Source organism: Amblyomma mixtum, chromosome 6 (assembly GCF_055824585.1).
Source record: "Amblyomma mixtum isolate Tamu chromosome 6, ASM5582458v1, whole genome shotgun sequence".
In the NCBI taxonomy this organism is placed as follows: domain Eukaryota; kingdom Metazoa; phylum Arthropoda; class Arachnida; order Ixodida; family Ixodidae; genus Amblyomma; species Amblyomma mixtum.
This window is the reverse complement of record NC_143017.1, coordinates 95,944,064-96,087,629: the sequence shown is the minus strand read 5'-3', so window position 1 is coordinate 96,087,629 and position 143,566 is coordinate 95,944,064. Positions and strand designations below refer to the sequence as shown.

Below are 143,566 nucleotides of genomic sequence, written 5' to 3'. Positions count from 1 at the left end.
CTTTTCGTTTGGTGGTATGTGACATTTCACGTCCCGAGGCTACACGCACTCGTAGACGGTGAAGAACGCCCGCTGTCTCTCTGTCGACGTCGTCAGCAGCAAGAGTGTGTCTAGAGACCCATTCGTTCAGCAGCAGCAAATGCTAGCATTTGCCTGCGGCAAATGCTAGGCAAACACACACGCATATGCTTCGGCCTATTTGGAATTTTATCTGTAGGCTATCAGTACATGTCGGGGATTGTTTCGCGATACTGGGCTATTCATTTTGTCAGGGGTCTCTCTGTTGGGATTATCGGAATGCGAAATAACCCGCGCAGGCGCTGTTCGCTGCTTTGATCCTCTTGCTGCCTCAATTATAAACTCTCCTACCTCCGCCGGCCAGAGTAGAGTAACGGGCAAGTGAATATGTGTTTCCTGCCCTTCCTTGAACCAATCTGTGTTCTCTTTTGAAGCTAACTATTTACGATACATTTATAAGCACAGCAGAAAGTACACCACAGAGTACAAATAGGCGTGTGTCTGGGGTAACGGCCTCCCCAAATTGAAAATTGACAACTGGTTTTAAATAAAGTCTCTCACGTATTGCAGCGGACACCCGAACCGCGCCGTAAGGAAGGTGTCGTTTTGAGTTGCCGGAATTCCTACCCCCCCCCCCCTTGTAAAGCGATAAAGTGAAGGCCGCCCCACACTTTCTCACTTTTCGTAGGGGGGGGGGGGGGGGGGCAGGGGGGGGGCAGAATCGGGCACCTCAAAACGGCGTCAGATTAGCAGTAGGAGGCACAGCTGACCGGCTACACTGTAAAGGGCCAACGGGCACTCATCAAGCAAGTCCTCGACGCAGCGAAGTCACTCGGATCCAGGAATGAGGAAACCACCCACATGACTTGAATGCAACCTCTATTATGGCCAACAAAGGTTTAATCCTCTTCCTGCTCCCTTTCTATCACGCCGACATGGACGTCTTATCAGAAACAAATGCAACACGCGAATGATGCCTGAAAAAAGTTATTTGAGGAGAGTTTTTGAATAATACGTTACATGTTCAACCTGCACCTGCCATAAAGAAAAATGAATGACGGTGCCTAATGTTTTTTCGTACAAAAGGCACCAAATTTTCCGGTGAATTTCGCTGTAGGAGAAGCTTTCTCATACATCCTTGTTAACTGGTCTTTGCTTTGTAAACTGCGTTCTCTAATCAATTTTTACTTGTAATAAGGCCTTTTGAACTTATGGAGAGAAAGCATCATGAATCTGTCTGTTGGTCTGAGAGAATTTTAGGGTGACAATTCGATTCCTTCCCTACCCAAACACGTTGCGGAAAGAAATAATGTATTAGAAGGAGGAAAAGGATGAGGAGAAAAATTTATTATAGCACTGTACTGATTTGAGAAAGGGAGGTGGGGATGGCCGTTTTGTTGGGTGGCAGTCCCTATTGCTGTACGCCACTGGCCGCCGCCGCTGTCCGTGCTCACTGGAGCAGTGCTCGCTGGGCCTCCAGTTACGAGCTGGACAGGGCCGACTACCAGCCCTCCCTAGGTGGCTGAATTATAACGGCTGTGTGTGTATTTTACTGGCAGGCCCACACCATGTGAAAAAATTGCTCTGGACTCTATGCTCAACAGGCGTCGCCGCACGTCCGACATAGTTGCGCCGATAAAATTCATTTCCTTGACCCAGTTAGGCGTACGAATATATTTTGATGTCGAGGTGGTACGATGGTTATGAACAGGGTTTTTTCGGCACCCTTTTGGACTGAGACTGCCATGCCACACGGTATTTTCATTCCCAAGCTTTTCACTTGCGACAGGGTAACTTGTGCCCGTTCTATGAGCGTTGGGCCGCCAGCGGCACTGGATATCGAACTCCGCATATCCCTCTTGCAATGATCAAAGCACCAGGCCACTGCTGGAGTGTAGTGAGGGGGTAGCAATCATAAGAGCATGGACTGTGGCACTTTCTGTGAAGCCTTCTCTCACTCCACTGTAATCTTTCACCAGGGTGCGGTCCAGGTGCCCACAAAGAGTGAGGCAGTTTCTGCGCGCTTTCATCTCTTAAAAACCAACTTTCAATTTATTTTTAAACAGATTGCACATATATACACCTATTATGACTGCAGAAAAGCTCTTCCTTTCATTATAACGCCGAACACGGCCGGTAGGGGACGCGTGATCATGACCTCCCGCCGTGCCGCCAATAACGCCGACGCAGAACTGGGCAGGGCCGTTTGTTATCGGGCGCTTGCGGTCGATGTCCCTAGAGCGCGCTTCTTTTCATCATGTGCACATTTGCTGGATTAACAAACGATAGGTTTTTGAAGAATGGAAATGACACAATGCCTGCCTCACATCTGCGCGGAGACCTTAACCGCACCGTAAGGAAAGGGATAAAGGAGGGACTGAAAGAAGAAAGGCAGAAAGAGGTGCCGTAGTGGAGGGCTCTCGAAATAATGTCGACTGTGTACCTGTGGATGCTCAACTTCCAGTGACAACGCAAAGCACACGGGCGCCTTTTGCGCTTCGCCTCCGTCCAAACGCGCCCCCCCCCCCCCCCCCCCCCCTCCGGCCGGTTTCGAAGCATGGTACTCCGGCTCAGTAACCAAGTGCACTAACCTGCACAAGGGGGAAGCAGAGGCCACGTGCGCACGGTGGTAACATGATTGCGGCTGAGCGCGCTACTCACCCAAAGGCGACTCTGGAAACGCGACACACAAATACGTGGCAGCGTGAACCACTTCCGCGGTAGCTTTGGCTGTATCTCCTCGCCTATGTCACGCCTCCCCGCATCCCTCCCAGGCTAGCCTTAGCAAGCGTCATTATCTCCTCCTCGCTTCTAGAGTTCGTTGTGCTCCTCGTCACCTACATGTGCCACAAGCCACTGTAGGGCGTCGTTCACTCAAGTCCATGCTTGCCAGGTGAGCACGAAAAAACAATGGGGATGACTAAGCAACCTTCACAGTGGAACAGAATACCATTATATTTCACATTTGTCGCAGCTTCTTTGCAACTGCTGTTGTGCTTGCGTCAGTTTCTTTGCAACGATCGGTTCATCAGCCGCCAGATTCGGCCTGCTAGCTGCAGTGGCAGGTATCCGCTATGATGTGATAGTGCCGACATTTGGATACACCACATTCCTTCACACAGATCACGGGTTGCTGTCTCGAAAGAGACTGAAATGTTCTACGGGATGGCAAGCTCTTTTCCAGATCGCTGTTTTATCAAGGCCTGTGGCGGGAGTTGTTATGAGCCCCTTCTTTCAGGAGAAAAGCACGAAATACGGTACTGCTATATTATTTTTCCTCCTCCATGAGCACATGCTCATGTGTGATTCAATTTTTTTAATTGCGTGAATGGCTGGTATACGTTACAGCTTATGCATAAACGTCTCCTTAGCAATTCAGAATTGCACCTTATCACCTTTTTGTGTTTTGGTGCTTGGTGCCTGGGAGACGTAAGTTGAATAATCGAGGAAAAGAAATCTTGGCATGGGGATTTGGTGCCTTATTTCAGACAACCTCCGTAGTTTCAAACAACGCCACCTTCATTTTACGAAACGGGATACCTGATATCGAACGTAAAATTTAAGGATGCTGACCTTCTTGCATCTTGCTTGTTCAGTCTCTCAGATTAGCTCATGCTTCGGCACGCGCCTTTCATTTCTGGCTAGAAATCTCAATTGCAGCCGTGAGCTGAGTTTCTGACCATAGTTAATAAAGTTGAACACCAGTGCGTGCTCTTAACATCAAAGCATTCTCATTTCAAGATATTTATGGCGTGAATGCCATGCGAAGAATAGCCCGCTGCCACTTGCCCCGGCATTCGCAATTTTGCCTAGAACCGCCTTGATGGTGGCTGTAATTCGCATTTCTAAGGCGGAGAATGCGGAGTTCATCTGGCCTTTCAGTGCGCTAACCCTCGCCTCAAGCACAGACTGTGCGGTTGCCGTCAAAATGACTCCTGGTTTGAGTGTGCCCAGCAACAATTCGTCTTTGCGTGAGCTCATACAGGCTGTGGTCCGCGAAGAGCTCCAGGAACTGACCCTCGCCTCGCCTGATTCCAGAGCTGCAGCTCATACAGACTGTGGTCCGCGAAGAGCTCCAGGAACTGACCATCGCCTCGCCTGATCCCAGAGCTGCGGCTCTTACCGAAGTTGTGAGCGGCGAGATCCGCCAAGCATATTCACCCCCTCCTCCAGACATGCCGGAGCCGCGCCTCATGTGGTACGCCGCGGCTCGGCATTCGGTGTTGTCACCGGTTCAACGCTTGCCATACCACTCACCGCTGCCAACCGCTCCGCCACTGTCATTCTACCAGCGGCCCCAAAGAGGAGTTGCATTGCGTCCACCGGTCCGGAAGGCTGCTGTTTGGGGCACTTCTGACCAGCAGCCGCACTGCTACCATTGTGGGGAAGCCGGCCACCTGTAACGCCGTTGCTCCTACAGTGAAATCGTCCTCCGGAGTTTCCCACATGAGGCTCCCTGTCCCCGTTTCGGGGATCGACCTCACGAAATAGAGGAATACATTGCTGCCCGCGACACTACCTCTACTTGGCGAGCACGATCTCTGTCTCCAGCAGGCATCACGTCGCCCAGCCGCCAGGCTTTCGCAGATGAACTGCGGGGCCGGTCTCCAAGCCCGCGCTGGGGAAACTGAAAGCGGCGACCTCAGCGGGGAAGGTTGCTGACAGCAGATATTCTGAAGACCCACGAATGCCGCCGGAGTGCGATGCCGAGATCCCGATGCCGCTGCAGTCCGATTATGTGATACCGAATTTCCCTGACACCGAGGCAGTTTTCTGCATTCACGTTTACGGGCACCCAGTGACGGCTCTAGTCGATACAGGCGCGGACTTCTCAATAATAAGCTAAAAACTCGCGGATCGCCTGAACAAAGTAAAAACAGAATTGAATGGATCTCATATTTGTACTGCTGGTGGACACCTAATGACGCCTGTCGGAAGGTGCTCTGCTCGAGTCACCATTGTGAACTGTGCTTCTGTTGGCACTTTTGTTGTTCTGCCGCACTGCTGCAAGCATCTGATTCATGGAATGAACTTGCTGCGCGAGCATGGTGCCACCACAAACCTTCCTGGTCGTCTGGAAACATTTTCGACCCTTGGAACAGTTTCAGCCGACACCGAACCACGTAGAGCGGCCCTGCGCATCATCGACACGGATGTGACCATGCGTCCGTGATCCTGTGCCTTCGTTACGGTCATTTGTGACGACCGGTGCAGTGCTGACGGCGTAGCAGAGCAGAACACGGCGGTTGTGCTCTTTGGTGGGCTGTGCATTGCGACGGGTATCGTAACGCTACGCTACGACCTGGCAGGTGTCCTTCTAACGAATTTCTGAACCGAACGGCAACACATCGCCAAGGGCACCGCGGTCGCATACTTCGAAGTCATCGCCGAAACTCACGACTGTCTTGCCCTCCAGGGCGAAACGTTCACCTGTCGCACACCCCAGTTGGTCCTCGTCGCGAACCCAGGCTTACCCGCAACCGAGAGGGAAAGCCTAGTCGGTCTTCGGTTTCAGTTCTAAGACTGTTTCTCATCTACGTCGGCAGTCAACAAAACACAACACAAACAAAACAAAATTTGTTCACTGAAGCTTAAACGGCGGCTCGGGCGGTGAACGCCCTTTTTATATGGGCTGGCTCCACGTCCGTCTGTTCTTCGCGCCAAGGCAGGTGTGCACATACACACAGTGTCGGCTGTGCAGTCTTTGTCTCCTTCTCGCGCTGGGCGCGCTTCTTCATTGGTGAAAGGCCGGGAGTGGCTACGAGGAGCACCTGGAACTTTCTGTCGTTGCGCCGCCGCCGTCGCGCGAGTGAACTGGTGGAGGGCATCCCTTAGCACACGCAAGGCTACGCCCTTTCCGTCAACATCGCATAGAAAAGACTCGGACAGTCTAGAACAATCGACGACAATCCCCCCGCGCGCCGCGTCGGCGAGCGGTGGGAGAGAGAGCAGCTACACACACAAGGCTAGTCGCTCTCCAGGGGTTCCTTCTTCCCTGTTTTACGACGCACGCCGGCGAGAGCCGTCCACGCGGCGCTGTTTTTTTTGTTTGTTTCTTGCTAAAGAGGGGAGGAGGTTGCGCTTTTACCCTCTCTTGGTCACAACGGACAACGCCGACGGCGAAGGCGATGGCGATGGCAACGCCTCGAAACGCAGAAACGGGCGCCTAAGAGCTGGGCTCTAATATTTCATCCTCTAGTCACGACCACAAACATTTTCTTTCGCCACCGGGATAAGACAACCCGAGAACTAATGGAAGCATATTTTATCCCTAAAAACCGCCGCAATGCATAAGCCAGCCTTCCTTGTTGCTGGTTGACAAAGAGGTTCTGTTTCTAGATAATTCTTCATCTTAACTTGAGGTAAACTAAGCAGGGGGAAATCTCGTTTCGATAAGACTTTACCACGTGTAAAATGATTAGCTAAAAAGCCACCTCTTGTGCAAGTGATCTCGGCTCTGTAATCACAAAAATGAACAAGGGAGGGGAAAACCTCAGGTTGCTTGAGCCAACGTTTCGACAAGGGGACTTGTCTTCGTCTGGGCGAAGACAAGTCCCCTTGTCGAAACGTTGGCTCAAGCAACCTGAGGTTTTCCCCTCCCTTGTTCATTTTTGTGATCGCAAAGGACCATCAACCACACCCCTCTCTCTACCATGGACTCGGCTCTGTAATGTCACATGACCTTGATCTATATATTTTGTGTACTTTTCAATAAAACTTTAGTTTAATGGTGCCTCTTTCTTTGTGATTTCGTCTGTTTCGCGCTGTACCACCCACTATGAACTTTTACCAACTTGCCAAGCTATCAATCCTTCCTCAGAGACTTCTAGGATACGGCAAGCTCAAGAAAAGCTGTCATCAGAGAAGAGGACCCTATAAAATACTTACCTTAATAATGGAAATAAACTGCTGCAGTTTGTTCATTATGCCCTTAAATGGTTGTATAGCCATCCCCTAACGCTGCCTTTTTAAACTTCCTCTGGGCATGTAAAAGAAACTCGGTCAGCACTCCACATGAAGTCCTTGAAGAATTTATTAGATATTCTTGTTCCGAGTAAAAACAACCCTGGCGGAGATTATATCACTTATTTCGTTCTTGAAGCAATAAACGCAGTCCCCGCCAGAAAATGCGCTAGAAGACAGGTGTTTTATTCTCACTGGGGCTTTTCTTTGGCTAAGGAGTCATAGTCTCCTGAAAATAATTTCAGGGTACAAAGAGCGTGTATATTTCTCTAGCTTGCAAAGTTTTTCGGACGGACACGGCGAGGCCATCATCAACACCATTCAAACGTGCACGATGCAAGGAATGGAACATTCGGCTCGATGCCGCACTCTTCTCTGGTGGGACAGTTGTGCTATATCGATTATGCAACACCTCGGCTTACCTTCGACCAATATGGTAGTAACTCATTACACGTAGAAAACACTGGCTTGTGGCAACTTTGAAAATACTTTTCGCGGAGGTGGGACTTATTCGAGCATCGCGGCTAACTGCTGCCCGAGAACCACAAGCAGAGAGAGGTTTTATTCGACCTCCAAAGAACAGGGCAGGCAGAGCGTTAAACATTTCCGTCAAGCTTTCTAACTGCTTTGGTTGGGTTGGGTTGGGTAAGCCTGCCTGGAAACAGACCGCTTGCTGCTGGAGCCGCTGCAAGCTGTCTCTTCTAAAGTGCAACGTGACAGCTGCGCGATTGGTCTGCTTGGACAGGACATAAGTGATGGCACTGCGGCGGGAAATCCCCAGGGAAGCGAAACCACTTTTTCTAGTTGCCTAAGAAGCCGTACAGAAACGCAGATTAGACGACAGCAAGCGCACCCTGAAAACCTTGCACACTAATGCTCTCACTATCGCTCGAAGCCCACATATGAATGAAGCGCACCGACAGACGCGGTGTGGGCCAGGCGGGGCTGATAAGTCTTTCACGTACCTTGCCATTGCAGGCAAGTTATGCGTTACATTGCACCACCGAAGTTACTGCAAGCAAAGCTGAGCAATTAACTCTGGTGCCATGATGTTAATTTGAAGCTCTAATATTAAATCAGCCGTAGAAGTTCGAACTCTGTTCGCGATTTCAAGTTCGCCTAGTAGCCGGAATGCCGTCTTCATAATCTTTAACGGCCAGCTATATTCGCGGCAGGAGAAATGTCTTCCCGCTGAACACGGCTTCAGTGAGCTAGCTGTGGTCCCCCTGCAACCGAGTAAATTTTTTAACCTCCCTCTCCACCATGACTCTATGCCTACTATTTCAACGTTTTGCTCGTCTTGCAATGCGCCCGTTTACCCCGACAAGTGGTCAGTTATCTTTTTTCAGTTTTAGCTGTCCCCAAAAATTATTTTCTTGATTTCATTCTGAAATTATGGAATCAGAGAGGGAGCGACGTCAGCAGCGCCGTAAATTTAGAGGTATCACCTTTTTCTCTTCTGTCGTCTGTTATAACCTTTAACAAGCGCAAGCTTTAAAAGCGTGACAAATATGCCATGTCATTTTTAGAGTTCGCTATATGTGGCATTTTAGTACCTCAAAATAGTTAAGAAACGAGTCCATAAGGAGCTGCCAGTAATATTCCCCACAAGGTCTTTAAAACAGAAATTTATCTCTCTCCAGTGAAAAGCCCTGCTATGTCTGCATACTTACCTTCAGGAATGAGTACGATTACTAGATGATGTATAACGTCCTATTCAAAAAGAATCTCTTGACTTTTGATTTCGCGCCACCAAAATCATAAAAATGTTCCTTGTTCGCTCTTTGCTCCCTCGTCCGTTCACTCCTGCGTTTCTTCCTTGTCCGTTCAAGCTTTCATTATTGCCGCTCACAATTTAGGTCAGTTCTCAAAGAGGAAAATAGTGGAAACGCCAATTACGGCAAATTATATCCGAGTAACTAAAAACCCCCTCAGGAAGCCCGCTGTTTAGGTCAACTTTTTTTCAGACCGTACTTAAAGGTAACGTTGCCGTTTCAAGCTCTATTTGGTCGGGGTACAACATAACCATCGTAAACACTACACATCATAAAGCAAGTAACTAGACGTAGCGCCGGTGTTGAAAGAATGGCGACAACTAGAACATAGTAAGCAAAAGAGACATCCTTAGAATAGCGGCAGGGCTCTGCAGAACAACATTATAAAAGATTTCTGCGCAAGGAAGCACATGGCACATTCTTAATATATCTTTTAGTGTTTGCCAATGGGATATACATTACGCACTGTTGCTTGACGTGAGTGCCACCCTTTATTTATTTCATTGGATGCATTGGGTGTCAAAAAAACTCCAATGATTTCTCGATTTCCTCCTGCGTAGCGAAGTCGTCAACACGTTTGCTCGTATAGCCGCAGCGGTTGTTGGCTTCGAACACGTTTTGTAGCTGATCCATTTCACTCCAGAACGCATCAAAATCCAGAGCTGGTAACTGGCCACCGAGTTCTTCCGGAAGAATTTCTGGTGAGATTTCCTTATGAAAGTCCTCAAAATTGTATCCATGAAATCGGAACTTGAGGTAGAAAAAAAAAGAGAATTGTCGGGGTTCATGAATCAAAATTACAATTTAATATAAGCAACAAACAATCAGAAGCTAGATGAGACGTGCATGCAAACCTGTCTTTTGGGATGTCTCATTGCATACATACTATGTCGTTCGTCACTGGGACAAGTGTGTGCACACTCTGTCGGCTCTAATGCCTATTAAGCACTGCTTTTGGTACGAAAAACTTCGTAGCAGATTCCCTTTTTCGTTCACGCTACTTGCTGCTCTGCCCATAAGCCTGAGTTGTCATGCTCAGAAATAACGCAGCTGGAGAATAGACAGACAGTTTCGGCAAAAAATTATTCTGCCCTTTCCCAAATAACGCTGTAATTCTCTGGCCTGCCTACTAAAAAATGATATATCTAAGAATAAGTAACACGAGGATGCTTATTTGTGCGAGCTGTAGGAATAAGTAATTCCGGTAAAAAAAGATCTGTCGTGAAGTCTTTGCGACAGACAAGTGTGCGCAGCTTATTGATTCACGTTGAATGAGAATCGTCTACTGGGGAAATCTTTCAGCTAACTCATTAAATAAATTAACAAATACAGCATTGAACACGTCAGCTCACAAGGTTCTATGAAGGGTGCCATACAACTTACCCTACTGGCCAGTTTTTTCTTCAGAAACGGCTTCATGATGGCATACAGTAAGTCAAAAGCATGCCCCTGTCGGACCACGTGCACAGCCTTCAGCCTAGCCGGCATGCACTCCTAAGAAATTATTCATCATGTGTATTTGCTCATTCAGCCACTCGTTAACAGAAAATTGTGGATAGATTCCACTAACTGAAATAAAATATGCAAATGATATCAAACGCAAGTGAAATTATGGCATCGTTTTAAAAAGTCAGCAATAATTTTTTGCTGAATTGGGCGCAGTGCTGTAAGCTGGATTACTAAGTACGGAATAAATTAAAGGTAATAGAATGATTACGATGAACGCACAGCTTAGTACACCTTTATAAGTACAAGGTACAGTCGCAGAGGATGGCAATGTGGAAATTAACTCGGAGAAAGAATAAATTGCATCTATTGCAATCAGTAAGAATTCAAGACATATTCGTAGAGTCCGAGGAGAAAAAAAAGCTTGTAATGGCAACATGAGTAACGCGATGAAGCTGCAAAGAAATAGCTTTCACAAAACTTCCAAGCTGATTGAAAATTAACAGTAGTGCAGGCTATGGACCCGTTTTTTTTGTCCTGAAGGCGCCGTTGACAAACATACTAAATTAATGACTGGTACCGTCTGGTTGTGCCATTTTTCTTTAATAAGAGGCGAATTTATGTACGAGTGGCAGCTTGAGAGAGTAACCAAGAGGATTCATGATCAAGGCTTTTCATATGCGGCGGCTAACTGATTAAAGGAAACCTCTTTGTGATGTGCATTGAACATTTATCTGAGTATTCAGCACCAAAGTTACTCCTGTGCGATGAGGCACTCCCATTCATCATTCGTAGAGGTCCTAACAGAGACCTCCATATCAGCTGAAGCGCATTGCCACCTTTCGCGTCCATCTAAATGCGCAACTCCTCGGACCTGTGGTCAGCGCGGCTACCACGGCAGGGGAACAAAAATGCTTGTCGTAGATCAGATCTTAACTACATGCGTTTGTCAAGTACCTGTCCGTTTGCAATTAAGGTCAAATTTACCAAAACAGCAAGCACTTTAGCGCAATACATCACATAGCAACAGTAGGCGCGTAGCGTGTCTAGTTATACCTATACATTCGATCCGTTATACAGGGTGTTTCACCTGATACTTCGCATAATTTTTAAGAAGAGGCTTTTTGAGTTAGAAGAGCGCTATTTTTCGGCACAGCATTGTTAGCAGTGTACTGCATCAGAATACAGCTAAGATATGCTAGCTAGCAGGGAGGTTAACTAATAGTAAATAATTAATTTTTTAACTATTAAAGCTAGGCTCCTAAATTATTAAGAGGCGTGTAGGCCACCGTTAGTAATATCCATATCAGTTTTTAGAATTTAGAAAACTCGGTTACCATCGGCGCTGTAGCCAAGCAAATTTTGGATACATAACGGCAAAATACATGCGCTTTCGAGGATCTTTCAGGCAAGCAACCTCTCCAGTCCACTTAACCCGTCGAGATAGCCAAAATTTCTTGGGCCACAGCACTTAGCGTAAAAGCATTCTCGAAATTCTAAAAGCTGATATGAATATCACTCACAGTGGGCTACACGCATGTCAATAATTAAGTAGCCTAGCAGTAACAGTTAAAAATTAACGATTCACAATTATTTAACCAGCCTGCTAATTCGCACGTCTTAGCTCTATTCTGATGTACTGCACGACTGACAGTGCTGTGCCGAAAAATATACTCTTCAAACTAAAAAAGCCTGTTTTTCAAAATATCTAAAGTCTTAGGTGAAACACCCTGTATATGTGCCAGATGCTTCAAGAAAAGCTGCCAGATTCACTTCAGATCAGGCTGACTATAGCTCACACTCACGAGGCTATGCCATGCATGCAGCGCTTTCTACGCCAATACTGCAACTAAATGTACTCTAGTGTCAGAGGCATATGCCACCACATAACAGCTATTTACTGAATGCGATTTTTCTAAATTGACCACTTCATCTTCCTGCACGAGCTTGCCGTCTTAAATTTTGAAATAAACAATAACCTGTCGACTGTGAGGCCTGTAGCCATGGCAGTTCTTTAAGGATCTATTTGAGGGACTTCATTTTAACTATTATATACAATGATATTTCTAACTTACTGAGTCACGTTAACTTTATTTTGCACGCAGACGGCACTGTGATTTCGACATACGAAAAATCTGGTACTTCGCAGAACTTGATATTGAGCTAAATGACTGTTTATCTAGGGGCAAAATTAATTATTTGCGCATTAATCTTTCAAAAACCAAGTTCATTATATTCAATTTACCTGCGATTGCAGCTGCATCAGCCTTCTTTAATGAGCACAACCAATTATTTACTGACACCCCAGTTTTCTAGGTGTAGTTATAGATAATAATCTGATATATAATCAACATCCTCATCATTACTCAGCATTTAATTTCTGATTTAAAGCATTATTAGAAAGCGCCTCTATTTTCAACCCCGTTATATTCTATCGCTGCTATATGATCCCATTAATAGTCATCTCTCTTAGTGCTTAGCGTCCTAGGGCTATACAAACTTAGCAGATTTAGACCACATTCAACGGCTCAAAAGTAAATCAGCTAGAATAATGACATTTAGACCACTACTCTCTCCCTCAGAGCCACTTTAGAATCAACTAAAATCCAGCTTCTTCCCCAAATATTTCTTTCAATTTATCGGTCAACGTGTACCATTGCATAAACCGAAATATTCCCTCTGGAACATTCAGCATTGGTGGCTACCATATTACAAACAATGGAAAATTTTCTGTGCGCTATAGTTTTCCACTTCCTAAGGTTTGGACTGCCTGCGGTAAACTGACCACTAAATTTCGTCGCAGTTTAGGGCATTTTGTATTTTTAAACTCAAAATCATGTACTCTATATTCATTTCAGAGTCGCATTAAAAAAATTCCAGAGGAAAGTGACTTAAGCTGAATGAACTAATCAGTGCTTTCACTTAATTAATTTCGGCTATTCGATCTGGATTGCTAGAACGAAAATTTCGTTCATGTATGAACGTCTTCAATGTTTGCTGGATTTTGTCTAGGCCTGTAGTGTGTTTATTTTTAGAAGCCGCCGCCCCCCCCCCCCCCCCCGCTCCCCCCCCCCCCTTCAGACGTTCGAAGTTTGGGTTTCCTTATTACGAAATATTTAACCGATTCTACTCTATGTTCTATGTTTTATGCCGAAAAAACTTGACGCTGATTATCTTATCCGACGTTGATTATCTGACGTTATCTGATTATCTGACGTTATCTGATTATCTGTGTTGCCTTTAAGGTGCAACACAGCTAGGAACCTGGGTTAACTTCTTGAACACGCTGGGTCTCAACGCTCACGAACATTTGCGCCGGTGAGCGTTTTTCCATTTTGCTTCATTTAACCGAAGTCTGACCCCCGTGGGTGGGACCGAACCGATGATTTCGTGCATAAGAGCCCAATGTTTTTAGCCACTAGGAAAGATCCGAAATGGCCACATAGCAAAAAACTACAACAGTCTGCGCCCCGTCAGGACAAATACGAGCCCCACCCTGCGTGAAATCATGAGGGCCGATTGCAAGCTCCACATCAACGACAGGTCTACCCACAGTGACAGAGTTTTGCGAGAACTAGACGCACAAGTTACATTTAGCCGCCTACCTGGAAGTATTCCAGCACTCTTTTGATGAGTCCAACGTTGAAGGACAAGACATGATCCACGGTGAGCTCGTGACAGTCCACGAGGAGGCAGACGCCCAATGTCTGCGCGGTCGGGTCCGAGATCAGGTGTTCCAAGACAATAAGGCCTGCCCGCTGCAGTAATGTGTGGGGTACCTCTTGTGGTTTCCACGCGCCTGGAACCCGAAGGAGCAAGACACGCTGCCTTAATTTTGTGGTTGTTCATATCGGGGGCAGTAGAGAGTTAAGTGTTGAGGGTAAATATGAAAATTGAATTTTCAGGGCATCTGTGGTTGGTGGCTGACAAGGATAGATAGGAGAGAATTAGAAGTTTTTCCAGCAATTAACGTAGGGTACCCGTGGACAATCTCGGTGACGATGATCATGACTCACGATGTCATTATGGGCATTCTGCGAAGAGACCAGTATGTGCTTTGTTTTTTATTATATATGCATGATGCCCCAGCTAACTTCGACCAATATTTTGAAAAAAACCTAAGCGTTCTTCAGAACTTAAATCGCGTGGATGACTGTTGGGGTTTATCTGCAGTTACAGTATCATTTCTTGCTCGTCCTACTTCAATAATTAGTCGAGATAAATAAATTAACTTTTTAAGTATAGCTTGAAGCATTCCGGCGACAGTTGGAACGTTGTGGAGCTCCCCAAATATTGTCCAACCCAGGCATCTCCAACGAGATCAGTTTAGTGTGGCCGTTTTTATTCGGGAAAAACGAAAGCCCGCGAAGCTCAAAAAACACCAGGTGACAGCGCGCTCCATGCGCCTGAATGCGCCGCGATTACAGCGCTCTCATCAGTGCTTTGAAAAAAACCACACTCGCTTCGCTCAACTAGTGCTGCCCAAGACAGGGCTTCCCGTTGCGCTTCGTTCCAAGATAAGCGCCAGTGGGTTCGGGCGGCAGATGAAAGAAAGCGCGGCTCCCGTTTCTGCCGCGCTAATTGCACTCTCACGTTAGCAGAATGCATGCGGAGAAACAATGACAATCTCATGAATTATAATTTGGGAAAAAGACCCCTAGAAGCAAAGACGCGTCATAATAAGCGTGATAACGTCGTGCATGTGTGTGTGTGTGTGTGTGTGTGTGTGTGTGTGTGTGTGTGTGTGTGTGTGTGTGTGTGTGTGTGTGCGCGCGCGTGTGTGTGTGTGTGTGCGCGTGCGTGCGTGCGTGCGTGCGTGTGTGTGTGTGTGTGTGTGTGTGTGTGTGTGTGTGTGTGTGTGTGTGTGTGTGTGTGTGTGTGTGTGTGTGTGTGTGTGTGTGTGTGTGTGTGTGTGTGTGTGTGTGGTTTGGTTGGTTTGGTTGGTTTGGTTTATGGGGTTTAACTTCCCATAGCAACTAAGGCTATGAGAGACGCCGTAGTGGAGGGCTCCGGAAATTTCGACCACCTGGGGTTCTTTAACGTGCACTGACATCTCACAGTACACGGGCCTCTAGAATTTCTCCTCCAAACAAATTCAACCGCCGCAGCCGGGATCGAACCCGCGTCTTTCGGGTCAGCAGCCGAGCACCATAACCACTGAGCCACCGCGGCGGCTGTGTGTGTGTGTGTGTGTGTGTGTGCGTGCGTGTGCGTGTGCGTGCGTGTGCGTGTGCGTGTGTGTGTGTGTGTGTGCGTGCGTGCGTGTGTGTGTGTGTGTGTGTGCGTGCGCGTGCGCGTGCGTGCGTGTGTGTGTGTGTGTGCGCGTGCGTGTGTGTGTGTGCGTGTGCGTGTGTGCGTGTGCGTGTGCGTGTGTGTGTGTGTGCGCGCGAAAACTATTTAAAACTATTTACTGGGGAAACCAACGCTGGGAGTGCCAACGTGCTCTGACCTTTGACGTGCAGAGCATTAGCCGTGTCGAACCACTTGGAAAACTTCAAGTCTCAGAACGACAGCTGTCTGTTTTACTGTCTTAGCGCTCCTAATCCTTGACACAGACCACAGCATTGTGCAAATACAAAAATTCGCTCCGGGGCATAAATTATTGGGATAATGCGCTAGGTAGCTTCAAAACCTGCGAGCATGGTAGCGACACACATTTTTTCTAATCCATCTAAACGCTTGAATAATGTGAACACACATGATGAGGTTACTGAAGATCAAGAGACTGCGCTGTCTTCATTTTTATCTTGTACATTGGTGCATCGCATAATGGTCACTTGGGTTTTTTTCTTGTTGCGGTGCTTTTTGCACTGTTCGGAGTTATGTTGAAAACAGCGCGCGCTTACGTTCGCACCGTGGCGCACTATATGGAGCCTGCGATTCAACGAGCATTTCGTATTACGTTGTTTGTTGCTGTATCACAGTCTCTTCGAGCCTATATTTTTCACTTTGGAGAAAAAGAAAAGTTATTCCTTTCGCTCTTGCTGGTAGCACGTTTTTTAGTCACTCATATTAACGCCACCGTGTAAAACTGCCATCGCATTGGACAACATTCAGAGGTAAGGACCACTCATCCGGACACTAAACAACACATAACAATCTCGAATTTTTCGTGTAATCTTTCAATAGCTGTCGACAAGCATAATGTTTTTTTTTTCAAAAAAAAAATTCACTGGCCAGTACCCAATTTCTCCTTCCGGACTGCCGACACTGTCATAAAAGCATAAGTTATATTAACCTCCCCACCCCACCCCCCCTTAATGCCTCCGGCGCTTGCTCCATTTATTTCATACATCTCTTTGTACGTACCACAAAAGAATGCATGAAAACAACATAAGAGTTCTTGATGTGTAATGGCATGAGAGAAATTCGTGTGAAATAACATTTGAATCTATTGTGGAATATTTCTGCATGGGCTTAACGGCAAGAAAATTCACTTGAGTGGCTGATCGCCAATGACATAAGGAAATCTTCTGCGTTATTGCGAAAGAGTCCCTGCTGAGTTTTTATTGTTCACAGACCTGACTTCGTGGTGTTCACAGACATGAATACCTGACTTCGTGGTGGCTCTCTAATGTGTCTCAAGGAATGCATGAACATGACACCAGAAACTCAACGCTCATTTTTTGTAAGGTTGGAAGGTGTTGCGAACTGTCCATTTGCGGAAAAGTTCCTGCGCATCCAGCGGAGCCAGCGCCCTCTATAGGCAATATGATTTTGGTTGGAAAACATGAGCCGGCTGTGCATTCTTGCGCTGTATTGCGGCGAAAGATGCGAGCTCCTTGCTTCGCTTTTGCCAAGTCTATGAAAATGCCACCTCCCTGCTTGGCCGACGGCTGCACGAATTACTTCATTCAACAAAGAAGCATGAAGTTCAGGTTCCCGCCCAGCTCGTTTCGGAAAGGATGTTCCTGCTGTATTTCGCGCTTGATTCCAAGTGCACGCAGCTCGGTCGTTCTAGAAAAGTATTGCCTTCCACGCATGTGCACATTCGGTGGAAACCGAATGATATATACTAGTATGAGCATTGACCATAAATGCTACAATTTCAAGCTGTGCTATCTGAACAGCGAGAGCATGGCAGAGCGCAACCTCGCGTATATCCGGGTACACTAACCCTCATACCCGTTACCCGTTGCCCGTTAGCACACAAAGCAACGCTCTGCCGAATCAGCACGAGCCGTCATTGAGATACTACAACGGGTCGTTTACTAATCAGTTAAATGTGCCCTGCGTCAAAAGCTGCTGTACGAAGTTAGCAGAAACTCCTGCCCTATCAATAAAGCGTACCAATGACGAGAAACCAACGACAAGAAAGGCCCGTACCAACGACATACCATTCCGTTGGCACATAAACGCCGATATTCACAGACTGCATGCACGCCATTCTCAGAAGATCTCATTTATCGTTAGCTGTTTGAAGATTCATCATCAAGTTTCTGACGTGACCGTCCTCCTTGAAGGAGCAGCCGCAATGAGCCTGGAGAATAGTTCAGGTAGCGGAGTGGAGGTATTACCACACATGGTCGTTTTACAGGCTACCACGCGAAAAATCTTTGCTCCACCCCGTTTCTAAAAACGCAGATGGGATGTTCTCCTCCATCATCCTCTCTCGTTAGTAAACGCATATTTCCGGCAAATAAACAACACTAAAACAACAAAACAAGCGCACGAGAACTGCCGAACGCCGCTTGCACACGTTTGCTCCAGAACAACTTTTCAACCAAAAGTTCTGGCGGAGCTTCCTTGTTTGCACGACAGGTGGCGCTCGCTATTCCGCTCTGCCACCACCCCGTTTCAAAGGAGGCGCTCCTATCCATCCATCCATCCATCCATCCATCCATCCATGGTCAATTGCTAACGCGTCCCCGGCTGCCGAAGGGGAACGCTATCGCGTACAGGTTCGATCAAGACAACAAACAGATCAAACACAACAAAACAAAGCCGTATTTATAATATCAAAGCAAAAGAGCCAATAAGAAACGAAAGCACCAAAACAAAAAATTATCGACGATTACGTTACTTCCTAATGCGAAATTTGAGCGCAGCAAATAAGCTGTTTCACCTTTTCGATAGATTGAGGCAAAGAAATCGAGCAACATATGTATGCGCTATCAGAGAGTTTTTTTTTTTTTTTTCCACGTATTCCTTTAACAAAGATTCCACTAACAGTTCTTGACAGTCATGAAGGAAGCTTTGTGGTCGGAGAAATAGACTGATATATGTTCGACTTGGTACACCAATGCTTGATTCTCAAAGACGAGATCTATACAAGTGCCTCGCGAGGTTGTCACAGCCGTGGGACGCGTTACGAGCGAGAGGAACGGGATGTTCTCCCGCATAAGTGTTAGGAAATTGCTGTTTGTCTTTATGTCAACATTAAAGTCCCCCACTACTAACATCGGTGTGGATCGATGGACGGTTAATGCGAGTTGCAGGAAGTGCACGACGTCTTTCGTGAGTGCGGTAGGGGCGAAGTAGGCAGCTACTACCAGCAAGCCGTTGGGCAACTTTGCGGCGCACAGTTCGCCAACTTCATGTGACGTGCCGAACATTTCGACTGGTATTGCAGAGAGACCTGTGCGCAAGTAGATAGCGACTCCCGCCGCTCTGTTGTGGTCTCTGCGAGCACCACAGCAGTATAGGAAATCTATGATTTCGAGAGGCTCTTCGGGATCCATCCAGGTTACAGCAAAGCAAAGTACAGAGGAATGGCGCAGAATGTGATCGTGGTGTACGTCCTTGGCATGTGCGGCAAGGGAGCGTACGTTAAGAATGTGGTTGTGAATGATGAATCAAGTGCTGCCAGCGAATGACGCGTCCATTGGCTGTCTGCGTGTGTTACTGATGTGTGGTTAACATGTTAAGCTTCGCCTGTAAGAGTGGAACGCGACAGCGTCTTGCAACGCTGCCAGGGAGTCCACAGAACGCCATCTCCAATTCGGCTGTACGCCTTGCTGGACGGTAAATTTATTTTTTGAGGAAAGGAAATGTATCTCTCTCGCATATCTGGGTGGACACCTGCACCTCGCCGTAAGGGAAAGGGGGAAGATGGGAGTGAACGAAGACGCCGTATTAGCTAGACGCGCCTTTGTTCATTCCAAACCATTCAGCTGGCATTACGGAGTGGCTTGCGTGCTCGTATCGCACTCCGGAGACCCTGGTTCGATTCCCCAACTCGACCAATTTCGTTCTCGGTTTTATTGATTTATGCGGTCTAACTAGAAAGGTTAGCAACATAGCGTAGTGGGCGAGTTGGTATTGCATCTTTAAGGAACGAAACAGCGCAACTAAAACGAAGGTCCTTCGTTTTAGTTGCGCTGTTTCGTTCCTTAAAGATAGAAAGGTTAATTAGGCTATTTCATATTTATATTATTGTATTTTTATCCATCGTGTTCTGTCATTAACCTGTCAATTGTTGGAACTGTCTAGGATGTTCGACACAACGTATATGAAACGAGCAACGTCTTACTGAGTGGGGAAGTGCGTGGTGGTGGAGGGAACGCGGCTTCGTACTTATCTGTTTTTTTCAGCAGCGTCTCCTTCCGCGGACGCTGTTGTCGCTGCGGCGCGCGTCTTTCCTTTTCTTCTGACCTCTTCATTCTCCTCTATATTAATTAGGCTAATTGATTAATTAAGCAATTAACTAAACTCAGTCCAACTTAGTTGCAGCATCACTATACGATCCCTTTGATTGGTTGCATGGTTACTAGCCAAAGTACAATTGGCCCCATTTGAAATTGGCGCACTGTGACGTCACGAGCATTTCGACCAATTGAAAAGCGTGACATTGGGGGCGGAGCTGGTTATGAGGCCGACGACGACGCGAAACCCAGGAACGGACGCCAAAGAGCTGCGCTCTAAAAAAAAGCCGCCACAGTCTGTAAGACGAAGTAAAGAGAGTTAGCTGTTCGGTAGCGCCATCTATCGTCCATGTCATGTATTGCCACGTGATTAGGCTACTTTTCCATAACATAAGGCGAGCGGGCGCCTACTGTCTTGAGGTTGGATATTTTGTACCAATTGGGGCAGAAAAAGGTTTTCGACTCTTTGGAGGGCCATTTTTCCTAACCTCAAGGTGGTAGGAGCCCGGTCGCCATGAGGTATGAAATTGTGAGCTGCTGAGTGCTGACTACATGGGCGTCCTGTTAGCAAACCATAAGTAAATATTAACAGAATTAGACAATATTGGCGTCTAACATGTCCTACTCATCGAGCCCGTTACGAATATCCATTAGTTAGATCATGACATTACAGGTTAGTTAGTTGTAAGCAATTAACATAAACATAACCATAACTAAATATTAACTTTATTAGTTAATTTTGGTGTCTAAACTGTTCTACTCATATAGAGGATTTCGAAATTCTAGAGGCCCGTGTTCTGTGCGATGCCAGTGCACGTTAAAGAACCCCAGGTGTTCTAAATTTCCGGAGAACTTCACTACGGCGTCTCTCATAGCCTGAGTTTCTTTGGGAAGTTAAACCCCAATAAACCAACCAACCAAAGCAAATATGTAATTCGTTTTATGGTGCCTCATTAAATACTGAGTTGAAAGCGATTAAACATAGTCATGTGACTAGTTAATTATGGCGTCACAAAATGAGTGACGTCGCCAATCACAAATTCGATATATTATTGACGTCGCCAATCAATCACCAATTGGGTTGCTATGTCGATTTACTATGGGCGCCGCCATTGTGAATTCCTCGGACGTAGCAAGCTTCACGCCGAAGGGAGGTGGTAGCATACCCCAAGAAATCGAGAAACCTGATGAATAAGAGCTAACGCCCTTAAAACACACACTCAACATGCGTACAACACTACAGATTAAGGGAAGGAGTTCGCCAGATATGTACCGTCCAGGTGAAGCGGGGTTGCGTTTCTAGCGGCAAGGGCGCGGGTTGATGAATTGCGACGCGTCGCTGGCGTTGCGTCGAAGGAAGGGGGAGAAGAGAGCCGGGTGGTAAGTAGCGGAGAGGAACAAAGGAAGACGCCGATGGACTCCAGTCAGTCGCCCCAAGAACTGGCAGCAGCAGGAAAAGCATAGCCAAGACCCGTCGGCGGCATCCCGAAACGCCGAAGGCTTGTGCAGGTTATCCAAGGAAGCCTCTCGGCAGCACGGGCCCTTTGTCCATCGGCTGCCACCTCCAGACTTAAAAGGGACGCAGGAGGCTTACGTCGCTGGTACAAGAGAGGTCCACGGCAGCAACGACCCAACGTCTGACGGCTGCCACCTCCACGCTCGAAAGGGACGAAGTAGGTTTGCGACGCTGATCCAAGGGAGGTCCCCGGCAGGACGGACCCAACGTCCGACAGCTGCCACCTCCAACCTTGTATGACCCGACCTTCGCTGCCCTGTCTCTCTTCACAACTCGGTTTTCTCACAAATCATCTCATGATGATGATGATGTCCTCAGGCTTAATGGCACATCAACTCTCCGATCCTCGCACACGCCATTCGCACGTGCACACACACAACGCTGGGCTGCCACGCGTAGCACTCCGCTGTCCGACGCACCACTATCGAAGCACCGCGTTAAAAAAAATCTCCCGACGATTTCGTGTGTACATCCCAGAAGGATGATTGAGCAGAGGAAGTATTCTATTTCATTCTCTTAGCTCTAATGGCAAACAGGCATATTTAATGAATCGTAGCGAGCAACTTGCGGCCGAATTACGAACAGGGCCTATTATGTGTCGACCTTTTATCTGGTGAAATTCTATTGCATTAAGAAACTTTGATATTAGCCAGGTTATGAATAGTAAAAAATAAAGACTTCTACGCGTCAAACTCAGTCTCTAATTCTAACTTGGCGGGATGTGCACGCCTAGACAGTTCAGTTCGAGAGTACCCGAGGTGATATTTATGGAATTTGAAATCTAGAAGTCAGTCGCTGAACTCTGCGTGATATATGAGTTGTGACGGTGTGTACTTCCAGTACTACTCTAGATATTTAATATTTCAGATTATATTATACTATACAGCAGACTTTTTAACTGCGGGGATGTGATGTGCAACCTTCGCCTGAGGCCCCTCACAATTTTATTCGCACTGCTGCACAGTGCATTGATATGGGTGCTTCACTTAAAATTTGGCGCAAAAGTTAAGCGCTGATGTTGATGTTCTGGTATTGTGCTCAGCTCGTGAGCACCTATGCGGTATATCTACTCCAGGATGGCCTTCTTTGCTCTCATAGTCCTACAAACGGATTGTAATGGGTTGAAAATCATTTGCGTTAAATACATCACTTTAGAATGTCTTGGAAATTAGTGTTAAAATGTAACGGGCCATTTAAAAAATTTATCCTATTATGACAGAATCACCTGCGAGTAACCTTAGTGGAAAAGTAATATGAAAAGGAATATTATTAAAACTGAGTCATCAAATAGACCCCGAAATAATGTCTTGTACTCTTGACAAAAGCAGCTTGGAACCAGATTTACTTAATTTAATTGAACATATTGCTCACTTGAATGAAGGTGTAATGTAAGTGACTTCATATTGTTGGCATTTCTAAATTTTTAATTGTTTGAATGATAGAATAGAAATGAGATTCTTTATCAAACGCTTTGACGAAGGTTACAAAAATTCTGTCCATATTTTTCATTTATTTACTTGTTCGAAAATATAGGGAATGATTTGAAAAAGCTGCGTTGCAGTGTTGATGGTATAATTTGGCAGAGACGCTTAAGGCTGCTTACGTCTGAGGATGCGGAAGCATTGATGTAGAACTGCACAAGGGAGATTAACAGATTAGTGCTCCGCATGCTTCTGATCCTGCCGTGCCCAGTGACGCGCGAAGCCAGCACGAGACCCATTTGTACCTTGCACTGATTGCACTGTGTCGCCACCAGGAGTTCTGGTGCACAGTATCTCGCACATGTTTACGTAGAAAGATTATGAGGGCTCTGCCAAGGGTCAGACGATGGCGGACGAAAATATGTATCCACAATTCCAAGCAGTGCATGGTGGTCATGCGGAGATGCATTGACCACGATGGCTCTGCAGGGATATGAAATTCGGTGCTTCGTCAAAGGACGGTCTGGTATCCTCCGAATTTCGTGCCTTGACGGCAACGGAAGGCGGATGGTGGCTTTTGTATTAATGGGACACATAATAGTTTCGCATCAAAATTATAACTTTCAAGAGAACTTCAGAGATATACAGACACTCTGCGAAAACCTCTGCGTCACCCCTCTGCTTACATTCTACAGTAGCGATGCTTCTAACGTCGGAGCCGCATCTGCAATGTACAGATGTTGAGTTAGTTAAAATGCCAGAAATGGCACTGTCCAGCTGACGAAATAGTATTGACAGCTTTTTTTCACTATGGGTGTGGGCGTATTATATTTCATTTAATGGCGCCCGAAAGCTTGCAGCTTGTAACAGAAGACAGGGCCTGAGAGGCTGCAGTCAATCTAAAGATATTTGGGACCTGTCCTGACAAAGAGGACCCTAATAAGGTAGTATGAAGCAGGTTCTCGTAACCCAAATGGGCGCCTCGATACCTACATCTGAAGTGCTCCCACTCTAGTTAACTGGAAATATTTTAGCTTGTTTCCAGGCTGCAAAAAATCCACCTTCCTGTATGTGATGACTGAAAGGTTGCGGTGTGATATTTGGCGACCAACTGGACGTCTCACAAAGAAATCTCATACGGGATGCTATTTCTATAACTAATTTTTCTTATAAGTGTCAGTAAAACAGAGTGTAACGAAAATTTTTCCATGAAAAATTGTGATTGACTAGTAGGATGTTAATGGAGCGTGCAAAAAAGTGAAAGTGAATGCGTATTAGATGAAAATTTTTCAGGCAGATCTATTTAAACCATATTTAAGAAGTATAACTATTCATAACTTTTACAGCACCAATGTAAGAACAATGCACAATAAATGCAGAAATGTAAACAAATCAACCAATGCAACCGTCAAACACCTACCCAAATCTCCAATTGTGTAGCTTCTAATCGGAAGGAATCTACTAAGAAAAAGGCTAAAGTTTTGAAAGGAAGCCGATTAAAATTATATTATCTGGAACTGCCCGCAGTCCCTACCCGCGAGTCACTTCATTAGCGAGTCTGATCAAAGACAGGCTCTAATGCTCAGCCCCGACCCGGGGACACAGATCAAGCTCCTCCAGCTGCCTGAAGACACCGCCGTTGCCCAAGGGATAGAGGCCGTCGTTTAAGAGGAGGGCGGCTTTGGGTGGCTCCCCTGTTCCCGATGGTAATAAAGTTTCACCACCACCACTACCACACCACCAATTAATATTACATGAAGAACGTTTAAAGATATTGTGACCAAGTAGAAATTGCGTTTCTGTGGGGGGTTTAAACTAGCTTTCTTTTACTCGTGTTTTGTGCATTAAATAATATATTGCATGCGACACAGGCGTTACTGTGGCCTTAGTGGCAAGTATTGGCGCAGTGGAACCAAACTGTAAATAGTACGCCAGCGCTCTGTGCAAACTCCTGCGTCAACCCTTTGATTGCATTCTACAGTGGCGGTGCTGCTAACGTCACAGCTGCATTTGAAGTGTACAGGTGTGCACTGAGTTTAAACGCCAACAAATAGCATTGTCGCAGCTGTCACAATAGTACTTACAGCTTCGTTTCACGGTCGGATAGTGCGCAAGACATTTGATTTAATGCCATCCGAAAGCTTGAAATCATTTAACAGAGGACAATGCCTAAGAGGCTGCATTCAATATGGAGATGTTTGAGAGCTGTGAGTACAACGTGAATCCGAATCAGGCTGCAGGAAGGGAGTCTAGACTCTCCATTTCCTGCCCTTGTAACACAGCTGGATACGTGAATACGATTTTCAACAATTAAGCCTTGTTACCAAAAAAATCGCAGAACAACATGAATTGACACAAGAGAGAGACAGATTCACCTACCAAGTTTTACCAACAGAACGAGACGACCATACGCGTCTTTTCCTGGCAGTGCCATTGTGAGTTTTCTTGCTGCCGGGGTTATCGTCGACGAAAGAAAGTCGCAGTAGATACAGCGGCAGGCAGCGCGGTCGCTGTAATATTTCCGGATGCTTTGCATGGCCGCTTCCACGTTGTATTTGCGCACACGCAGGAAGCGAAGAAGAAAGTCGTTGTCCATCCTTGCGCAGAGGTCGGGCTCTTCTGCGAATACAAAAAGCAGGCACGTGAAACATGGAAGGTGCATAGGTAATGCCGAAGTGATTCGCAGCTGACATGCGCAATTCTTTGAATTTCCTACTCTTTCGTATGGGTGCACATGGCAGTCTACGGAACGACTATGTAGGGGTAATAACCAACGCCAAAGGTACGGTATATAGCACCAGCACAACCATTGCAAATAAACTCCAGACGCAGCGCTAGTTAATGAGGCTGTCGGGTAATGGCATGCAAAATAAACCATACATTCCTTTCTTTGGCATTTAAAGTCAGAATGAATGTTTCGGAGATTTCTTTAGGTTCATATGGAGTCAAATCTCAACGATTAAGGCGATACTTGAGATATCGTTCAGTGCATTAGGAACAGTTTAATTTGTGTTCGCTCCAATGAACAATGGGTCGTCTACTTTAAAATTTTATGAAGCATATGCGCTCTCTGGACACCTGTGAGACCATGACAATGAGAAATACTGCTGCACAATGACTGCTCTGTGAAGACTGCGAACAAAGCTTGTGCCGGACGCATGGCCCAGTTGTCCCACTTAGCCAGAGACAGTGCAGCTCGTGTCACTAACTGAGACGAGGCAGAGTCGGGAGCACACGGTGCACTGAGCCGGTATGGTGGAACAGGAGGACATAAAACTAAGCTAACGCCCATGCATGGGTGTTCTTGAATTTTATTTCACATGTCCTGCTACGTAACTAAATTCAATGATTTGTGATTCTTCAAAGTACACCGAGATCCTTTTTTTCAGCGCGGCGGCATAGCGTTTGCGCTACTTTACTTCCCTTGTTTGCTCTTCAGGAGGCATTTTCCTCTCCATTGCTTACATTCCAGCGTAGCCTCCACTTCTAGCTCACACCGGTAAGAAAAACTAGCTACGGCTGCTGGTCAACCCTGTGCGCGCCATATAAGCCAGGATGCCAATATACTTGTGCCGGTCACAGCGCTAGAGCACCGACTAGGGCGCGAGGGTGTGGGTCGATAACGCGAATGAGTTTTTCTTGGACACCATCAGAGGGCATACGCGCTTCGAATGTCCCTGTCACTCGTGTTGTCAAAAAAAAAAAGGAACGCGTGCTACGCTCTGTCACTGTATAATGCAAAGCATCTTTGCACACTTACCCGAGAAAGCCATCTAGAAAACATTGTAAAACAGGAATGGCATCAATGCAAGGGTGCGCAAACCAAAGTTAATTGAACGGATTGCTTACTAACTTAGAGCGCAGCGCAGGGATGTACCCGTATTTCATGTCCTTTTCGTGCAAGGAATAGTGCCTCTCACCTGATATGAGCTGGGAGAGTTTCTCCACCGCTTCCTTTCTCCTGGTTGGAGTCTCACCGAGTTCGTCTTCGGCAATGCGTTGCAGCCTGAATGGAAGTGCCCCCTCGGACGTGTCGAAGACGTCGTCCAACGACTTTTTTCTGTACAGGCCCAGCATGTCGGTCGCCTCCTAAGCTCACGCACCACAGTTCTTTACTCTACCTGACAATATTCGTAATGCTGCAGAAGCTGCGGAGCTTGCAGATAGAGGCGGGGGGGGGGGGATCACAATTTAAGGTGTAGTTCTTAGCCTCGACTCAATCAATGCTGTGGGATACGTTGTCGTAGCGTAGCTGCAATACGTTCGGCAAACTTTTTAGCAACAAGTACTTGAAACACAGTCTGTCCTCATGCGTAAACAACAGTGCATTAGATTCTCCTCGCGATGCCACTGCCCACCTAGGCGTTAGCTTGCATGACTGCGAAGCGGGGCCTCGTCTGCCTAGAGTGATTGGAGCGTGACAGGCGGCAGCGTTTTTGACCGCAAAATCATCCGGTATGTGTTCAGAGTTCTCCCCCCATGACAACTGTATAATTGGTTTCATGAGGTTACAAAGTACCCCTTCTAACCACAAGTCCAGGTTGGCTGTAAGGGAGTCAGAAAATGAGGTTTATGGACTTGTAATTAAACAGCAATGCTCTAACTTCGTATCTACCTCGACCTACTTCATCTCCATCAACGCATCTACGTGACACATCTTGTTGACCTCCCACAGACAGACGACAGCTGCTTCACTTCTAGAGAACAATTTCGGACCTCAATTTTGCCTAATATTTTCATGAAGTATTCCTTCATTTCAAATTGTACTTAAATGCTCCTTAAATTAAGATAACTTTGTTTTTCAGCCTTTGCCTCATTCCAGACGTTTTTAGCATAACATCCCGCTGCTATTCTTATCCTTATCTAAACTTGACTTTCGCTCTTCCCTTTAAAAGAACAAAAAGACAACCCAGCAATTACAGTTAGCTGCAAGAGTTGGCGCTGTACGTGGGAAAAACGAGTTTCGATAAATGTTTTTGGAAGATCTCGTACAATTTCTGTCATGTAGTGGTTGTTTGCACGCCATCTTTCTTGAAAAGAGTGATCATTTGCTATTTTCATTGTCATGGAAGAAGTTAGAATATACAGTGCACTTCCAATTGCGTGCTAAAGAAACAAGCTATGTACTAGGCTTTCCTTCAGCCCACATTTAGGAAAAGCAAATACATCTTATATTGTGTAGCGTTTAAGTGTAACATTTTTTTTTTTGCACCAGGATCTAACATAGCGTTTGATCCCGCCAGTATACATCCTGTCCCAGGTGAGAAGAACCTGCCATACGACCCGTGTACAGCACTGATTGAAACGGGCAATGGGCATGACCTGCACGAGTTCATCGTAGACCCTCACTACTGCAGCTCTCAGGTCATGCCCATTGCCCGTTTCAATCAGTGCTGTACACGGGTCGTATGGCAGGTTCTTCTCACCTGGGACAGGATGTATACTGGCGGGATCAAACGCTATGTTAGATCCTGTTGCAAAAAAAAATGTTACACTTAAACGCTACACAATATAAGATGTATTTGCTTTTCCTAAATGCGGGCTGAAGGAAAGCCTAGTACATAGCTTGTTTCTTTAGCACGCAATTGGAAGTGCACTGTATATTCTAACTTTTAGCAGAAAAGAACTTCATACTTACCGCCAATCTTTTGCCGATGCTATACCGAGAGGAAGTACACACTAACAACAAAATTTTTCCATTCATCGTCCGCGGAAGCCGGCGGATGAGGCTTATTTCAAGTTTTTTCTAAAAAATTTTCTCAAGCACGCGTTCAGTCTAACAGGCAGCTCATATATGAAAGGCAACAAAAGGCCCAAAAAAAATCTGTTTCTGGGTTATGGCTGCACAGAAAAGCGACTTCTGTAATAAACATGAGCGCTAGCCGGCAAAATCTGTGGCGTTAGCCAGAAACACAGATAACTGTCTCCTATTCTGGGTATTGTTGTGATTCTACATCCCCACCCCCCCCTAACTCTCTTTGTGTGTTCCAGTCACACCTGTATCCACTTAGGCCATGCCCAGAGGCAGCGCGTGGTTCTGCGAAAGTGGTCTTTCTCCGTGCACGCGCTCCCATGCGACCTGAAAAGACAGGTGGAACCAAACACGAGGGACGCATACGACTCCTGGATTCCACGTACCTCCACTTCTGCCTAACTGCCACGACGTGTTTTTCCCGAGTTCCCCTTAAACGGCACACAACGCAGCAGTATTGACCCTGCGACCTTGTGTGTTCAACCGTCAGGGTGACATGACTCAACGCCTGCTGCCACGTGCGGAGACGAGCGTCTGCCATTCAACCGCGCCTGGCTCTTTTGTAAACTGCGCGGGTGACGCCGCTGCAGGCGTTCGCCTTTGGGCGTTTCCTTGAAACAAGATATGGGATCCGCCTGGCCGGACGGGACACTTCCGAGTATCCAAGTGCCTCAGCCGAGGAAGACGATGAAGTGGGGTGACGCCGCTGCAGGTGTTCGCCTTTGGACGTTTCCTTGAAACAAGATATGGGATCCACCTGGCCCGAAAGGACACTTCCGAGTATCCAAGTTCCTCAGCCGAGGAAGACGACGAAGCGGGGTACGACCTTAAGCAGCACCCGGACGAAGTCCCTACGATTGGTCGGAAAAGGCGGGAAGATCTCGGGAGGGTCTATTTAAAGCGCTCGACATGTTCATCGAGGAGCTTTTCCTTCAGCGATTCCTTCAGCGTTTCCCTGAGACTTCTCAGCTTTTACCCTGTTCGTCATTGCTTGTATATAACTTTGTAAATATGTGAATACAGTTTTCCTCTACTTCTCCTACTCCCCGTCTCCGGCCCACGTTCCTTCCTCCGTCGGCACAGCGGCGGTGCTCCTGGACGCCATGCCTGGTGGAACACGCTACTAGCCCGGCAAAACATATCAACGGGTTGGCAGTGGCAGGATCGTCCACGCTTGGTCCTGGCTTCAGCAGTGGTGAGCGCTTGACTTTCTTTGAGAATCTGCCAGGCTGATAACTCTGCAAATTTTATCAGAACCTGTAGATTGTTTTTCTGCACGTGCTCCCTAAAGCATTTCACGTAGCAGCTTGTCTTGAAAGTCCTCATTCGATTTGCCATGGATTTGAGCAAAGTAAGGAAGCCAGAGTTGATTTTGCTGTGTGAAAAACTGGGTATTGAGGTCATAAAAAGTCACAGAAAGCCGCAGCTGATTAAGGCTATTGAGGAATGGCTGCTGAGGGTGACGAAATTTTGGAGACCTGGGAGGTCATTCAGGAGGGAATCAGGAAGGCTAAGGAGGAGGCCGACAGGGTTCAGAAAGAACGCATTTACCTCAAGGAAGCCGATGAAAGGCAACTTGCTCTAAAGCGTTTCGAGTTGCAAATTTTACAGGCGAAGCGCGCTGAGAGGAATTCGTCATTAAATCAGGATTTTTCGGCGCGAAAAGAAATTAAAATCGTCAATGAAAACTGCGTGTGTTTGCCCTTTGCCCGCGTCGCGATCAAGAGCCCGCTCGGGGTGCGTCTGACCGAGGCAGCCGTCTCCCAAAACCTGCCTAAGCAGCATCCCTCGATTTTCTCAAATCGCTTGGATATGCTGCCCAAAGAAAAGGGCCTTAGTTTTGGAGATAACGCTGCGCAGGTCCTCGCCATTTCGAAGGCTCGTGAATTCCCAGCGCCAGCAGAGCACGTAGTTGAAGAGGGCAAACCTGAACCTGTAAGCCCGAAGCCTGTTAATTCTCACGGTGATGAGCTAGAGCAGGGTTTGTTACACACTGATGATGAGGAGAACGCCGGCGACTTAAACCGTGTCGGCTCCGCGATTGCCAGTAGCGCGCAAGACAAATCAACAGCGACCGAGGCAGCCGTCTCTCAAAACCTGCCTAAGCAGCATCCCTTCAGTTTTTCTAATCGCTCGGATATGCTGCTCAGGGAAAATGGCCTTAGTTTTGGGGATTACGCTGTCCAGGCTCTCACTCGTGCAAAGGTTCGAGAAATCGCAGCGCAAGCAAAGCGCCTGGAGGAAGAGGACATGAATGAAACTTTAATCCAAGAGCATGTCCACAATGACGAGCCAGCCCAGGACTTACTCACTACTAGCACAGGGGTAAAGAGTACCGATAGTAGTGCAGGCTATAGTGAGTCTTCCGAATCAGGCGCTAGTGATGAGCTGGGGCTAGGAGAGGAATTGAATACCAATCTTGTGTTGGCCCACTCGGATGGCTTTCTCGAACTCCTTCGTGTGGACAGAGAAACGTTCGCCGCTGAGCAAGAGAAAGACCGAACTCTACCTGTAAGCCCCGTAAGCCTGATACACTCTCACAGTGGTGAGCCAGAGCAGACTGGATCACACACTGACGATGAAGCGAACGCCGGCGACTTAACCCGTGACGGTTCCGCGATTTCTAGTGACGCGCCAGGCAAATCAACAGTGAGGGTTTCCACAGAGCGGCAGCGCACAGAGGGGGCCAAACAGGAAGTTTTCAAGAACGAGGAAGTTCGGCTCATGTTGCCTGCTCGACTGAAATCCGAACCGCGTAGCCGCCCCAATTTGGCACCTCAGCGCTCAAGAGTTCGCACGCGCCGCATGAAAGGAACACAAGCTAAGAGGACGCAACGCGCGAACACAATCCGAGAGAGGGGGATACGCTGGCAAGGCATTCGCACTCGTTCGTTCCCTTCTCGCGTTCTGCTTTCTGAGCGTCAGCCAAACTTCAGAACCGCGAGACTTGGACGAGGAACAGTTCAGGGTCCCAAGTTGAAGTTCCTAGCCTTGTGTCATTTTGCACCTGCTAGAGCAGTTATCGGACCGCGGCCGCACAGGGGGCGGGTGAAGAATAGGAACCAGTAAATTCCTTGAGTCGCAACGCTGTTTGTGGGCGGATTCGAGGAATAACCCCGTCTTGAGTTTAGTGCTTTTTGTTTTTTGTTCATTTAATTCAGAGCGAAATTTTGGAGCTTGGCATTGCAGGACTCAGTTTACATGCGTTGCAGAAAAGTGCGAGGTAATGGCAACGCTGATGGCCTCAGCCGAAGCTTTCCCGTGTAATGCCCTTTCCTGACTCCTCAGACGTTAATCCGCTAGGCAAACTTGTATTTTCTTTTTTTTTTGCTTTAGCGGGAATCATTTTTTGTCTGTTTGTATGCGTGTTCAGCAGATCCACCTTCCCTTTATGCTCTCACGGGAGGTGGCTTTCTGTGATATGAACCGTGCTACGTCACCCTTCAAAATGTTAGGAATTTTACTATTTTGGCTAAACAAGCTCTCTGGATTCTGGTTTGGTCAAATTTGGGAACTTTCGGAGGAGGACGTAAATTTCACGAGGCAGCTTATTTTCTCGAAGGAGGTTTTGTTGACCGCAGACAGCTTGGCAGGTCTTAAAGTTGGTTTGGCGCTTTCTGCTTGTTGGGCTTTGGACTTTGCTGGTTGAGACTGTTACAGCTGTCAATGAAGCAAGAAGAACCATTGGGCCCAGCTGTGACCAAAAGGACACAACTCCAGGTCTCTGCACGGAGCAGCGTTGGCTGCAACCACTGCGAGACCTCTTCGGGCGGCGGACGTGCTGTTGTGAATCTACATCCCCCCCCCCCCCCCCCTAACTCTCTTTGTGTGTTTCAGTCACACCAGTATCCACTTAGGCCATGCCCAGAGGCAGTGCGTGGTTATGCGAAAGTGGTCTTTCTCCGTGCACGCGCTCCCATGCGACCTGAAAAGACAGGTGGAACCAAACACGAGGGACGCATACGACTCCTGGATTCCACATACCTCCACTTCTGCCTAACTGCCACGACGTGTTTTTCCCGAGTTCCCCTTAAACGGCACACAACGCAGCAGTATTGACCCTGCGACCTTGTGTGTTCAACCGTCAGGGTGACATGACTCAACGCCTGCTGCCACGTGCGGAGACGAGCGTCTGCCATTCAACCGCGCCTGGCTCTTTTGTCAACTGCGCGGGTGACGCCGCTGCAGGCGTTCGCCTTTGGGCGTTTCCTTGAAACAAGATATGGGATCCGCCTGGCCGGACGGGACACTTCCGAGTATCCAAGTGCCTCAGCCGAGGAAGACGATGAAGTGGGGTGACGCCGCTGCAGGTGTTCGCCTTTGGACGTTTCCTTGAAACAAGATATGGGATCCACCTGGCCCGAAAGGACACTTCCGAGTATCCAAGTTCCTCAGCCGAGGAAGACGACGAAGCGGGGTACGACCTTAAGGAGCATCCGGACGAAGTCCCTACGATTGCTCGGAAAAGGCGGGAAGATCTCGGGGGGGTCTATTTAAAGCGCTCGACACGTTCATCGAGGAGCTATTCCCTGAGCGATTCCTTCAGCGTTTCCCTGAGACTTCTCAGCTTTTACCTTGTTTATCTTTGCTTGTAAATAACTTTGTAATTATGTGAATACAGTTTTTCCTTTGCTTCTCCTACTTCCTGTCTCCGGCCCACGTTCCTTCCTCCGTCGGCACAGCGGCGGCGCTCCTCGACCCGATGCCTGGTGGAACACGCTACTAGCCCGGCAAAACATATCAGTATCACAGAGCCTGGTTTTTGCTTCAGACGAGACGTTGAGCGATCTTGTTTTGTGATTGGGATTGCATTTTCATTGTTTTTTGCCGACTCCCTTTTCTTCTGGAAAAATTGCGGTTCCATAACTCCTCTTGGTGATAAAGAGATTTTATCTCGGCGAGCAGGTCGCAATGCTTCAACTTCACTACAGCGTCAACTCGCGACAAGGTCGCAGAGCCACTAGTATGTGCAGCGCAGGAGATTTTGTGAACAGACGATCAGCCACAGGCCTCACCATCAGTGTTAGCCAGCGCATACATGGCCACAAGTAATAAATTATGTTCTTGAGACCGGACTTCCTCTGAAAATTTTTAATAGGATATCGTTTGAAGACCCATTAGCGGAAATAGTGTCCGCGGTTGGTGTCTGGCGTATGAAGCGTCGGGGCACAGAAGAGGCAACGTCGAGAGAGGGAAAGTAAAGAAAGGAAGTAGGGAGAGGGTGTAGAAAATGGGGAAAATGCGGTTGCCAAGCAGTTCGACGCTCGGAGACAGTGATGAGGTGGTACGGCGTAGCACAAAGTGATTGCGTGATTGGAATGGTTTATGGTTTAGGGGCCGAATTTCGATGAAGGCGAAATTCTAGAGGTCCGTGTGCTGTGCGATGTCAGTGTAAGTTAAAGAACCCCAGGTGGTCGAAATTTCCGAAGCCCTTCACTACGGCGTCTCTCGTAGCCTGAATTGCTTTGGGGCGTTAAACCCCAATAAACCAAACCAAGCCAAACTTTTAAGGAAACAATAAATGAAATGAAGTGAAATAAACGATCGGACTGGCTTCAAAGAGACCTTCAATTGACCGCGCAGGCCCTAAGTAGAAAAAGTGTAAATGAGGAATCAGACAACCCCCGGTGTTCCCACATGAACATGACGTAGTTGCTAAGTCACCGGTGTCTCACATGTTTGCTTGTTCACGTGTTGAAAAAATATTCTCTCGTAGCTGCTGCACGAATCCAACGAGTTCGGAAGCAACTGAGAATCTCAATGGCTCTCGACTCAATCTCATATTTAGCCTTTGTGACAGCTGCATTAGGTTCTGTCCATTGGTTTGCTTATTATTCAGTGGACAATTGGAACAGTCTTCCAATAGATTCCGCCTGGTTGCAGTAAAAGTGCCAGCAGATATGGCATATGGGTTCCGCATAACGAGTCAGCAGCGGGAAAGGTAAACTGCTAGTATGTGGCGGCACCTGACGGCGCAGTGATGCAATAGCGGCGCAGCATTTGTCTATAACCCATGAGGTGGCGCTAGAATTCAATGCTCACATTGCGGCGACATCTGGTAATGTGGTTTCATTTTTTTTTTTCATTTGGTGTTGATAAGTGAGGCTGTTTATAGCTTGACTATGTGGTGGAAACAAAAATACTCAAAACACTTGAAATGGTATTCTAAGCTTTCCGGCTCCTTCCGTTATGCCTTCGCCCGGTGTTGGGTAACGACGATGCAACATCGCCACTATAAATGAACTTCACAAATACCCAATAATTTGAAGTCGAAATTGCTGGCTCCCTGGCATGACACCATTGTGTATGCGAGGAAAATATGTGCCCTTTCTCTGCCACTGACTCAACTTGAATCCTCGAACAATGCCTTTGAAGGAATATGAGGATCTTATTACAAGTAGCAACTACCCTAACCCTTTCAGTCCTGAACTTTTTCATATTGAATTGGATGTGGTTAATTTACAATAGTAATATTGATAATTATAGCAATTATTATTATTGTTAAGTTTCTGTAATAATGATATTGCAGCTCTGCTTTGTTCGCCGCGCTATTCAACACACACACGCGCGCGCGCAAGCACACGCACACACACACACACACACACACACACACACACGCACGCACGCACACATACAGAGAGTAAAATCTACAATTATATAAAAAACAAAAACAATGAACTCCAAGTGTATGGACGAAAGAGAAAGCGTGCACTAGATATACAGTGCAGGAAAACAATAAGCACATGGCATGAGTAGAGGCTAAATTGCTTATTTAGCTTCTCTACCAGCCAGATATCCAATTAAATGTAATAATATTGGGCGCATGCGTAGATGCTGCACAACGAAAGTGCGTTCACAAATGCGAGTGCACAATCGGCATGAAATGGGCACATGACCTTTCACCGATTCCCTCGGCGTACATTTATTTTAACGCCACAAAAATGACGCCATTATGAACTTGAGCACAACTGAAGCTTAGGGTAATACTACGTCTGTATTCGTATTCGGCTTGATTTGGAAAAAAGAGGTACTCACAAATCCCTACTATATACCCGAGGTGTCATCCTCTAAACCGCAGACTGATTAACCTTGAGAAGTATAGTGTATCCTCTACGATTTATAGGAGTGAGGGGAAGTGCGTACTTTATCCTCAAGGAGAGTACCTCATTAAAGTGGCTCGATTTCTGCTTACTTTTTAGTGAATTCTCAGCCCAACAAATTCACATATAGCAAGGCCAGGTAGCTAAGACTATTTCTTAAATGATCCATATTATTAAGTTTAACAGAGTACACTGTGGGGCCAGTTGGTCATACATAATCTGAACGAAAAAAACGTAGCGTTGAAACAGGACACAGAAAGATGAGGACAGGACGGGGCTACAACTTACAACTGAATGAAATCGATCAACGAAAGACACATCCCTTCTCGAGCAAAAACACACATGCGCAAACTTGCGCAAGTTTGCGCATGCGTGTCTTTGCAGAGAAGAGGGCAGAGTTGGACATGGACAAACATGAGTTCAGGACATCCTAGTCGAAATCAAAATGAAGAAATGAGCTTGGGCAGGGCATGTAATGTAAAGGCAAGAAAACCAATGGCCCTTAAAGGTGCACTGAAGAGGATTCTGAACTTGTCTTTTTGCAGCGGGAACTCGATCTACACGTTCCGAGCATTCTTAGAAACAGTGACTTATTGCCCTGTGTGGCCGATTTCCCCAATTAAATCGAATTAACGTCCGGCTCCCGCCTTTTTTTTTTAATTCTCCCTCGTACGGTGGGCGGAGTCGACCAACGCGTGGAGCGCCTTGCTCCCAGTCCCGTGGAGGCTTTGCTTACTCTTTATTTTGTTTTTTAGGTTTCCATGAATAAATAGTTTCATTCGCAGATAATATAGCCGCAAAATAAGCCCGCAGAAATAAAAATCCGCGCGGACTATTTGCTACTACGGACTACTACGTATTACTCCACCGATGGCAGAGCGGCAAGCCGCCACGGGACTGGGTGAAAGGCGCTCCACGCGTTGGTCGACTCCGCCCACCGCACGTGGGAGAATTAAAAAGAAGGCGGGAGCGGGACGTTAATTCGATTTAATTAGGGAAATTGGCCACACAGGGCAATAAATCGCAGTTTCTAAGAAAGCTCGGAAAGTGTAGATAGAGTTCCCGTAAAAAGACAAGTTCAGATTCCTCTTCAGTGCACCTTTAAGGGTAAGAAACTGGATTCCAAGGGAAGGAATTGTAGCAGGGGGCTGCAGAAAGTTAGATGGGCGGATGAGATTAAGAAGTTTGCGGTGACAGGGGGCCGCTGCTGGCATATTACAGGGTTAATTGGAGAGATATGGTTGAGGCCTTTGTCCTGCAGTAGGCGTAGTCAGGCTGATGATGATGATTTCAATGGGCTTGAGTACGCTGTTCCCATTGCCTTACGGAGAAATCTGAATTAATAATTGCAATCATTGCCAGTAAACCTCTAAATAAAGAATATTCGTGCAGTTTTAAGCATTATCTTAAGACCAATGAGTCGTTCAACACTTTTGCTACTGAGCAAGACTTTCATGTTGGTAATGATATACTGAAAGCGGAAGAGCGAATGAGTCTGTCTTGGTCCCGACATCAAAGCAGATTGAGGCGCGTGATAGTAATCATAGCGTGGGGAAGAATATATTTTGGAAGGAGCATTATGAAAAGCATGCGCGCACGATGGATGTCGAGGTTTTTTAAAATCTTTTCAGAGCCATCATGAACGTAAGCACAGCATTCCAGCAGCATTAACTGGAGTGCTTAAACTTTTACTCTGCGGTAGGCATTAAAATGGGAGGGAGTTCTGCCAGGGGTGCGGTTTAAGGAATACAGTAACTTTAACGACTTGCGATAATTATAATATACCTTGAATTACTGGTCAAAGGCTAGTTTAATATATCCCAGCATAGAGGAGTATAAAAAAAGAAATGTTATTTGCGAGAGACGTTATGGGTAGAGTATTATGAGTACGCAGTGTTTGTCCCAACCAAATGAAGATACAGCTAGGAGCCACGCATAACTTTTCTATAATGATAATGACTACAGTGGTGCTTAAGAAGCGCTGGCGATGATGGTCGCTAATTCGTTCAGCTGCGGAAGAGCTTTATCCAATGCTGGCCGCGGTGGCCGCATATCATTAGGCAAGTAATTTAAAAACGCCCGTGTACTGTGCGATATGAGTGCGCGGTAATAAACCCGGAATGAACGAACTTAATCGGGAGCCCTCTAATACGGCGTCTCTCATAGCTCAGGTGACGCAATAAGCATCAGGAGGCGAACGGCTTAGATCCCTTTCTCTAATTTCAGAGTAAAGGGGTGATTGTGTTTTGGTGTCGCACTCTCGAGAGGAGTGCCCCTCGAGAGGAGCCCCTGTTGAAGGGAATTTGTCGCAATGCTGCTTTTAGAGTGACCTGTCGCATGCAACATGCAACCGTAGCTCAACTCATACCAATTCCTTGAAAAGCCCGTTCTCCTCATTGCTGAGCGTTTGCTTCCTCCATCTAGCGTTAGTTCAGAGTCCTCAAGTAAGCAATAAATACACCTCCTTCACTTGCGACGCCTGCTGAATTATTTTGAAAAAGGCCATGGCAATGCGCAGCTAAACACTTGGTCGGCAACGGTCACACTGTCATGCTGCTATTTCTCTCACCTATTAACAACTGCCGCAGTTTGGCAAGAGATTCCCTTCTTCGTACCACAGTTTCTCTTAGCTGATTTTCTGCGATGCGTTGCAGTTTGAAAGGAAGGAAGCCTTCCGGCATGGCGAGGACATCTGAGAACTTTCTGGCATACACGCCGCTCGTTACGGGAAACGATAGACATGTGCGAAGTATCCTTCGCGAACAGCGCGCGCCATTTGCGTCCTTCAGGTAATGGAGGGGCCACCGAGTGGCCTTCGAAAGCAACCGTATTTTTCTTTCTTTGCTGACGTTGGAAAACCACGTGTGGAACGCCTTTATTGCTCGACCGAAAGCCAGTTTTTTCTCCATATTGTTTACGCTTGGCTATGGGGCTGATGTCTGCGAGAAAATTTTTCTTCGCGCATTTACGAGAAACTCGGCTACATGCGAAAAAAAAATTGAGGCTAGTTACTTAAGTCGTCATGAGAGAGAGAGAGAGAGAAAAAAAAAAAACTTTATTTACACAGGAATTCGGGGCACACCCCAGGGTCCCCGCAGGACCCCACTGCACTCAAGTGTTGGTAAATCATTGTCTTCGGGTCATCCTATAGCAGCATATAATTTTGGCGCAAACTGTGCAAAAATGACTGCTGGTGTGCTATTTTGTTTACAGCTGCCGGTCTGCGCGTGCACCAGCGGACATATTTTGTATGCTGGTGCCGCACGTAAATATTGCCAAAAAATTCAGGCGGCACTTTGACTGTCTAAAGTGGGTAGAGGCTGAAGCGTTTTCCGCACCACCTTCGCTGTTTCTGTGGCACTGGTGGCGTCACATATAATTGAGTACTAATTACTAAGTGATGACAAATTACTAATTAATGGTTAATTACTGATTAATGCCTGAATACTAATTAACTGCTAATTAATGACGCTTAAGCTTCGCCTTTAGGAGTGGAACGCGACAGCGCGTTGTAGCGCTGCCAGGGAGTCCACGGAACGCCACCACCCGTTCGGTGCAATGCCTTGCCCTTTGAACGCAACGCTTTTTGAGGAAAGGAAATGGCGCAGTAATTCTCTGTCATCTCGGTGGACACCTGAACCGCACCGTAGAGGAAGGGAGGAAGTGGGAGTGAAAGAAGATAGATAAAGAGGAGCCGTAATGAAGAAAATGAAAATTGTATTTGAGGAAAGGAAATTACGCAGTAACTGTCACAAAATTCAGGGGGGCACTTTTTTGACCTAAAGTGTGGTCGCTGATGTGTGGTTAAGATGTTAAGCTTCGCCCCTAAGAGTGGAACGCGACAGCGTCTTGCAACGCTGCCAGGGAGTCCATAGAACGCCATCGTCCATTCGGTTCTACGCCTCGCTCGTCGGTAAATTGGTTTTTGAGGAAAGGAAATGTATCTGTCTCTCATTTGTCGGTGGACACCTAAACCTCGCCGGAAGGGAATGGAGGAGGATGAGAGTGAGTGAAGACACCGTATTCACTAGACGCGCCTTTGTTCATTCCAAACCATCGAGCTGGCATGGCGGAGTGAATAGCGTGCTCGTCTCTCACGCCGAAGACCGGGGTTCGATTCCCGAGCTCGACAAATTTCTTAATCGGTTTTATTTATTTATATGGCCTGACTAGAGCAGTTAATTAGGCTAATCGGGTAATTAAGCAATTAGTAAGCTCAGTCCCACTTGGAGCATCACTATACGATCCCTTCAATTGGTTGCATAGTTACTAGCCAAAGTACAATTGGCCCCGTTTGAAATTCGCGCACTGTGACGTCACGACCGTTTCCACCAATTGAAAAGCGTGACATTTTCTGGCGACAACTGCTGCTTACAACGATGAGACATTAAAGGCTTCCGCCTTAATACTCGAATTCAGTGAAAGAAACGCAACGTAAATCGCATCGCTCGCTACTCACTGGACGAAACCATGATATTTTTGTGCTAGATAAGTTTAGGTGCTTAATGGCTGACGTTTTCAGCCTTGGGCAAGACTTTCGCTTGGAAAGGCGTAGATAGCCCTGGATAACGACTAATAATTTGGTAGTTTTTATCGTGTTATCATTAACAATTGCGTTTTGCCAACGGATGTGGGGTATAAAGTAATATTCACGTAATAATCGGCTTGCGCGCAGCCATATCGGCTCTGTCAAATGATCAGCTTTATGAGCGAATTGCTCTTGTGGTCTTGAGTGCTTGCCGCTTGAAAAATTTCAGAGTCACCATCGGTGGAAGGAAGGTCGCGCCAAGCAGTGGCACCATCAGAGACTGTCGGCATTGTGCGGCGGTTTAGCTGAGGAACTGGCTTACCGCTTGTGCGATACGTCACCGGAGTTGCTCTAATCGGAGCATGTGAACCGGGTTACGTGCAGCAATTACACGAATTGGGAGTACTTCGTTGGCCTTCCTAGTTTCGAGCGCAGCAAACAAAGCCAAGAGCGAAGAAATATAGTGAGCTTGGCGCCGAAATGCTAGAGGCCCGTGTTCTTTACAATGTCAGAGCACGTCAAAGAATCCCACGTGGTCGAAATTATCCGGAGTCCTCCATTACGGCGTCCCTCATACCCTGAACCACTTTAGAACATGAAACGCCTTTAAACCCCACTAAACCAAGTCAAGCAAACATGCTTTTCTAATGGCGCGCACTGGACATGCGCTGTTTGTCCCATGGGCTTCTTCATATTTTTCTAGATTACTTTCGAACACAGGAAAAAAAGCATAAAGTATGCCAAGCTTCCTGAAATGAATCGCTGCCAAGATGCTCCGGAACTTTCTAGCTTAAAGGATTCTCCCGAGTTCAAAACACTTGAAGTTAGTCGATGAACTTAGTTTGTTATTAGTATTAGAGTAGAAAAACACTCAAAGATGTCTAATTGACCGGACAATGCGCGGTATGTTCCATCCTCGAATTGTGTGCCTCAATTTTGGTGGAGCACCCAGCAAACTCTCATGTCCGACAATGTAGTATTTTGTGATGTATTTGCTTCGAGACTGCCTCCCTGCGTGCCCCTCCAAAAGTTAAGCTTCATACTAAAGCACTTCGGGTCTGCATGAAACCCCGGTGCACGCAGGGAAAACTAACCAAAAGTTGACACTGAACAACAAAAAAAAGAAATAAGAAATTCTTACAATAGAGTATGCAGCTGTGCTGCACAAAAGCTTATGGAGAGCACGTAAATACGTTTCAGTTTTCGCGGTCGCCCAGTAAGAACTCTCATAATCGTGATACGCACACCAATGTCGCGCGGAGATGTGAGAATACAATACTCATGGTTAATCGCCATCTTCACAGTAAATGGATGGAACAGAGACCGTTGCTGCCAGGACTGAAAAGATGATGAGGCTGAGGTTAACAGTGCCTACTAGCGAGAACCGCCTTGCGATTACTGCTAGCAGCTGCTGCGGAGTAGCGGCACTGAAAAAAAAGTTAACAAAAATGAAACTTGAAAGCTTCGGACGCATTCTATCAGTGTGTTGTGGAGTTACTTATCGATTTAGTTATCAAAGACAGGCGCTTTAGTTGAGAACTGAAAGTAGAATGCGTTTTGGCGGGCATATAAACAAAGATAGGCAGAAGGCGAGAAGAAAAGATGAGTTGAACTCCGCCCCTTAGCACGTCTCGTCCTCTTGCTCTTTGTCTACGTTGGTTTCTAAGGTCGCAGAAATACATTTGATGCTCGAAACGACGTTAAAACCATTTCCGCTTGCACTCTAGGCGCTCAACCCCCCCCCCCCCCCCCCCCTCCTTAGTGGCCTTGGTGGCCTTGGTGGCACTGCTCTCACAGCTCAACGCCTGTTAGGAATCACTATCAACGGTCTATTTGTTACCCATGTGGCCACCATAAGCGGCCATATTTCCTCGAGACTCTTCTTTCAAAGTCGTTAAACGCCAGCTCAGGCGCTAAACGGCCGTTGCGCAAGTGTCCATAGCGTGTCACATTTAACTTTCTCCCTTGCAGATAATGCATCGTTTCGGCCGGGTACTCACAAGGTTCTTTTTTTTATAAGGCAATTTTATATTTTATTTCATATTTTATAAGGCACGAAACAGGGACCCCAACTTTGAAGTTTCCCTCGACCGGCTTGTCGCACCTGATCAGATGGCGCCTATTACATGCAAGTTCCCCAGCAGTACGTGATTTTTACGTCGGCTCTGCACCGAAGGACTTCGCAGGGGCGTTTTCCTTCGTGCTTACAGGTCTCATTTCTCTTCGTTTTATTGACACCATACTCATCCTAGCTCCATTCATTTTAAGACAAAGGCTGCAACCAATACTGACAATCACTTCAGTGCAGTGTTACTCAGCGATTGAGCTATGCTTTGGAAAAATTGCGATAGTTAAAACACATGCTCTTCTCATACACAGGTATGAAAGTAAATGCCCTCGCTGAATGGTTGATTGAGATCCTTTGTTCAGGCATATAGCCTCTTTCGTGCCCTCAAAATGGTAGCTTTAGAAGAACGTCAATTTGGGCTAGATGGTGCATTATTTGAGACAGAAATGGTAATAGCGCTACAGCAAGACGTACACAAGAAAGACTGACACAGGACATGCGCTAACTTCCTCTGATTTTGTTTTCTGCAAAGCCAGCAAATGTATAGAAAATTTAAGGCATGCGCAAAAAAAAAATGCGCCAATGCACGCCAGCTATGCGCGCGCTTTGGGAGCGATAAAAAGAGCTCCTGCAACCAAAAGCATGGCAAGCAGTACGTGAAGTGCTGCACAGGTGTGGTGTACAAGATATCACTGACCTTCGGAAAAGCCGATATGGGCCAAACGGGGCGGTGCGTTAATGACTGCGCGGCTGAGCACGCAAGATCGCTAACAAATCTAGGAGGTGCACATCTTTCGCAGCTCTGCGCTGAGTGCTTCGTGTGTAATCGTGCGGCAGAACATGGGCCAGGGCAAAAAAGATGCCAGCAATGGAAAAAGTGTGAGCCACGCCTTCGGGAGATAAAGATTCTGGGCAGGAGTGGAGATATGAAGGCGCGGGAGCTTTTGGGAGAATTCTAGGTTAGGAAGAGGTGATTAGATTGCGTGAGTGATACTTCGGTCCGCCTTTTCAAGACTGAGATATATCTTGAGCGGTTTTGTTGATGCCTGTTGTGCCGTTTTTTTTTTTTGCGCATGCCTTAAATTTTCTACATATTTGCTGGCTTTGTAGTAAATAAACTCAGATGAAGTTAGCGCTTGTCCTGTGTCAGTCTTTCTTGTGTACTTCTTGCTGTAGCGCTATTACCGTTTCTGTTCCAAAAGGGTAGCTCTTTAGTTATGTTCAGTAGAATCCCTGACGGACCTAGTTTGCCTGAGATGTGGTTCAACGGCGATTACAGGTACGCTGTTTTACGCAAACAATGAAAATAAACGTCATTCAAACAATCCTGGCCGTATAAGAGTGCACTGGCAGTTGCACTCTTCGGCAAAGGATGCGTTTTACTTCATTTGCAATTTCGGCGATGAAAACTACTGCTAGCTATAGTACAGTCGCCGGCATACTCAATCAGACAGAGTACCAGTTCTTAGAGTGCAGTCTATATCAGAGGTTTTAACTCTAAGAAATGTATCCGATACCGGCACTGAAGAAACTTAAGCAACGACCGCTAAATGGGCCATAAAAATTTGCACAACGCTCATGAACAAACCCATGCTCCTTATTTTAACATGAGAGCGTGTTATTCGCACGCTTTGTGGGTTCTTCGTTAACCTTTGGGGAGCTTATTGCCCTGTAATTTCGGTGCTAAAGTACTTACACGCCGCAGGCGTTAGGAAAAGAAAGGTAAGACTCACTAGAACCTGAAACATAAACCGCTGGAAACCTCTTAGTCCTTTTACAGCAGCGTGCATAAAATTCAGAATCGAGGTGGCTCTTCATTATGAAAAATTCTGGTATCATTCACCCGTCCCTTATAAAGGAACAGCAGCAGCAGCCGATATACTCCTGTTGGACTGTATCGCCAGGGTCAGGTACCGCTACGACTCATCACGCGGACGACAATATGACAAGAGGTGCAATATTCATCAGAGAGCTTGTTCATGAGCGCTCTTCTTTTTCAGTTAGGTAGTTACACGACTGGCTTTCGTTCTCTAATTGCGCCACCATTTTCCTGTACGCTGAACTGCCCTGGTTTTGCAGGTGGACTGCAAGATGGTGCTGGCCTATCGCGTCCTGCATCTGTTCCGAGGCATTAAGAACATTGCCACGCAAGTACAGTGTATCTTATCCTCTGTCCCCCTCCCCTCCCAGCCACTTCTGATGCAAAGCAGGACCACAGTGCAGCGCGAAATTCTCCTACAACAGTGAAAGCGCACTCCGCGACCTGGCCTAATATGTTTCGCTGGCGCGCTTTAAAGAAGGCGCGCTCTGAAACTACGCTCGCTCCACTTTTAAGCCTTGGCGGTTTTAGCGAAGCCAGGCATGCGACTTCGCTTCAGCCGCAAAGGCTCCGAGATTCACTGGGGCGAGAAAAGAGACCTGCTTCCGAGGCCTTGGTTTCATTTCAACGCTACTTTGCTACTGATGCATTTGACGAAGAAATAGGAAAACGGGCTCAAGCTGAGGTCGCCAATTAGGCTGTTTGGTCCGCCCGCTTTAGGAAGGGGAAGCAGCTATTCTTTAACGCCCTCGCATTTCATCGATTTCCGGAGTGAAAAAGTTGGGGAGTTGCTTTAAAGCGAAAGTGATTTCTGATGCCTCCTTAAGTTATTACAAGTTAGAATACAACACACAAGGCTAGTAGAAGACACCAGACCGTACTCTTTTCAAGTAACATTCACACCCTTAGTTACTTTCCTCTACTGGCTTTCATATTAATGTTGAAGTGCTTTAAACGGGATTCCTGCCCAATACACGTTACCTGGACGTTGTACCTTACTCTAGATTTCTGTGCATCATGGTTGCAGGTATTGAGAGGATTGACCAGGACCGAAACAAATGTCCGATCTGCAGCAATGACCAGCACCAAAAGAAGTCCATATTTACTGCTTCCTACGTTGTAAGGCCCACTTAAATTACTTAATTGTTCGCACACTGCAAGTATACATGTAGTAAGCCACGTTGTTGCGAAAGGTTCCACCCTGACGAATTGCATGACATTATGTGGGCACAAAAAAACTGTCGAACAAGTGATTAGTCGTGTAATGTCGCAGCAGAAAAACAAAAGAACAACAGGGAAATCTACATCATTAAAAGAACACAAGGGTGTATTTCACAGTAACACTGAAAATATGGGGAAAACGTGTTAGATATCTTGGGATTGTCACTACAGGCTTCCAACGAACCAGAATTTCTCCATGCCAACCGAACAACACAATATCGGAGCCTTCACTTTTTTTAAATATACATGTACGCTTTTTCAGGAGAGAAGAAAAATAAAGAACAGCTCATTTATTTTTTTAAAGGCGTATTCATCACTATTACATAGAATATGTCAGCTTTAGTAAAAAAATATCTCCTGGACATGTTCAGAAAGACTGAACACGCTGGTACGGTCGACATTTTTTTTTTGAACCAAAAAAATGTATATATTGCTTCAAGTGAACCCCAAAGAACATAGCTTAGCTGATTTTTTTCCAAAAAAATGTGATCGCAGAGCCGGCTTGGGACACGGACCAACCTTTTTGATTTCGCGAAACAAAAAAATTAAAACGCGATAAAATTGAATATGCATAGTTCCAAGGCCGAATATTTTTGCACTGACACTCCGTACACAACCTAATGACACTTTACGAATACTTTTGCCTTCAAGGAAATTCGCCGTGTGAAGCAAACTATCAAACACGGAAACTATAATGGAAACATGGAAACAATTAAACATAGAAATTTTTCCTCATAGGCTCAGTTGCATTGGACGTTAAACCCACATAAACCATAAAAACAGAACCAACTCACTCAGTTTTACTATTTTTTACTTTTTATGGCTGGGGTTCAAGGCTGTCGCCGTACGCTCCCTCCGCAGTTTTTTTTTTTGTTGTTGTTCCTTCATGCGGCTTTGTAGGCATGTGCCAAAACAGAAGGTGCTGCGGAAAGCGTTGTGCAGACGACGCGACGCCAAGGCTACGCCCAACCTTCTCCCGTCAGTCAGAACGATGCACCAATGGAGTGCCTTTAGCGAAAGTAACCCCCATGACGTCAAGGGGGTTCAGAGTAGTGGGGCGGGGACGTTTTTGTTGAAGGAAAGAACGAGCGGGCTTTGATTTGAATTTTTGCAGCTTTTCGGGGCGCGCATGGCTCTAGTATTTTGCAGAGGTTATCTTCGATGCCTCATCTATGCAGTGGGCTTGTTTTTCAAAAATGTCCGGACCCTGGTCAGCGGCCCTTTAAACAGGGCTGAGGTTAGAAAGTGAGGCGTTCGCATCGCAGCTGACAAAAAAAAAATTAATTACGGGATGAAGATCCTGGACATAAGGTCGCTGGCGACTTTTAAGGTTACTCTTCCCAAAATATGTTCAGCCCCAGAGCGCCAGACATCAATAACCCTTCCAATCAAACAGGACACATGTGAGAAATGGTAAAATCAATCAGTTTACATAACAGTTACACTAGCGGCGCAGACCAAATGCGGACACCTTTAAGGTACGAGCCTTCGCATCGCGATAATGCCCCCCAGGCGCGATGTTAGGTTATCAAGCCGGTGGTATCTTAGGACCGCCGGTGGCTGCTTTCTTGTGGTGCCAAAGCCCTGTGCGACCTCCGCCACAACGACACAAATAATCAAAGCACACTTGTCGTTAAAGGTTTGACAAATTAGCAGAAAGGTACTATCGCGCTCAATATGAGTTGCAACGCGCGGTCATCGACCGGGGCTCGTTCCGTGGTTTGCCTCCTCCAAACAGTCGCTCGGAATTCTGGGAGAAACTGCTGTTCCAGGAAACAACAGCACCCCCACTCAGGAAAAAGTTTCACCCAGAATTCCGAGCGACTGTTTGGAGGAGGCACACCACGGAACGAGCCCCGGTCGATGACCGCGCGTTGCAATTCATATTGAGCGCGATAGTACATTGCTTCTTTGTCAGATAAAAGCTCGGATGGCGCATTGACACACGTGTCTTTATTGGATGCTATGATTAACACCTCAATCACTTCCCTGGTGAGTTTATGTGCATGCCGGGCTAAGACGTTGCATTGCTCTAGTTCAGCCTCACATTTCTCAGATTCTGGGTGGCATGCGCTACATGTTTTGCAATGTGCGGTGAGGTGTCCTTTTGAACCCGTTTTCATATAATTTTGGTGCTCGCGCAGATGGTCATTCAGGCATCTGCCCATCTGCCCGATGCACTTTTTATGCTGTCTGTGCTTGCTACCTTAGCATTGTAAAGACCACGCCGCTTAGCATTTGTGGAGGCAGTAACAATATAGCTTTCACCCCACCTTTCCTCCTGATTGTAACACCTGTGGCGTGCCCAGATCCACACTTTTCCACTACATTTGGGAATGTCCTTCCCCAAAGGCAATACCCCCCATCCCCAATCACACTCATTCTTCCTGGGAGGCTTCTTTACGGACCGCTCAGCCCGCCGGCCAGAAATGGCTGGTGGATCGGGCTTTACGTGAAGCACAAGCCCGTGGACTCCTGGACCAGTAGGGGACCACCCTAGAAGATTTTTTTTCTGTGTGTAATAAAGTTATTTCAATCCATCCAATATTGGTTCACCTAAGCACCGCGACGGCGCAACCAAATCTACTGTAAACGCACAGAATCAGTTGACGTTAGCCCCACCGCTTCAAACTGAAGGCAAATTAAAGAGATACATTCTCTACACTGCACAGCGGTAACTTGACAGAGGCCCAGTCGCTTCCTTGTATGCAGCGGGCAATACTGAGTCAGCAGGGAGGCGTTATTCGTTCGATTTCGAGCCACCGGCCAAATATTTACTGGCTATCCTGGTATGTACTGCAGGTCTTCGGTTGCTGCCGTCATTGCTGTAACAGAAGCGGATTCACCGTGAATGCACTTGGCTTAAAGCTGAAACATATAACTGATTATTTCTGCTGTCGGAGGAGCGCAATCCATTGTTGACACCGTTCCACTTCATACGGTCGGCTTAGAAACCATGCTGTAAGTGATGTTGCAGCCCACTAGACAACGAATCGTGTTACACTTCGGCAACACCCATACTGTGGAAATGCGGTAGCAGGAGGCGAGGCAAGCAATAAAACTATGTCTGGAGTGCTACGAATTTTCTGATATTTATTTCTTACTGCTGTCAATAGCACGAATACCACCACAAACGCTACAAAAGAGCAAAAAACAATGCTTCATGGAACGAGTGTTCTCGGTGCGGTTGGTTCACAGCCAGCGTCATTAGGACACATAGTAGAAAAGGAACTGCACAATAGCGCGGTGCGGTTCTTTTGAAGGTATGGATTTGTAAACAAACGTTGTGGTTCACTGCAGGTCGTCTTATGCCATCGTCGAGCTGTCGATGCGCGTCGTCTTGCTCCGAGAAGAGCCTAATATACGTCGATGTAGTGAGTCGAATGAATGTCTTCATTATGTAAAGGTACAAGGGTATCTCGCTGCTATCTGCAAGGGAGATCTTCAGCGACGACCCGAGCGTGTGGTATATTAACGAGGAGAGACCGACGTTCGCGCCACTGTCAGGTCTTCAAGCTTCTTGGTTGCTGCATATGCATGAACAACGTTATGGGTGAGGCCTGCGTGCAGTTTCTGGTCGCCGAGGGTTCTGGTCGCCTTTTCCTTCCATTGTTCTCTCGGAGCCTAAGTGGCGGGGCCCTCGTGGCGGGTCACACGTCATTCTGCATCATTGCCTCACTACGTTTGTCTTTTCCTTCTGTAGGGATTTATGCCATTCGCACTGCAGTGTTGGTACGAGGGAGCCACTAGATTACCCTCCTTGTTTTTTTCTTGTTGCGCGCGCCCTCCACGTAAGAAGGCCTGAACGCTGCAACAGCGCACAAACATCTCCAATGAGGCATCATTTGGATAAGCATATTAGATGCTGGCTCTCGTCTTCATGCTTTGGTTTTTTTTTTTTGTGGTTTCTCTGATTGATTTAACATCACTCCGGGAGAGCAGTAGGGCTAGCTCGTCTAATAATACTAAGCAGAGTTCTCAAGCGCTCTTCGGGTTCATACAACTCTTTGCGAAATCAGCCTGAAGTACGTCGCGGCACAGCCGTGCAGCATATTTAAGCGTATTCTTTAAAAATAAGTTAACATTGAAGTTGTTCCCGTTTGCTCTGCCTCAATAAATGTTTCCTTACAGTTCAAGTATCCATGCTCCCGAAGTACTTCTGATGAGCTGAGCTTTTTACAGAAATGGCTGTTTCAGGAAAATTTTCTTTTAGTTCCGAAGAAGCGTCGAACCAACGGTTCCAGTCTGTTAACATAAATTACGTTGCGCGCGCATAACACGCGAGGACACAATGACAAATGCACTTATCATTAGCCGCATTATATACCACCTCCCATACCACATACTCACTCAGCGGCAAACACAACAGGCAGACATCCTAATACGCACGGCTGTCACCTCCGCCCTACGGCTTCCACGGACGGTTAGCACGAAACGTCTCCTGGCCACTGGTACCCACAATACAGTGACCGAATTAATAGAGGCTCAACGCACCAACCAATTAGTCCGCCTGAGTCGCACAGAAACAGGACAACGCCTACTGCGACAGCTACGTCTCAATCCACCTATTCCCACCCCAACAAGTCCTACACCTTACATGATCTCTCTGCGCACTCAGGATCACATATATCAGAAGCCTCTACCGCGCAATATGAGCGCTAGTTTCCATCAGGGTAGGCGGCAGGCACGAGCGAGCTATTACACGAAAACATACAGCAACCGCTCCGATATCCTTTATGTCGACGCGGCACAAAATTCGAAACCAGGATATTTCACGGCAGTCGCAGCCTATGAAGACGGCACAGTGGGGGCCGCCGCCACTATCCGGACTAATTCGCCTGTAGAAGCGGAAGGAGCCGCCATCGCACTTGCTTTGGCCCACTCCACCATTGACAAAAACGTAACCGAAATTTGCACAGATTCCCAGGCCGCGTACCGCCACTACCTAAAGGGCGTGGCGACGCCGGCAACACATCGTATTCTTGCCACAGTCACCTCTCTCGACCGAACGGTTACTCTGTCGTGGGTCCCTGGGCATGCCTCGATCCCCGGTAATGAGCGCGTTCATGCGCTGGCCCGAGAACTCTCCTCCCGGACCCCGGATGATCAGGCACCCAACCCTGCGAACGAGGCTACATCGGTCCTGTATACATATCATCAAATTACAACATTCTACAAACTCAGCAGCATGACACTGCCACCACCCCACAGTACCTTGTCGCCCTCATCCAGCGCCACATGGCGGCAATTACAGACAGGCTGTTTTATTTCCCCCCGCCGTCTCTCATGCTTTCACCCCACCTTTCCTCCTGATTGTACCACCTGTGGCGTGCCCAGATCTACACTTTTCCACTACCTTTGGGAATGTCCTTCCCCAAAGGCAGCACTCCCCATCCCCAATCCCACTCATTCTTCCTTGGAGGCTGCTTTACGGACCGCTCAGCCCGCCGGCCAGAAATGGCTAGTGTATCGGGCTTTACGTGAAGCGCAAGCCCGTGGACTCCTGGACCAGTAAAGGACCACCCTAGAAGATTTTTTATTTTTTTTTTGTGTGTAATAAAGTTGTTTCCATCCATCCATGCCTCGCCGCGAAGGCGCGCTGTCCAGCCGTTAGGCAGCAAGTTGTTTTTTTAAATAATTAATGGCCACTGGCCACTATTTTAATGGCCACTATTTTAAATAATTAATCGTTGCACACTGCGGCCGATTGATGGCGCTGGCATCGCGACATTCACACTGCGACCCCTAATGCGGCAAACTCGGAGTTCGCAGTATCACCCGTCCGGGCTGATGATGCTTCCCACTTAATTTATAGCACACCGTTTGCGCTCTCCCGAGGCCGCGAAATGTTTTTCCATGCTTTATTAGAAGGAAGGCCGCGGTCGCTGTCTTACAGTTGGCGAGTAGATGGAATGTCGTGTAAAGGAAGGTATTAAGCAGTGAAAGGGACAGCTATTTCACAACACTGACAACGGTTACGCTCTTTTTCAATAAAGTTAGCGATTTACGCAATCTGTAGTTTCCTTCTTACCGGACAAGGTCGTATCTGTCGGAAAAGTTGTCAGGCTACTGCACGGGCCCCCGCAGTGGTGGCTCAGTGGTTGGGGCGCTCGGCTACTGAGCCGGAGTACTCGGGTTCGAACCCGACAGCGGCGGCCCGTTTCAATGGAGCCGAAAGGTGGTCGAATTTATTCCGGAGCCCTCCACTACGGCACCTCTCTTGCTTTCTTCTTTTCTTTTCTCATTTACCCCTTCCTTATAAATTGCGTTTTTCGGGTGTCTACCGAGATACGCGAGACCGTTTTGCGCAGTTTCCTTTCCTGAAAAGCAATTTTCAATTTTTTTTCTGCACGGGCCGGCGTAGGCGCGGCATCGTACGCGGCGATCGTAGAACTTTTGAAGCGAAAAGCTTCACTACCCGCACCACAACCGCGCTTCACGTGAGCCGTCGGAGCCAAGATTTACCACAGCAGCGCGTGCGCAGAACTGAGTGACGTCACAGAAGAGGCGCAGGTGGTCGAGCGGCCGCCGCCGCAACCGCCGCCGCGACTCCGCCGCCTGACCTTCCGGGGCAGCCGCGCGCTACTGCGCATGTGCGCCGCCTCTTCACCGCCGCTACTACTGCGCGCTCGCCTCCTCGCCTCCTCGCCACCGTTTGACCTTTCGTTGCAGCCGCGTGTTTACCTCAGTTACTACGTATGCGGAAGGAGGGCTATATAGCGCGCTTGCCTACACCGTTATCGTGGTGCTCCCGGTGCATTTTGCGCGAACTGCGACAGCCATGACGTCAAACAAAGCATAACTGCAGCTTTTCGCTTGTATATCCAGGCTTAACCTGATCTATGCCACTGCCAATTTTTTTTAAATAAACACGACATGGCCTGACCAAGTTTCTGCCCCCATCAAGCGAAACTTCAGTGCCACCGCACTCAACTTTTTTCACCCTATAGGCACCCTGCGCATCTAAGTCCTGCGCGCATAGGGCGCGCATCCAGGCACCCTAACTCCGGCGCGACGCGCGCGCCACTGGCGGCGGCGCGCGCGTCCCTGTCAGGAATGCGGGGGCAGTCCGACTGCTCCCGCTGTGTTGCGCGCGCCGTAGCGAAGCAGTTGTGCGCCTGTTTCCCGTACACAAAATGGCACATAACAACAGCAGGACACATTGATGTGTTTTAGGATGCAATAATACAGATATAAATTCGCTTCGGGCAAGTTTTTATGGATTTCCAACGCGACATTGGGAGACGGCCCACCCTTCGCGACGGGCAACACGCGCGTGCGGTTTCTGGTCAAACATTGGTCAAACCCGTGCGGAAGACGCTTACTTGACTCATGCATCGGAGGAATGCTAATGGCTCTCTGGGAACCCTTCCCTTTTCTTGCACCCACGATTTCCGGTCATTGACTTGGCTGTCAACAATATGTGGGCTTAAAAAGCCACGCCGAAACTCGCCCACAGTCACACCTTAGGAAGGAGTCCAAATTTTGCGCTGCAAAGAATCGTTTACCTTAGTTCCAGCTATACGCAGAATCCTTGCTCGCTTCCACAGCGCCTTGTCGTCCAGCGTATTTTTCGACAGTAAAGGCACGTTTTCAGGGGCAACGGCAACATGCTTCTGATAAATCTTTGCCTCCACGTCTGAACGACTGGGTGATAATTTAGTACAATAATCATATATCCTAATGTCGAAGAGTCAGGGCACTTGTACTAAATGCGTAGAAATTAAACAAACCTTGCAATGAAATTCCGCTTTCTTGAGCACAAGCTTTCGGCAAGAATCCTGCATGAAATAGCCGGGATACTCCTTTTTTTGCAGAATCCCAGTCAAAAAGTTTTATGTTTTGCGCGGGAGTTTCACTGCGCACAGGCGCTTCGCCGCACCTTGCATTCTCTTCTGCTTGCTAAAGCTCGTTCATTGGGCATCTCATATCACCAAAATACTGAAGCACGTGTTGTAGCGATAATGGCCTGGCAGTTGCTGAAAAAAGAGAAAATATGAATAGCAGATTACGCAATGGGAACATCATTTCAAGGCGTATTTAGGACAGGGTATTCCACATCGAACACCGAAGGTGCGGCAAACGAGAATGTTATGAAGTGAGGTTTGCGCCGTTCGCTCAAAAACTGGAGTTTTCTTCAATGCTATGCCACCTGGCCGTCTTTGAAAGTTCAGGGTAAGCCTTTCTAAATGCAGGAACACCCTAGGCTTGCAGGTGGCTCGTTTTGGAGAGTGTTTCACACCGCTCCAAAAACACGGTAACGGCAGCAGCATGTTTACATTCGCCTGCCTTGCAACTGCAGCTCGCGTCTACAAGCTGTCTAATGGAAGATAGCTACATAAAAAAAAAACTTAGTGAGAGTGCAGCGCTGACAGGCATTAGATAGAAATATTTCTTAGCGTCGATTTGATCGTTTTCGGTGGCGCAGTGATGCTTGTCTGCGCAATGCACTGGGCTGCTACTTCGCTCCCGTCGCACGACACCACCTCTTTCACATTGTGTACTACATGGCCTGCTTTAAAAAGCGTCGTTCCTTTCCTGGCGTTCGCTCCTCGAAAGAATTTTTCAGCCTCATGAATGAATAGGTTGAAATCCCGGCTCTACGAACAGCGGCAGCCGCTAGCAGACGCCATCCCTACGAAGTCGCGGGGCGAGCCTTCCTGACAGGGACGAGGAACTGGCCGAGCGGGGGAGCTGAACGCAGCCTCGACGGTGGCGGTGCCTGGCGGGTGCAGGGTGCCTATAGCAGACATGGCAGTTGCGCGAAACACACACACACAAGACAGGTTACGGGACGAGCGCAACTGCCATGTCTGAAGTAAAGCGCTCGTCCCGTAACCTGTCTTGTGTGTGTGTGTTTCGCGCAACTGCCATGTCTGAAGTAAGCGCTCGTCCCGTAACCTGTCTTGTGTGTGTGTGTTTCGCGCAACTGCCATGTCTGAAGTATTCAACCAACTAGCCCGACAACACGTTCTGCCTATAGCAACCTATTTAAGAAGAATGCAAACAATTCATTTCAGATTATTTTTTTTTTTTGCTCGGCGTAAATACCTCGAAACAGAAAAACACACGCCGGATCGCGGCGCACACCGCATGCCATGCTCTGGGGCACAACTTATCAAGCGTAACAAGCTTCGCAGCTACGATTGGCAGTTCTGAGCAGCAGTCCTGACCGGCTTCATTTTTTTGCGGCTGCGTTTGTCTGCAAATTTTCTCTGGTATGCTATCTCAAATATTTCACTTCTGCTATTCTTGTTAAAAAAATAACATTCCATTCAAAGCCAGGTGCATCACTCCAACTGCTCTTCTGATTGGCCTCTATATTTTGATTTCTTTCTCCCTTCTCTATTTACCGCAAGTATCTGTAGTTGCTTTTTTATTTTTGATCGCGGCCTATGAACAAGAAACCAGGTGTTCGCAAATCCATGTTCTGACAAACTGTTTCATAGCTCGAATGGCTTCAGATTGAGCGCGGAGCCAGTAATCGTGTAAAGGCGTATGGCTTGAAGTACGGCATCGAATCATTTTTTTCTGCGCCGGTTTTTCTCAATAGCAGTTACTTGCCTATTTTCACCCCACACTGCGCATTCGTTGGAGTGCATTATTAGAGCGAGTGAGAAGTGTCCATTGGAAGCAACTGTTACATCTGTGTGTTGTGTCGATGCTACCAGAAGAGCTTGCGCAAGTGTGTCCGTAATGTGGACCAAGCTATGAAAACGAATAGTGTGTTTTGCTGAGTACTCATTTAATAACATTTAAGGCATTGCCTCCGAATACCTTGTATAGAACCGGTGTTACACACATCCTAGGCTACCGAGAAAAAGTAAAAGAATAGATAAAATGAGGGCCACTTTCATGATGCCGAAACTGCATATTTCATTCCCTCATGCGAGCACCTGGAAAACTTTGGGAAATCAATGGCCGCCGTTTTTTGTTGAGTTGTGATTCTTTTTGCAAAGGGCATATCGAGAGCCATTTGACAGTCTCCTGTATTCGTAGTGGTGTGGAACAAATAAAAATTTACGCAATCCGCTTCACGTGCTCAGTGTCTTGAAGCGCGTTTCAGTCAGTTTTCAGGAAAAATTCCCAGTCACGTACTTGAGTCGGGTAATTCTTTATCAGTAATGCTTACAGATGCGTGTTAAGCGAGCAGGCAGATGCTTTAAAACCTTAAACTTTTGGCTCGTAAATTTAGCTGATATAAAACGGGAAAAAAGCAGAAAAAAAACGCTCTTAATTGTACAAGTAGAACTTTGATAACATTCATATGTCTTTGCTTCATCCAGTAAGTTGAACGGCAGGAAAGAATGCAAGGTTATGGTGCGTTTAAATGGTGCTGATTTTCCGACTCACAGCCCTATTCCACGATGACACGTACGCATTAGCGTGGAGAAAACGTTCGCACCTTTCAATTATTGCTCTGAATAATGCCACAATGAACTCAAAGTTTAGAATCTAATTTCTGTATAAAACATCTCCGGTTTATTCAGGCGTACTGGAAAATTCAGGACTGCTCATACACAGCGTTATGCTATACTTCGGAACTACTGTAATAGGCCCTTTCTTCCGGTTCAAATTTTTCTATTTTATGAGTCCTATCTGCTGTTCTCTGTCCAGCTCCCTCAAGATGCTTACCTTTCAGGGTGAAGTGGTCTCCTAAACAAATTATCTGCACGAAGCCTTCAAACTATTTCATGGGGCTTTGTTGCTGCTTTAATAAAACAGGTCCAACACCCAAAAAAGCATCCGTGTTCACGTTGTCCCGCTTTTTCATCGTCTTCTAAAGCGCTTGCTTTGGTCAGCTGACTTCCGCAATGTTGCTTTATACAGTTACGTATTGTTCAGCTTTTTAATGAATCTGGTTGCATTTCACTGATGCCTGCAAGATATTCAATATCATTAATTAAAGCAGCTTTAGCAGCGAGTAACTTTTGCCGCATTCGATTCGAAATTACAAAAAATTACTGCCAGCACACTCTTAATAGTACCTAGTACACTGTGCGTTAGCCTTGTGTAGATCTATCAAGCGCAGCACCTCCCTGCCTGAAAATTGCACCTCGTCGCCGCTTCTAGCTTAGAGGCAACAAGCACATAAACCTGCAAACAACATCGGCACGAGCACTTCGCCGTAAACTGTGGGCTGCTTTCCAATTTGTGTTTTTAATGCGTGGTGCACATTGCTCGAGCGCTCTACACAACAGTGATGCGAACTCAACATGCCTTATGCATAGACCTCGGGCGTTTAACGTTGAAAAAACGGAAACGAAAATTTTCATGGCTTGGCTTGACTTGAGTACAAAAAAAAAACATCTGCGGCGCCATTATTCCATCATGATATCGATTTTATGCTTCGAGTAACCTGCGCCCGAAGAAGATTTTTCCTTTCACAGCGTATATTTTAAACATCCGCATGTTCTTCAAACAGGAGAATTTTAGCAAATTTCTCTCCACATTTCTTTAAGGTCTGTCACCACCTTTGAAAAAGCGCTTTTTTTTTGGAAAAATGACATTTTTTCTTTTTTATATTTTGGGAATCCCAAAACATTCAAAAATGTTTTGCAGCAAGAATAATGTTCGTATCTTATTTTGTTAAAAAGTTATAGCCAACTTTCGAACAGGTGATGAACAGTTCTGAAACCGAAACTAATGAGGTTTGGTAACAGAAAATGATAACTCGGCAATAATCAGCGGCGTATATTGAAAATTTTTTGTTTTGTTTTAGTCTGATATGTAAAAGATTACTCAAAGGCAATTTTTAAGGCTTATTTTGTTTTTTAAACATTGCTTTAAATTTCCGCAAGGGGGATGCATGAGGCTACAAGCGTCTGAGTTGTTTGCTTCGCGCTATCGCTTTGAATGCTACCGAATTCGTCCTTCACTGATGGCAACAGAAGTACAGCAGATATTTTGAGGGAAGCAGGCATCGAATCTGGCCGCCACACCCTCCTACCATGTTGCACCAGTGACCATTACCATGTGATGAAGGCCCAACGTCAATCAACGGGTGAGGCAAAACATCTCCGCAAAAAAAGGACGGGCAGCAACAAATGTCAAAAGAGAGCTCACATCAGCTAAGGAGGGCCCTAGCTATGAACCTGAAGGATTTTAACTTCCTAGGGCATGATGATCTTCTTTCTAGAAGGATTGAAAAACTTTAATCTTGTTTTTCTCAAAACTTTATTTCTTGCACTTTCGTGTTGCGCAAACAGTCATAACTTCGAAATAAATATTTTTCAATGAAACTTTGCACGCTCTTTCCTTTGTTATTAGCCTGTGCAATGAACTAGGATAAATTAAATTGAATGGTGAGTTTTGATATAATCATGTTTTATGTCAAGGAATGCAGGCAAAAATGACACATTTTTTTATTTTCTTTGGCATTTTTACTATAACTTTTTTCCCAATTATCAGATGGCAAAGTTCCTAGTTGGTTGCACAGTATGGTTAGTTGGCTAAGTCTGTGCCAAAAAGTTTAAAATTCCTGCTCTCCATTCGCTAGTTATGAATGTTGGCATAACAACCAAGTTTGGGCATTTTTTGTGAATTGTTAATGCCAGCATGGCTTTTTTCACTCTTTCTTCCTTTCGAATATCATATAAAACGGTGCTTTATAACGTAAATGTGAAATAAAAATTTAATACCCAAAATTAAAAAAAATTTTGAAAAAGGTGGTGACATACCTTAAGAAATGTTCTCACCACAAAAGCTTCAACGTGTTTTCTACGCTTAAATATAGCAATTACGAACACATCTGCTTGCGCTACACGCTTTTCATTTGAAGGAACACATGAAGCATCTGCTTTTATAAGACAATGTGCTCCTATAGTTTAATTCTGCCGTCTTTCTGTGGCCACCGAACATCGGACATGACGCTGGCAAAAAGTCTTAGGCATACCTGTAAGCGCGTAACGCCAGATATTACACTGTTGACGACGAAATATAATATTGCGCCGGGCGCCGAGATGGAGAGAGAAGTAATTTCCTGACCGTGATCCAGGTCGCAGAGCCAATGCAGTAAACGCGATTACCAGGCATGACGTTCACACTGGGCGATTACTCGCTGGAAGTCGAGAAGTGCCTGATTGAGTCTTAACTTACCGCGAAAGAATAAAAAATTGAAAAAATTCAGGGGGGCACTTTGTTGACCTAACGTGCGGTGAGGCGAAAGCCTTTAGCGCGGTGTTGCTGCTTGTGTCACTGATGTGTGGTTAAGATGTTAATGAAGTACACAATTGTTTGTGAATCTTAAATTCTGGAGACATTGGAGGGCGTTTGAGAGGCATCCGTCTGATTCGATGCCTTTCAGCAAAAACTCTCGAGCGTCCTAGACAAAGAGAACTACATATGCGTCGGCAGGAAGTAGCGTGGCCATTAGCACGCTCGGCTGCGGAACGAAAGGATGGGGGTTTGAATCCCATCGAGCAGACAGATTTTGTTTCTGGTCTGACTAGAAAAGTGTGACACCTCTGCTGACCACCTTCTGCTGACACAGCGATGAGGCATTAAAGGTTTTCGCCTTAAAAGGGGCGTCCCCGACCCTGCTCATCCTGATCAGACTAATAATGGATTCTATAAGGGACGCGTGGGCTCTATCAACTTAAAGTTGATAAAGCCCTGTAACAGCCCACAAGGGCTAACAGTATTTGGAAACAAATAAATAAAAAAAGTGAAAATTGGTAAAGACTGCAGCCGGAAAGCATGTGTGCGCAACTTCCTTTAGCATCTAGAATTCAAATTCAAGTAGTAACGCACGCGGTCTCCTTCGCATTAGGTTGCCATATGTCTTGCAGCGGTAAGCTCTGTTAGGGATGTAAATATGTGCACATAAACGCACAGCTCTCGTTCAGCGTTGCTTCCTCTTTTCCAAGCTGATTTTTGTGGAGCAATGCTATCGAGGCGAGCATGCAATAAGTGTACCACGTTTTCTCGGAGCACAGAAGCGGCGAAATATTCATCGCATGTACTTGTCAACTAACTCTCTTGTACATAATACATGCTCGGTGAGGATGCTGTCCAGGCGCGGCATCAGAATTTACCTCCTCGAAGCTTCTGAAAAATTACAGGGATATAAAGGAGATCGCTTTTTGAGTACACTTCCAAATTACGAGAGAGATGTCAACAATCAAGGACCGAATAGTGAGACTTGGTTTCCCATAATTCCTTGATAGCATTATGGTTTCCCATAAGGCTCAATAAGGCCATGTGTTGTCAGTTCTCTTTCAATGGCAGAGTTAGTGAGCATTATTTTTAATGTTCATGTTTCCGGTAACAGTGCACAAAGCAAGGGCAAATATTCCCTTAATAAAGATGCATACCACTCATATTCAAGCGGTGCAAATTATGTGCTCGAATTTTCAAGTAAGAAGCAAGGCACTTTCACAACTCGGGCACTTTTTCTGTTCCCTCAAAAGAAAGGAATGTCCAGCTTTCTTACGCGCCTAGAGCCTCCTACATTAGTTCTCGCAGTTTTTTTTTTCTTCTGTGTTTCGTTGGTGCACGTAGCTATCACCGCTTTTTATTTTTCTGAAAGCTACATCGCCCGGAATATAGTACTGTTTCCTGCATAGACTGTTCGTCATGTGTATATTGTCAATGGACAACGACGAAGACAGCACTGGGCTCGTGCACAGAGCGCGAAGAGGACGAAGTGTGTTGTGTGCGCCGTTGGCCTGCAGTGGTTCGACTGAGCTGCTGTCAGCTATCTCTCTGAATCCACGCACCAAGCTCTTCCTACCCCATGCAAAGGGCTGGGGAAGGTCAACGAGAGGGTACTCCTGCGCCTGCTCACCAACACGATGTTCTACCCGGCAATTCTACAGCATTTCGATCCTGAATTCGACGGGCGGTGCTCACACTGTGGGGAGGTGTCTGACACGTACCACATGGTGTGGGCCTGCCAGCAGAACCCATGCCTACCCCCTATCTCGAACCCCACACGAGAGGACTGGGAGGCGACCCTGTCCGGTTGCTGCACCGTCGAGGCCCAAGGAGCCTTAACGGAGCGCGCCCGGGCTGCGGCAAACGCCAATGGTGTGCCTGACTAGGCATCCCACCTAGTGGTTGTAAGGGCGTGACCCTTCAGGTCACGACCCCCAACACCTCTCTCTATGATTAAATAAATGTTTTCACCACCACCACCCTCTGACTACTCCTTGTGTGCGTACATTTACGCTACATTATTGGTGGAGGTGCAGGGTGAGGATTGTCTTCGAGCACCAGTTCAACAGAAACCAAGACGGAGTGGCTTTTACATAATTACTCCAAATGAATCACCAGTTAGGATAGAGTCACTTGGTGTATTTTGCGGATACGCATTAATATATTAACGTCCACTCCTTGTGTGCGTACATTTACGCTACATTATCGACAACTTTTCTTCATCACAGTGCTGTGAGTTCCTGCGGCTGTTCGGTGTCAGCAGGAAGATCGTCCTGGTCCTTCATTGGGTACCCGAACCGATTGGCTTTGGCGAAAACCTCTTCTTCCGAGTCCACTAGTCTCCAGAAGGCATCGTGGTCGATGGGTGGACCCTGGCCTCCGTACTCCTCTGGCAGTGTTCTCGGTGATATTTCCTCGTGGAGCTTCTCAAAATTTTCTCCGTGGAAACGAAACTTTGAAGAAAGTCAGAAAAAAAGCAAAAAAGGTTAGGCTTGGCTTCCTAGCAACTCCTTTTTAATATATGACAGGCTGTTCGGGGGGAAAGGCCAATTGGCGCAGTTGGCAGTTGTCCATTATAATCAGTGTGAGCAGCCGAATTACGTCATCTTCGGGACAAAGGCTTCAGTAATTAACCTTCAGTTAAGTCGGTCCTGAGCCATGTGCGGCCACCTGATGCTTTCAAGCCTCCTGAGCTCATCTGCGCTCCTTGATTTCTGCTGCATTTGCTTTTTTGTTTAGAATCCATTCCGTTTCCCCATGCGACCGTTTGTCTGTAGGTTTCTTGATTACAGATCGTGATCAGTAGGACGCAAGTAAATGGAAACATTCCTCTCATTCTACATGTTTTCCTCCTTTTTGCGTCGATCTATTTGTTATAACAGCTATTAAAGAATGTTAATTTTATTTCTTGTAGCTGTTTAGCAAAAAGAGCACATCGAACGCGAGCGCCTTGCAAAACCTGGACAACACACATGCTCACCATGAATTATTTTAATGTTTCTGTTCTGTAAGGCAAAGCAGGAAATCTTGAAAAACTCGAACAAAAGATTCATCCATCGATACCTACAAATGCGAGACTGAATTCTTTAAATCAAAACTAATAACAAAAATACTGCACGTTTTTGTCCGCAGTAAAAATTCGCCCAGTGTTGGGCATGGCTAAGCGCGGAATATCGTGCGCAAATTACGGTGGGCACTTAAGGCCCTTACATGCTAAGGACAACTGGCCTCAAGTACTTTACTAGGAGGCATTTACCATCAAGGCCTTCACCCAGGGGAAGGCCTGCAAGGTGTACAGATTGCCCACAAACCGGTGTGCAGGTGGGCATCCTGTCACAAAGCATGTTTCAAGGTCGAACAGCCTCCTTCAAAAGTATACAGTCCAAGAGGTTCGCTTCTAAGCTCTTCAGCTGGGCTCCTTAGCACGTCCAGCAGTCCAAAGCTTGGGAGGATTGAGGACGCGAAGCCATTCATCTTTTGAGAGGTCATGGTCGCTTATAAAGCAAACGAGGCATAAAATAGGCTTCACTAGCAAACCCCTTGGGCCGTATAGTTTGACGGGGGTGTACTACGTACGCATGTCCGAAATCGGAAAATGCACCTATTAGTCTTCCTACAGCACATCCTGCCACCATTTTAAACTTAATTTGTTTGCGAAAGAACTCTTACTCGGATGTTCTTAGAAGAAAAGGAGCGCACATGCAGCTTTGCGTTTGCATGTGCGCTCCCATTTGGAACTTTGTTTGGAAACTGGGCTGTACGAGTGAACCCTAAGAGTTTAAGCCTTAGGAAAGAAAACAATGGACATTTATTTCCTTTGTTTTATGCTTAGTGGCTCACTCCTTTCAACTGTACCAGCAGTACGAACTGTCCCTGCAGCGTTCCCTCGTCGTCCAAAAGCGGCATAAACTAACCGCAATCACTGCAGTTGCAAATCTTAAAGCGTTTTATGCACATTTTGAGGTATTTCTTGCAATTCAAAAATAGCTAGTAAAAATAGCAGATGCGGCACAAATTGAGAGCTATGAAAACTTGTTTACAGACACGTGAAGTCCAGAAAATTTCATTCGCCACGTGGGAGTGCTGCCATCTTGATCGGCATTTTTTTCTCTAACGCAACTCAGGCGATCCGATAAAACTCTGAAATCCAAATATAATCAGAAGGACTCGGGGCTTACCCTTTCGGCTAACTTAGCCTTTATGAATGGCTTTATGAGTGCGAAGAAGAGGTCGAAAGCATATGGTTGCCTGACAATGTGCACAGCCTTCATCCTCATCGGCATGCAGTCCTGAAATAGGGGAAAATTCTTTATTAGGAAGCTCAGGTGCATTTTCTCTACATTAGCAGTTGTCTCGCGAATAGCAAAATTGCACTGGAACGCGTCTTTTCTCCGTTATATTTGTGCCGTATACTCGGCCATTCATGACAAGCTGGTTTAGGTATCAAGTTTCTTAGTTGCAAAAGCTTTTGTTTTCGCGCTTCAAAAATGTTTAACATTCAAAAACCTAATTACGTTATCCTAGAAGCACGACTGGTTGCATGCACCCAGTTTCTTGTTCGGCGGGGAAGCTAACGGCGAGATGTTAGCTGCAGTTCTTTTCACTTATTACGCCGAGGCGAATTTTACATGTGCAGGTTTTTCGCACGAGTTTTTAATTTAGATACTTCTGTTTCACTGTTCAGTATGGAGCACAACAATGCTTTATGAGAACTGCGAAGAAAAAGAAATTGTGCCCATTATTCCGATTTATTGTGTACAGCTGATACATTGTTAAGTCAAAATATTTTCCGAATTCAGCAGCTCACTGATCACTTTATCCCTACGTGGTCGCTATCTCTCTACTGTGCTCACGCTGAATACCTCAACGGCGCCGCCAGGTTATCGTAGTCTGTACAGCCACATTAGGCGCGGCTGTCAGGCTTCCAACGCGCAAACGTCTCGTAGCCGCTAAAATTGTTGTAATATTTTCGGCCTTAACGCCTCTGTGCTTTCCCGTATGATTAGCGCAGATATCGGCACGCAGAGAGCGGCATCTCGGGAACAGCGCCTACTATTTCAAAATGATTGCGTGGTCGTCAATTGAGCCATTTCATAAGACGTACTTTACGCGACAGGGTGCTTTTTTTTTCGCAATTGTACACAACCTTGTTCTCTCACTGTCTGTCTGGTATACTGTCCAAGCGACATGACTGAAATGCAGATCCGCACCTGAATGTATTCCAGTGCTCTTCGGATGAGCCCGATGCTCAACGACAGAATCTTGTCAGCTGTGAATTCGGCGTAGTCCACCAACAGCACCACTCCTAGAACCTGCGCGGCTGGGTCTGCTGCTATGTGCTCCATGCAGATTAGCCATGTACACTGGAGATCTACGTAAGGCAGCTCGTCGGGCATCCAGACACCTAAATTTAGAAAAAGAGAAAGGAAATCAAATAGCGATTAGACTTCTGATAATGCGTTTCATCCGCGCTATCTGGTCCACTTTGTGCCTTTCCAATTCTGCTCTGGGCGTATTTAGTGAGTGCTTACATACGTTGTCAGAAGTGAGTTGGTCCTGACTTGATCTTATTGCGCAGGGTGCTTACCGAAGCAACCTGGCAGCTTCCCGAAAGTGTTCCCTCTCAGTTGGGCCAGCCGCACCTCTGTGGATATGACCTGCCACATACGTGCAGCGTTCAGACTACAACGCTACACATAAGCTGCATTCGTGACCCTCCTACAACAGGACTGATGTAAAGCGCCTCCTCCGGCGGTTTTGTCATAATTGCTGCGGCTGCTACTGCTCTGGCGAGCAGGATGCCACGCCATGCCTTAATTTAGGGGTTTTCCATAGAAGCGTTTCAGTGCGCTCGGTGCCGTCTTGTTGTGACCGCGCGCCCCACTTGGTGATGCCAATGTTAGCGATAGGCACTGGCTATGTACACAGTGTGTTGACGTGGTCCGTCAGACATGCTAATTATTCTGCGCTGGAACGCGCTACTTGCCTGGTCTACAGAGGATGATGGGGCGCCCGCGGACATCTCTCTCAGGCATGATCATCACCAACTTGCGACCAGCCGGGGGTGCCTTCCGCGGGAGGAAGCCTTGGTAGATGGACACGCAGGCTGATCGGTTTTTGTAGTAGTTGCGGATGGTTTGCAGCGTCGCGTCCACGTCATATTTACGGACTCGCAGGAACCGCAGCAGGAAATTGGCATCCTTATTGGCGTTGAGTTCCGGTTCCGCTGTGGTTCAAGATAGGATGTGCAGCGTGGGGTCAGTTCAACTACATTCAAATCATTTTATTATAAGGGAGTAATTACTCATTGGCATCCACCCGAGCGCAGCCATACGGCTACAAAGGAAAGCTGTACAGCTTTCTCAGAAACTTCGTAGTTAAAGAAAAATTCGTCCTGATCCGGGGCTCGAACCCAGGACCACCGCTACACCGGAGCAGTCGCTCTACCAATTGAGCTAACGAGGACGGCAAGCTTATGGTAGGACGAGAGCGAACTGATCAATTGCAGTTCCCATTTCGAGTTACTGATCAGTTCGCTCTCGTCCTACCATAAGCTTGCCGTCCTGGTTAGCTCAATTGGTAGAGCGACTGCTCCGGTGTAGCGGTGGTCCTGGGTTCGAGCCCCGGATCAGGACGAATTTTTCTTTAACTACGAAGTTTCTGAGAAAGCTGTACAGCTTTCCTTTGTAGCCGTATGGCTGCGCTCGGGTGGATGCCAATGAGTAATGACTCCCTTATTACAAATCTACTCCACCTTGGGGGATTCCCCTAAACATTTGACGAAATCATTTTATTCTGGTGGTTTTATTGTTTTGCTCTTTCATTATGGTGGTGCAGTGCGGAAGCACCTCAGATTTTCCATATTACCTTTAGGATGCTTGAGACTCGTCGGTTTCAACGCGGACGGCTCGTTCTATTTTAATTCGAATTCGAATGCCACAAAAAGTAGCCACAAACCTTATTACCCAAATTGTAACATCTCCTGCGCCGTTGTGTTTAATCTTGTATACTGCACGAGTAGTGTTTCCTGGACGCACTATCGGCACGGGTGATTTTCTTGTACCAGCACCGGCGCCTCGAATTATGGTGCAGGTGCTGACACAAGAAAACAGAGCGCGCCGCACAAGATTGAATTTCGTGTCAGCGCCGCCTAGCCGAGCCAGGCAAAAGCTCAATATCGCCACGCGCATGTGCATGCCCCTACCCGGCGTGACTCTCTCATTGCTCTACATGCCTCGCATTCGGTCGGCTTCAATGTCGTGCTGACAATGGTCAAGACCCAGTGGTCGATACCTGTGTAGCGAGCAGGCATTTCAGAATGGACAGACCGGTGCTGCCCTCATAAGGCAGAGCCCGCGGGGACGGCTGTGCCATTAAGCTGCTCCTTCTCGCTGAGACAGCTGGAGGCGCGTTTACGGCGTGAATAACCCACGCGTTTCAAACTTTTGTTGCGCCTAGGTCTTATCTGCGTCTCGCTAACAGCCAAATGTGCTTGAAACACTACGCACTGCTGCAGTTTCTGGTTAATTTACTGATGATTCGCCTTTTCCTCGGCGAGGCGCCGACGCATCACCAAAGCATCCACCCTGTGTCGTGAAGCGCACCGCTCTAATCGCCTCAGCTTATCGCCGTCGAGAAAGCGCGATACGCAGCGCGCTGTCATGTGTGCAGCGAAGTTTGATTAAACACCTAGCGCGTACCTCGGGATTTTAGGGCGACTAAAAGCAGCCGCTGTCTCACTTCCTCAAGAGAATACCGCGACAGGGGTGCGTCACTGTTACGTGCCGGGCGTACGAAATTCGGCGTATACGTACCCGTGAACGGCCGCTATTAAGAGAATGAGCCACTACATACGTCAGCCACCGATCGTAAGTCCTCTGTCCGAGCTATATTACTTCACAGCTATCGGTAACACTTAGACTTTGGCCTCTTTTATAAAATACGTGTTGCAACCCAGCAGTAGCAGCATGTTTAGCAGCGGTCACCATTCTTGCGACGTTCGGTCGCGCTGAAAAAAGCGCCAGGAGCGGCTTTTTTTTTTCTCATTTTGAGCTGAGCAACTAGAAACTGCAGGGTCCAGTGTAGGAGCCAAGTGTTGCAGGACAGACACAGAGGGTGCATGCATTGCCGCTGAATCGGTGCCTCGTAGGAGCTTGGCGAAACTCAACGGGAACTATATTAACCGAATCCGAAACTGCGGTGGTAGATCGAGTGTTTTAAGCATATTTGGTCGGTAGCGAGACGCAGGTAAGTCCCGGATGCAACAAAAGTTCGCAGCACGCGGGCTATTCGCGGTGAAAACGCGCCTAAAACCGTCTAAGATGAAGCGGCCCAATGGTAGCGTCGCCCCGCGGGCTCTGTGGCATCAAGGCAGCGGTCTGCGCGTTCCGATATGCCCGCTCGCTACAAAGGATGCAACCATGGAGGAAGGAAAATTTTCCTTCCTCCAAGGGTGCAACCACCCGACCATGACCATCATAGCGCGACACTGACACCGGCCCAATGCGAGACATGCGGAGCAGCGGGAGGGTGACGCTGGTTGAGGGCGTGCACATGCGCGCGGCGATTTTGAGCTTCCGTCGGGTTCGGCTAGGCGGCGCTGACACGAAGTAGTTCTTTCTCGCGCGGCGCGCTCGGTTTACTTCTGTCCACGCCTTCAGATACGGCATGTCAAGGGAGAAAACGAGCCAAAAAAAGACGAACACAAAAGGAGAGAACAACACCGGACAAAGGCTGGCTCCTTGTGTGTTCGTCTTTTTTGGCTGGTTTTCTCCCTTGACATTCCATACCAACAGGCCCACCATTCTACCCTGCTGCAGATACGGAGAACAACACCCTTCCGTTTACAGGCAACAAAGTTTACCAACCGTTTACTCTCAGTTGGACATTTATAATGCGTTAACAAGGTCCGGGCGACGCCAGTTTACAACGAGAGGGATAGCAGAGTGAAAATAATGTGGGGTCTGGCGCAGCCACTACAGTGCGCTTCAGTTCTTCCTTATTGTTCCCCTTTGCTGATCGTTAATGTGCGAGCGTTTCAGACGTCAACCTTCTGACCATGACTTGCAGAGAGAGGCTGACTGGTTGATCACACTTTATTCGCTTTCTGATAAATCAGTACTGTTGGGTGTGAACCACACCACCTTTTCTGCAAATGAATTTCACCCTGAACAAGGTTCTTTACGGATGAAAAGAAGTACGAAACTCTAATGCGCTTCCATCTGAAGCTCCTTTAAGCTGAGAGGTGGTAACGACTCAACCTCGCTTCATGTGGAAAGCGCGAAGGAGCCAAGCACGCAGAGGGCATGTGCCCTTTTCTTATGCACTAAGCAAGATTAAAAATTAACAAACGGTGTTGCAAATACAAGTAAATGTTAACCATGGCCTATACATGATGAGGACAATGCGTGCAGCTTTCTGGAGAAGTTTTATTCTCTCTATTCTCAAAGCAAGTGGCGCCGAAGGAGATAAATATGATAATTACATGTCTAATATAAAGAATACATTAACGAATAGCTAACAATGCCATCTGGTACCATGGCAAGTGTCAAAAATAAATTTCATGACTTACCATTTTTGCAACAAGCTACTTGCGCCTATGCCTCACCTTTGGCGATCATATTTGACATTCAGAACCGGTTATCTCTCTTTGCGTCGTCCTGGACAAATACTTAAAGTTTGATATCCAGTCTATGTTTCTTATGACTAAAAATTATAGAGCTTTAACCCTGCTTACACCCAACATCGAGCGGTAGCTGTAGGAGGATACATATTTTTTTCAAATTCTTTGCCTCGAGTCCTTTTGAACTATATATGATTCGACATTGTAGCTTAAAGTTTCATCTTATAGTCACAATTAACTTATTAACAGTAGTCAATTAAGCCTTGCGATTAGAGCAATGGAATTGAACTCTACCTAAGCTACCCAGCGATATAGGACGCCATTGTAGCGTAGAGTTCAGTTTTTGTTCTGAATTATCTAATTACGACGCGTAATTAGTACGCCTCGATTATAATCGACTTATAGGCTATCCAACGATATCGCACTTTTGCAGCAATGGCTTGACTATGTAGGTATGACATTGAGAATGGCCGAAGGTCAAAAGACCATTACAGACTTGAAACTCGAGTTTTGCATTGAGTACATTTATCGCTCTAAAATCCTTTTTTGGCATCTCTGTGCTATTTAAAACTCTGCTTTATATTGCGCCATAAATTATACACTCACTGTACTACGCTTCTGTACACAATCACCTTCCATAACACTTATCATCTTGGGGTACTGTAAGGTCTTCACTAATTTCAGAATCCAGCCGTTTGCGTAATTATATCCATTAACGCTAGAGTTTCCGTTCCGCATTTGTTACATAACCATGGCATTTTATCATTATCTTCGCATCTAAATCTGAAGTCCGCTTTGCTTATTTTTGGCGCTCGCAGCAGTATAATTAATCTCAACCGTCTTCACTCAGTGCGGGTATCTGATCCAAGTGACACCATAAAATTTGCATATTAGTCTACTACCAAAACTTAGAATGAATTGAGGAAAACGGACACTGTTTCTCTGCCATCTCGCTATGAAATTCAGTCCCTACAGTCATCAGATAAACTCACTGCTCACCGTCTTCTGAGTACTCTTTTTGGAATCGTTTATTTTCGAATCTTAGCTGCTGAAATATGTCCATATTTTTATTTTTTAACTGCTACAATGTTTGTTCCCCTGCGTCTCTACTTTTTTTCCTTTAAATAATGCATCATATTTTAGCTTATGGATTTTATTGCATTTTTGATTGTTTTCCAGCTTCAGGTGTTCGCTTCTAAAGTTAGAACGTGGCTATGCATTTTCACATTGGAATTTCTACAGTTACTGTTTAATATTTGGTAAGCGTGTGTTATTTTTCCGCTCTCATATTTCTAGTTTGCTGCTTAACATGAAATCAGCCTTGTTCGCTCTTTAAGAGGATGCTCCCCGGCGGAACATATTTCTGTATGGTTCATTACCGATGTAGCAAATATAATGAAGTGCAAATAAATATACTGCCAACGTCTCTTACACCTCAAACCTGTACTCATAAGGCGTGTCCCAAAACCTTTGGCCTAAATATGACGATCATATACCTATGTAGAGGTATCTTACAACAGTTAACATCTTCTCTTTGTTCTTTTGTACCGGTAAGATTTGAACATCCCATTCGGCTTTAAGACAGTTTCATATGCTGAGGAGCAATTCGCGCTACCATTGAATTGAGATTGTAGCCCATGCACATTGTCCACACAAAATGCTGAAGTTGAATTGTGTAAGCACGGATTCGGCCTATAGCAATTCGGGCTTAAGCCCAAGCAATATCTGGCGTATTCTTTTGAGGTCGGCAGCACTTGAGTGTTCATGTATATCAGCAGCTGTGTTTGCTTCAGTCTCTTTCCAGGCTATCTCTCTAAGCTTGCGTTTCACCCACAGCGGAGCCAGTAAGGGAATGGAGCGTTTTGAAGCGTGTTCTTACTGTCGCTGTTTCAACTTTGATATTTCCATGCTATCTCTGTAAGCTTGCGTTTCGCCCTCAGCGAAGCCAGTAAGGGAATGGAGCATTTTGAAGCTCGTTCTTACTGTCGCTGTTTCAACTTATGACGAACGGCACGTAGGTTATATCACGGATTATCGACAAACCCCTTTTGAGAACTTAAGCGAATGCGAAAAGTCTATGGGAAAAGCTAATCGATTATGAATCGAATAGCAATGAAAGCCAATCAAATACGAGTCGCATATTTTTACGAGTAATCGCTACTCTTGGCCAAGGTCGGGATAAGTGATAACTAGGGCCCGGAAGTTTAGGCATTTGCCTAAACATGCCTATAAATGCCTAAACGCGGGATTTTTGCACTTGCCTGCCTTTTTGTCATTTTTTAGGAAATACTTACTATTTAACCGTATTTTTTACCTATAAATGCCTACATCCGGCATTTCGGTCCTCGGTGCCGTTTTTCAATTTTGAGACATCTGTCTAAGTATGATGAAAGGAGCGCGCCGATGCGCTCACAAAAGGCGCGGGTCTCGCTGAACGTTTTTCTCGAAGTGTAGCGCGAACGTAGTGTAACGAATTGTTTTTCTCGAAGTGTAGCAAGAGGCGAGTTTGGAAAGAGGCCTGACATACATTAGTGCAAACTACTCAACATTGACGGAAAGGATCACAAAGTTGGAAAAGGCTGGACTCTGAATAGATGAATCATTGAAGGTAGTGGCAGAAGTACCAACAGCACTTCGGGTACTGGGAGTAAAAGGCGCTACTGCTTCTACGAAAATGCAACAATTGGTAGAAAAAACAGATGCCTAGAAACAATTTCCCAACAGAGAATTTCTACGCGGAGACGATACGGCCACATCACCTGAAGGCCTGAGCCCTTATCAACTCATGTTTTAGGTTCGCGCCACTAACTTCATGTGACGTCGAAAGAAACCTTTCAAAGTACAAAGCTATGCTTAGCGAGAACCGAAGTAGCTTCAAGTTCGAAAACCTGAGAATGCGCTTTATTGGTTTGGTTTGGTTTATGGGGTTTAACGTCCCAAAGCGACTAAGGCTATGAGAGACGCCGTAGTGAAGGGCTCCGGAAATTTCGACCACCTGGGGTTCTTTAACGTGCACTGACATCGCACAGTACACGGGCCTCTAGAATTTCTCCTCCAAAGAAATTCTAGCCGCCGCGGCCGGGATCGAACCCGCGTCTTTTGGGTCAGCAGCCGAGCACCATAGCCGCTGAGCCACCGCGGCGGCTGAATGCGCTTTATTACTTCAGTTGAGGACTGCGTAGGCTCCGTGCTTGACTGGCGAATCTTGTACTCATGAATAAAGAGTATCATTTATGGCGCCTATTTCTGTTTTGCAACGCCTATTTCGGCATTTTTTAGAGCCTAGATGCCTGCCTATTTCAGGGTTCTTTAGTGCCTAAATTTCCGGGCCCTAGTGATAACTCGTGCGAGACAGCGCAGCGCTGGGGCTGCACTCCGTTACGGTGTTAATAAATTACGGAGTTACAGCGACAGCTGTGAAAAGATGTGACACTGATTCCATTGGTGGCTACGGAGCACTAAGTCAGTATATTGGCTATAATGGTCCGGTCCGGCGTATTGAAAAATTGCCATTTTCTACGGATGACTACCGGCCAATCAACTTGCGCCACATTTCTGTAGAAGAGAAGGGCTGAAGCTACGTATGGATTTATGGCCTCCGAGTTCGGGTATCTAAACAAATTTTGCTAAACCTCTGTACCATCCGGGACGGCTATACTTGTAGGCTATATGTGTATAAGCATTATGAATGACGTCGCATGAATGCAGCCTGTCACGGAGCCGCACCCTCCATCATACGAGGTCTGATTGCAGCAGCATGCCGTGAGGTGTCGGAGTGCACTGCGTTTTCGTATTCAAATTTCCAGCCAATTATTTCAAACCTATTAGAGAGCTTCATGGCATATTCGATTAGTTTGTGATAATTATAAATGTGTACTATTTGATACGATCATTAAGTAGAATAGCAGAATATTTGATACCCCGGTCAAAAAATTGTGAATCTACAACCCTCTATATAGCCAAAATGTGCTAGAAGAAGTTCAACTTCAAGAAAAATTTTGTTTGACTTGGCGAAAAATGCAGAGGTACTAGTGAAAAAGAGACTCATAGTACACCTCTCAAAAAAAGTAGGCCCGGTAATCCCACTTCTGAACATTGTTGTGATTTCGTTGTTTGCAATATGCTCTTTTTAACTATTAATCCTCAAAGTCAGGTCTGAGTGCCCGCACTTTAACTTAACTAGCACATGAAGCAGTCTAATGGCAACGATTACATTATTGTATCAAAAATACCTGTCTAACAATTTCGTGCAACTACTTGAAAAGTTAAAAAGTGCGTCGCTTCAAACGTTTGGGACGCTATCAGTATTCGAAATGTGTTGAATTGTATGGCAGCAGGTTTTATCCCCGTGGAACCATTGTCTCTTTTTCTCGTGTTCAATTTCCTGCTCCACCGCACAACGTTCGGAATTACCGTCACTTCTAGAATACATAAAACATGCTCGGAAACGCGCACGCATCGCTTGCGCCTAAACTAGAGAAGAGCTACGCAACGGCTGCTAACTTCACAGGACAATTCACGCTAGCTGCCCAGAGCATGGCAACATATGTGCAAACAAGTCTTCTGACATACAGGGTCTGTTCTGAAAGTAGTAGGACTGGTTTTTTCCGGGGCGAACGGGCGGACGAGAGATGGTCTGCGCATGCAGGATCGTTGAAGGGGGATATTAGGAATGCTGGGGAAAATCGGCAGTCGGCTCTCGGCCGTTCAAGAGAGGAGGTCGCTTGTACTGTGAATCCCTGTCGAGACGTCTCGTCGCGCAGAATCATCGAGCGTTTACTGGATCAGCGATACGCGATCAAATTTTGAGTAAATCTTGGTAAAACCGGCAAAGAGACTCGCAACATGGTTAAGGAGGCCTACGGTGACGCTTCCATGGGTAGATTAGGTGTTTTTTGAGTGGCACAAGCTGTTCCGAGAAGGTCAGGAAAGAGTGGAGGAAGACGACCGCTCCAGACGCCCTTCGACCAGCAAGACTAACGAAAATGTGTAGCGAGTGAAACATTTACTTAACAGTGATCGTAGAATGAGTACCAGAATGATTGCTGATGACTTGATCATTCCTCAAACCCAAGTTTTTGAGATCGTGACAGATAACTTATCCATGAGGAAAGCGTGCGCGAAGTTGATGCCGGGAGTGTTGTCAGAGGAGGAAAAGGCCAACCGGTAGGATCTTCTTCATCATGTGAATGAGGACCCCGATATTTTGCCCAGCGCAAGGCGGCAACGCTGCCTAAGCCCCCATACAGCGTCGACTTGGCCCCGCGAGACTTTTTTCTATTCCCGAGAATAAAATCGACGCTCAAGGGGGACCATCACGGATCGGTAGAGGTGGTTCAATAGGCCGTGACGAGGGAGCTAAACAGCATTCCGGTCCAGGCGTTCCTGGAGGCGTACGAAAACTGGAAAACTCATTGGCAGCAGCGTGTAGGTGCGGAAGGGTGCTACCTTGAAAAAATGTAATCGTTTGTACCATTCTCTTGAATAAATTTTGTTTAAAAAAATGAGTCCTACTACTTTCAGAACAGACCATGTAAGTTGTTTCCGATTCGTTCGCAATGAAAGAAATAAAGGAGCAAACAAGTGGTCAAGTTGATACCCCCGCTCTTTTGGCGACAGCGGATTAACCTGTAATGCCCGCCCAATAAGAAGTTCAGACAGAGGTCATGACCTTCCAGCATTTCTTGGCGAGTGGTCCCTGTCGTGCATAAATATAAGAACTTGCCAGCTTTCAAAAGAAACATAATCCTAGGGCAATTAATTTTAGCGAATTTTGATGACTACGCAATCCATTAACAAGGTAAACCGGCGAAGAAACGCTCAGGCATTAACGATAAATCAATTATAAAATGTCAAACACTTGAGCTACGTATGCACTAGGCGTACGAAAGAAGTATTCGGCTGTTTTGCTGTGTTAGTGCAAGATTTCCCGGTGATTTATCTTCCAGCAAGCCGCTCGCACTTGTGGCGGTTGCCACTTGGACATTTTTGAAATATGTTTTTGAAAGCTTCGAGTGCAGTACTATTAAGAACTGACGCACGTCTATAGGAAACTTTTCCCCATTTTCATTGCCTGCATCACACGTGATACGTCGAGCTTCAGGTGATTTTTAAATCAGCTTAAAACTGCATTAGCAAGATGGCTGAGGATGCCGTTATCGCAAGTGATACAATCATGTATGCAAGGCATGGCGAGAAAGATAGATGACATTCGAAACCGGAAAGCAAAGAAGCATTGGTTTAAGTATTCATCGCACACGACCGCGAAATTCTCGGAACACACGTGTCAGGACGTTTAGAAAGCTTTCGCCGAAAGATTACTGCCATCTAGTTCTTTCTCTATTTTATGCAGGAAGAATACTGCTTGGGATTTTTCTTGCGTCAATTCTCTTATCACTTAGTGACCGCCCCCGCGTGCCAGATCGGCGGTACTTCCTGTGCATGGCATAAATCGTGTTGTTTACCGTAAAACACCATTAAAAGAGTCCTGAGGAGTAATTGAAGTTAATCTGCATCTATAATTTACAGACCTGCAAAAATAAACTGATATTTCGACTTAAAACGGGGGTATTGTAAGCTAAACGTGGCCAAAAAAAAAAATACAAGTGTCGATATCACTGCCAATTTCACACGAAAACTTGGTGCGCCAGTTGTCTTTTGGGGGCGGATCCCACACGAAGTTACGCAGTCATTAAAAATAAACTCGGGGTCATTGTGGATGCCGACGTCAAGTGTTTGAATAAACTGGCGGGAAATATTTTTAAACGCAGTTTTTCGGCATTCCTAGCGGACAACCATCAACATACGTAGACAGGGCCACGGAATTTACATTTAGTAGCGATAAAATTTGGTGGAATTTTCCACACTATCCCTTTGAGGTTGTTTGCGTAACTTAGAATAATTCGAGCAATTTTCAAAAACCGCAATCAGAAGCTGTCACGACACAAAACGGTGACAAAATAATTGTTTCCGTTGTTTTGTTATCTACGCTGTACTGTGCGTTCATAGCCGATAACACTACTGCTCAATAATTTCTCTGAAGAAAACCGCCACGAAAACAAGTTTGCTGCACCGGCTCCCGAGTTTTTTTCTTGTTCGCGCAAGTGCGCAGCGCTTCAAAATGAAAAGTTCTGCGCTAAATATTTCAATCATGCATTGTGCTGCCTGTTTAACCTAACCACCCTATGCTTTGAACGTGCATGCAAAATAATCCTGATAGTCATGTTAATAGCGCAAAAACTACATAACAGAAAAGAGGCGGACAACGACGTGGTGTGTGTCTTGTTTGCAGTAAAACTATGACGCTCACCATCTCAACTAGCACAGGAGTTAACTTTTAAATACGAATCAGCGCCTTGTTCCGCACTGCAAGGGAGCTGCGTCCGCATCTCACCTTCCAGGAGCTTAGTGAGCCTGTCCAAAGCATCCTGTCTCTTCGCAGGTGTCTCGCCAAGCTCTTCTTCGGCTATCCGCTGCAGCTTGAACGGCAGCGCTCCTTCGGCGGTGTCCAACACGTCGTCCACGCATTTCTTGGTGTAGACGCCCGACATTGTGAGAAGCCGGACAGAGAAGCGCCTTCAGGCACGCCGACACGCACGCGTGTTACCTCGGGTGGCCGCCGAATAGCCGCCCTCCGAGAGTGAAAGCGGCAGTGCCGTTGAGAGAGGAGGAAATGCACGCAGTATAAGAAGCCACGCCAGAAGAAAGGTCCCGCGACCGACCGCATGTAAACAGGTTGCTAGGAGAGAAGGTGAACAACGACGGCGCGACAGCCTTGAACGCGGCGCACTGTCATCTGGGCTCGTATAAACGGGGGAGTTAACGCCGGCCTTCTCATGGACAGCCTCTCTTGCCTTCCTTCAGTTTTCATGACTGGCAGCCTTCTTAGAATTTCTCAGTTTATTGCAGTTTTCGGAGCAAAAACTGGAGTACGGCGACAGATAAATGCAACGCCCGTGTCAGGCTGGTGTATCAGGAAAATACGGAAAGAGAGTGGCACGTGCAGCTTGGGGAAGGGGCGCATACATGTGGGGTGCTCGCAGCGCTTCGTATATCTTGCGTCCCGACTATGCAAATGATCACAGGCCAACGGCTTTGTTGGCACAGCGGCAGCACGTGCGTAACTTTGTGAAATGGCTCCCATAGTTTGTTCGCGTGAGCTCGGGGGGCGACAGCGGATTTCCTCCTTGCCATCTTTAACCTCAAAACGGGAGAGTGGCTGCCTGCACTGCGCGGCCGCATGCTTCCTCGCCCACTCCGGTCACGGGCGAGGTGACCTAGAAACTGTCGGGACGCATCGCAGATGCACGCTCTACGTCAAAGGCGGTCGTTTTGTCGTCATTTGTTGGCATCGGCATTTGTTCTTGCTAACAATGCTGATGCTATGCCCCCGTGTGTTTCACAAGCTACGAATGGTGCTATGCTCCCGATTAAAAAAACAAACCACTGAGCCAAATGGAATAAGCAGCCCGTCAGAAAAGCGTGCATGGCTCAACTACAGGTTACATTCGTAAGAAGTAGAGATAGCTTGTGAAATATTTGCTAACACTTAAAAAAAAGCACGTGAACAAAACGAGGTTTATTCTGAAATGAAGTGTTAGATAAACTGAGCTAACACAAACTGTGACCTGTTCTTTCAGTTCCTGGTTTTAAAAGACGGGTGAGTTGGTACCGGTTCACTATGAAAACAACAAGGCGAAGAAAACGGGGACAACAGTGAAAACGACAAAACGAGCGTTCACTCTCAACCAACTTTATTTGACTTGAAATGCAATTTATGCGCATGAGCGCCTGTAAAAATTGCGTGTAAGTAAAAGCAAGAAAGAGTATGGTCACAGAAAACAATTAAGCCACTCAGTGAGTCATTACTAAGTCACGGCTAAGTCACTCAGCACATCAACTGCAAAGCGTGATCAATGAGTTAGACAGGCCGAGCAGAACGGTGGGGCTAAAAATTAACATGCAGAAAACCAAAGTAATGTTCAACAGTGTAGCAAGAGAACAGCAGTTCGCAATTGGTAGCGGGGTGCTGAAAGAAGCAAGGGGGCAGGTAGTGACCGCTGATCCGGATCATGAGAGGGAAATAAGTAGAATAAGAATGGTGTGGAGCGCATATGGCAGGTTCTCTCAGATCATGAATGGCAGTTTACCAAAATCCCTCAAGACAAAACTATAGAACTGCTGTATCTTACCGGTACTCCCCTATGGGCCAGAAACGTGGAGGCTAACAAAGACGGTTCAGCATAAGTTAAGGACAACGCAGGGAGCTATACAAAGAAAATTGATCGGTGCGAAGTTAAGAGATCAAAAGCGTGCGGACTGGGTGAGGGAACAAAAGCGGTTTAGTGACATCGTAGTCGAAATAAAGAGTAAGAAATGGGCTTGTATAGGGCATGTAATGCGAAGGTGAGGTAACCGCTGGTCCTTAAGTGTAACGGAGTGGATTCCAAGAGAAGGCAAGCGTAGCAGGGGGCAGCAGAAAATTAGGTGGGCTGATGAGATCAAGAAGTTTGCGGGGATACGGCGGCCGCAACTGGCAAAGGACAGGGTTGATTGGAGAGACATGGGTGAGGCCTTTGCCCTGCAGTGAGCGTAGTCAGGCTCATGATAATGATGATGAGCAAACAACAAGCAATCCACTGAGCCCTCAGCTTGGGTACAGGAATGCGAGCTCTTTATCTGTAAGAACTATAGTAGCCTTGCTGATGCACTTGCCCCGGTTTTTTTTCGATATAGAATGATTCCATAACTTCACGCCTGGTCTTATCTCTGTGTTCATACAATGCTATTCCTGCGTTGAAAAAGGGCCTGAGACAGTGCTTCACAATGTGAAACTTTGGGTCGTTGTTTTCGACATTTTTGTTGTGTTCCCGAAGGCGCATGTTCAGACATCGTCCAGTCTGTCATCGTCCAGTTGCGGGCAGAAGTCAACAGCGCCACCGCCCTTCACCTTGAAATTTTCTTCGCCGCCAAAACGAATAAGGAGCACGTCCCGTTCCACGCTATTGCCTCAGAAAAAGGTGCATGACAACACAGCGTCTCGAAATTCCTACAGCATCCCCTTTAAAGTCTTCGGATCGACGACCCTATGGTCATACCGAATTGGGATACCCTTGTCAAATTTTTCAAAGATACGAACCCCACCACATGCAACGATTGCAGCACAGACGTGGAAGACCTCTATTATTCACTGCCCCAGGATGGTCTTTTGCAATGTGTGCGCAACTGCATGACGAAGGATAATGACGAGTACGCCTTCATAGACAGATGTGAGATCACCTTAGGCGGTTTTCGCCAACTCCACCTCTTCTTTATCTACGTTCCACCTATATTGGCTGATGAGGAAAACTGTATACCCAGAAAGCGGGAGTTTGCATGGGCTCATGCGTGGCCCGGACGCGTATTCGCCAACTGCAGCCTGTACAGCCACAAGGCTTGAAACCACGGTGAATTGATCACGGTGACTGAAGATTGTCACAACGGCTTACCTAAAAGGGATAATTATTGCCTAAATAATGCTTAAACGGCGTTATATGCCACTAAGCATCACGATTTGCGACCTAAAAGGGAAAAAAATTAAGAAATGAAATTAAAAATAAAACAATAAAATTACAGTATGGAGAGCGGAGTCGAACGGCCGACCTTCCATACGCAACACGTGCCTCTAATCCACTGCGCCATAGCGGAGATGTCAAGCCGTCGTTCTGAATGAATATTTATAACGAGCCTTAATGGTGGCTGCTACCTGCCGGTGGGCGGCGCTGTCATCGCTGGCTGTACCGGCTGCATTTGGCGAACACGCGGCCCGGACACCGAGTGAATTTTAAGGCGGAAGCCTTTAATGCCTCATCGTTGTAAGCAGAAGTTGTCGACAGAAAATGTCACGCTTTTCAGTTGGTCGAAACGGTCGTGACGTCACAGTGCGCGAATTTCAAAGGGGGCCAATTGCACTTTGGCTACTAACCATGCAACCAATTAAAGGGATCGTATAGTGATGCTCCAAGTTAGTGGGACTTACTTAACCAATTATTCTTTCTAGTCAGACCAGATAAACAAATAAAACAGAATAGGAAATTTTCCGAGCTTGATAATCAAACCCCGGTCTCCGGAGTGCGAGACGGGCACGCTACCACTTCACCATGCCAGCTCGATGATTTGGAATGAACAAAGGCGCGTCTAGTGACTACGGTGTCTTCGTTCACTCCCATCTTCCTCCCTTCCCGTTACTGCGAGGTTTAGGTGTACACCGAGATATGAGAGACAGATACATTTCCTTTCCTCAAAAAACCATTTTCAAAGGCGCGTGTACTGAATACGGTGTCTTCGTTCACTCTCATGCCCCTCCCTTCTTCCGGTGAAGTTCAGGTGTCACCGATATATGCGAGACAGATTCATTTCTTTTCCTCAAAAACAAATTTGCCGACGAGCACGGCCAAGTTCCGCCACGGCTTGACTAGCAACCCAAACCGTAGCCTCATGGACGAGTTCAGGCGTCTAAACGAGCATCGCTTGACTACAATCACCCAGCGGTGCAATGCGATCATAGAAGCATCACAGCTTCCACTAGCTTGTGTGAATTTACGTTCACTGTCGCTACACGGTCAAGACGTCGCACATGACCATGTCTTGGCTCGGTGCAAGGTTCTCTGTCTAACTGAAACATGGATGAATCCCTTGGTGGCACCAGTTGAGATCAAAGGCTTTCACTACGTTACAGGAGCAAGTCGTGCTTCCAACCAAGCAGCGGGAGTTGCCATTTACGCGCACCCAGACGGCAACCTAACACCGCTACAGTTTGACGACTTGCACTTTGATGTGGGGGAAGTGTACGGTGTCAAGCTCGAAAGTGGACTTAACGTGGTGTGCGTCTACTTGTCACCTCACATATCTCAACGGGCTGGCCATGAATTCATGGGACGAGTGCTACCAAGCTGGTTCAAGTTTGGCCCAATGATAGTGGTAGGAGACTACAACCAGGATGCCAGAACGCATCAAGACTTCCTAGATGGAATGCAGAAATCTCTGGGTCTGCACTTGTCTACTCCACGGGACAAAGCTACCACCAAGTACGGAAGCTGCTTGGATTTGGTCTTCAGAACCCACCCCAGCGTCAAAGATCTAGACTACATATCACTCCACTTCAGTGACCACAAGGCGGTAGTAGACGTAGACCCGATCAAACATAAAGAATTCACCGGGCATGAGCCATCTGCGGAAATCTCCCCCGACCTAAACTTTGAGGAAGTCGTGGATACAAGCGAAGTCGAAGAAGCAGATAAAGAGACGCACTAGGGGAGAAGTCAAACGCGCCTCTGAAAGTGTGTAGTTTTAATGCGCAGTTAAAGTATACAGCCAAATAAAACACTAGTCAATAACAAACAGTCTCTCAGTCAGTGCCTAACAGTGCTCCAGGAAAGGCTTCCGCCTTGAAGCAGTTTAGTGTGCCAAAGTGCCCCCTGAACTTTTTTCTGAGCTATGTAGATAGATCCTTGGAACTTGTATTAGTTGGGCTTCACCATAAAACATTCAGGTATGTTGGTGATTACCTAGTTTTTGGAGATCGTTCCAATTATAATTCTATGATAATTAACATCCCAAAGTGTTGACGAAATGTGGTTCAGGGCTGAAATTACATTCGAGACCACCAACGAACATTTCGTGCGATATTTAGGCATACGGATGAAAGTGGAAGAAAACCATGTCTGCTGGCACTGTAACACAAGGTCAATTAAACCGCTTCACTCTAAAATAGTTAAGAATTGCATAGCCAAGTCGAGCCTGCAGAATTCCCCGAATAAATCATGTTTCTACGTGATGAACATTAGCCTTGAACACCAGGTGGCCAGATTAACGGAAGTAGGCCACCCGCAACAACTATTGGCGCGCATCTCGGGTGTGCTAGCTAAAGTAATTAGTAGCAGGTTTTCCCACACCAGCCAACAACACAACAGGGATATCAGTAGTAAATTTGCCGTCATTATCAATGTACACCTCCTCTCGCATGGGTTGAAGAACGTGGCGAAGCGGTTTCAAGTTGATGTCTTCATATCCGCTCCCTCCAAACTGGCCTGCATATGTCCAAAGATGGATCTTAAGCTCGAAGAATCGAACCGATGGGCACGCAAAGGTGTTTACTATACGCCATGGGAAGCAGTTCGTTGGGTGCATTGAAGGCGTAGTGTATCGAATAAGTTTATCGTGCGGAGCCATTTACGTAGGGCAGACTGGACGATGTCCGAACAAGCGCCTTTGGGAAGACAACAAAAATGTCGTAAACAACGACCCAGAGTCTCACATTGCGAAGCACTGTCTCACGCCCTTTTTCAACGCAGCAACAGCATTGTATGAACACAGGGATAAGACCACGCCGAAAGTTATGGAATCATTACATATCACAAAAAAAAAAAAACGGGGCAAGTGCACCAGGAAGGTCACAATAGTTCTTACAGATAAAAAGCTCGCATTCCTGAACACTAGCTGAGGGCTGAGTGGATTGATTGTTGTTCCCTATCTGCGACTATACTCTTTCTTCCTTTTACTTACACGCAATTTTTCAGACGTTCTTGCGTGTAAATTACATTTCAAGTCAAATAACGTTAATTGAGATTAAGCGCTGGTTTTGTCTTCTTTGCTGTTGTCCTCGTGTTGTTCTCGCTGTTGTTTTCATAATGATCTTGGTTTTAACTTTCCTCTAGGCTGAAATGTTGCCTTCTTCAAAATCCTGACAGCAGTGAACCGCCACATGTAGTGCGGTAAAGCCCTGAAAGGCCCTTCACCGTAGATGTCATTAATGACGAGCAATTGACTATAGGAACATGTATTCCGTAGGTATAACTAAGATACTTCAATGCTTCTTTCAAAAGACACTAAAGTGTTACCTTGTAATCATAAGAAAATAGCAGGAAAAGAAAATTTACGCAACTTTTTGAGTCGCGGTAGCTTTGAGGGCCTCGCGTTAGTATCTCGGCTTCGTAGAACTGGCATTTTCTAACATCTACTCATGATATACCACTGGGCTGTGTAAACAACGTTTTCTTTTTCTCAATTTTAATTACGGTGGGTTTGACGTGTCACAACACTATAACAAGACTGAGGGCAAAGTCTCGCGGGAAGTTTTCCTTTTCTTAAGCGCATAATTTACATTTCTCGTCTCATGGATACAATTTTGCAGAATGCGTTTCCCGGAAAATAAAAAGAAATATATAGCTGCGCGACTTCGCTATCAGTCAGCTGGTATTTATCTTATCGGATGGTGCATGCACCGCGCCATATGCTTCTAGGCATTACATAAAAATGAAGTTACTAGCCGAGCGCAAATACTTTTTTTCTCAAACCTGCATCTAGCAAAATATTATCAATATGAGTGTACACTGCGTTTAGCATTGAGTGCACATATTTTGTTGGAACCGCACGCACATAGAGACACGCAAAAACCGCTTTGAGTAACATAAAGAATTACAGACATTCGTAATACACATCACATCGTAAATACAGAATTTTTTGACGCACCATGCCGGTCTCGTACACAGCATCTTTCAGCGAGAAGGAAAAGAAAGGTTCTGCGAATCAGTCTCTGTGTGCCTAACCTTCCTGATGCATTGACCACCGTGTGGCGGATGCTACTCCACCTTTCCTCCGAGTTTCTTAGTCACGCACGTAGACTACAAGGAAAGCGTTCAACGTCTGGCTAAACCCTCTAAGCCCCCAGAAACGAAACGAAAGAAAAACAAATATCGTTAGTTTCTCAACAACCCTTCGAAGTTTGTCTCAAGTGGCACAAACACGTGTCAGCCTTGACCTCAACGGTAATGTGAACGTCCGCTGAAGCAAGAGAAAAAAAATAACTGGATCAAAATGCTCATGGGCCGGACATCTCTGAGTGGTCGTCCTTCCACGGAGGGAGCGCGCGTTGAAGGTCGCATATGTTACCGCGCACGTGATTTCACCGCTGATAAGAGTCGCCTCTGCATCCATCATTTCTTTTTTCTCCTTTTTTTTACATTCAGCTTGTGCATCGCTTAGCGAGTCGCGTCTCGGCGACTGTCTAGACAAGGCGCTAGTCGGATTAGTGCCTTACGTCTCATAACTCACTTCAGTACTTTCCCCCAATGTTAACACATTGCAAGACCAGATCGCTGCCCGTCTTGAATCCAACCGCACAGAGTGTGCTTGAGGAGAGTTGTACTCGAGAGTTGTATCTGCACACACGCAAAGCAAATAAATTTGCCCCGCAATAGTTATCTTCTCCTCGGAAGTGTGGGTGAGGCTGTTTTTTCTATGACGATAGCGTTCATTTTTGGGATGTGCCGTGCAGCAGCAAAAATTTAAGGAAATATTAAACTTGGACTTTTGCCGACATTGCGCAAGGATTTTACCACACTGTCAAAAGAACTTTCAAGTATTAAATCGTAAGTCGTAAGTATTTATATCTGCTAAACTGGAGTTATGGCATAAACGTGGTTCGTAGAAATTTATCTTTGGTAGATGCTAGTTCTAACCCGTAGCATTTCTCTTTCGTACGAAGCCATACATGTTGCGTATGAACACATACTTGCCACAAATGTGTCCCGTGAAAATGCTTATCCTTCATTAAATGTGTTGTCTATGTAGCACACACCAACCGATACAAGTGCCACTGGAGCACACATGAGCTCAGATATGTCTCGGATCAATTCCGATGTCTGTGGTTTCAAACACATATCGCTTCATGAGAGCTCCGTGTGAACTCTTGGATGTTTCATGAAACACACGACAAACAGCGGCTAACAAGCAAAGAAAACAAAATAAACAGAAAACAAAGCGCCTGTTTCGCTGAATTTCCTTTTCGTTTGACAGTTTTTTTTTCCTATTTCTTGCGCTAAATATCGTCACAAAGAGCGGTTGATCATCTAGTGCTTCCTAGTGTGTGCAAATAATTCATATGTTTACATTCGGCTACAAATCAGGAGTGCAGCGAACATAATACATAGGTTCTACATAGTAGAACCTTCTTCCAACTGCGTCGAGAGGTTGTCATCAGATCGCAGTTGATCCAATTTCACAAAGGCTGCTGCCAGTCACCTGCGACTGCACCCTAGTGGATTAACCGCGACGACGTGTCTTGAGAACCGACGACGACGTTGGCTAGACATCTTCCTTTGAAGGGTATTCGCCGCTGCGCTTTGGACTTGTACCGCACTATAACTGCACTGTAAATATGCCTTTTTTTCTCCGCTGAGTGGTTGTGGAGCTACGTGAGGCATAGCACTACGTACTGCTCCGCAGCTGCGGATGACGAAAGAAATACGAGCACTATGAGAGCACGACCAAAGAATTACACGACACTCAGAAAAATATGGAATTGCCAGTCGTTTCAATTCTCAGCACCTATGAAGACGCGCTATATCAGGGGCACCTCGCTGCTCGTAGATAAAGTACACTTCACGAGAAATCGCCTATCTGCGGTCGCAACTTCTATACTTCACAGAATGAACGCAACAGATGGAAAACTAGACTAAGACTTATCCGACAAAACAACGGCCGGTGTGTAATGGAAAGCATTGCTAAATGACTATCTGCGGACGGTGATTCGAATCCTAACTTTAGTAGCTTTCATACTACACTGTCGTTAACATTGTCCGCTGGTATACTACGTGTAGTTATAAAATGCTACTTTTTCGAGTACTTAATACCGACACAAGGCACCAAATCTCCACTATAAAATTAAGGTGTAATCTTAGTCTTTTTCGGGGGTAAATTACTTGTCCCTGAGTTGACACCTTTTTGGGGGTAAGGTTACGCTGTTTCTTAGAGACTAACCATTTCTGCTCTTCTACATAGTGTAATGTTACGCTTCTAATAGCCTAAACTTACGCTGCCATATAAGAAGAGTAACTTTCAGCCCGTTAGGTATAACATTACGCCTTTCTAAGAGCTTCTCTCATATCTCGGTGGATACCCGAACCGCGCCGTAAGGGCCTTAAGGAAAATGAAATGAAATGAAAATTGCTTTTAAGGAAAGCAAATGCCTGTCTCTCATATCTTGGTGTACGCCCGAGAGGAATGCACGCCACAGTACATGTCTCTAAAGGAACCTTCTAAGACATCATCGTATCCACTACACGCGCGGCTCCTCCTCCGCCTTGCCGCAGCTTTTCGCTTCGAGATATCCAGGCTTAACCTTAGCTAAGCCACAGCCAATTTGTTTCTTTCTGGCACCCCGTACAAAACGGCTAGAGTAGTATAGTGAACTAGAATGGTAATATTCCCGTTTACTTCACCCAAGAACGCCGGCAATGCAATTTATCGCTGCAAAAAAATCATGGTAATCAGATAGCATCCGCACGTTCACGGAACGTGATTTCTTGCACTCAAAGTTGTGTTGTAAATAAACAAAATGACAAAAATTTGAAAATTTGCACAAACTAATGTATGTTTTCATTTTAGAGCGCAGCTCCCAGGTGCCAGTTTCTGCGTTTCGCGGCTTTGCTGCCGCGTTGCCGTCTCCATCGCCGTTGTCCGTTGTAACCAGCAGTGGACACCTGTAGCAATGGAGCGGGAGCATGGAAAGGAGAGGGTAAATGCGCAATCTCCTCCCCTCCTTAGCAACCGGTGCGCCAGTGGGGGTGGCAGCTGTGCATAGCAACCGCGACGTCACACAGTAGCGGTAGAACGAGCGCGTGTGCGTCGGCGGTGGCAGCTACACCGCCGCTCCATCGCCAGACGTCTCGTTGCAGTCGAGTGAGTGAGACGCATGGCTCCGAAGCGGCCCAGTGATTCCGCGCCAATCGATTCGGGGAAGCGGCAGTGGCTTGACCACAAGGCTTTAGCCGAGCACACTTCAGAATTTCCAGTGTCTTCGGTATTTTTTTTTGAGGAAAGGAAATGCGCCTATTTGTCTCACACATCTCAGTGGGCACCTGAACGAGAGGGAAGGCGCATAACTGCCCTTTTGGAATAGTGGACACCTCAATCGTGCTTTAAGCTACGTGCTGGTAGTGACAGATGTGCGCTGCATGCTTTGGTATTGACAACTTTGTCCCAGAAACATTGCCACCTGCCAGGGTGGCAAGGTGGGTGGTAACTTTAATGTAGATATAAACACAAGCGGGAATTTCTTACATCTAATGTGGGACACCATCCCGTTCCTCTCGCTCGTAACGGCTCTCAAAGCTGTGACAACCTCGCGAAATACTAGCGCGGCCCTCGTCTTTGAGAACCAGGCATTGGTGTAGCAAGTCGAGCATATATCCGTCTATTTCTCCGTCCACAAAGCTTCCTTCATGACAATCAAGAACTGTTAGTGCATTGGTGTAGCAAGTCGAGCATATATCCGTCTATTTCTCCGTCCACAAAGCTTCCTTCATGACAATCAAGAACTGTTAGTGCAGTGTTTCTTGAAGAAGGATTATGTGTGAAAAATAACAAGTTGTCTGTAATTGTACATACATGTCTTGCTCGAATTCCTTGCCTCAGTCTATCGAAAAGCTAGAACAGCTGGTGAGCTGCGCTCAAATTTCGCATTAGGAAGTAACGTAATCGTCGGCAATTTTTTTACGAAAACATGCATTAGTTTATGGCACAAAGCAACTTAATGGTAACAACCCAATGGCATTGGCTGGACGTGGCATATTGCCTAATATGCCACATGGGAAGCCCTCGAAGAATACAAAATGGAAAGAATTATTTTCCAGCGTTTTATTAGAGTAGAATGCATAGGAACGAAGCGTGCAACGAAGCGAACGAAATTACTCGCAAGCGAAGTGCGCCGCTTGAAAAACTTCAGACCGCACTCCTGGATCGCTCGCTATGCAGAAGGACACGAAAGAAAAATAAGATTTTAACGCCAGGATGCTTGCTTTGCAGCCTTTTGCTCGCTGGCATTTATTTGCAGGCACGGCTTGCTTCTCCTGTGCCTTCCTTCTTCTGCACCCATTTTCACAGCAAGGTCTCCTCACGCTCTTCCTCAATGTCTGCCGGCAGGTCGTCTTGACCGTTCATGGCGTAACCGAATCTGTTTTCAGCCGCGAATGTCTCCTCGTCTGCGTCGACTAGCCTCCAACAGGCCTTATGATCAAGCGCTGGTTCCTGGCCCCCGTATTCTTCGGGCAGCGCCTTGGGAGAGATTTCTTCGTGAAGGTTTTTGAAGTTCTCTCCGTGCAGGTGTTTCTATGCGGGGGAAAGTACGGGAAGCGAGAGCATATTTGAGGAATAGCTCATGTCACAACAAAAATAACCGTTCTTTTGTTCTTTCATTACTACCAAAGACAGTCTGATGAATGTGCCACGTTCAAGCACGGGTAGAGTTAGGCTAAATTTAGAAGAAATTTCATGGCACTCCTGAAAAAGAGGACCGCAGTATCAAGTACAACGTGGAGAACATATTAAACAAAAATCAGCTGGAACTTTGACATTGTGCAAATGGGAATTTCGGCAGCGGTGCAGTGATGCCAATTTCTGATGCCTGTCGATCAAAGCCTTTAGTTCTGACGGCAGGAGGATGTCTGTTGCGTTTATGTCTCTAGATTCGCGTTTGCACAATGGCTTCAGTTAATGGTTTTTGCCCAGAGGTTTTTAGGCAGTCAGATGCAGTAGCCAATCATGGCTTTTGAGTGTCGGGCTGTAAGATGAGGGAGAGTGGGGGGTTAAGAGGGAGGGGACATGACGAACGTTAGTCCATGCATTCATCATTCATCCAACCATCCATCGACCCACCCACCCACCCACCCACCCACCCGGAGATTTGATTAGTATTTGATTGAGTTCCTTTTTAAAGTACTAACGTTCAAGCTGACCAAAATATCTTTGTTTTCAGCAATCTATTACTAGTATTTAATTGTTGTTGTTTTTTTTAAAGCGTGTTGTAACGAGAAGCGCAACTTCGAGAATCTGAACTTGGCAGGAAACATTGGTTTTAGCTCTATGTAGAGGGTGGATTTTTTTCTACAACGCTACAACGCTTGGGCGACGCAGATGCCTCGCGCTACCATGGCCGCGCTTGCAAGCCCAAGCAGCTTACATTTGATTCCTCAAGCGGCCCGCAAAAAGAACAAAACGCCGATCCCGCCAAGCAATGCGCGGTACGCTTCTTGCTACGACGGCACAACGGAATAGAACGTTCCATGAGCTCGCGCTTTGTACACATCACATATGTGTGCGGAGAATTCAGTACCAAACGTGGAAACGCTCGTGTAAAGTCAAGCTTAGGATTGACGACAGAAGCTTGATAATGCTTCATTAGAATGCTTCTAAATTCTCCACACGTGTACGCGTCTCACGATATGGACAATTTTATTCGACATTCCGATTCGCTTACCCTTTCGACTAGCTTGGGTTTGACGAAAGGCTTCACCAGCGCAAAAAGCATGTCGTATGCGTAAGATTGTCTCACGGCGTGCGCAGCCTTCATCCGCATAGGCATGCAGTCCTGGAAGAAACAGAAGAACGCGGCGTCACTTTATGCCCATGCTTGCGCTGTAGAACAGCACTCATTCTGTTCGTCGACAGTCTGCTCACAGGTTATCACTTTCCCTGGGCTCCGTATGACCAGAACAGACAAAAAATATAACTGCTCTGGTACGTCACAGTCGCGCTTATTGTGGTAGTAAATTTTCGCTGAATCTGGATTCTTGTTTTTCGGCGCAATTCTTTAGCCACGCTCTCTTATTAATAGCCTTCGGCTTAAATCTGACCAAGCTAACCGCAGGCTAAAATGTCTTGCAGCTTAACCATCTGTGCAACAGTGGAGAGGTGCACATAGCTGCTGCACCTCTCCACAGTCGGATACCGCCCCCCCCCCCTTCCTCTCCCCCTCTTCGGGGTCTCGAAAAGATTAACCCTTTGTGTAATTATATTTCTCGTCACTGTTTTGGATACTCATGTGGGCTACTGAGTGCGCTTCTCTTACCAACCTGGAAATACTGCATGCCGCTCTTTATCAGGCCAAGGCTGGTGAAAAAAATCTTGTCTGCAGTGAATCCACCGTAGTCAATAATGATCACCATCCCTAGGGTCTGTGTGGTAGGGTCACGCGCCATGTGCTCCAAACAGATGAGAATGGCGCGATGTAATTCGAGGTACGGCACTTCTTCCGGCATCCATGAACCTGATGAAAGTGCAGATGTTGGTGGAAAAGAACGGTAGTACTTTGTGGCTTTTTAAATATAATATAGTCCGGCACAAGTCAGGAACGCAGCGACAGTTGCCCCTCAAAGGAGTCCCTTCCCTTACAAAAAAGTTTTAGACAGTCTATAGAGTGTCTACAGACTTCTGTCTGTTAAATCCATAGACTGTCTATAGAAAAATCCTAGAGAACAGTCTACAGGCAATACAAATGCCATAGACAGTCTATAGCCAATCTATAGATTTATGGCCATACACTTTTAGTTGACTTTTGTCTATAGACAGTCTATAGACTATGAATTGACAAAAAGCAATATCTATAGGAAGTCAATCGAGTCAATAAGAAGTCTACAGACTGTCTATAGACCATTTTTATAAGGGTTCGGCTTCGACCGATTGTGATGACGTCGCGCTCAATGCCATTTCAGGAAGGCAGTTACCATTCACGTGCAGTTTCACGCTAGGGGATTAACAGCGACATCATAACAACAAGTTGGCCATGTTGTTGGTGTGGCCTCTCTCGAGGGGTATTCCCCGCTACGTTCTTGTGCAGTATAGTACTATATGCCTGAATATGCTGAAAAGCATTGCAAAAGATGAAACGAATAGGATAACGAAGAGAGACGCCGTATTGCAATCGAAAATATTGCTCTCGTCAAAAAATTTACGGCCGTGAGTGTCTGCGGTAAAAGCGCAGTTGTTCACCTTGCAAGCGATAAAAAATAGGAATCTGCATATTAAGCATTTCTTAAAAATACGTTCCAAGCTCTGTATCTTTGTTACTATCTTTAAAATGTAATAATGGCGCCGCTCTTTTCAAACTTTTTCTTCGGGCTTCAACTCTTTCGTTTTTGTGGCTTGTCTGCGTACAGTAGTAGCTAGAAAGTGGGTTCTGAGCTATGCAGTTTTAACATGTATTATGGCAGGCTTTCCTTTTCTCTTTCTTTATATTCCCTGTTTTTGCGCTGGACTCTTTCTGCTCGCTTTTCAACAACTAGGAGAGAACATGTTTTTGTACGTATTGTATTGGAAAGGAGAAAGGTGAGTGAATTTGATCTATGTCTTATTAACACAGCGTAAAAAAAAAGATGACGGACAGGTATTAGCTTGTTCACTGCCAGGTGCTTTCTTGCTGTTTAGGACTGATTTCTGTAGAGTTCCCGTGTCCTATCGCTGTCTCTCGTGACTATTTCAGACTGCTCCAAGAATTTACCTTTACCAACTTCTCCATTCGCAACCAATGTTTGTTTTGACGGAGCAGTAGTTTGCGTTCTTGAGTTTTTATAATCACGGCAGTCTTGTTATTCACTCTCAGCGTTCACTGAGCGATAAGCAGCGACTGAAAGGGTGCATTTTTCGAAGGCTCTACACCTGAAATCGGTGCGCACTGCTTGTGCTACTTGCCCGCCTTCAAAAGAAAGATGGGACGGCCGTGGACATCTTTCGCGGGTAGAACCATGACGAGCTTGCGAGCGGCAGGCGGCACTCGGCTCGGCAGGAACTCGCGGTAGATAGACGGCGTGTCCGCTCGGTTCCTGTAGTACTTGCGGATATTCTGCACCGCCAGATCCACGTTGTACTTTCGGACCCGCAGAAAGCGAAGCAAAAAATCGTCGTCCTCGTTGGCGTTGAGGTCATGTTCCGCTGTGGTTGCAGGGGAGAAAGGCAGTAACCAGAGTCAGAGCAGACGATAGAAGACTGGACTGTTTAAGAATGGTTAAAGTTGATACGCCCGCGGCGCTCCGAGAAAGCAGAGAAGAGAAACCCAAGGTAAAGATGCCTCGCGTGTATTTTCCGCACTGCGCCTGATTTCGTGGTGCTCTTTCAAGCCTGAACTTGAGGCTGGTGGCTAGACTTCAAAGAGCACGCTTCAGTGCCGTTGGCCCGAGTTCAATGCGATCTTATCGCCGCATATACTCTGAATGAAAATATGACAGCCGCTTTGGGCGGAAACTCGGGATGGCATGTTACCTTAAGGCTCTCTTCCTTATGTTGTCGATTTTGATTAGCTAATGGGCTTCAGTGTTCAACAGCAGAACTTGTTAAAAGAGTTAGTTTGTTATGACCTACGGACGGGAAACGGCATTGAAGACGCAGTGCAACGCGGCACCTATGGTATCACTATTCGCTCCTTTCTGCGTGTCGCTTTTCGGCTTACTCTACGCTCAATGTGACAGCTAAATTTGGACGTCGCATGATTATGTGGGCCAGAAATAAAGGCCCCCGACATTGCCAACAGCCATTTTCATACCTGGCGAAATTACCTTTCAAAAGTGACTAAATTGAATTACGAATTACTTCCTCACAAAGCGCTAAAATGTAATTGAGCTACACTATAAATTACCTATACTAAATATAACGACATTACATTTAAATTACTTTTCAAAACAAATGCAGTTAGTTTTAAATCGCTTTCGTATTTTTGCGCTCGTAAAAATGAACTCTGGTCACAGCTGGTCACTACTACTACCGTCTTACAGAAATTCTCTATCAAAGCAAATAGTACCTGAGCACCAAGTTATCTTTGCACACTACGTCCCACACATTTCACTGTTTTCCCGAAAAGGCTTGGTTACCGCAATCTGTTGACCTTCTTTGCTTAAGAGTAACTCGGATCAATGCAGAACTAAAAGCAACAGAGCCGCTGTCAAACACTCATCACTTCCACTGAGCTCCCGTCAGAACCAGGTGCCGAATACATCATGGTTTGGCGCTGTCCACACCCCTTGAAGCTTCTGAAGTTTCTTAGTAATTTCTTGGAACGTACGAGAAGTCTATTCCGGCAGCCGTCGGCCCTAACGACTTCTCCAAGCGCACTTCCGGTGTCCCTCCTGCGCCTCGGCGACGACGCAACTCGAGAGCTATTGTAGCCTGCGTGGGCGCAACAGCGGGAGCATATCAGCGCGTGCACTCTCCTATTCTCGTGTACTTCAAAAGTGCGCCGTTTACCGACTACTCGGCCCAAGGCCCAAGCCCATTAGCCTGTCATCTCTCGATGGTCGCGCCGGTGCAGTGAATCCTAAAGATACCCGCAGATCTCCGGAATGCGCTGCGCTTCGCCTCACCATGCGCGCCATGCCTCCGAGTGCGCGCGTTACGTCTAGTTTCTTTCCTAGCGTCGTCCTAACACGCTGCTGCCTGGGCGCGGCGCCGTGTTGTCTGGTGATGTTTGCAGCATGCCACAAGCAGGCCCGTCGTCTGAGCTTGGCTGGTTTGGCAGCCCAGTCTTAGCGCGCTTTTTCCCCTCTTTCAAGCAGCCTTGTGAAGAAAATGAGAATTCATAACTGCTTACACAAGAAGAAGCAATGGTGCATTTCCAGCAAAAGTAGTTTTGAGGGCAATGAACTGCTTTTTCTGCGAAATTGCTGGCACAAATTAGTGCAGTTCATAACCGAATAACTGCAGCAGGAAATTAATGCATTTGTTAAGAAAATATTCATAAAAGTAATTCAACCACTGCCATGTGATTACTCATATGTGTCGCCAATCGTGTGGCGAAGTGAGCAACGACTGGTCCGGAGACTTGCTTAGAGCGCGTCAGCGCGGGGCTCTCCTTGTGCCTTCTATAAATTCAGAAATGCGAGATCACGCTCTCAGTATATCTTCTCTTTAAACGTGCTACACGTGAAGGGCCGTGGTTCAGCACTGCGTATAATAGCGAAGGAGACAGGACTCCGACGTCTGACCGCTGCAGACGCTTCGAAATAGGGTCAGCAGCGCCGTGTCAGCTACAAGAGCGACGACGGGGGCGAGAAGCGGGTGAGTGTCTCTGCCACGCTGCACCCTAGTGCGGAATGCGAGAAACGCAGTGCCCCGCCATTCAAAGCAGGTGCCCCTTGCATGTGCAGTTCCACGAATAAATTATCATATCATTTATAGCCGGCTCTTTATGAGTGCATGGGGAGCTTTTCTCCGTGCACTTCCCCTCTGCACCAGCAGGCAAAGAAACTTCAGCATGCATACGTCTCAAGCACACTACCATGCTATTTTAGTGCGACTTTGGTTTTCTGGCCATTCGTGAGGCTGGTTGTGTATCGGTTGAAATCATCAAATGGGTGAGCCCCTTTGCTACTTGATTTTGAAGGAACTTATCAAGCCTGCGCAGTCAAACGTGCCCCGTGACGGTGTAGAGTGTAAATAACTATCAAATCTTCCTTTAAACAATTATATAAGAAGCAAAAGATTATTTCTTAAATTATACGCTCGCAAATCTGTGGAAATCTAATCCGGAAAATATTCTGTCACGAATTAAACCCAACGAAAATCAACGATTTTAAAATTCTAAGGAATTAAAATGGAATTTCGGCTCCTCGAGATGCATTAAAGAACTTTTCAACAATGATTTTAGTAAAGCATTTACAGAAAACACACCGGCCTCTTTGTATCATTCTTGCTCTATCACTATAACAAGAAATGGAGTTGCGTGCCGTTGACTGTAGTACCGGTCGGGACGGCACAACTGCTAACTTCTCAAGCGGACCTCTCCCGTGTCGGCTTTTCTCCTATCGCATCCTTGCTTACCAATAGCTAGCTGGCTTCCAGGCGATTACAGAACGGCGCAAGTTATACAAATATTTATATCTGGGAATAGTACTAATCCTAACATTTATCTACTGATTTATCTCACGTTAGTATGCTTTAGATTACTGGAACTTACAATATTTACTCATGTTACGGAACACCTCAACGTGTATGAGCTCCTGCTTGTAAATCAACCCGGTCTTAAATATTGTAACTGATGCCAAACTCAGTTATTTCAATTATGATTGGTTTTTATCTCACCATTCACAACTCCTGGTATGCTGATTAAATTTTTATCCACTCTTCAAAAACATTTAGTGTGTACGCCACAAACACCTGATAAAAACGGTATATATAACGTTCAATGTCATCATAATAATGCAAATTGGATAGAATCATTTTGAACTAGCAAGTAACAATTTGCCTCCGTGAATAACTCTGCATCCAACATTAAACTTGATTAATGAGGAGCACCTAGGCTCCTTGGGCTAAATTCTGGTTTTAATATATAATAATGACATCGTGACAAACGTTGCTTCACATAAGTCCAGAGTATCGCTACAAAATACTACACCACATTTTATTATATACTGATACTAGGGCTCTTCGGCTCTGAAACAATTCCTAAACGTCCTGAACCTTCATATACGACGGAAATTTCACGCTTTTCACTTTTTCACTCCCTTTAATACAGCACCTCATTTTTTTGCGTCCAGACATGTCAGAGGGGCACATCGCATATAATTTCGTACTGATCATGTGCGTGGAATCCAAGGAACTTTAGCCCGCACGAACTAATTTCAAAATTCCCATTAGTTTTGTCTATCAGAGAATAGAATGCCTTACCTCCTAGCATTACCATAACGGAATCATTATGTTACCGCTCATCGTTACATTTCTCGAATCAGGGACACCATAGGAGTTTGCTTGAACTTGGCGCCTTTGACCATTTGGGTTTTTTCTGCTTGCAATTAGATACTGTAGCGTGCAACGCCAAAAAGAACACCCGCGCAGAGACGAAAAAACCTGCGGCGGTCCCCTAGTGGTTCGAGCGCGCGCGAGAGAGCCAACTAACTTCTTCCTCTTCTAGCGCATGCGCTACTTCTGTCTCTTCTTCGAATGCATGTGTCACTGCCCCCCTCTTCTGCAGCATCGACACGATGCGGCTGGGAGTGAAAAGTCAGCGAAAGGGTAGAACACAGCTGCAGTGGACCGCAGTTCAGTCAGGTAGCCGGTCGTGGTAAGGCTTCATGCGAACAACGTGTACGACTTCAGTTCGGTGCGACCGGCGCGATGAACAAGCTGTCGGGGCGGGAGCTACTGCATAAGTCACATCACTGATGCGGCGCACTACTTCGTAAGGGCCGAAGTATCGGCGCAGCAGCTTTTCAGAGAGCCCGCGGCGACGAACAGGTATCCAAATCCACACAAGATCGCCGGGAGCATAACTGACGAAACGGCGTCCACAGTTGTACTTAGTGGCGGCAGCCTCCTGTTGACGGTGGATGCGCAGGCGGGCCAGTTGACGCGCTTCCTCAGCACGCTGAACGAAGGTATCTACGTCGATGTCAGCGTCAGAGTCGCAGTAAGGGTCGACGGGCAACATAGCATCCAACGGAGTGGTCACCTGGCGACCGAAGACAAGCTGAAAGGGGGTCAGTCGGGTTGTTTCCTGCAGGGCGGTGTTGTACGCAAACGTTACGTACGGCAGAATGGCGTCCCAAGTTCGATGCTCGACGTCAACGTACATTGATAGCATGTCGGCTAGTGTGCGGTTGAGTCGCTCTACCAACCCGTTTGTCTGCGGGTGATACGCCGTAGCACGTCGGTGGCTCGTGTGCGTCAGAGTCATCACGGACTGGGTTAAGCGGGCCGTGAAAGCAGTTCCCCGGTCAGTAACAAGAACGGCGGGTGCTCCATGACGCAAGATAATGTTGTGGACGAAGAACTGCGCCACTTCAGCAGCAGTGCCTTTGGCAAGAGACGTGGTCTCAGCGTACCGTGTGAGGTAGTCAGTCGCAACGACTATCCAACGCTTTCCAGACGAAGACTTCGGAAATGGGCCAAGGAGGTCCATGCCCACTTGATGGAAAGGGGTCTTCGGTGGATCGACGGGGTGAAGAAATCCGGCCGGTTTCAATGGAGGAGTCTTCCGACGTTGGCATTCACGGCATGTTTTGACGTAGGCCCGCACCGATGGGAGTAACCTGGGCCAATAATACTTTTGTCTAATCCGCGCGAGTGTACGGCTGACTCCAAGGTGGCCGGCGGATGGTGCATCATGACAGGCACTCAAGATCTCAGACCGCAGCTGTGATGGTACGACAAGTAGGAACACTTCTTCGCTGTTGGCAAAGTTGCGCTTGTAGAGAACACCAGACCGTAAAGTGAAGGTGTGAAGCCCTCGAAGAAAAACACGCGGAATGGGAGCTTCACTGCCTTCGAGGTAATCGATGAGCGGCGCCAACTCCGTGTCCGCCCTCTGAAGCTGCGCCATTTGGGTGGTACTAACAGAGCCCAGGAAAGGAAAATCATCGGTGGTTTCTTCGGTATTGATTGGGATAGGCGCGCGCGACAGACAATCCGCATCCTGATGCTTGCGGCCAGACTTGTAAACTACTGTTAAGTCGTATTCTTGCAAGCGTAAGCTCCATCTAGCCAAGCGTCCTGAGGGGTCTTTGAGGCTCGCCAGCCAGCATAAGGAGTGGTGGTCGCTTACCACACGGAAGGGTTGTCCGTAGAGGTACGGTCGGAACTTGCAGATGGCCCATATCACTGCAAGACATTCTTTCTCCGTCGTAGAATAATTGGTCTCGGAGCGCGTAAGTGTCCGACTAGCATAACTGATGACCCGTTCTGCACCGTCTTGCCACTGGATCAGTACTGCACCAAGGCCAACATACTCCGGAGAGGGTATTCCCACGGTGCACAAACCTGGAACCTCAGCAACGTCGTGGAGGAAGGCAATAGCCATGCCTTTGGCCAGGTGCTGATATTCGTTGGCAAAGTTAGTCAGGAGGACGTGGGTGCGGCCGTCACGTAGTTGGACGAGACCTCTTGCAACGGCAAGTCCCCGCTTAAGCAGCAGTGGACTATGGCTGTCCGCTAGGCCCTCGTAGTCATGAAAGAGGTCGTTCCGCACGAGCACCAGAACACTGCACCGCGGCGGCACCGTGACGTCGTTCTCGACAATGCGCAGAGCGTTGCTGCAGGGATCGCGGGAGTCAAAGCGCGCCACGGCCTGTTTGGTCGAGAACGTGACACGTGCCTCCTGAAAGTCAATCACAGCGCCGTTCGACTGCAGGAAGTCGATCCCCAGAATCAAGTCTCTGGAACACTCGGGGAGTACGACAAATTCACCAACGTACGTAAAACCACTAATCCCAACTCTAGCCGTGCACTTGCCCACAGGGGAAATTAGGTGGCCACCAGCGGTGCGAATGGGGGTCCCCGTCCACGGTGTCAGAACCTTCTTAAGTTCTCCAGCGAAGGCACGGCTCATAACAGAGTAATCAGCACCGGTATCGAGCAGCGCGGTAATGTCAGTGCCATCAATTGTCACACGCAAATCGGATGCAGCGTATCTGATACTGTCGCTGCCTCTCTCTGTCCGGGTATCGTCGGCTCGAGGGTTCCGCGATGGAGGATCTTGACACGTCCCGACGTCAGCGGCCTTGCCTCCAGAGGTCGCTGGTGTTAGTTTTCCCGACGCGGACTCGGCGAGCGACGGCCAGCAGAGCTACTCTGGCGGCCAGGGCTGGAAGAGCGATAACGGAGAGGCGAAGGGGAACGGGACTCGCGCCTTCCAGGGTAGGCAGGGTTATGGCGTGCCCAGAGATGCTGTGCAATCTCATGCGGTCGTTCGCCGTTCTGAGGCCAGGGTGCGTCGGGATGGAAACCGCGAAGGCCCACTTGGCGGTACGGACAGGCGCGGTAGAGGTGACCAGGCTCCCCACAGTGGTAGCAGAGAGGCCTGCGGTCCGGTGTACGCCACAAATCCGAATGGCCCAGCTGTAGCAGATGCGGTTGCAGAATACGTGGCGATGTTACTCACGGAGGTCGACGGGGTCACACCGTAGCCAGGCACGCTTGCGTGACATGTGCCGATGTTGCTCACGCCAGGCGTTGGGGTAATGGGACCGTAGCCTGTCGTGCGACGTACAACAGATGCGTACGTGGGTCGGTCATCGAACCGGGATGGCGCTTCGGGGACAGGAGGTGCCTGCGCAGCCTGTCGCACCTCGTCCCTGACAACTTCGGACAGCGCTGCCAGCGGCGCAGGTGCAACCTGAGGCAGATGGATCCGTTGCAGTTCCTCCCGGACAACGGAGCGAATTAGTTCACGCAAGGTGTCTGCACTGCCGCCGAGACACGACGAAAAGCCTTCGGGCACCATGCAGCTGATGTCCCGGTTGTACTGGCGGGCCCGTTGTTGCAGCGTCGTCTCCATCGTGGTCGCCTCGGTTAGAAATTCCGCCACCGTGCGGGGTGGGCTGCGCACGAGGCCCGCGAACAGCTCCTGCTTAACCCCACGCATGAGATGGCGCAGCTTCTTCTCCTCTGTCATGTTGGGGTCGGCGCGCTTGAAAAGACGGGTCATGTCTTCGGTGTACATGCGCACGCTTTCGTTCGTGCGCTGATTTCGGGAGTGCAGCGCAGCTTCGGCCTTCTCCCGGCGGTCAGCGTTGGGGAACGTAGCCAGGAGACTCCGGCAAAACGTCTCCCAGGTGGGAAGTGTAGCCTCGTGGTTTTCAAACCACGTCCGAGCAGACTCTTCCAGGGCAAAGTAGACGTTATTCAGCTTGCGCTCGTCGCACCAGCCGTTGTAGCGTGCGACCCGCTCGAACGTCTCCAGCCAGTCCTCAGCGTCTTCGAACACGTCACCACCGTGAAAAGATAGCGGTGTTCGCGGTGGGTGGCAAAGGATCGGCGCCAGGGGCCTGGTGTCAGCGGCCATGGCAGTTGGACTCGACGGTAGAGGCTGGATCGGCGGCTGGGTCCTGGTGTCAGTGGCCATGTCAGTTGGACTCTGCGGTCGAGGCTGCGTCGTCCTTGTTGGCGGGGGAAGGGGCCCAAATTCAGGCGACTCTCCGCGGAGACGGCGGCTGGGTCGCTGGTGAACCGGTGTGAGGTCCGTAGTGACGCTGTACGGAGTTTGCAGGTAGGGAAGCGCACCCCGCACCTCCACCAAACTGTAGCGTGCAACGCCAAAAAGAACACCCGCGCAGAGACGAAAAAACCTGCGGCGGTCCCCTAGTGGTTCGAGCGCGCGCGAGAGAGCCAACTAACTTCTTCCTCTTCTAGCGCATGCGCTACTTCTCTCTCTTCTTCGAATGCATGTGTCAATAGTATATTGCGCTTTGTTCTACAGTAGCATTATCTGCAACATGTATAGTATTGCGACAAGTTGCTAACGTATTTTGTCTTCTTTCATGTTGTTTTTTTATGGCTGCTTTTATGATATGAATCCTAGTGCATTGCGCAACCATTCCTTTTGTTTTTCTGTGAATTTGTTTCATCTGATCAACACCTCCCTCCCCACTTCCTGCACCATGTAATACTCATCCTAATCCCTAGGGTACTCAGAACAGTATGTATGGCTGTATGGCTATAAGCGGTTTTTCGTGACCTCGAGAGGGAGACTCAAGCAGTCCACCATGACGGCATTACGGAGGCCCCTTGGTCTGGACAGTCTAGGTAGAGTCACGTTTGTTAAAAAAACAGCATAAACTGCAGCTTCTCGGTCAATGTTGTCAACCTCACGTACGACAGTGTTTCGTGTTTCAAAGGCCTAAAAAAGTAAACAACCCATAAGAAAAAAACCTGTTCTTTGCAGTGTTTGCAGTGTTAAAACATCCGTCGTGAAAGCGGTGATGTTGCGGTCGACGCAAGCTTCGGAGAAAATTTAAAATTCCAAACAGCATCGACGATGAAAGACTTTTCTATCAAAAAAGTGAATGATAGAACTATAAACTCAATTTTCCGGATTTAGCGTAGCAGGTAAGCTAGACGCAGTTGTTAAGAAGCATTCAGCAGCAAAGAACGTGTAAAGTCTGTTTGGTGTTTGAAATGATCTCCTGGCTTTAGATGTTGGCGAATTTCCGCGGAGGTGTTTTTAGCTAAGTTTTCAGGAAGGCGCTGCTGCCTACCTCTCCCAGTGTTTTCTCTGCCTCGAAGGCGCGTGCTATCAGGAATATGGCTGAGACATGTCTGACATTTCACGAGCAACTTAAAGACGATGATCTACTTATAACCTGCTCAGAATGTGAATATAACTGCAATGCTGACGCATGCCCAGGGCAAAAAAAAAACACGCACAAAAAGTAAAAGAACCGCAAGAAAAAACACGAAAATGTTCAACAACCAAAACCGCTGTGGCTTAAAGTAAGCAGAGTGTAGAGAAAGCATGCGAGTAAACAGAAGTAAATCTTGCAAGTTAAAGTGCTGCGATTCGTCACATGCTAACAGAAGTGCCAACCATTCATTTAAAAGACACTCTAGTTGACATCACATCACTGTCAATGGTATTTAGCCCATAATGCTGAAAATTTCCGAGGAATATGACGCTGAAATTTCAAAAATGAAACAACAAGATGCAGACATGTATTGACTCGGAAAGCGAATGCATAGACTCGTGGTCCAAGCTAAAAACAGAAAATTAAAAAATTAAAACAAGAGGCGAATGTACCGGAGCAACAAAGAATGCTCCAGAATTTTAAGGTACATGGGCACTCTCATAGCGTCAGTAAGGAGCTGCTGGAAAAGCCTAACATCTTGGCTAGTCACCTCGAGCTTCCTCTATTTTCTGAGACGGATATTGAGACTGCTCATCGATTTTTTTTTCTCGGTCAGTCAGATTTAATGACAGTAAGGAGGCCCCTGTTTTACGTCCCCACAAGGTGGGGTCATTTCATCTCAGGTAGGCCGAGCCCCAGGGCCAGCGGAAAGCTTGTGCACATTGTATCGCCGGCGGATACCCAGCGGCACTGGGGATTGAAGCCCCCAACTTCCGCATACGAGGTGGATGCCCAAAACACTTGGCCATCGCTGGGGTAGCGTAAGCTTCACGTCTCGCGTAACTAGACTCCAGTGGCGTGGGCAAAAAAAAAGCTAAAGGAACAGAAGTACTAAATATATACCTAGGTAAACCTAACGTCCCAGAGCACGGGTCTCTTCAGGCAAATGAGTAACGAGGCGGGAGAAAAACATAATCAGTTTGCCTGGCTAAAGATTAGAAAAATTGTTGCCTGTAGAGCCCCACATGATCTACGCAATGAAAGTAAATGAATGCTAACTGATCCGGTTAGTTTACTGAAGAAAATATTTTTTAAGGCGAAAGCCTTTAATGTCTCATCGTTGTAAGCAGCAGTTGTCGACAGAAATGTCACGCTTTTCAGTTGGTCGAAATGGTCGTGACGTCACAGTGCGCGAATTTCAAACGGGGCCAATTGTACTTTGGCTAGTAACCAGGCAACCAATTGAAGGGATCGTATAGTGATCCTCCAAGTGGGACTGAGCTTAGTTAATTGCTTAATTACTCAATTAGCTTAATTAACTTTTCTAGTCAGACCATATAAATAAATAAAACCGCGTAAGAAATTCGTCGAGCTCGGGAATTGAACCCCGGTCTTCGGAGTGTGAGATGAGCATGCTATCCCCTCCGCCATGCCAGCTCGATGATTTGGAAAGAACAAAGGTGCGTCTAGTGAATACGGTGTCTTCGCTCACTCCCATCCTCCTCCCTTCCCTTCCGGCGAGGTTTAGGTGTCCACCGATATATGAGAGACAGATACATTCCCTTTCCTCAAAAACCAATTTACCGACGAGCGAGGCATAGAACCGAATGGGCGATGGCGTTCTATGGACTCCTGGAAGCGTTGCAAGACGCTGTCGCGTTCCACTCTTAGAGGCGAAGCTTAACATCTTAACCACACATCAGTGACCACACTTTACGTCAAAAAAGTGCCACCCTGAATTCTGACGGGTGTCCACCGAGATATGTGAGACAGTTGCTGCGTAATTTCCTTTCCTCAAATACAATTTTCATTTTCTTCATTACGAGCCCTCTGTCTTCTTTCACTCCCACTTCCTCCTTTCCTCAACGGTTCGGTTCAGGTGTCCACCGAGATGACAGAGAATTACTGCGTCCTTTCCTTTCCTCAAAAAGCGTTCAAAGGGCAAGGCATCGCGCCGAACGGGTGGTGGCGTTCCGTGGACTCCCTGGCAGCGCTACAACACGCTGTCGCGTTCCACTCCTAAAGGCGAAGCTTAAGCGTCATTAATTACTAGTTAATTAGCATTCAGGTACAAATTAGTAATTAACCATTAATTAGCTATTTGTCGTCGCTTAGTAATTAGTACTCAATTACATGTGACGCCACCAGTGCCACAGAAGCAGTCAAAGTGGTGCGGAAAACGCTTTCGCCTCTACGCACTTTAGACAGTCAAAGTGCCCCCTGAATTTTTTGTTTGTGGACAACCTGCCCATTCAGAAAGCTTTGCAGGCAAGCCGCATAGGTGTTCCAATTTCTTTAATTTTTGTTTCGTGTTACCTTGGCCCTGTAATTCAGACGTGCATCGAGCGAACACTTGTGCGTGCACGTATATCTGTCCGGCGAGGCCGGGCTGCAATGCGCATTAGCCCTATCGAGTTGCTTGCGGTGAAACTGCGACGTTTTTGGCAAATAGCCTTCGGAGGAGTTGACGGCTGTATAATTGCGAGCGTGACGCAGTTGCGGCGCGTGATAACCTTGGAACTAGAGCAATATATTTTTCAAATGCTTGGCTGATTGTACACGCAGCCCGGTAACGGCGCGCTCTTTCCGCGCCACCGCGGCAAAAGAAAATCCCCAGTTCTTGCGCCTATGCTTTGCGCAAAAAACTGTTTTCACCATGGAAGCTGTCGGAAGCCTAAGAATTCGGCAAAGCTGGTGTAACTGTCGGAATTCCGGTCCAGGATTCTTGGAAATCAATTTTAATTGCGAGGCAACTGTGGAATATTGTAAGGCATTGTTGTGGAAATATTAAAGGCAGTGGTCCATTCTTCTTCTACATTGTGAAACCTTTTAAAGTCTGTGCATCGCTCCCATCGAGTAGTGAAGACTGCCATAGAAAACCAGTAGGGAACGTTTTTCGCACTATCAAAACCATTAATAGCAGAACAAAATGCAAACTGGCCTAAGGGAGACCTTCTGATATTGACTTTTGTAGTGAAATCTTACAATGTATGCAAAAATTGCGTTCCTAAGCAGCTTCTCAATGTATGCAAAAATTGCGTTCCTAAGCAACTTCTCGTTAAAAAATGGGCTTGTCCAGAATTTCTATTTATGAGTAGTGTCCCGGTGAGTACTGTCATTGCACATGGGCTTATTGCCAATTCGAAGGCACTCAGCAAGTGCCAAGTTTTTGTTTATGCAATTCTCACCTCTGCTCAAAGAATAAAAACAAAACATCTTGTATTTCTGTTTCCACAGCTTCTTGCGTTCTTAATTTTTTTTATCCTCATTTCTTTCGTGTGACTAGCTAGCTGAGATGCGTCGGCCGAAAATATACAACCGATTTCAAGCAGAGTTAAATGCCACTCACACTAGATTTAAACAATGCAATCATACCTCCCAAACGCGAAAGACTTGTCGCTATGACGCCACCGTGCCCCACCCCTCCCCCAACAAAGGTACTACTTTCCTCTCTCTCCCTGTGGGCCACGTGGCTCGTAAGTTTAGCGCTACAGTTGCCGTAATTTGAAGTTTGCCAGTGGAGACAGTATGCTTTGACGCAGTCAGAAAGACGCCATCATGGACTAAATATTTGAGGTTTGAATCCTAGCACTGCTATGTTTCAATATTTTTTTTTACCATGCCATGAAATTTGCAATTCATTGCGGACCACTTATCTAACGGTGGCTTTGAAGAAAGTTGAGGAGGATGCTGGTTCGAAGTGGCGTGCTTTCAAGCAAAAATTTTTTGGGAGCTCAACTGCGATGGACTTCAGTGAGCCATAAGAGGGCGCGCAACACCCTTCGCGCGCGCTTCGCCCTGCCTTTGTCGTCTTCGGGCGTGGCGCCCGCTTACTAATGATCGCCTCATCTGTCCCTCGATCGCCTGGGCAGCCCAAAATGCAGCATCACAAGCACCGCCTTCCGCAAAGCGCTAACGGGTCCGCATCCTATGGGTCCGTGAGTGCATCCGTAGAACCTACCCCGCCTACAGCCGCTGACGAGCGTGAGCAAACGCTCGACTCCCCTCAGGCTGCCGTGTAGCTGCGCCGACCGGTTCACGGTCAGCATAATTTCCGCGTAATGAGGGTGAATGCTGCTCATCCACGAACAGTGAAGGACGACTGTTAACGCAGCGACCGTAATGCGTGCGCGTGAGCGTTTATGAAATATTGTTTAAAGAAACTCGACGTCCGTTCCTTACTGGCGAGAGAAATGACTGGAGGAGGGGTTTTTACAAAATTGAGCACCGAAATGACCGCAACGGTCGAGGCTTAGGGATGGGGGGGGTGACTAGGGCTGTCTGTCAATGAAGCAGCCGCCCTCGTGTCTGCGGACACGCTGGCTACGACAGGCGTTTTTAGTGTGAAGACATTTTCAGCCGCTTCGCTAGAAGTGATTGCACTTCTAGCTTCTAGAAAAGCTAGAAGTGCTAGCCGTGCGAAGATTTGTTGAACCTTTTCTATGCTTTTTCTTTCATTTTGTTTGCATTTTTAAAGGCTTAGGCTCATGTCTAAGTACCTACTGTTTTGTGTTTTCTCTCTATTCCTGCCACAGCCTCAAGAAGGTCTGCATTTAGTGAGGAAATATAAGCTCTTCCATAATCTCACCTCGCAATAGAAGCCTGAGTTTCTCCAGGGCCTCCTGCCTCTTCGCGGGTGTCTCCCCAAGCTCCTCTTCTGCTACCTCCTGGAGCTTCAAGGGAAGCGCGCCTTTCGAGGTATCAAACACGTCGTCGACGCATTTTTTGGTGTAAATTCCAGACATCGTGGGAATGGAGTTGCTCTCAGAGTCACTCCGTACAGGGGCGATCGCCGTACCTGCTCTGGGAACGCGTTGTCGCTTGGCCACAAATGTAGCGATTGTGAGAGGCGAAAAACAGCGAGCAGGTGGCCAAGCACTCAGCTGTCGAACGCCACTGCCCATCTCGCGTGACAGACAGGGCTGCAAGGAAAACTGAAAAACTTTGTAACGTATGGTACGCCCTTAAAAACAACGTACCTCCAGCCGCAGTGCGGATCGCAGCATCACTGCGAGCTTTCTACTTAGTTGAAGCCACGTTTACTCACGCTTACTTATCGTGTAGTGGCACTGTAGGTGAGGAAGGGTCACGCCGTAACCACTAGCGCATAGATAATGCTAACAAAAAAACTGGCACTGAGGGCGTTATTCGCTTCGTGAGCGAGTATCCTTTCGTTAATTATTGTACGCTCCTATAAAACTACTGGAAACTAGAAATCTTTTAACTACTACGAAGCCAATATCACGACACAAGTTTCGGATTAAAGTAAAAGGTGTAATTCCACAAAATTTGCGTCCATCATTTGCTTGAATGCATCTGCTGCTATTAGGAGAAAGTAAACTCCTCAAATTTGTCTGCAGTTGCTTAGACGCGGCCTCCGTATTGGTGAATATTACGGAAGTAATATGTGAAAACAGCAGCAACATTTTGTTATTTTTACAGAAATCATTAGGTCAAGAATACGTAGCGAATAAGCACGCCGGGGACCATATGAGGCGGCTTAAACAAAATTCATCGTGAATAAACGCTTCATTAATCAAGATGTTATTTCATTGTTATTTGCTTTATTACCTTGTTATTTCATTGTGTCACTGCCCAACGTCATCAAAGAAAATATGAAGTCACTTTTATGTTCAAATTTAGGAATAATAGTTTTCCGTAAGAGGGCTTAAAGCTCAGCTGAGCTGGTTAAAAGAAGAAATTCTGGTGAGCATAGACGACGCCCGGTCCATTGCGACTAATGAGAAGACACCTCGACTTGGACCTTTTTAGCAACGGTTTCGCTATTCCAATTTGTCTTGAGGTTAAACGCTTTGGGGAGCCACTGCACAATCAAATTACAAGTTATTTTAACAGATCAAGATTCTGTGCTGCCTAAAATATTTTCGTTGAAGTCAGCAGGACCTCAGAAAGCGTCATTTGTTATAAAAGCACATATTGCTAAAGGGATACTGTGGATCAATTGCAGCTGCCCCCTAAAAATAAGTAGAGGTCAACCAATCTTCTAGATAGTGCAACAAAAAAAGATTATACACAGGCTTCGCCATAGATGCAAAGAGATGCAATTTTCTGAGCAATAATGGAGTCTTCTGTTGTCGGGCAAGCATCACCGTAACTAGAAACTGCAGGAGAATCGATTTTTACTCAGAAGAATCATTGATGGGCTTATCCTTATACACTTTTAAATTAACAGTATCGTTATTTAGAAGACGTTAAGTAGTGCACCTATTAAAATTTTAAATGCAACTTGGCGCAGAATACTTCTCATATTGAGGACAATGGAAACTTATCATACAATAGGTAAGAAAAGAACTAATTGCTGAACTGAAGCATCTACACTTTGTATTGCTTGCACAGAGGACCAAAAAACAAAAAATAAATAATGCGACCAGCTGCACCAAGCGGACCTCGAGAGAGCGGACACGTCACATAGAAGTCAAGCACGCATGGAGTTGCGAAATATGATACTGTGGAAGTAGGCGTACATGCCAGCTCGCAGAAAAGGCATTGCACCTGCAACATTTTTAAAAATGAAGTAGCATTAAAAGCTTCACGGTCAAAGAAAAAAAAAATGGGACCACCTACCGCCACTTACTTCCCATTGGTTGAGCGGGTCATGACGTCACGCACCACGTGTTCAGGGAAGGCCCATGGTGGGCGAGACAGCCGTCGGCAGCGGCCATGTGCGGACGTTCCCGTGTCTCCGTTGGCATTTAGCCAGAAACTGAGGCGCTGCGCGCTATGAAAAATCCTCGGAAACGCAGATCGCTTTGCTTGTATGCGTTATGTGATGCACTGGCAGTACTCTAATAGTCTCACGAAGTAGCTATGCTCTCGTATTGTCACACGTAATGATAATTAATGCCCCCCCCCCCCCCCCCCCCCCGAGTTTCTTTTTCTGTGGGAGGTGGGGACGGGGCCACGACGGCCTTACAAGCTTCTGTGCCATAAGATCCGCGGAACCACACAAGTAATTTTTTTTTTATTTTACTATTGTCAACATTGGTATTAAGGCATATTTTAAGAATGCAGCGAATTAGCTTGAAATCAGCAGTGCGGCACCCCTTCGGCGCATTCTTGTGGCGCCTGGTGTGAACCGTTCGTGACCATGTTATGTCGAACAGCTGGCCAACTCGTCACGAAACGATGCCGTAGAGCGCTAGCACTATTCCCCGCAATCACGAATTTCGCCGGGGTCTCTCCGAAACCGCGCCGTGATACTGAAGGGTAGCCACGCGCGGCTTAGCCAGTGAAGTGGCGGTGGGGTCGCACAGCTGCATCCAATGAGAAAGCAGCTGTATTGAGGCTGTGGCCGTGTAACGCGCGTCAGCGACCGTTTAGAAGATGGTGTGGGATTCTCGATGGGGACTCCAGCCGCAGGGGACGTGTGTCGATCGCGCTCCCTCAAGCAGTGCTGTAGCACACCTACTCCGGATTTCAATAGCTATGCAAATCGGTTGTCACTTTTTTCGTCCAGTGTACGTAAACAGCGGACAAAGTATCGATATTTTTTTCTTATACAACACTCTACTTTAGCGGTTTGCGTGGAAATACTAGCAACAGCGACAAATAAGTTTCTAAAGATTAAATTCGCAAATTTCTTTGTTATAAAGCTTTGCATTTGGTTCAGGTTTTTTCCTTATTGGAACCACATCAGAAGAGCCCCACCGATAGTTTTGTCAACCTGTCGACGACTGTAGCTATATCCTCCAGAAAAACGCTAAATTATCGGCTGGCGTTAGGTGTTGGGAACTGCCACATGAATAATTTCTGTAAAGCAGCTACAATGATGCAGTAAGATGTTGAACAATGACTATTAATCGTCTATAAAACATGCGACCAAATGACGAACGAAAGTTTTGACGGATGCCGTACATGAGAGGCGGAGGAGTAAAGAAAATTGGTTTGGTTTGGTTTATTGAGGTTTAACGTCCTGAAGCAACTCAGGCTATGAGGGACGCAGCAAAGACGAGATGTAGAACGTCGTGAGAGACGCTGGCCGGCATCGTCAGGCATTTGGAAGCGGCGGCATTATTTCATTCCACTGGTGACGTAACCACAAGCCTACCTCCATCACGGGAATGGATGTGCGAACAACAGTCTCCGCAGCCTTTGAAACGCTTCTGTGGTCTATCACTTAGAAAAGATTGCATGGCCGAATTAGTAATGTTGGATGATTACCTTGAAGGTAAAAGCCGGATTGGGGTCGGCGTCCGCTTCACAGGGAGGCGAGGGCCTTGCCCGGAGAGTGAGCGCGCTGGCAGCGGCGTGGGCCACTTCGTTGCCCTCGAGACCCGAGTGCAGAATTGTCTGGTCTAAAGCACTTCTGTGCTCTGTCACTTGAGCAGAAGCATGAGAAATTTGTCGCGTTTATAGAATTGTATGAGCGAAAAACTTTGTATATGTACATATAAAACATTTTATTTGACTAGCAATTCCAGTCGCGTTCTGGGTCTATACACACCCTTTGATGCCTATGCAATAGAATTACGGTTCCTGGTTTTCGAAAACAGCCTGTTTTCATTGACTTTTTACTTGATACAAAGACGCTTAGTTCAAAACCAGGATGCTCTGAAGGGGTAATCGTGTAAGTCGCTAATTAAGACTTTTTTCACTCCGACACCGTTAGTGCAGTCTCGCACTAAAATTACGAAGGCGAGTTCACGAAAAGCCATCACAAAACAGGCTGACAAAAAAGCCCAAGTTAGGCGAGAGGAGGGTTGAGGAGGGAGGGAAAGGGCCGTTTTCCTGCGTATGCTTCGGGTCTAAAAAGCGGTAGATGGATGCGGAAAGGCGGCTGCGATTACCATAAGGAAACGCCCGCTATTCCTCTACGCAAACGTGAACAGGCAAGTCTGCAGAGGCAAGCCAAGACGGTCCGCACATGAGCAGGAGAAAAACCGAATGAAAGGGATGTCGGATACACGGCGGCGAAATAAGAAACCAAACGGTAGACACTTCTGACTAGACATCTGCACGAGCTCTGTCTGGAAACCTGCACTGCCTACGCAAACCTAGAGCTGCGTATACAGGCGCATATGTCAGTTGGCGGCCGTGTACTGGGAAAAGAGGACAGTAATAATATGCATAAGTAACGCAAAAAACAACCTGCCCCTCACGAGGTCTAACGAACTAACGTAAGTGCTGCTATGCCTTCGCACCTGTCACCACTGCTGACAAGTAGGACGCCTGTCTTAGTATACGTTCCACCTATTAGTGGTTGGACCTAGAGATTAGAAATTCTGGTGGACGGAGGGCGCTTGTTTTCAGACAAGTAACGGGGCAGGTCAGCGAGAACACGCATAATAGCCACATGGAAGCTACTGACCTCACATGCAGGGTTCATTGGCTTAATGTGGATAAGAGCAAGCTTTGGTGTACAGTATGATCCACTGTTAAAGGGAACCTCGCGCAGCGTGCCCGCCGCGCTCCGCGAAGCGCCCCTTTTGAGAAGCGGCGAGAAAAACACCACGCGCATGCGCAGTAACCGCGGAAGGTGGAGCCAGCCCCGCGTCGTCTGCTACGGCGCTCTTTTGGCGCTGGGCTTGCTGAGGTGGAAACTCTGGAACGCGACGGCTGAATTAAACACAGCAACCAGAATTTTCTCGCAGCTACGTAATGAACATGTGTTTCTGCAATATATATATATTTTTTAATTTCCGATTCTTCTTAGGCAATTTTTCCGCGATGCAATAGAGGTGCAGGAGGGACATCTCTAACTCTCGTCCACCTGAACCCACAAAAGCAGCTGCGGCAGAGCTATTAGTGCATTTTGTCCGACGCCCAACATCAATGGCCGACATGGTTGCGGTATTGATACTCCAGAACGACAAACGGTGCAGCTGTTGGCACCGCTGTTGGAATCTTGCGTAACGCAACGCCCGAGTGCACGATCGGCGGCACCAGGCACACGGGCACTAAGCGTGGAAGGAGCAGCCGGCCGCGTGTGGTCTGCAACACCGCGGCGCAGCCCCGCCCCCACACGCCAAGGATGTCGTTCCTCGAACTACTTTCGCCTGAAAGACTAAAGGCAGAACATACAAACTGAGCTGGAGATAGCCAGAAAGCCGTTGATTTCGAAAGCAGCCTGGTCGCAAAAGGGATGATGCGGCATTTCGTATTTCCCAGGGAGCAGACGGCGGTGATAAAACGCTGTTCGGTTCCCAACGGTTCACTTGTCTGGCAGCAGTCAGTTCGAGACGGCGACGGACCAAATGCACTAATTGCCCCGCCGCAGCTACAGGAGGTTTCTTTCGTGGGTTCAGAACAGAAAGTCGACGAGAACTAGACATGTCTCTACTGCACCACGAATGCATCGCGAAAAAATTTCCTAAGAAGAATCGGACATGAAAAAAATATATTGCAGAAACACACGTTCATTACGTAGCTGCGAGAAAATTCTGGTTGTTATGTTTAATTCAGCCGTCGCGTTCCAGAGTTTCCACTTCAGCAAGCCAAGTGCCAAAAGAGCGCCGTAGCAGACGACGCGGGGCTGACTCTACCTTCCGCGGTTACTGCGCATGCGCATGGTGTTGCCGATTCTCGCCGCTTCTCAAAAGGGGCGCTTCACGGAGAGCGGAGGGCACGCTGCGCGAGGTTCCCTTTAACAGTAGACCATACTGTACGTGTGTTTATATCAGAACTATGCTTGTATATACTATTGTACGTAGAAGTATTGAGAATGTACGCGAAATCTATTTTTCACTCGCGACTCTCATCAGCAGGAGGTTCAGTTTAAATTTCACAGCTCTTTTATCCACGCAGAAACAGAAAGATATATATCACTAATTCTAAAAGGCATGTTGTTGCAGTTACATTAACTGGCTAACTCACCGTGCTTCCAATGCCATCGAGCCTATCAAGCTGACAACGTCAATGTCATTGTACTTATCAAAGAACAACTTCTCTAGAGTGGAAATAATTTCCACCCGGCACATCTTATGCATGCACACTCAGTTTTGAGCTCAGGATCTCTGCGACAGGTTAAAAACTCCCGAGTACTTCGTGTTGCCTGCTTCCTGTTAAACGGTCAGGGGCCCCTGAGTTCCGTTTGTTGGAGTGTGCGGTTTAACTTCCAGAAGCGGCACCTGGGGCTTCGTTATACGACGCAGGCAAGATTTGTGGGCAAATTCTAGCCAGCCGAGGTTCTTCAACGTTTAATTACATTACGCAGCACATGGGAACAATCTCGCATTTCACCTCCAACGAAATGCGGGCACTTCTGCCCGGAGTCATCAATTTGCGCTATCTTGGATGAGCAGCCGGGCTCTAAAACCACTGAATTACCGCAAAGGGATCCCTCATTTAGGTACCAGTAGTTCAACTTGTACTGTAGGGTCAGTCATGCAAAGAGAGCGGCCTCTGCGCAAATCATGTCCGATTTTTTGAAGTGCTCTAATGCTCGCGATAAATATCCGGGTGTTTCACCCTCCTCCGACAGCGAATAAATGGCAGTGGAAGTTTTATAGCTTCCACTCTCGCCTGCCCTCATGACCCCCCGCCCGCAATAGCACGACCCTGAATCACTCACAGATTCAAGGTCGTGGAACATTGTTGAAGGTGCCCACACGTCAGTCGCCATGCGTCCTTTATTCTTCGTCCTAACCTCCACGGCCTCACTGACGCCAACATGTGAACGCTGAGGGTTCCGCCTGCGGCGTATCTCGAGATCAACGTTGATGCTAAGCCTGAAAAAGAGTCGTTCACCTTGAGGAAGCCCCTTGTACAACCATCGCTGGAAAACATTAAAAATGAAGGCCTCTTAACTGAGTTCCTGACAAACGCACACGCTCGGCCGGAACTGAAGGCAAGAAAAAAGAAAGTGCCGCAACCTGCCTCTATTCCACAGGCACCCTACTGAATGGTAATGGTAGCTTCGCATGCAACGTTGCGTGCAGCTCTATCGAGGCTAATCGCATACGTAATGCAGACCAGTAGCAGCATGCGCCGAAACACGAAGCTCACAAGGCACAGCGCTGGGCCTCGCGATGCAAAAGCACACTGATGTGCTTGTTGACAAAAGACCCCGGCATAGTCAAATGAAAGGTTGCAGGTAACGAGGAAAGATTGTACGCCACATTACCCCTATTATTTTCTAGCGAAACAAAACGCGTTGCTCTTTTCATGGCCTCTCCTAAAGTGCATGCTCGGCCGCAAATCAGCGGCACGTGGCATCCTTGGCCTCGAATCAGCTTCCGCGGTGTGGAGAGGAGGGGGGGAAAGTGGCCGGTAATGACTTTTCCACCTGTGTCAAGAGGAGCGAGCCGTCAGATCACCTTGACGGGCACGTAGAGGCACGTGCGCAAATCAGTGCCCTTTCCATTGACAACAACGACTGGAAGATCATTTTATTGCACACCACGCTCCCACTGCACTTACTGCGTGAGCCTGCATGGGATCGGTCGAGATTATTCCTGCCGTTTAACTAAGGGTCAGTATTACCTACGAGGTGTACACAGGCTCTGCCCTTCCTGCTTGGAAGCTGTAACCATTTCTGCAAACATAACGAGCGCTCTTAATGTGCACAATGGGCTATGCTAAATCATCCACTGTTCGAAGATCAGCAACAGTGACCACTACAAGCCGAGGGAATATGGACAAGTGCTTATAGTTTGCGCGGATCGCTCTAGGACGCTGAAAGTGTAAAAAAATAATTCTGCAGGAACTTTTAATGTTTTGCACAACATCCTGATTTCCTAAGGCCGTCAGAAGTGGTCAGTGAGACCGTGGGAAGCTATTCTTAAGACAGATTCTGCAGCGAGTACAAAGAGTAAGCTATCATTATCAACGTGTTCGCGCACCCTCTTGCCACACTCCGTAGCTGTCAATGAATTACATGTAAAAATATTCCCCCTGAGTTGCGCGCTATTAAATAGTGGCGTCCGAAAGGTGGCGCGAAGTGTAAATGTACAAGACAGCTGGGCATGCCTCTCTCTTGAGCCAAAATACACGGAATTGAATGTTTGGTTTAGGTTTGGTTTGGTTTGGTTTATGGGGTTTAACGTCCCAAAGCGACTAAGGCTACGAGGGATGCCGTAGTGAAGGGCTCCGGAAATTTCGACCACCTGGGGTTCTTTAACGTGCACTGACATCGCACAGTACACGGGCCTCTAGAATTTCTCCTCCAAAGGAATTCAACCGTCGCGGCCGGGATCGAACCCGCCGCGGCGGTTCAATTTCTTTGGAGGAGAAATTCTAGAGGCCCGTGTACTGTGCGATGTCAGTGCACGTTAAAGAATTGAATGTGTACATAAGGACAAGCGAAGTTTCTTGGCATTCACGTAATATTTTTGAGCTGCATTGTATAAATGTTATTTAATTCATTTATTAAAAGTGTTAACATTCCGCAGGCTCCATATTTTGTTTCATGCAAGATTTGCTTTCATCACATTACCAGAGTAGCCAATTTCAGAATACCGCACAACTTTCTTGCACTTGTGAGTGATGGAAGTACTTAATTGATTCAGTTACGTTTACAATCCTGTAGCTAATAGTACTTGTCTATAAAAATTCTTACACTGGCTGGAGGAAAGGTCACTAAATTCTTACACTGGCTATAGGAAAGTGACGTCACGAGAACTACATGACGTAATTTTAGATGAAGGAGCAAACAGGCGCTAATGCTATCTTATTGCCAACACACTATAGAATTAGGTATCCCTGTTAATTTATTCTCTCTATCCTTCGCCGACAGTACGGAGTGCCTTGCGAAACACGGCAGAGCTGCATAAAGAGCTGACTCCAGGCGAACACCGAGGTGGCCACCTACCTTCCGAGGTCGTACTCTCTCTTTCGAGCGCACAACCTCTCCAGTGCACGTAACTCGTCGAAATAGCCAAAATTTGTTGCGCCACAGCGCCAAGGGTAACCGCATATTAGAAATTGTAATAACTGTTATTGCTATTACTTACGGTGGGCTAGACGCTTCTTCATAATTGGTGAGCCTAACAGTTAGAATTAAAAAGTTAACAATTCGATTTAGATAACCAACCTGTTAGTTAGCACGTCTTAGCTGTATTCTGACATGCTACATCGCTGACAATATTATGCGGAAAACAGAGTTTCGTACTCACAAAAACCTATTTTTTAAAACGGTGTCAGGTCTTTGGTGAAACATCAGGTATATTACTGTTTACTTGCTCGTTTAAACCTACAGTGCCGAGGCGATCCTAGAATAAGCTATCCTACCAAAAACTGATTTATTAAGAAAAGTGTCATCGCTAACACTCACTGCGAAAACTATGTTTAAAATTTTGCTCCCTCTGCTGGCAATAAATTTTCGGGGAAGTACACCATTCGTGAAAGAAATTAACAACGCCCTGGTACTCTCGATTTTGCACATGTTTATTTTTGCTACTATTTACAGAAACGTGGCTTCGTTTTCCATCTCCTCCGTCGTGGCGAAGTCCCCGCTGCTCGTCCTGACGTACCCGTACGCATTGTCCTCCCGGTATTCCGCTTCCTCGCACATCTCCAAGTCGTTCCAGAAACCGTCGAAGTCCAGTGGGGGCCCGCTACCGCCGTACTCAGCAGGAAGAACGTGTGGTGGTATCTCTTTATGCAGCTCCTCGAACCGTTCTCCGAAGAGCCGGATCTGTTTTATAGCAAGGGAAGAAGTCACAGACAGGGCAGGGGAGGTCTCTGATAACCAGCGGTTTTGGAGAGAAGCTTTTTTTGAGCGTTAGCTCTCCCGATCGCGTTTGGAGCATGCTGATTCCACGTATGCTGATTCCACGTATAGAATCCAAGATGGCGGCCTCCAAGTGGTTATCATGATAACCGATGTGATTGCACAATGGAATAAAATAATTACAGGCGGCAGCATGCTGCCCGAGCACCAGAACTCGCATTTCAACTATGTTGATCTGGTATATATATCCCTGTCTAGCAGGTGTCAAAGTCGGGCCCCATCGTCCCAACGATGGTGTAAAGTTTGCGGGGCAGCCGTATGCCGCAGGATGTTTCAGATGATGTCATACGATTCAGTGTTTCCTGCAGCATAAACTTAATAGTTAAGTTAGATCCTAGCTCTGGGCAGAGATTCGAACCGGCGACCTATGTACCCACAATTCCGCGTCTTTACTAATCTTCATTTGAACACTGCGGCTCAACAGCCTGTCACAGGGTGCTCGGGGTGGTGGAATACAATTCCACGTTTCGTGCAGCATAAACTGTCTAGTTAATTTACAGTCTAGCTTGTGGCAGGGATTCGAACCGGTGACCTATGTTAGGTGCATTAACGCTGGATATTCGATCGCTGCCTGAACGTCGGCTCAATTTTTTGTCGGGAAAGAGTTTATGAACGCAGTTTTTCAGATATCGCAAGATTTCACTACAACAATCAATAACTCCACAGATCTTCCCTCAGCAGCATCGCATTGGTCGCTGTTTCCTTTTTTGCTGTGCTAAAAAAAGTTTCCTATTGGTTTTCTGTGGCAGTCTTTACTTCATGCGAGCGATCAAAAAAGTTTAGACGAAAAGGTTTGCTACGAATCGGAAGAATGGAACATGGCCTTCAATTCAATGACAGAACCTTGTAATATCTGAACAATCAAAAGTTTTGCACATGTAAGCTCAACTTGTATACGAACAAAGGCTGGCGGCATGGCGATATTGTTTATTTCATGTCTAAAATTTGCTGCTTAAATTCGTTGAGCCCACTGAATGCTGAATTAGCACCAGAGCGCTGAACACTTTTTCCCAGTCTAGGATAGACAACTGGCCTCCACCTTCTTTCTCTGTCCCTCTCTCTGTCTCTCTCGCCAGCCTAACAGGAACAGTTAGTCGAAATCATGTTTCGAAAGACTCGACTTATACTGCTGTAACCATGGGGCTGATTTTTTTCTTCTATTTTTAGAGCTGATGCAAGATGTGCGGAAGCATTCCAGGTTGGCGTGCGGAGCTCTGCACATTTGTATGGCAACAAGGATTCAACAGATAGGCTACATTTCGTCCTTTGTAGTTGGACCCACACGCAAGTAATGCGCACTGATCTAATCAGGGTTTTAATTAAAAATACCGGTATAAAAAGGCAGTGCAAAAAAAAGACGACCCCAGAAGGTAGACATCGCAAACACGAAGCGTTCGTGTTTGTGGTGTTTTCCTCCTGTGGCCATTCTTTTTTTTTTTGCGCTGCCTTTTTATTCAAGTATGCGTCACCAACTAGTCCAGCAACAAGTTTTATTGAATTTGATTGAAAATCTTCTACAAACTATTGAATTCTCGCTGAACATGGTAAAGTATATAGTTTTCACTGTCTGACAGAGTGCGCAAGTTTGGTCACTGCGCAGCATTATTCAGACTCGTAAAAGCTCATGATCGCCGGTAGAAGGTGCCAGCCGATATTTTTATTATTTTCGTCTCGTTCATTATGCAAAACACTTGCGAATGTCATTTTTCTGGAGTTTTAACAAGTTCACTCTATATATAGAGCGTGAAACTACGCTAACGTGTTAAAAAGAATAACACTTGCTGTGATTTTTCCGAACAAAAAGGAATTGTAAGACGCCTTCGTCGACGACTAAAGCCAGTAGCCAATTTTGTGCATTATTTATATTATCTGCATGCACAGCTTTTTCCGCCTTCTTACAGGCTGAAAATCAACAGCAGCCTCTATAATCCGTACTACTGCCACCAGCATTACATTGACTGGCTTTCATTACAATGTGACGCTTCATTGCAGGCATCTAAAATAATTTTTCTTACCCTTTGGATGATCTTTGCCTTCATGAAGGGTTTAATCAAACCGTAGAACACGTCGAATGCTGCGCCATGTCTGATAGCATACATAGCCTTAAGCCGGATTGGTATACACTCCTGTAAAGAATAACAAATGTGGATTAAAACCTAAGACCTCTGTTGTTCCCGCTAATCCAGCCTGGCACGAGCAGAAAGAGCAAGAACCTGATCTAGGTGCTTCGATCGAACTTTGTAACTGAAGCTACCGAGAAGTAGACGCTCTTCTTTTTACAGAGAGGTAAGTAATTGATGTCAATAACTCCGAATTAAATTATAAGTAATTTTTAGCAAAACTCAGTTTTGCTGTCGGGTGAGCAGTGCTGAAGTAAAACAAAAAAATTAGCGGGAAACTTGAGTTCCGCCTTCAGGGCATGACACGACAGTGCTAATCGATCCCTTTAGCAGCCTCGGGTCCTCTTTGGATATCTCTTGGCAAACACGGACACTACTTTTTTTCTTTAGTTTTACTTTTCTATTTTTTTTTAGTTCATTTACCTGAAGACATTTAAGGCGTCCTTTTAACAAAGTCGAACGAACATTCCTCACTATACGGTTTTCGCTAGAATACTTATACAGTTATTTAGAAGACATATGACAAACTTTCTGAGTGAGACGTTATTTCCTGCACCCACCTACTGGCAGCCTTATATCTATCCTTTCTAGTAAACTGTTTAGTAAAGCGGGTGCAATGGACGTGTGTTCATTCGGCCGCAAAGACTTCCTTTATTAAAATTCCCACGTCAACCTTACCTGTCAAAACGTGGCTTTGTGAAAAATGGACTTTTCTGCCATGGTATATAAACTGTCGCTTGTCTCAGAAGCACGAAACTATTTATCACTGCTTTGCGTTTGTTTTTTTCGTGACGCCGTTATTTTTGCGACGGGAGAGGGTGGCATTCTTCAATAGACTGTCGAAGAGGACATTGAGATTACCCTCTATCCTCTAAGATTTTTGCCTATTCTATACGAACTTTTAGTGCTCATGGGACTGTTTAGCCTGCGGAAGAGCGGCATGACAGATCGCCACTCAGAGCCGCCATGTTCAACGAAGTCTCTACTCAAACAGAAGTGTGATTACGGGGGGGGGGGGGGGGGCTATATGCTGCGCAGGATCGAACTCCCGAGTGGCTGCCTCCGGGAATTTTTGCATGAGGGCAAAGTGAAAGCAGGCTGCCGGTGTGACTGGGTATGACGGGCGAAAGGATGCGACCTGGTTAAGTCGGGTTTGAACCTGTCAGAGTGCACTACCATGCAATGAAGAAAAAAATATTCCTCACTGGTCGAGAGGTAGGGCGCCCGGCTCAAGATCCAAAGGGCAGCGGTTGGAGTCTCGGCTCGACCATTTTTCTTTTAATCGCAACTGCTTTTCTCAACGTCAAACCTCTGGTAGTGGGATGAAGACACCACCCTCCGGAGCATGAAGGAATTGTGCAGTCACATCGTTATTATTACGCCGTCGCGGTGGCTCAGTGGTTATGGCACTCGGCTACTGATCCGAAAGACGCGGATTCGATCCCGGCCGCGGCGGTAGGATTTCGGGGGAGGCGAAATTCTATAGGCCCGTGCACTGCGCGATGTCAGTGCACGCTAAAGAACCCCAGGTGGTAGAAATTTCTGGAGCCCTTCACGACGACGGCATTCCTCATAGCCTGAGTCGCTTTGGGACGCTAAGCCCCCATAAACCAAAAACCATTACTGTTGTATTGTGGGATAGTATTGGGCTGCTTGAATTACCCACGCAAGGTCATGTGGTTGTGACGTGACGACCATCTGGACCAAATCGAATTTTCTCGACACGTCAACGCCAGCAACGGCGGTTTCTCCGCTGAACAAGACCAACGCTTTCGCGTTAATACATTACGAGTTCATCCATGCAAGGAGAAACTCGTCGGAATTCACGATGTTAAGTTTGCCTTGCAAAATGAAGCAGACGCTCGAAATCACTCGTCAAATAATTGCTTTTCTTTTTCCAGCTAGTTTGGCCATTATCTCTGTCCACTGACAAAAGTAATAAGCACCTGTCCACTCCCAGCTCCACAGGTGACACAGACAACTCTTATATGGCGCATAGCCAGCCTTTTGTTTTTCTTTTTTTATTCATTTTTCAAAACCTACAAATACAAGTACCTGTGTAAACTTAAGAATTACACGCCAGAGAGATACTCTGCGGTACCGATTTTCAAGTACAGGGTCCTGAAAATATTTTTGCGGAGGCGAAAAGGTTGAAAAAGGTTCAGTTCGTTAGTAAAGATAAAGGATCTGTGTGTGACACAAAGCTCCCCTTCTAGAGAAGAACAAAAGAAAATTGTCGCAAAGCTGGAACTTTATACTCTACTTCATGTCTTTGCTACGCTGTAGAGGCAGAATAATTCATCACATCGCCACTATTTCCTCGAGGTCTTCGTTGCAAACCTTAGCGGTACACTTATTTACATTACATGTTGGGAATGCGATAGCATTACCGCCTCTTCTGCCCAGCCATTCCCCCTTCTTGTTGTTTTGTCGTCCTTTTGTTCTGTTGAAGCAACGTCAGATCTCCGCAGAGGCAGGCGACCTCTCTATTGCTCGGGTTGCGCGCCATCTGTACTCGCGCGCGCGCACCAAGAACGGCACACGACTGTTAGCCGGCAGATCTGCCGGCGCTACCGATCAGGCAGAGTTCCGCCGCATCTGGCAACCTCTCGCTGATTCGCTCAGCGCGCCGTTATGACGTCAGGGGACCAAATCGCGAATTTGCTTTCCCGGACTTTTTCGCTAATGAGAGTATAAATGCGCCTTACTTATAGCTACACGTGGCGTCTCAGTCGAAAATACTAGTTCTTCTGTCGTCTTTCAGAGCACGAACAAAGAAATAACTTTGGCTCATTGTTTTATGGCGATTTACCGTCCTGAAGAGGCTGACGCTATGAGGCACGCCGCAGTTGAGGACTCCGGGAATTTCGGCTTCTTTGGTTTCGACACAGGGACCACGTGCGCTGATGCCGAACAGCACACGGGCCTTTAGCGTTTCGCCTCCACTGAAATGCGACCACCGTGGCCGGGATGGAACCCGCGTCTCTCGTGTCAGGAGCCAAGCACCGTAACTACTGAGTCAATGTGGCGGCTAAATAACTTTGTATGCTTAAATAAAGGGCCTGTGGCATTTATAAACAAATGTCATAATGTTTTTTTTTTTTGAGGACGCAGTTTTGTTATCCGGAGTAGTTGCTTCGGTTTCACATTTAACTCCCAGCGAAATTCTCCGCCTTTGCAACTGCTATTTTTGCTGTTTCGATCTCTCACGCGACAGAACATTACGTTTCTTTTTATATTTCAGCCAGAATGATATGGCACGTACCTGCAGGTACTCGAAGCCACGCCTCATGAGGCCCACATTCATGGAGAGAATTTTGTCTGCCGTGAAGCCAGCGTAGTCAAACATCATGACTATCCCCAGGGTTTGCGTGGCTGGGTCTTTTGCTAAGTGCTCAAGGCATAGCACAGTAGCTCGTTGTACATCCGCATACGGAGATTGATCCGGCATCCATGACCCTGCAAAGGGGTCAACAAAAAGAACGGAGAAAGATAGCAATCGCAGTGTCACTCACACTCACCACGTGCAAGAATAGCTCCCCGCGTTGCGTTTTGCTTTCCCGATGTCAGATGGTAGAGATTGAGAGTGCAACAACTGAAAACCAGTCATAAGTGTTAAGCGGAACGATGGCATTGAAAATGCACGTGACCTAACACTTGTTTGTCCGACGCGCTGAGATTGATTCTACGCTGTATTGCGAATTCTTTCCTCGCACAGACAAACCGCAGGAAAAAGAAGAAACCAGGTAAGGAATGGTTAAATCAATAATATAGCCATAAGTATTTTGGCACAGTACTTGAAAAATTTCCTTTTCCCGTCTTTTTAGCATAGCTTTTACGTTTTGGTCATGACTTACTAAATGGCCGAAGCCCTCGCTACTGGAAGTTTCCGAAGGCCATTGTTGGTAAAAATGGAGTTACTGGGAGTCAATATTTACCCTTCGCCTTCTTCGCACCTGTCCTTCAACTCTCGTGATTACAATAGGACGCACAAATATGCTCAAAGTGGTCTTTCTCCACTGGCCCCACACTATTTAACGTCAGCTGTGTTTTTTTTTTACTTTTTCTAGACCTCGGGAGGCAGCTATATACTACAAGTTATGAACATGAGATTGGCTGGGATGCCGTTAGTGCGCGGCTAACATTGTCCGGTGGCTATTTTAGAATCTTACACTGTATTCGCTGAAAATCTTTTTTTTTAAGTTCACCAGTTCGATTTCAACAAAAATTGAAAAATTGGAAGAGCTTACACGCGCCTCTCAGTTTAAGTTTCGAGAGACAGTTTGCGATATGCTACATATACGTTTAAAATGAGCTAAAACAATGTTAAAAAAAAATCAAAATTACGGGAGCATTCTTGCAGAAATTGGTGCCCAAATATCTGATTTGGCTATTATAAATGTGAAGCAGCATTGTTAGGACATTTTATTGTAACTATTTTATTTTTGGCCATCTCCACGTCCTAAGCAAAGAAAGAAAAACGTGAGTGCCACCCTCTGCTTTCTTTCAACACTTAATGAGTACATCTAACAATCAATGTCCACGGGAGGAACATTAAAGATTTTTTTTGTCACCCCGCCCCAAGGAGATTTAACTCTACATGGGCCACATTCGCACAGCGGACTTCTCATTCTAGCAACAAGTGTAGTGCTTCACTAAGCAAGGCGGTCTATTAACATGTTCGCTTTCCGGGGTATTTCAAAAGTACTTCACTCCTTTACGAGGCTTATGCGCCGTTAAACCCAACACAACACAACATTTACGAGGCTTCCCCTTTCAACCAAAATTCATCGTAAAAAGGTTTTGCACGGCTTTCTCTATTACCAAGTTTCTTCAACTTCTGGCGCACTTGTGCTTATGTTTTTGGCGGAAAAAAGATCTTGGACCAGAAATAACGCCCACCTGCAGCACGCACTTGAGAAGTGCCATTAAATCTTTACTGCAGCGGCTAGCAATCTTTCTAGCGGTGTGAAGCCGCACAAGCATTAATAAAGCAATTAAGAACACTGTGTGTCTCAGTTTCCATCTCCCCCTTCCTTGCATGGCCGCAACAACTCATGCAGACGTATTGCCCCCAAAAAATGCCTGAATGGAATTAAGAGTAATTTGTGGTGGGATGAAACGATCTGCTGAACCAATTACAATATGATCAGTTCTAAATTTAATGGTGTAAATGAACGATGTGGATTGAAGGACCCGTTAAATTACCTACTCGAGGAATCCGAAAAGCACGCCAAGAAACACAAAATTAGTACACAATGTCGTACAGTTTCGGTATCAAGATTTGTAGAATGAAGAAAAAAAAAGAATCCTGAGATATTCTTCGAGCAGCTGTTCTGAAATTTCAACAAGCATACGCGTTACGCTTAAGTGGTTCAAGGTTTAGAAACCTGAAAGAAAGAGCACGCCAAAGCTCCAGCGTGATTCTGCTTCCTTCGGTACTTTGATGCGGGGATGAAATATACAGCTGAGATATTTATCAAATCACTGCCTAGTAGCTGGGCTAGCTTAATTAGGGCGGTAAAATTGTGGCATGGCCGAATTAGCCAGTGTTCTTGCCCATTGTTCTTGACCCATTTAACCAGTTTTCTTACCAGTGCATGTCCCATTTAACCAGTGATGGAAACGCCACCTACCGGGTTTGAAAAGAAAGATGCGGCGTCCGTGTCTGTCTTTTCCTGGCATAGCCATCACAAGCTTGCGCGTGGCTTCAGATACCTTGGAAGGAAGGAAGTTGTCGAATACGGGGCCGCTCGTAATTCGTATGCGATAATAGTTGCACACATTGCGAAGCGCTGCCTCCAGGTTGTACTTGCGGGCCCGCAGGAAGCGAAGAAGGAACTGACTGTCTCTCCTAGCGACCAGGTCCTCTTCATCTGTAAAAAAATGAATATCTCAGAAAGAGCGGCCTATTTAAAAGTCAGCAAACCGTGCAAGGAAATGCGGATGGCTTTCACCGTGCTCTGTTTTCCACCTTTCAAAGATATGCACCAGTAAGCCCCAGCAAAACATTGTTACGGAAAGAATGAGACCTTGGGAAGAACTTTCCATGTCCTTTGTCACTGTAGTCTTAGGACCCGGAGTCTTCTAGATCCAGATGTCACTCGCAGTAAAATTCATGTGCTTTTTCGTGACTCTTCCCTGTTTGGCAGCAAATGATCTATTCATTGCTAAAAAAATTTACCGTTTAAATGAAATAATTTTCCCGCAAGTCGATTTGAACTGCAGACCTTGATTATGAGCTTGAAGCTGTTGTGTACTGCGCGATTTATGGCTTACAGTGGACGGTGGTATAACCTAGTTTCCGAGGTCCGCATCGAAAAAAAAAATTGTTTACTTTATCGTAGTGCGCTTTTTGAGCCCTCTGGTGAAGATATCTATATTTTCCGTCTTCATCCGTCTCCGTCTTCAGCTAACGCCTTCAGTCTTAATGCAGCGGGGTATAATAAGAGTGCACGCTAACAAGAATTTTTCCAAACAGTGCCTTTATCCTTTTAACGCTGCTGAGCATTGTTGACACTAGTGACATAGGACATCAGCCCTGTGAGTATATCAAAGTGCGGAATAATCACATGCATACTCCTGACAGCGCACGCTTCAGCCGCATATTCCTTTTCATACGTTGATTTGAAATTGTAATCTCTTATTGAGGTTCTCCATATTTCAGCACATTTCTCGAGGCATACTGCGGCTTTAATAAATATTTTTCACTCTCGGCGTCAATGCAGTTATGCACGCTTGAGCGTCGTTCAGTCTTTGTTGACATCTAGTCAATCAAAGGTGTTTTTTAGACATCGCTTAATTCTGTTTCATTAGGGAAGATCTGAATTCGGTCAGCACACGATTTTAATTTCAGTAAACTGAAAACAATCAAAGCCAGCCATATTAGCTTAAACATGTCTGTAACCCTACCAAGAACGACAACAAAAATCAATTGCATCTTGTCGTTGACAGTAGGTGTCATTATGAAATGCAACCACATGAAAGGAGTAGCTCATTCAAGATGATGGTAGTCGCCCAATACTATAAGCTAGGGACTCCGGCTGTTAATGTGCACCGTGTTCGCTTCATTCTTCGCAGGCACCTTGGTACGCGCACTCATACCTTTGCGCGCCGTAAATTAACGGACGCTTCGACATCCTTAGCAGCTGTGATGAGTGAAGCAGATCGCCTGCCATCTTTCATTGTGCTTTGAGTCCGCATGCTGTGGCGCGAGGGCAGCTGTGCGTTTTCTACTTCTATGCTTGTTCTCTTCACGGGCGCGACCTTAATCAGTAATAAACACGCATTAAAACTCATATAGCAGCTAAAGCACTAAAAAACTAATGTTACCTGAGGCGCATTACATCTTCTTAAAGAGACCACTTCGTTCATGTACAAAATTTTAATCCGTCCTGTCCCGAAAATTCGCACATGCATGCGACAAACTGAAGAGTCAGTTCTGATAGCTGTCTGGGTATGTGCGGTGATATTGCACATTATTTTATGTGCTGTAAAGTGTACAACGCGTAAGGCTATGTGTTGTTCGCTTCCCATAAGAATAAAGCGGTTACTCACAGTCTCCTTCAGGACATTGTCTACCCGCAAGAAAAACAGTCGCCTAGAAAACAGGCTTCACGCCTTGTTTTAAAATTCCTCCAGGACTCGGATTCGGCCTCCAGATGGTGACAGCAGGAGTTTACTCTTGACTGATATAGGTGATTAAGTATAGAGCCACGCCAGATGAGTCAGATGTCAGGTATGTGTGATATGGCTACGGTGGAGCAATTACCGGCCCAATCTGCAAGGCTAACTGCACCAGTATTTGCAACAACCTCAGCCTCTAAACCTCAGCTGGCTGCGCGCCGTAAGGTGACGCTGAGATGCAGTTTTGCCTATTGGCACGTGTTCGTAAGGGATGATGATGGTGAACGTTTATGGCGCAAGGAAATCTATGGTGAAATAGCGCCAAGTAACAACGTTTTTCTCATACTCAATTGGGGCCAAAGACTCATTTCCCAAGCATTTCACCCTAAAGAAGCCGAACACCAGGCAGGCGTAAGCTTGCACCCATTGCATGACCGGAAGGTACCCGGTGGTGCTGCGGACTGAACACCCCACCTTCTGCATGCGAGGCGGAGGCTCAAACGACTAGTCCACCGATGCGGTCCATGTTCGTAAGTGACGATATATTTTGATACTGTACATATTAATGAACTTTTTCGATAACAGTGCCACAATACATACTGGTTAACAAGAGAGAAGGAGGAGGATGAAAACTGTATTAAAGAGAAGGAGACTTGTGCGAGCTTAGGGGTGGGGTCCTCATTCTAGGGGTCCACTAGCTTGAGCTGCCCTGCGGACCTGTTGTGTGAGAGCCTGTTGGTCCTCCAGGTTATCTCTGGTCAGAAGCTCCTACCACCGCTCAAAAGACTTGTTTTCCGTCTTCAGAGTGTTTGGTTGGGCCCCACATCCCCATGAAATGTGGAAGAGTGTAGGGCGGACCTGGCGCCAGGGACACGTGTCGGAGTGCAATTTTGGGTGCATGAGATGTAGTTTATGGAGGTTTGGAAATGTGTTCGTCTCTATCTGCCGCCAGGTGACGGCATCTGGGGTGTCTAATTTCCTACTAGGTGCGGGGAAGTGTCTCCTTTGAAGGCGCTGAAACTCGAGGCATTCGTTATACCTGGAAGGTAGAGGGTTGAAAGCGGGCACGGTGTGTGGCCCCGCTCGGTTGATGATGCCTCGAGCTAGAGCATGTGCCCTTTCGTTTCTCTCCAGTTCCTTGTAGCCTGGGGTACAGGTGATTTTGGAGCTCGGCCTCTCAGGAAGTTTCGACACGCGTGTTGCGAGTCTGTTGTCGCATTAGCGCTTTGGCCTTGCGACTCGTAATGCAATGATCACGGCTGCGGTATCCGCGGCCGCTGGTGTTTCGGCTCTTGAGAAGTAGTAAACAGAGTGAAACTTTAAAGCGCCACAAAAGAACCAGTTAGTGAAAACCCTGTCTAATCATCGGGCTGTGTCCACAAAATGTCCCAGGAAAAGAGTTTGTTGGAGGCGAAGTGACACAACTCTCTTTTAAGAAATATTGCACGTAGATAAGTTTCATAAATCGTGCATAAGTCTCATGGGAAGTTAATCCTGTCGTTGTTGCTACCACCAGCGTAATCGATACTGCGGTGGTAAACAGGTAATGACCTGCGCTCGTGCGAGACCCAGAGGATACGTGACGCTAGTTTGTCCATAGCTGGTGAAACTAGATTTGTTGTAGGGAAATTAGACAAGGAACTACATAAATCGAAGCAAGTTATGAGTGAACCTGTAACGCGAAGATCTTCTAGGAAGCACTAAAACGCTTTTAATATTAAAGGCAGCAAGAAGAGAAACTTTATTTTGCTTCCCAGGCAGTAAGGTGACTGCAGGCGGGAGATGGTAGCCGGATTAACGGCAGTGCAAAGCCACTGACATAAAATGCCGTATACGGTATAGCAAACAGGTGACATGATTCCCAGAATATCTCCTCGCACGTCTTTAACTGGCGAGACTTTGGCGAGATTGATTTTAACACATAGTACAAGCATTTTCTGCTTAGTACGAAAACTGTCAACTTGGACTGATTCCATGGCATTACACGTGGGCCCTAACAAACGCCCATGCTCGGCTAGGAGAAAATGTCTTAGAGCGAACCACCATTCGGTCCTCGATGATGATCCTAAAAATATGTTAAAAACAGAACAGTAGTTTGCTGAACGAAATTTAAAGCGAACGCTTTACTGGCCTAGTCAAGGAAAGACCGCTCGAGCCGTAATTTGACCTTCAAGAGGAGGAGCGGAGGTTGTAAGACAGCCACGTGACATGCCACGTCACTCGCCGAGCTGCAAATGCGCGCCGTTTGCTGCAAAAAGAAGCCGGCGCAGCACTAGCGTCATTCGCATTGTAGTCCTGGCTATGGTCGGAGTGAGCAGGGTTGCCAGATTGGGCTATTAATAGCCAAATTGGGCTACTTTTTGTCCGAGTTGGCGTCAGAAATTTCGTTTTGGCTATGTGGCTACTTTTGGGCGACATCTTTTTCATGCGTGAAAAAAAAAGTTAAAGTAGTTATATGATGTGCTCTGTTACAATTATACAGTGACAGAAATAAAAGGCATGCTGAAATCAAAATGCAGTGTATAGACCTTTGCAATAAGGGCGCCCTGGGCGCTCCCATACTGTTCACTGGGCTGCCGTGAGCACCACGCACAAGCACGGTGGAGGCTGCGTCGGAACCGGTTTCCGACAGTCTAGAGAGAAGGCGTTTCGACGACTCGCTTGCCCGATGCAAAGGTCTATAGACCTTTTTCAGGTGCGCGCGGCCATCTTTCGACAGCAGCGCCGTCTTGCGTCTGGCCGATTTCTCCGCCATGTTGGCTTGGGCAGCCGCTGCTGGCGTACAGACAGCGAATACTCGCCGCGCTGTTCAGCCTTATCCGAGTGTTGATTTTTTTAGTATTTTGACCTGCAAACTGTTGCACTGTATGCACTGAGCAACTGTGAACAAAATGGCCCGTGCTTCGGCGAGCGGCGAAGCGAATGTTTCCCTGCAAGTTGTGCCGAAAATCGACATTGGAGGTGCGCTTCTACGCAAGTGTGCGCAATTCATTTAACGGCTTTCTGGTATCTATAATGGAGACATTTATTAATGCGAACACGAAACTTGCTGAGCGCTTCTTTGTTGTAGTTATAATTATAAAAGAAAAACCGCTCCGTTCCGAGCTAACAGCAGTGTTGCTGTCAAGCGCTCAAGCGGTCTGCTCTGCGTTGCGCCGGTGACACGAACAGATTGAAACTGCGTTCGACCTCGTCTTTCACTACATTTTCCCTCTGCACTGTCCTAAAAAACGGTACTTTCTGTAGTGCTACATGGAGAAGGCACCGCTGGAGCGCATAAGCGCACAGAATCCTGTTGCGGCTTTTGGCTTCGCATAAATTTCTTGATTACTTGGTACGAACGGTAAAATAACCGGTGAAGCGTGCAAATGTAGGGTGGTTCACTCTTAGCGTCAACATGCGAATATGTGGCTCTTCGGAGCGCCAGTGGATCCAGCGGCGCCGCGCGTCGAAGCAAAGTGTCGCAGGAACCGAGGAAACTGGATTTGGAGCTTCGCGTCATCTGACATTTCGCTAAACTCGGAAAAAGATTTAGTAGAGAGGCATCTGGCCTTCGAACGCGATGTAATTTATACACTCGAAACTGGTGCACCTGCTGTGACAGTTCCTGAGGGGCGTATCTGCTTGGTCCGTCTCGGGTGTGGCCGCGCGTGCGTGTGGTCGGGTGGGCACTGCGTGCCTCCTGATTGCACGTCCCTAATAGGCACATTTTTTTTTTAACAATCGGCACTTTGCATTATGGCGTCAGTTGAACATAGTATTTGGTCGAAGCATGAGGTGTCACGATGCATGGTGGACACGTCAAAGCTGAGGCCTTCAGTTTTTTAAGTCCTGCTGGTTTATCGGATATTTACTGCAAGCAAACAGCTGTGGCATTTGTGCAATGCATCATGGCTCTCAGGTGCTGTCAAATATGTGTGTTTACAGTGCCGCTGTCGTTACTAATCAGTCGCCAGTGTCGGCAGTTATAACAGAAATGCTTCACGTAACCCGCAGTGCTGCTGCATCATTTACCCAAATTATTATTTATGTTTTGATTTTGCAAGGGTCGCAGACGACACATATCTTAGCAACATCAGCAGTAGGTGCTCGCATGTAAGGTATGTGTAGCTGAAACAGCCCGCAACCGCACTGCCGCCGTGGCTCTGTGTTCTTAACATTGCTCCGCTTCAAGCCGTCTTCGCTTCCTGTAGTTGTTTGAACAGTAGACGACTGCTCAGTGGTTTCCCGAAGACCTCGTTGCAGTTTTCATCGCACATACACCCAAATCGGGCTACTACAGCTAAGAAACCGCATACAGTAAACACGGAGAACCGCAGAGAACGCACGGGACGCACGGACACCGCCTTTCCGAACCAGCCAGAGAGGAGGAAAGCAACATGGCGGTGTTCGGCGCGCTGGGAGCGAGGCTAAAACTGAAAAAGGTCTATAGGCACCCTGCACCCGCCAAGCACCGCCACCGTCGAGGCTGCGTTCAGCTCCCCCGCGCGGCCAGTTCCTCGTCCCTGTCAGGAAGGCTCGCCCCGCGACTTCGAAGGGATGGCGTCTGCTAGCGGCTGCCGCTGTTCGTAGAGGCGGGATTTCGACCTATTCATTCATGAGGCTGAAAAATTCTTTCGAGGAGCGAACGTCAGGAAAGGAACGAAGCTTTTTGAAGCAGGCCATGTACACAACGTGAAAGAGGTGGTGTCGTGCGACGGGAGCGAAGTAGCAGCCCGGTGCGTTGCGCACACAAGCATCCCTGCGCCACCGAAAAGCATCAAATTGACGCTAAGAAATATTTGTATCTGGTGCCTGTTACCGCTGAACTCTCACTCATTTTTTTTTATGTAGCTATATTCCAGTAGACAGCTTGTTACCGCAAGCTGTAGTTGCAAGGCAGGCATCGCAGGCAAATGTAAATGCGCTGCTGCCGTTGCCGTGTTTTTGGAGCGGTGTGAAACGCTCTCTAAAACGAGCCACCCGCAATGCAAGCCTGCAGTGTTCCTGCATTTAAAAAAACTTACCCTAAACTTTCAAAGACGGCCAGGCGGCATAACATTGAAGGTAATTAGAAAAGCCCAGTTTTTGAGCGAGCGGCGCAAACTTGACTTCCTAACATTCTCGTCTGCCACAACTTCGGTGTTCGATGTGAAATGCCCCGTTCAAAATACGCCTTGAAATGATGTACCCATGGCGTAATCTGCCGCTCATATTTTCTAATTTTTCCAGCAACTTCCAGGTCCTTATCGTTGCAACACGTGCGTTAGTATTTTGATGATATGAGATGTCCAATGAACGAGCTTTTGCAAGCAGAAAAGGATGCAAGCTGCGGCGAAGCGCCTGTGCGCACTGAAACTCCTGCGAAAACATAAAACTTTTTGACTGGGATTGTGCAAAAAAGGAGTATCCCAGCTATTTCATGCAGGATTCTTTCAGAATGCGTGTGCTCAAAAAGCGGGATTTCATTGCAGGCTTTGTTTAATTTCTACACATTCAGTACAAGTACCCTAAATTTTCGACATTAGCATTGTACTAAATTATCACCCAGTCGTTCAGATGTGGAGGCAAAGATTTATCAGGAACATGTTGCCGTTGCCTCTGAAAACGTGCCTTTACTGTCGAAAAAGACGCTGGACGACAAGGCGCAGTGGAAGCGAGCAAGGATTCCGCGCATAACTGGAAGTAAGGTAAACGATTCTTTACTGCGCAAAATTTCGGCTGCTTCCACAGGTGTGACTGCGGGCGAGTTATGCGTGGCTTTTCAAGACCACATATTGTTTACAGCCATGCATGAGTCAAGTAAGCTTCTGCACGGGTTAGACCACTGCTTGACCAGAAACCGCGCGTGCGTGTTGCCCGTCGCGAAGGGCGGGCAGTCTCCCAATGTCGCGTCGGAAATCCACAAAACCTTGTCCCAGGCGAATTTATATATGCATTATTGCATCCTGCAACACAGCAGTGTGTCCTGCTGTTGTTATGTGCCATTTTTTGCTCGGTAAGGATGCCCAAAACTGATTCGGGACAGCGCGCAGCACAGCGGGAGCTGTCGGGCTGCCCCAGCCTTCCTGACAGGGACGCGCGCGCCGCCGCCAGTGGCGCGCGCGTCGCGCTGGAGTTAGATGCGCAGGGTGCCTATAGCAGGTTAAAGAAATTGAGCGCGTCTGCTACAAAATGACAATTTCTAAACGCTGTGTTCGTGAAAACTTAAGCGTTTCAGGCGGTCAAGGATCATGGCATTTCGATTTCTTTTATAAACAGTGGACACTACGTGAAAGTTGCCCCCTGGAACCCGCGCGCGCGTGCCACCGAACATAGACTGTTGCCGTCTGCACATGTGAGCGTTCTCCCATTGACGGTGCACCACGGGTGACCATGGTACCAGAATGGAGGGAAAACACTAAGAGAACTTAAGTCTCCCTACGTGGTGCGAACGCGTAAGCATTAAATGCTACTGTTTCGCTTCTGTTGCCTGGTTTCGTGATCCTCACATGTTAACCGTTAACCGTACGTAGACGTGGCCTATAGTGGTTTGGGCGTCCGCTTTGGCTGCGGTAGGTGGCTGGTTGGAAAACCACCGCCAGGCATGTCCTTTTCTTGTATTGTTTATTCTGGTTCTGTGGACACATTCTGCTCAAGATACGCATGAGGCAAGTAATGCTTACGCATTAATAAGGTCTTTTTCTGTTTCTTCTTATTCTCGTGGTGGACACAGCAAGCGCGCCACTTGCAAGAGCCTACGCTTTTTCTGCAGCCTCAAGCGGCACACGTGCAGCCCTCGAGATTCATCGCGAGCGACGCGAGAGCGCCGTGTCCGTTGCGTAATCTGCATGCACTCATGCAGAGCCATGGAGCCATCCTTCGGCGCGGCGCGGAACCCACTGTAACTAACGAAGGCGGCGGAAGTTAGTGGCGTGACATGCCATTAGATCCGTCGCTACGAGAACTTTCAGAATGGGCAAGTGGGCGAAGTACAGCCCCCGTCAAAAGTATACAGCCCAAGGGGTTTGCTTGGAAGCTGTTTAGCAGCGTGGCTCCCTGGCGCACCAAGTAGTCCAAACTTTAGGAGGATTGAGGACTCAATGCCTTTTCTCTTTCGAGAGATCATGGTTGCTGAGGGTGCATAACGAGCTATGCTGCAGGCCTCACAAAACCACTTGGGCTATATACGTTTGACGGGGGGTGTACAACCAGAACGACAGAAAGAAATGGAAAAAGGAGCCGGAATTCAAGGGTAATATGTTTTTCTCATTATTGTGAACGTGCTGTTAGACTGAAGATAAAATCGACATAGGTTATCATCTAATGGCACATATCCTTCATTTATTCTGAGCTTATGCATATCGTAGATTGTAGCTTCAAGAAGTTGCATGCTAGATGCTTTGAGGTGACGCTCTCAGTGAGAACCTTTCTCTTGAAGCATAAAATTGAGATGGGAGGCTGCGAAAGTATACATTAAGGTATTTTCACTGTCGATGTGTCTAATCTGCGCGCGAACATTTAAAAGGTGAAATATTCCTAAACTAGAGTTGCGATTGCGTTATATAGCGCCGCCGTTCTTTCCCGCGTGCAGACTGGCTGTCGCCACCCGCCTCAGGTGATATGGCCTACTGCCGCGCCTGCAAAGTGGAACTGCGGCCCCATCTTTAGGACCTGGTTAGCGCACCTGGTTAGCCGCACTGGTTAGCGCGCATGACGGGTGCAAAACGTAACAACGGAAAGAACACGCCGTGCGCACCCCCTCAGACATCAGAAATCTAATATGTAAATATTTCTGCCGAAAATTAATTCAATATGCTTAAAGGGGCTGCGAAACACTGCCTGGGGGAATACCGGCTATACTTCAGGTGGGTTCTTTATGTCACACAGATGCTGACTTAAAAAGAATTACAGGAATCGATGCACAGGAACGGGAGTTATTCAGTGAAGAAATTTCAAAATACAAGCAAACAAAACGCTGCCCTCAACTCGATTTTGGCGGGGCTTCCCACTCCTATTTCGCTCTCCCAATGACGGCACCTGGCGCAACCAATCAAAACAGCCAGCCAGAGCACGTCGCGGAAGTTTGTACTCCATGGTTGCCTGCTCTCTGTAACTCGTTCTTGCTGAGACTGGCAGCGTTGTTTCCATGCCAGAGCGCCCCTGGTGGTGTATTTTTATTTTACTTGCTTTGCAGGGCTTTTAGCTAAGACAAGCAAGTTGTTTTTGTTGATCTAATATAAAACGCAGACAGGTGACAAAACGTGTCTATTTATTCACACATTTTGCAGTATATTTACTGTTTCTCCAGTCATCAAGCTCGCGCCAGGTGATGTCATATCCGCTGCTAAAAACCCGCCACTGTGTGGCGACACCACCAGAGCCATGAAGTTGTTTTTCAGAGGACATTAAAATATTAAAAAACGGAATGTACGCGGTATTACCGACGCTAATTGCACCATTATAACTCACTGTATGCAATCAACAGGCAAAACAGTTAACTAATATTGTGTTTCTGGGCCCCTTTAAGAAATGTCGTCACAAAAACAAATATTTTTGGCTACTTTTGGGCTACGCAAAAATTTCGCTTTTGGCTACGTTTTGGCTACTGCGGAGGCCAATTTGCTACCTGAGGTCGGAGCCATCTGGCAACCCTGGGAGTGAGCCGGCTGAAGCCGTCTACGTCGTCGGGACGATTCCGTTAGACCGCGCTTAGCCGCAACTGCAATTTCTTGGTGGCTTTAGCTGCGTACTCCACCCGTGACGTCACACACCTCGACGGAGTGGAGCGGGAAAGCGTCTGCCGCCATCGCATGCGCACGGCATGAAAGTGGGTTCTGCATAGAACGCCGGTGCACTTTGATGCGTTCAGCGGAACGCTGATTGTGTTCGATGCAACGCTCGGTCGGTCGCAGCCAAACCTACCGGCCGGGCAAGGTAATAATAAATAATTTAAACCAGCGTTGTCATAACACCGGAGCTATCGCTTGAGCTTCAGCAGCATTGAGCCCAAGTTTTTCTCTCATTTTGTTTAGCGCAAAGGTATTTTGCACGCATGCGAGCAAACATACACAATGAACACACGTGCGCATGCATGCACTCAACCGCTTTAAAATCTGGGGCTCCATAGGTTTGTGGTTTATGTGGTTTAACGTCCCAAAGCGATTAAGGCTGTGGATGGACGCCGTAGCGAAGGGCTCCGGAAATTTTGACCACCTGGGGCTCATTAACGTTCAATGATATCGCGCAGTACACGGGTTTCTAGAATTTCACCTCCATCGAAATTCAACCGCCGCGGCCGGGATCGAACAGGCGTCTATCCGGTCAGCAGCCGAGCGCCGTAACCACTGAGCCACCACGGCGGAACGTAACACCCCGGGTAATATGTGTGAAGAACCTCAGCAGACGCTAAGTGCCGTCGTGCACAACGTTACTAGAACCAAGTTTGCTCTAGTAACGTTGGTCGTGCACAGTTAGCTGTCGTAAGGCGGCTGAGTAGTGAAAAAGAGTGCTGAGCTGGATTTGCCAACTAGCAGAAAGATTTATTAAAGTAAGCACATCGAGATTGCCTCACTGGCGCAGTCTGTGGCCGGGAACGCAGGCGGTCCTATTGGTTTTAAGCAGGAGGAAAGTGCGCCGTAAGATTTTGTTGCTATAGGAAAGGACCTGTCAGATTTTATGAGCTAATATTTGTTCTTCAGCATTTAAGTTCAATTCCGTTAGGGGCACATCTAACTGAAGCCGTCTCGGATTGTCAGCATTAAAAGGTATTACTGTACAGAAGTGCAATCTTCTTGCTTTTCTTGATTTTCGTTTGCTTTAACAGAATTTCGCTGAACATGCTTTTATTTACGAACGATATGGCAAGAAGACAAAAACAAGAAAAGAAAGAGAATGAAATACAATCAAAACGGTTCAGTCGCATTCAAACTTCATGATGTAGCACGAGCAGAAGATTGCATAATAGCCGAGTGAGCGTACCGATTCTTGATGAGGGCTGACTGTTTTATGTTTTAAGCAGGAAAACGGAATCGAGAGGTATGCAAACAATAAACCTAATCTCCTCACAGTACACTCTTGGAACGCGCGCTATTTCTGTGGTGAACAGGAAAAATCAAACGGCGCACACAAGATACCATGCCAACAATCACAATCACGCTCACTCGTGAAACTTTTATTGATTAGGTCGTATTATTACTGAAATGTATATGTTGACCGTTATTTTTTTCTTCCCTTATCATTGTTTAATATATATACCCCCCCCCCCCCCCACCCTACCTGTTTTATTTGAAATGTGAATTGTTATTTGTGCAGAACTGCCGCTGCTTTCATCGTCGACTTTTTCGGGTGACGAAGCCCGTCAAGCGTTTATTGCGAACCGCTTTTATTTCGTCACCCACGCTTTCTGTAAGGCCAAAAAACGAAATAAACGTTCATTCATTCATACATACGCACTGTAAACTATCCTCGCTTTCTCAATGTCAAGTGTGGCGATTGCGATGATGATCAATGTCGTATTAATCGCCACCCATCTTTCAGCCTCACAACTTACCTCGAGCGGTAAGATTACAAATCTGCTAAATACGTGTTTACTCTAGTTTCACAAATTTTTCAGCGATAGCCAACGGATAAGACGAGATGTCGTCATCTTAATCCCGTTCAAACAATTCAGATCTTTGAAGGATAAAGCACGGAAACGAAAGTGTAAGGCCGGTTCCTGATCTTGGCAAATCTCCGTCGGTCGTCGAGCTCTACTCGTAAGAAGACCTGGAGAGCGACTGCTCTTCGTCGCGCAAGAGCGAACGACTGGGATCTTGTTTTTTATTTATTCTCAAGTAATTGGTCTGGCGGGAGGCCAGTTTCTGAACTCGCACACTAGTAAATTGTACAATCGCTGGTCGCTGACCCCGTAGGTTGTGTACCCTTGTAAACACCCATAAGAATAACTTGATTGACATTATATGCTTATAAAGCTGCTGTTCTTTTATCAGAAATTCAATTTTTCGAAGTTCGAAGAGATTGTTTATGATCTCCAAGGAAAGCTGAGCATGCGCTCTGGAACTGTACAGAATTGTTCTACATTCTTCACAATGAACAATGCTGAAGTCACTCACTGCGATCCTCCGTCGCTCTACAATTTCCTCCCTTGTGAAGAATGTTTTCAACCAGTATGGCTGATGAGCTGCTGCCAACTTTCGGTACACCTCCGCTGATGTGAGCACTCATTGCAATGCGGCCCGTACCAATAAGGTCTTTGACTGCACTTAGTTCAGATTTATGAGTCATATGACGCATTGAACTAGTGCCTTGCACTATTTTCGTTGTTTTATTCTCAGTTCCTTTTAGTGACGTCAGCGGGAGCCTAAGCGAGTGGTGCTTTCCTCCACCGTCGCAAGCGCAGGAAGCTCTGTTATAACACTGTTCTTTTTTTTTTTCAATGAGTAGTTTGAATAGCGTGCGCCTATGTGACAGTGTGCCTTTATTCACCGAGCGCCTAGCACTGTGGCGTGCAATATAGTACGGCATATCCTACATATATACAGTGCATGAAGTCAAAAGACAAAAAAAGTTCTGCGCGGTAACACACACTGCTACTCACTCGTAAAATGAGGTTTCGCATTAATAAGTTTGCGCAACATCAGGCGCCGTGCTAGTCGGTGGCATGTCGGGCTATTTCTAGTTACGTTAGGCCGAAACTAGCGAGCGACGACAGAAAGATGGAAAGGGGTGAAGAAAACGGAGAAATTAAATAGTGGCGTTGCAGATGGTGTAAAATGCAGTTCAGAGATGCGAAAAACTTTACATATATTTACTGCATAAATAAAACAATATTCTAACATTTTTTGCGCCACTTAAGCTCAGTTGAATAATGCACTGCACGCCTTTGTAAAACAATTTCTGTGCATGATCCGAGAATTTATCCTTTTGTCGAAAGTATTCAAGGCATAATTCCGCTTTTGCCGCTGTGTGGAGTGTTCCAGGTTGCGCGAGGCAAGTTGCTGGCTACATTTCCTTACTCTTTCCTCTAGAATATATCGCACAGTAAGTTCTACTCGTTCTGAGGGAAGAGGTCAGCGTGATAACAGTGTCAAGACGAAATCTTTACATACGCCCTGTGCGCCGCCTATAGGCAGGCCACTGAAAGCCACGTGGCGGTCGCTTTTGAAAGTATGCTGTTGCCGCCGCTCATATCCAGACCTTTACAACCCAAACTGTAAACACTGTGGCCAACGAGCCACCTATGATCCCATCCTGTGGGACTGCAAAAAAAGAGCCACCTCCGGGTGATCTAGTTACTGCTCCTTCTCTCGAGTGGTGGGAGACCGTGCTGGCTACCTCTGACCCCAGAAAGCAAGTTTTGGCGGTGGAGTGGGCTGACAAAGCCGGCGAGGGCTGCGTACTCTCGACCACTTAACGCGACCTCTTACCAAGCTCTTTCCGGCGAATAAAATGTTTTACAATCAATATTCCGAGCTACGTGGATGGCCGGCATTCTTGATATGATTTTTCGTTTCCTGGGGCTTCTTCCCCTTTCTTAGAGATAGTTCACCCTTCTGTAAAAGGCCGCACGTTCATGACGTTTAGCACGCCTGGAAGAAGGCACGGTACATACGCCCCTGGTGAACCCCGCAAGCAAGCGTCGATAGCAAGCTGCGTTGTGGAGCGCAGCATCACTGGTTTTGTTTCATCGACTGATTAATCCATTCAGAAGTCATAATCACTATGTTTGTGCACGTGCGTTTCCGTGTGTAGGTCTTTCGTTTCACCTTTCGTCTACTTTGCCAGCGCATATTTGAGAACGCGCCTATAACCGATGCAATCTCTTGGGCCGCCCATCAACGTCTTGTGGGTAGCGCTTTGCTATGCACTGCTGCATACGTAGACTTCGATGATTGTAATTTCGGAATGCATAGTTGCGCCTGGAAATTGCCACGGCATCGGCTGTTTTGGCTTGCAAGATGCACTCGTCGAGATGGTAAAATGCGCAGCATGTGCAGTCTTTGTCAAAAATATACAGCCCAAGTGGTCTGCTTCCAAGCTGTGTCACGGGGCTTTAAGCGCATTCCGATTTTAGCGTATCGTTAAAGCCGGATCAATGAACCTTATAGAAACATATGTAAGCAGAACTTGCGAATTATATTTCTCGTTTTACTGAGCACCCATGCAGGCGGCCGTTCGTTAAGAATTGCCGGGTGTTTTGAAGAATAGTGTTACAAAGTAGACCCCGGCTCCCAATCTTCGTATCCTCCCTCTCCCGACCAACATGTCCCCCGTCCTGCACACCAGCCGTCGTCACGCGGCCGCGCAGCACCATTTCCCTCTCTTTGATACCCAGGGTGTAGCCTACACGGATGCCTCCTTCGTGGCTCCTCGAGGTTCCTGCGGCTACGCCGTGTACCATCCCCACCTCCCCGCTCCTTAAACCCACACCAGCGGGCCGTACTAGGCGGTCCGGTTTGAACAACTGCATTAGCAAATGTAGCGCAAGCGGAACCACGTCGAATGCAATGCCCAACAACACGGGAAGCTTGCGTGATTTGAGGAAACACCCAGCGGATAGAACACCTTTTGGGGGTATGGCCTGCTTCATTCGCAAGTTTATCGTTGCGTTTTAAAAAGAAACCTTCTATATTACCGTACTTTCTCAGATTGTTTTTCAAAGCACTCGTCAACATTTAACGAACAGCCGCTTCCATGGGTACTCTGTGACAAATAAAAATATTTATGAAAGTTTTACTTTACATGCGTTCGAGTGGCTCACGCTCCCGTTCAGTAGTCCCACTTGGCAATCACCCCACGCGATGTTTTAAAAATGCATCGCCTTCGAAATGCTTCATACTTTCCGAATCGGTTCTAGGATAAACTTGATTGTCCTTCACGAAAGGAAATCATCACAGGTGCACTGTGAAATCAGAAAACTGTTTTGAAATCTTCTGCTTTCGATGTGCTGCTAAGTCGCTAAGCCTAATTATCCCCGCCAATTTTGCTCCTAATCGTTGCAGCCGGCGACAGCGGCGCCACCGTATCTTGCTTACGTTTCATACCAGTGTTGCTATGTAGCCTTTTTCTCACAGCGGCCGACATTGAGAGTCTTAAAGAAATGCTGCGTACCTCTTACGCAAGCTATGAAACACCACGCATTCATTAACAGGACTCAAGTACGTGGCATTTTCCTTGTCTGCAGCGCATCCTTAGGCGTCAAATACTTGCATAGGTGGGATCTCAGGATGACTCGAAATTCGTTGAGCTTAAATTTCGTGATAATTTGTTTTTGGCCTTGTGCATGCTAGTTGAACTTTCTATGTCAATAAAGTGCACTTTTGTTGTCACTGGTTCTCAATGTCCATTAAGGACGCTTGTTATACGTAATAAAAATGCTTCTCCGGGGCCTGAAGTTTTGCGAAGCAAAAGCTGAGTCGCTGGCGTCATTTTCTGTCGTCGTTGACTTGACGTGAGATAAGCTTACTGGGTTTAATACCTTATTATCTTCTTTAACATTAATACCCACAGATACTTTGCAAGAAAGGTGGCCCTCATTTTGACAGGAATATTCGCGCCTGTTTCAGATGCTAAACACTACTGCATGGGAATTCACTGCGGAAATCACGGTGTGGAAATTACATTAGCGTCTATTTTGCAGATATCTTAGGCATTGAAACTTAGAACGCGTGCCCGCTTAGCTATAATAGGTCGGTGTAACACGTGCATCCTTCGCCCCAATCTTCGTGGGTACAATAGGTCAGGTTGGGCAGATCAGCTTCTCTTACCTAGTCGCTATTTTTACGGCAGCGTTGCTGCAAAGAGGGCTCACCTTGCAAAAGTTCTGCAAGTTTTTGCAGGGCTTCTCGCCTCCTCGCTGGTGTCTCGCCGAGTTCTTCCTCGGCTATCCGCTGCAGCTTCAAAGGGAGTGCTCCTTCCGACGTGTCGATCACGTCGTCCACGCATCTCTTGGTATAGACGCCCGACATTGCGCGAGGACGAACAACGAATCAGCCTCAGGCCAGCCAGCAAACTGAACGCATGTGCGTTGTCTAAGTAATAACCTCAGGAAAAAGAAGCGGAACGCACGCCCTTACTCGTGCGTACACCGGCGCTCTCCACGCTTGGCAAACCGGTTATTACGCACGCGCGGCGGCAAACAGGGGAATAAAAAGCAAAGAGGTAGCCTTGAAACTGACGCGAGTTGTGCCGCTGCTTCTAACTAAGGGTCATTAATGTAGCTCAGAGCCACAACGCTCCACGTACATGTTTCGCTGAGTCACTGTCATACCTCTACTGTCATGCTTGTGCAAAAAATATCGCTTAACGCAGTGCAGTGGCTTTTCCACATAGTTGAAACAGCTAGAAAATGTGGTGATAATTATGCGGGGTGTTTATAAGCTCAAGGGCATCAAAGACTAGACACTGAGAGAAAAGTGACGTGGAGTGATATCAAGGCTGGGCACGCAAAATGGCCGTTACTCACGAGCACTGCAATAGCTTCTTTGAGACTGAGCTCAAGATTTGACCAAGCACGTCCTGCTTTGCTGTATAGATACTGTTATACGAAGGAGAGCTAAAATGTCTGATTATGCAGGAAACGTAAACGAATGTGCGCAAGTTTCTTGTGCGAGTTTGAATGAAAGTGACTGTGAAAACTTTAGCATGCCTTGAAAGATGAAGGTCTCTTGCACTGAAACAAGTGAGTCAGGTTATGAACGTTTCTTGTTTAGAAATTATTGAGTATTCGACAAGAAATAGCTTACATACCTAGCGGAATGCAATTTTTATACACGTATATCGGATTGAGACCTATAATTTCTATTCTAATGTTCACTGCATTCGATTGCGGCATGCTTGAAATAAACGTTACTCCCACAGTATTCACATATAGGCTTCATTAAGAGGTTAATGTGATTGTTTACGAAAGAAAGCAATAGAGAAAACTAACAACAAAAGAGGAGCTGTACTTTCAGGGGCTATAACGCCGGTGTCAAAGGCCTCGGGTCAGCAAGACAAAATATACTGCTTCCGCTTAGGAATCAAAAGATCACGCTTAATGAAGCGCAGTTCCTGTGCTCTAAATCGGCGATGTAATAAAAGAAATGTGAAAGATTTACTGGTGCACTAATGGTCACAGAGAAATAGTGGTTTGGAGATTAGTTGAGAGTTTACAGAATTCACAGCGCAGAAAAAGACACTGGTACAAATATATACAGTGCACATACTAGCTTCCAACTAAATTGTTTAAGTCGACATCACCCCGAAGTCAGCCGACAAACTGGACCAACCTTCAGTGATGCGACGTGTCTGGCTTAAAGCTTGAATTAAGATGAAATTTTTCCCTAGTCTAAAGTCTCCTTCATTTTGTACGGTTCGTGTAAAAGCATTCGACTATTGCATTGTCCATTAGCATGTGAGGTCGGCCGTAACTGGTGTATTCATTTTCAAGTAAGCCTTCCTTAATTTTTTATTACTCTCTTGTAGCACTCGCACATTACCTCAGCATATTAGGCATCGCAATCGAGTGACAACTGAGTAGCGTTGCTCAGTGCTTGTACGGTTGTGCATCGGGGGGTGCTAATGCGTTCCTTTCGTGAAATTGTCTTCACCTTGGGGGATTGCCCTAAGCACACTGGACAAACACAGTTCCAGATCGCAGTTGCTGATCAATTTGCCTTCACTGCTCCATTTCCAGCGCAGCCGTCTGAGTTAGCTTTGCTGATCAAGCGACGGCCCTGGACAAGCTCCGACCTCGGATTTCATGCCCTGACCTTTATTTTGAAGTACGAAGTTTCCAGGAAAGCAGGAGAGATTTCCTCTGAAGACGCATGGCTATGCTTGGATGAATGCTAATAAGTAATTTCGCTCTTATTTGAAACCGGCTGCACATTGGAAAATTTTACTGGACAAACAGATCAAAGCTTAATCATCCATGCTAGCCAGTCAGGAAAGCTCGCAGCGCACGCGGCACGCACTGACGTCGATATCAGTGGACTGCAGCATCTAAGAAACTCGACAAAAATTAGAAAGTACCTGAGGCACAGGAAAGATCAGTCACTCTGAAGCAATGCAGTAACCCTGGCTGCAATTCAAACGGCGCCGTAAGGCTATAGCGCCCTAGTTCTTGATTCGCAAGCTATCACAACGAATTGAGACCGAGGTCGGCGTCGTACGCCCTTCTACTGAGACCCAGTGGTCGCGTGACTGAGCCTCATTAAATTACTGTGTTTGACGTCACACCGTGTCCCAGAGCACGCATGGCTGCGCGGGCTTTCAGGCATTCGTTTTCTTGCTTGTAATTGCTTTGTATTTTTACTTTCCGGAAAGCATTGCATTCGGCAACATTGAGCCAGCGCTGAAGCAGTTTATGTAGCAGTCGTGCGCGGCACGCTCCTTAGAAAATGCATTTTGTGAGAGGCGCGCCACTTTCGTACTGTTCACGTCGACCTTTTGGCTCAAGTACTGGCCTCCCTTTCGAGTTCCTCTTTGCCTTACAGCTCAATCTACTTGAGTTGCGCTCTTCGAAGACTGAGCGGAAGCAAGACAAGCAAAAGCAGGGCTTGTCTGTTTTTTTCCCCTGTCATTTCATATTCTGACACTAATCCAGAAGTCGTATGTAGCCAACCATAATAGAATGAATGCGGATCTAATTTGATCGAAAAAGATATCTCTTGCGCAAAAGTGTTCTAGTACTACTCATTTCTAGTACTCGCGTTTGTATAAAAGTACTGTAGCAATAAATGACACGATACTTTGTTTCAAGTAAACGTTGATGTGGATTTCGCAGGGCATTACTTATACCGAAGTATATGAAAAAAAAAATTTCTTCGTTAGAAGGTTGCGAGCACTCTTTTTAGAGATGAAGCTCCAGGGATGCCGGCAACAACATCCACTTCAAAACAACATTTCTTCATAAAGCTGTCCTTTTGCAACACTCTTCCGAAACATCTACGACTGTATCACGCAGAGGAAGGGTGCAGCGTTTTCCCCACCAGTATGGGGTGAAGAAGGCTTCGGGGTAAGCCGGCGCAAAAAGTGCACATGTTGTTGTGCGCGCTGATCTGCCACGCGATCTCTTTGGAGTACGCGCCACAGCGTGTTGTGTTTTTGCGGAAGCACACGCTCCGTCACGGACAGTCGTGTATAGTGCCCTGTGCACCCCTATCGCATCACGACAAGGGATCTCTTGAATACGCGCTTTTGTATAGTACGCGTCATGTAAAAGCGGTCTTGTACGTTATCCACCAGTAAATTTCATTGAGTGTTTCGGCAGCTCTCGTCCCGTCTCCTTCATTACTGGCCACCTCTGCCCCCTGCTAGTAGGCTGCATAGCAGTAAATGCAGAGTTTAACACCTTAGCGAAAAACATCACGGTAAGCCCTTTGCGTAGGTTGAAAGAAATGCTGCTGTGGATTGGGAAGGTACTATTATTGAAGTATGCCGATGTATTTCAGGCTTCACAATGCACGAGAACGGTGCATCGGTGGGCGGCATCATTTCGAGCATTTCGCGCGACACTGATAGCGAAAGTACAGTGAAGCCATTGCATGTTATTTGCACTGGCCCGGCCACAATGACAACTAACAATGAGCAAGCGGTTAGAAATTACACGGTTGCTCGCGAACTGAACACCCATTAAGACGAACAAGACGGCGGAGACTTACCTTAAATGTAGTAATTAATAAAAAGTGTTTTCCTTCTGGTCTCTCTTTAAAAGAAAAAATTTCAAAAATATCAGCGCTAATTCAACAACAATGTTCATTCCAGACGATAAGTAAACACAGCCATCCTTTCTTCGTCTTTTGAAGTCTTATAGCTGATTGTTCTCAGTTCAGCTCTTGAAAGGCGCTTCATAATTCATTGGCTTTATTAGTTTTGCTCACTGATGTGTCAGCACGGGTGCATAGACGGAGAATTCTGTAGCGTTATGAATACACCGAAGCGTTTGCCTCCTGCGCCAATTGTTGCCTCGGTCTCTTAATCACAGCCACACATCACATCTACTAAGGGCCGTTGGTATTCTCGCGATGAAATGTTGATCTCAGTAACTTCGAGTACAATACTCTATAACCTAACCCTCACAAACATTACACTTTGTCATATATAAAGCTCTAGGAAAACAAGTTGCATTTAGGTCCCGTTTATACGCTTAGAAAGAGTGTAGGGCTACACGGGCATAGGTTAGAAGCATAGAGCGAGCCCATTTCATTCGGGGCTACTTCTATGCTCCTTTTCCTCTCTGGACGCGATGGGCAGGGTCGCAGGTTCCTTATCAATCAGGTACGCATGTCGACATACAGGGGTGCAACGCAGTGACGCAGGTCTACTACAAAAGGTTATATT

At 46.8% G+C, this 143,566-nt stretch overlaps 4 protein-coding genes across 4 annotated transcripts; all 4 read right to left on the bottom strand.

The window, feature by feature from the left end:
• Nucleotides 1–9,224: 9,224 nt before the first annotated feature.
• On the bottom strand, nucleotides 9,225–27,144 carry LOC149339769 (retinaldehyde-binding protein 1-like). The gene is made up of 5 exons (XM_089550569.1): nucleotides 26,644–27,144; nucleotides 25,103–25,342; nucleotides 13,808–14,001; nucleotides 10,140–10,250; nucleotides 9,225–9,506 (listed from the first exon to the last, which is right to left on the bottom strand). Exons 1-5 carry the CDS (start codon nucleotides 26,798–26,800, stop codon nucleotides 9,276–9,278), a joined length of 933 nt encoding a protein of 310 aa, XP_089406695.1. The 5' UTR covers nucleotides 26,801–27,144; the 3' UTR covers nucleotides 9,225–9,275.
• Nucleotides 27,145–60,510: 33,366 nt separating this feature from the next.
• LOC149339768 (alpha-tocopherol transfer protein-like) lies at nucleotides 60,511–75,641 on the bottom strand. Its single transcript, XM_089550567.1, has 5 exons — nucleotides 75,385–75,641; nucleotides 64,356–64,595; nucleotides 63,580–63,773; nucleotides 62,548–62,658; nucleotides 60,511–60,822 (listed from the first exon to the last, which is right to left on the bottom strand). The coding sequence occupies exons 1-5, from the start codon at nucleotides 75,539–75,541 to the stop codon at nucleotides 60,592–60,594; spliced, it is 933 nt and encodes a 310-aa protein (XP_089406693.1). The 5' UTR covers nucleotides 75,542–75,641; the 3' UTR covers nucleotides 60,511–60,591.
• An 11,265-nt stretch (nucleotides 75,642–86,906) lies between these two features.
• LOC149339767 (alpha-tocopherol transfer protein-like) lies at nucleotides 86,907–104,636 on the bottom strand. Its single transcript, XM_089550566.1, has 5 exons — nucleotides 104,436–104,636; nucleotides 90,495–90,734; nucleotides 88,880–89,073; nucleotides 88,285–88,395; nucleotides 86,907–87,137 (listed from the first exon to the last, which is right to left on the bottom strand). Exons 1-5 carry the CDS (start codon nucleotides 104,590–104,592, stop codon nucleotides 86,907–86,909), a joined length of 933 nt encoding a protein of 310 aa, XP_089406692.1. The 5' UTR covers nucleotides 104,593–104,636.
• Nucleotides 104,637–114,172: 9,536 nt separating this feature from the next.
• Nucleotides 114,173–139,284, bottom strand: LOC149339766 (alpha-tocopherol transfer protein-like). Its single transcript, XM_089548432.1, has 5 exons — nucleotides 139,053–139,284; nucleotides 122,293–122,532; nucleotides 119,922–120,115; nucleotides 116,552–116,662; nucleotides 114,173–114,440 (listed from the first exon to the last, which is right to left on the bottom strand). The coding sequence occupies exons 1-5, from the start codon at nucleotides 139,207–139,209 to the stop codon at nucleotides 114,207–114,209; spliced, it is 936 nt and encodes a 311-aa protein (XP_089404558.1). The 5' UTR covers nucleotides 139,210–139,284; the 3' UTR covers nucleotides 114,173–114,206.
• Between the last annotated feature and the right edge of the window lie 4,282 nt (nucleotides 139,285–143,566).

Bases quoted from the DNA above. Each gene is read 5' to 3' on its own strand.
- LOC149339767 (XM_089550566.1), bottom strand. From the start codon at position 104,592: ATGTCTGGAATTTACACCAAAAAATGCGTCGACGACGTGTTTGATACC. The intron at 90,735-104,435 runs GTGAGATTATGG...CTGCAACCACAG, and splicing joins ACTCAGGCTTCTATTGCGAG to CGGAACATGACCTCAACGCC. The intron at 89,074-90,494 runs GCAAGTAGCACA...CACTTTCATCAG, and splicing joins CATCTTTCTTTTGAAGGCGG to GTTCATGGATGCCGGAAGAA.
- LOC149339768 (XM_089550567.1), bottom strand. From the start codon at position 75,541: ATGTCGGGCGTCTACACCAAGAAATGCGTGGACGACGTGTTGGACACC. The intron at 64,596-75,384 runs GTGAGATGCGGA...CTTGAACCACAG, and splicing joins GCTCACTAAGCTCCTGGAAG to CGGAACCGGAACTCAACGCC. The intron at 62,659-63,579 runs GTGCGGATCTGC...CCCCTATTTCAG, and splicing joins GAGCACTGGAATACATTCAG to GACTGCATGCCGATGAGGAT.
- LOC149339769 (XM_089550569.1), bottom strand. From the start codon at position 26,800: ATGCTGGGCCTGTACAGAAAAAAGTCGTTGGACGACGTCTTCGACACG. The intron at 25,343-26,643 runs GTGAGAGGCACT...TTGTATTCGCAG, and splicing joins ACTCTCCCAGCTCATATCAG to AAGAGCCCGACCTCTGCGCA. The intron at 10,251-13,807 runs GTAGGCGGCTAA...ATAATTTCTTAG, and splicing joins GAGTGCTGGAATACTTCCAG to GAGTGCATGCCGGCTAGGCT.
- LOC149339766 (XM_089548432.1), bottom strand. From the start codon at position 139,209: ATGTCGGGCGTCTATACCAAGAGATGCGTGGACGACGTGATCGACACG. The intron at 120,116-122,292 runs GTAGGTGGCGTT...ACCCCTTTGCAG, and splicing joins CATCTTTCTTTTCAAACCCG to GGTCATGGATGCCGGATCAA. The intron at 116,663-119,921 runs GTACGTGCCATA...TATTCTTTACAG, and splicing joins GTGGCTTCGAGTACCTGCAG to GAGTGTATACCAATCCGGCT.